Source organism: Schistocerca piceifrons, chromosome 2 (assembly GCF_021461385.2).
Source record: "Schistocerca piceifrons isolate TAMUIC-IGC-003096 chromosome 2, iqSchPice1.1, whole genome shotgun sequence".
Classification (NCBI taxonomy): domain Eukaryota; kingdom Metazoa; phylum Arthropoda; class Insecta; order Orthoptera; family Acrididae; genus Schistocerca; species Schistocerca piceifrons.
Window position 1 is genome coordinate 781,331,901 of NC_060139.1, and position 144,179 is coordinate 781,476,079.

The following is a 144,179-nucleotide window of genomic DNA, read 5'->3' on the forward strand; positions in this document are numbered from 1 at the left end:
ATTGAATATGATGATGTTGCTAAAGCAGCGAAGCAAAGAATTGCGTCAGACAATCAAGTAGCTCGGCAACTCACGAGCCGAAATTCTGCTTTAAATAATACTTTTAATACAGTCGCAAACGAATATATCTCAATATGAATGGTGAAACAGCGACTGCAGAAGAGAAGATATACAAACAAAACAGATAACATGAATATTGTATGTGTGCCTTTTCATTGTTTTTAATTGCTGTGAAAAGAAATATTGCAGGACAAAATTAGAAAACTGAAAACTTATTATGATTATAATGAAGAGACAAAGCACTAGTAATTTCAAAAAATTACATTCAAACGAATAAAATTCATGCAGTTAGACACTTCAATATTGTTTTTAAATAAAGAAAATATCAAGCATTGGACAAGGTTTGAACTCAGAACCCATTTGCATAACATCCAAACACCTTAACCATTACGGTAATGCAGCACATCATTGAACAGCACTCCTGGAGGGCTCTAAAATATCACGCAAAATACCGACAAACACTGTTGGTATGACTATGAATCACTCACGTTTCGTCGAAGTACAATAGGAAATAAACGATTACCGCTGTTCTTTATTGCGAAAAAGCAGTTCATGAGAATGATGCAAACACCTTTCCTTGCTATCACCTGAATTAGGAGACTTATTGCTTGTTTGGTTTAATTAATTAATAGAATATGAAGCAACTGGTATAAAGAATGCTTTTTCCAAACTTTCTATAAAGGAAAGTCTTCTATCAAGATATTGCTTTTGTTCAATTACTTTATTTATGACTGAACGTTTCTAAAACTGAAGACACTCGTCCGTGCTCTGAACTGCAGTCGAGCTCTGGCAACGTCGTTCTCTGTTCATTTGCTGGCTGTGTTTTGTGACGTCAGATGCACAGAACGAACCTAAACTCGGCCGCCGTCGTAAATGACGCGCACTATAGTTTACACGACGACACTAGATTGCAGGCAACTGCGCTACCAGCCACTGCGCATGCGCGCCGTGCGTTTGCGCAACTCGTTGCTGAAACTAAACACTTTTGGCGTGTTCCAACTTTGGCGACACTAGAGTTTTGAGGTTATGTGTGTTCGTAGAGTGCAGACAAACTGAAAAATGAAGTGTGGAACGGAGAGCAATGTTCGCTTTTTGGATATCTATGCTTTACATAGGTGTTGTGAGATTTCAGTGATGCTGGTTACAAAAATAAGCAACATATTGCTGCTCCTGAGGCCGTCATGTGCGACCAGAACATAAATAGTTTGACAATACTTGAGCTGCAGGGCAAAATTTGTTGATTTAGGAGCACATATACAACTGAATTAAGAAAAATACAAGCAAGTGTAATTCTAGATGTGGCAATGCTCTCGTCTGCAAGACTAAAATCCCATCGTTCGAGTTGGCCAACTCTTTGTTGAGGAGTATTGTTGACAGGAGGGAAGGCTATACATATTCAAGAAGCTGCATTCTTTATTCATCTATTTAAAACGTCGCTGCAGTGCTCCCCATTCACGTATGTTAAAATTTTGAAATATTGCCACTGTTCAGAACTATCTTCAAGAGAGTAGTTTGCAAACCATTCTCTTCTTAATGCAGCCTGCTTCGAATAATTACTGCTGTTAACGTTAATAATTATTGTTGTTAATGTTAATAATTATTGGTGTTAATGAAAAAGGGTCAGTACCAACTAAAACCGCATCTTATACCTTGCTGAGTGTTCTCGATTGTAATGCTTGCCATGTGATACGTAATTTCAGTTCTGGCGACAGTGCTTCATGCATTACAATATCTTTATTTCTTATCGCGAAATTAACTCTATTTAGAAAAAATGTGAGCAGTTCTGGTGACATTCTAAGATAATTAAAAGAAATTTTTGAGTCGTCCATTACAAATTATTTCAGCAAGGATGCTGAGCAAGCGAGCTGACGTGTTTTCTTCATCGAAACACGTTTCTTATTTTTTTCTTATGTAGCTATCCCACGCATTAAGCTTTAACTCCATCACAACTCGTGCGACGTGCAGCTGTCAAAAGTTTCATATCAGACACGACTCAGGAACCCACAAAACGACGAAACTGAAGTGTATACTGGTTTCGCCATGTCTACAGTCAAATATGAAACCATTTGCGTGCAACACATTCCACGCAACGAGTGGCGCAACCCAATGTCGTCATGTAAACTAGGCTTACGGCACAATGCTACGTGCGAGTGAAACAGAGAAAGTTAGAAATATAGACAGAAATAATTGGAGACGTCCTAGATGAAGTGGGATGCCAGAATGCCAAGACGAAGTGGGAAGGAAGAATAGGAGACGAAGAGACTTTAGATCAAGGGCAGTAAGGTTTCTGATCAGTAGGAGAATTTATATGAGTGATTAATTGAAATGTAGACAAGCAGAAAATGCTATTGGCAGATATATTAGAGAGCAGAACAAATGTGTTAATGCACATAAACCAGAATACGCGACAGCAGATTCTTCACACTGATTGTAATATCATGAGGAGATCTTAATGCAGCTCCTATCAAGATATGTTTTCCCATTTTGCAGGAGTTTGTGAAAGTTGTTAATGTCCGAAATAAGGTACAAGCTAACTTCTACTCGACTACGGACGTAGGAACAATCTCCAGATGAATTAACTTCTTTGTGGTGTTATTTCTTGGGCTTCAGGAATTATTTTATGGTAAGCCGTTAGTCTCATTTGGAACTGGAGAAGACGACCTAACGAGGTACTATACAACATTCCCTTCAAATATAGAAACAAACTGCACTCGAATAATGCATGCGTGTGAACATTGTTACTGAATAATGAGTGAGGAGCATTTTCTTGTCAAATAGGACCGTGGCTGCATATAGAAACAGGGGAGGGCGCATCGGAGGAAGCGAGAGTTCTCTTCCACGAATTGTTAAATCACTTCTAACTGCCGCTAAACTTCGCTCGCGTCTCCAAACTTGCTCGCATGCCCCCTGACAGTTACAGTTTACGTGACAGATGCGTTAGCGATCACAGCGCCGCCGGTCGCAGAAACACGGATATTGGCATGTAGCGCTGGAAGTTACTGCGTATTATACGACATAACGCTCCGTTGTGCATTGTCCCGAGCCAGTCGCATTTCGTGATTCCGTCTCATCGTGTCAACGAGAACAAAGAGAGGAAAGTTTTACTGCATGTCACCAACATTTTTATAAGACAACACAAATTAAAACTTTTGATTTGTTCTTTTTCAGAGAGGGCATTTTTCTTTAGCGGGCTGACTCGACGGAAACATTTTAACGTCTCTGAGAATTTTTTTTTTTTTTTTTTTGCGGCTGATGTGCGTAGCTAAAACACCCACCGCTGTTCGCTGTTTATTTTAACGAACAAAGTATTTTAACTTCTGAGAAACAGTTATTATGTGGTATATATATATATATATATATATATATTGTATTTTAACGAACAAAGTATTTTAATTCTCAGAAATAGTTATTATAAATATAATGCCGATTCTCATTCTCTAATTACGAACAAGTTAATCTAGATTTCACTCATAAGCATGACATCTCGGTATCTGAAAGACACAAGGTAACTATTAGTTGAGTGTTTTTGCTTAGAATACTCAATTAGAGATAAATTTTACAAAAAATATGCTTCAAAATGTTTAAGTAACTGAAACCAACACAATTCAGTCACTAAATGAAAGATAATCTTTTTTTAAATTTATGCAGTAATATACCTTACGTTCTGCTTAGAACTGTCCTTATTATCAACAGTAATCACTAATCCTTCACGTATTTAATTGTCCCTAACCAAATCACTTTTGAAGGCGCCTGTGTATTATTATTACTACAAGAAACTAAGTAAAAATGTCGCGTTACAATTCCTGAGACTAAAATCCATGTTAATAACATTGGAATAAATTATTTTCCACCATTTCTTCGTTCTGTGAATGGTTCTTCCATTAAGTATCAAAGCTAGGTGGCGGAGGAGGAAATTAGTGTTTAACGTCCCGTCGACAACGAGATCATTATAGACGGAGCACAAGCTTGGATTAGGGAAGGATGGGGAAGGAAATCGGCCGTGCCAATCCCGGCATTTGCCTGTAGTGATCTAGGGAAATCACGGAAAACCTAAATCAGGATGGCCGGACGCGAGACTGAACCGTCGTCCTCCCGAATGCGAGTCCAGTCAAAGCTAGGTGTCCTTGCCATCCTCTATGTTTTATTATGTTTGTTTTCAATTTGCGTACTTAATTTATTCCCTTTCAGTTGTAAATTAACAAAGGTTGTATCAGTAACTCAGAACGTTTATTAGTCCAGGCATTGTAATTTTGTGGCCTCCTTCGTAACTACGACTGCAAGTGTACGTCAGCAAGCACAAAAACAGAACGACTAGCTAATGGGGCGAGTAATCAGTTAGTTCATGCAAAGACGGTATTCTGTAATAAATGCACTGAAATAGCAGACACATTGCGTTCAGACAGAAGCTAAAAGTTTTAGATGTAAGAAATTGATTTATGAACAAAATTGAAAACTGGTAAGATCGTTTAATAGTTCGAGAAATTGGAGCTCAGTTGGTTATTGTCGTTTCTAACAGGAAAAACTAAATAAATGAATATCTCCCTAGTGAGCTGTTATCAAAGAAAATCGAGACTGTCAAAATAAACGTAGTCGATTCTTTTATGATATTGACAGGAATATGAACTCAGTCAGTCACACAATTAAAAAAAGAAAAAAAATCAAATGGCTCTGAGCACTATGGGACTTAACAGCTGAGGTCATCAGTCCCCTAGAACTTAGAACTACTTAAATCTAACTAACCTAAGGACATCACACACATCCATGTCCGAGGCAGGATTCGAACCTGCGACCGTAGCGGTCACGCGGTTCCAGACTGAAGCGCCTAGAACTGCACGGCCACACAGGCCGGCTTAAAAAAAAAGAAAGAAAATGATGGAGCTTATATTCAGTTTTTTCATGTATAACTAAAACAGCGAAACTCGCAGCTGTGTATATTTCGGTAGTTTTCTTTGAAAAATGTGCCACTGAAGAATTTTTGTAAAAGTGGAAAGTGCTACCCTGCAGATTTTAAAATAATTGTAGACATTGTCGTTCATTTTTAAGAGAAGATGAACACTGAAAATGGAAAAGGCGAAAAGTATTATCATGAGGAAACTCAGATAGCACAAAGTACAATATGTGCGAGGAATCTGTTTGGTGAAAAATTGGTGATCTGCGGCAAAATAAATTAGAACTAAGAATGAACTTACAGATGGCGTTTCCATACGGACGGGAAAGACTGAATTACAGAATTTAGACAAAATCATTTGAGAAATATAGTCCACTTGGATATTAATACCTATCTCGGAACACGTAATATGGCGATCTGTAGGAGAAAGTGCAAGAAAACTGTAGACGCGTATACTACTCACCTTTAGATACGACTAGTAAGTATAGAGGTACGGTACTGCAGGTGTCGAATGAGGGAATATGACGCCAGAGTGTGTCTTTTCGATGCAGTGACTTCAGCACTACACTATCCCTGGAAATTACCGGCGCCGTTAATATGTTGCCATCTGTCGATACGACCCGTGTAGTTCGGCTGTGCTATCGTGCTGATCCCGCAGAGTGCCCGTCGCAACTGATTTCCTATCAGGGCTTCCAGCTATTGATTGCAACCACAACAATGGGGCAAGGATACCAACTTGCTGCTCGCACCTCGCCTCGCTAACACGGAAGGCAGGCTGCATACTGTTAAGGTACAATTTTTCTAATGGTATACCTTTCAGATTGCTATGAACATAGCAAAACGTGTTCTCTTTTCGAAAGTGACGAAGTCCATGGTAAACGTGGCAGCCTAAGTTTTCTATTGAATCAATTTCGTTAGTGCTGACAGGTGTGTAGTTTTCTTAAAAATTTGTGGCTCTCACAAGAGAGTCCTTTTAGTAATTCATTTACATTCCCTCACGCGTTATTCGGTTGCCATGAAAGATGATTCATTGCAAGGGCTAAACTCAGTACTAAATAAGAATGTCAGAAGCGACAGGCTGCAATGTAATCAACTCTGACCGTTTTTCTACAGGACCACAGCGACCACCAACTGTTTTTAATTGGTGTTTAGTTCATGGCATGCAGTGAAGTGCCCATGTCTCACCCACGATAACAAATAGGGGCAAAAAAAAATGATCAGCAGCATTCCTTTTATAATGTTCCAATTATTCACTCTCTCATTTGATTTTTTCCAAAATTCAATAAATTCATAGGTATTTTGGTCAAAGCTTTCTCATAATTAATACTTAATGTGCGGTTCTCTTTCTTCCAATGCTCCTATGACGTCAGCAATTTCACCCTTTAGTTACAAATTTTCGATATTACCTACATTCTGGATGTTTCCATCACTTTTCGTCATGTTAGGATCATCTAGAAAATTACATGTGGATTGAGCCACGTATTTCATATATTTGAAAATGCAGCAGCCAACTTCTTATAAAACTTGCCCAACTTAAGATTAATTGCTATTCACAGAAAAGATAAGAAAAATGTTATCATAGCAGGATATTCCAGAATATCCCTTTAAAAGACACCCATACGACTTGAATATAGAACGTCTGTAAACAGAAGTATTTAAAAGTATCACTACCAACCGCCGAGAGCTGATAATAAGTAACTTTTTATGCACAATCGGTTTCTTTCTTCAAATCACCATCAGGTATCTTGAACTTATACAAAACTGCTTATACGGCGATATTAAAAGTGAGTCGTCAAATAATGTAAAATCCATCGTACATCACTACTGTCAATTAGTAACATAGTCAACAGTAAAATGTATGTACCAACGCTTTTAACATTCGTCTACATATTACAGTCGGGTTCCACTCTAAATGTAGTGCCCACACATGAAAGTAATGTTTATTTCGTATTAAACTCTAGGTTTGAAGTACACGTTCCATCTCGGTGCCTAGAATTAACTCACTGTTCAATGACTAAAGACACTAACGCAGTTTCTGGCACTATAACAACTGGAAAACTGAGTTCAAAGCTGAATCGTTTTCCGAAAGTTGGTAATCGAGTATAATATGTATACGGAAGTTAATATGTGCAGACTTAAAAGTAAAAAAAAAAAATGGTTCAAATGGTTCTGAACACTATGGGACTTAACATCTTAGGTCATCAGTCCCCCAGAACTTAGAACTAACTAAACCTAACTAACCTAAGGACATCACACACATCCATGCCCGAGGCAGGATTCGAACCTGCGACCGTAGCAGTCGCGCGGTTCCGGACTGAGCGCCTAGAACCGCGAGACCACCGCGGCCGGCACTTAAACGTCGAATGAAAATTTGTACCAAGGGCAGGTGCGCTAAACACAATGGCTTTGCACCACTGCATGGAGTAACCTAGCTCTCCTCGCTTCACAGTCCAAATTCCCATTCACGCATCAGCTCACATTGTGTTCCCCCTAAGCTCGAACAGCACTGCAGAGGCACTCCAGCTGTACTGGAATAGCAATTCAGCGTCGAACGAAATGAGGGATCCTTCCTGAAACCCAGGCGCAGGTGCGTTAATCAAATGAAATTATATGGTTCCAGAGATGTGATTAAAGCACCTGTGCCCAAGTTTGAGTCAGGATCTCCCATTTCGTTCGATGACGAGGTGCTATTCCAGTACAACTGGAGAGCCTCTGCAGTGGTGTTCCAGTTTACGGGGAATACCAAGTGGGGTAAGACGTGACTGGGAATTTGGATTGAGGAGTTGAAACGCCCCCTTTGGAAAATTTATGAATTACTGTGCTGATAAACCTCTTACGTTATTTGATTTTCAAACAGCTGAGCAGAACTGAACGTACTCAGACATTTCCCTCTTTAGTTATTCTGATGAACACTAAACTGACACAGAATATTTTTAGCGCAACGTAATCAGACTTTATATAATCCCTACAAAAGAATGGCCCTGACTAACAATAACCTATACCTTTCATGAATCACTTACCTCACAAAAATCTTCGTTACTCGAACTACTGCAATACAGCGAGTGCCAGTACTGCCATCTACATAAAAGATTCTAACTACTGAAGTCGCTAACTACTGATAGGCATAGTTAGCAAATGAAAGATTTTGATAGAGAACAAACAATGTATTTACCTTAATAGTGTTCAAAAGTCATAATATATATATCAGCCCATGACATCCACTCTTACAAATTTACTCTCTCTGATGGACACACGTCCAGATCATCCGCTATCAAAATTCCGCCATCTCACTCCACACATCCACCACTGCTGGCGGCTCACCTCCAACTGCGCAACGCTACGCGCTGTTCACATCCAACTGCCCAACACTACAATAGCGACTATTTCAACAATTCCAACCAGCCACAGACTTCACACAGCACAGTCAGTGATTTTCATATAGAGCGCTACGTGGCGTTACCAACATAAAAACCTAAACAGCCTACTTACAGAGTGAGGAGTGCTAGATTAGTATGTAAATTTATGCAAAGCCACTAAGGCAGAGCGGCGTAGTGGTTAGCACATCTGTCTAGTTAGTAGGTGATCCAGGTTCGAATCCCGGCTTTGGTACACGTTTTCTTTCGTCACTTCAGACTGCATACACGCATCATAGATGTTTGACAGCTGAAAAGGTCTTTGGAACTTCCATATACTTTCATATGAATATTAATAGTGTTGGTATATTTTATTGTTGACGATGTAACGTATTTTACTACTTGATCGATGGGACACAGGACGGATTTTGTGTTAGTTTGAGGACTCAGTTTTAATGTTGCCATGGCCGGCCGAAGTGGCCGTGCGGTTAAAGGCGCTGCAGTCTGGAACCGCAAGACCGCTACGGTCGCAGGTTCGAATCCTGCCTCGGGCATGGATGTTTGTGATGTCCTTAGGTTAATTAGGTTTAACTAGTTCTAAGTTCTAGGGGACTAATGACCTCAGCAGTTGAGTCCCATAGTGCTCAGAGCCACTAAATGTTGCCATGAAACCTGGTATAGATAACTTTAATGTACTTGATGATGATATAAAGACAGAAATACATTGAGGGTAAATAATTTTTTATTATGAGTTCTTGTTGATTGAAATGTGTCCTTATTTTAAACACTTACTAGCTGTTTGGTACCTCCTTCACTAAACAAAACAAAAATATTCAGTAGCTCAAGAGGACGCTTGACTTAACGTTATTTTTCGAAACATACAAACACAACAAAATCAAATTTGATTGATATCTACCGTATATCTGCGAAGACCAAGAACTTTTCACCTAGCCCTCGTAAGCAGGCTGAATATTCGTTACGGACACGAGCCTCTTTATCAGCTCAGCGGTATATTACAGCGAATGGAGCTAACTTATTTATACCGGCAGAAACAGACGGTGACGTTTCGGCAGTAAATCAGCGGCACCTCTTCGGGAGCGAGCTCGTTGGCAGCGCGGCCCGCGGCCGCCATCGATTGCGTGGGCGCCGTCGCCGCCACGCACGGCCCACGCAGCGCCCCGGGTGGTCCTGGCAGCCCGGCGCACAGCCAGCTGGGCGCCTCCTCCGAGTAGCGTGCGCTGCTAGTCTGTACGAGAGGGACGAGGGACCCCTTCTCTGGGCTACTGTGTCTCGTACTCTGTGCGAGGAAACAGCAGTCCAGTGACCTATATTATCAGACGTTCTACATAGAAACGTGATGTCCAAGACTGATGTCTTGTGAGGAAATGTAAGGGAAATTTATTGATGAGTGAACACAGACTGATTTTGAAAGTCAACGATTCTGTTGGACATCTTCATAAACCTGATTCATTCACGACGGCACATTGTGACGTGTCCAGATATGCTACGCTCAGTTCGGTCACGCTGTTGGACTCCATGTTGGAGAATGTCTAGCGTAGACTACACACTTCATTGATGTTGCTGCTTTTCAGTTGATGTTCCTTTTTCCCTAGCATGTATCGTATGTGGCTCTTCTGGTAACATGTTGAGCCGGTACGGCTCGCTATTTCATTTTTGTTTTTCTATTTGGAGTCACCCGCCCTGTCAGTACCAAGCCCCTACCACGCCGTAGCGGAGAAGCGAGGCAACTGTCCCCCAATTGAAGCAGCTGATCGCCGCCATTTGCACGGATGAATCCTAGTACAGGGGTTGTGATTTGAAGTATATGAGACGCAACAAGAGCAAATTGAAGCACAAATTAAACACATGTTTGTTTAAAAAAATACTGAGTATTCGAGTCTATTTTAAAAGTATGCTTAAATGAATGAAGTTTCCTAATTTCCGGAGTACGTCTGCAAAGAGACGCGAAATGTAAGAATGTAAGGCTCTTTCCTGACAAGTTGGAGCGAGTTTACATAGAGCTATTTGCATTAGATAATTACATGAAACTTTTAAAGTATCAGACATTACGATTGTTATTTAATTCACATAGTTTTCCTGTCAGGTCCTGTTTGCTTTTTGCCGACTACTGTGTACATTTTGCACGCTTACTTTTGTTTAGCACAGTATTGTCTACACTCGAATTTTGGTATGATTAATTGTAATAACCCATATCACTTTAAATACCGTAGGAATTTCATTCGCACATTAGTTTTTAACGCTGATAGCACCCCTGTAAGTGGTTGAGTTTGCAACATTTGATCAAATATTTGACCATTTACGAAGTATAATCACCACCTGACAACACACGTTAAGTATCTAAACTTTCTCTGCCTCGTGATGACTGGATGTTGTGTGATGTCCTTAGGTTGGTTAGGTTTAAGTAGTTCTAAGTTCTAGGGGACTGATGACCATAGCTGTTAAGTCCCATAGTGCTCAGAGCCAACCAAGTATCTAAACGCAATTATTCGACCTACCTCTGATTCATACCTATCATGTGCCTAGTTCTGCATTCAGTTCAACTTAGTACATTAACCCTGTTAGTATTTTTAATAATTTATATGCAAATACAATATAAGTACTTGACATGCAACGAAGTACCTTTGGCTCTAATCTAACACTGCAGCTTTTTCCCTATGTAACTTGCAATTTTTGTAGCAGAAAGTTTATTAGATACAGCATAAGGTGTAAATATAGACATCAGGTTAGGCTATAGAACAATCTGATGTCACCTACATTTAGCATTTGCATTAATTGGCTTTGCAAACACTATACCTTTTTAAAATGAGTTGGAAATCCAAATACTGTCAGTATAGCATCGTCTTTCGGTTGACGTCTATTTACATAATTTTCCATGTAACAATTCTCTTCAAAATGAAGAGAGCACAGCAAATGATTTGCTGCCGGTTGGAAGTTCTCTCTCCGAGTAGCAACAATCCATTTGCGATTTAGAAAATCATTTGTGAGGGGAAATCTAAACAAAAACAAACGCTCATAATGTATTATTTCTCCATGAAAATACTAAATACAAGTAATAGAAAGTAACAGACAACCAGAAATGACTGACCTGTGAAATGTAACATTGTTTCTGTCTTCGTGTTTGCTTCCATTCTTACTGTTACAATTAAAAGCAGCACACGAACGAACCATGTTAACGCACTGTTTCCCTGCAAATGACGGCTTCTATCTCGTTCAATGTGGGGACGCGACACTAGCGCCAATGCGCGGTCTAGTTTTTATTTAGTAAGCTCTCCATGGTCAGTACTCGCCACGATGTCAATATCGAGATCCGATTGGAGTGTCTGGGCGCCGCATATCTTTGGCGAGTTGGCTTCCCGCGCGCCGCGAGGCGACAGAACGAGGAAGAAAGGGGTTGCGGGGAGTTAGCTCTGCACTGTGCGTGAGGAGCAACGTCGGTGTCGGAGGGCAAGGCCGCTTGGTCGGTGGGCCCCGAGGAAGGAGTCGGTTGAGGACGAAACGCCGTGGGCTCGAAGATCCTAGGGTGGAGAGCCGGTGTTGCTCCTTATGGCGGTTATCGTGTGGTCATTCAAGGGCTGAGAAGTGATTTTTTGGTTTTGCCCTTGGACTCCGACGAAGAACTACGCCAAGTCTGGTGGATGAGGTGAACATAAGAATTCTAAAAGGGTGCACTTTGGTGGCGCTTATATCAGACTTGTGAGTAGTGTAAGCTTTTCTTCGGTACTGCAGTCTCCAGTTAGAGCGCTGTTTAGGACGAGAGCATTGACATCGGCATTGTCATCTATTTAGCTGCTTTAAAGTTAATGACTGTTTTGGATCGAAGGTGGATCCAAGTGAGGGACCGAGTCATTGCTTGCCTAATTAAGAAACCTTAGTCGGCCCCCAACGTGTTAAGCTCTGTTACCTACAGTTGTTGTTGTTGTGGTCTTCAGTCCTGAGATTGCTTTGATGCAGCTCTCCATGCTACTCTTTCTTCTGCAAGCTTCATCTCCCAGTACTTACTGCAGCCTACACCCTTCTGAATCTGCTTAGTGTATTCATCTCTTGGTCTCCCTCTACGATTTTTACCCCCCCCCCCCTCCCCCGCCCACTGCCCTCTAATACTAAATTGGTGATCCCTCAATGTCTCTGAACATGTCCTACCAACCGATCCCTTCTTCTAGTCAAGTTGTGCCACAAGCTCGTCTTCTCCACAATTCTACAGATATAACTAGTAATTTGACACTCTGGTAGTGTCCATGAGTGGACTTTGGAGGTACTGTTAAATGTTTGTAGTAATGGTCAGATTGACTGTGGAACTTTTCAGTCGGACGCTTATGAATCGTGTTAATTGCACTTCACTTCTTATGATATTTTACGGTTCTACTTGTCGTGGCGAAATCGCCGATAGTATTTTCATGATTTAGCTTGGAACGTCATTCTGGGTTTGGTGTGGCCCTCCCAAGAGTTTAAAGCCCCAAATATTTGTTACTACCTTTGCTGAGGTTGCGTTGCAACAGATGTTGCTTTGCCTTTTGTCTGCCTCACCGTACTGCTGTTTGAGGCGGCGCGATGTAGTCGAAGTGTTCAGTAGCACCGCAGCTACTTCCTCGCCCGTTTTAGGATTTGCAAGCCGCATCCATATCGATGTATAATCGCAGTATGCAATTTGTGTAAGTTGGTTAACGTTTGGTACATCGTGGAAAATCTTTCCGGTGCCTCATGTGATCCTGAAGGACAGCACAGTGCACAACAGCGCATGACCACGACGAAATCAAAAGATGTGTTTACTATTAAAAACAGTCTTGATCACAATTTTTTTTATTACGGTGACCGGTTTCGACCACTACTGTGGTCATTTTCAGACCAATGGGTAGGGACCTCCTTCTCCTGGAGCGATTTTCCAACAGAAGGAGGTTCCTACCCACTGGTCTGAAGATGACCACAATGTTGGTAGAAACCGGTCACCGAAATAAATAAATTGTGATCAAGACTGTATTTAATAGTAAATATTTGTAACACATTGATCACTGTCACTCCCATAATGTATTCAAAAGTAATCAAAATATAAGTATTGTATATTATTTTTTGTAACGGTTGTAACCACTGAGCTTAAGAGTTGATTTGTGTGTTTTCTTATTTATTCTTAAAGAAAAAGATTTACATACCTGGTTAATTATAACGTCTATGCTTAATTATTTGTCATAATTCGTTGGGTGTCGTATGCATCACATGTAGGGAGGTTTATGGCGTAAAGTGCTTAAAAGGAAGGAAAATATTTTGTGATACGGTGTGCATCGTAGAGACTACGGAGTCTGAGTGTACGTTGATAGTAATCAGATTTTATTGCATTTAAGTTGTTGTTTTAACTGAAATTTTGTGATCAATATTTTATTGCCTTTAGAGATCAAAGGATATCTAGGAAACTTTTGGTATTGCCATGTGGCATTAGAATCTTTTATTTAACCTTGTATTAAGCAATTTGTATCTTTTTCTTCTGCTTGAAAAGGGATTTTGAGTTTTAAGCGTTGTAAATTGATTTTGAGAGTTGTTCTTTGATCTGTTATTATTCAAGAGACTGTTGGTTATGTAATGCTTCAGGAACTTTCATTAAGAAACTATACTGAGGATCTTGCTGTTCAGGATAACGAATGTTCTCTTACTAATTTAAAATCAAGTTAACAAAACCGTAAAATTTTAAACGTAAAAAAAAGCTTTTATTAGAGAAACGGTGCCTGGCCGTACTCCCAGAACTTCCACGTATTCAAGGTATTGGCCTTCGGGGGTAGTCTGATGTTTTCCCGAGTATCTATCCCAGCTAACGCCTGTGGGGCCATATCACACATGGGTACTGGATCATAGTTCCAAAAATATTCTGTGATGTCAATTTAGTTCGTGTTATCAGTTGAGCAAGCGAGTTTCTTCAGCAACCCCTGACCTCATCTCACCACCTTTATATGCATATACAGGGTGTGTCTGAAATGAATGTAGAAGATGAGACGGCTAGTAGAGTGGGTCATAACAAGATTATTTCACTTAGTAACCCATGTCCGCATCCCTTAGCGTACGGCATAAGGTGTCGTTGAAAGCATCGCGCCGCCAAGAGGGTAGGAAAACAGCATGCCATCCGAGACTTCATGGTAGCCGGTCTGCAGGGCGACGTTTTCAGTGTATTGTGGCATCAAGATCAAGGTAAATGAGAAGTCGGGGTGAAGTTTTACAACCTTTATTTGAAAACAGTTACAACAAGTGTTCGAAATTACACCCGTCTGCTTGATGCACGCCGTACAACGACGCTGGAGTGACTGTCGCACTCTTTCCAACACTCCTGGCAAAGTGGAGATTGCATTGGAGGCTGCCATAATGCGCGCTATGAGCTCTTCATCAGTCACAATGGGTGTTTCATAGACAACAGATTTCAGGTGGCACCAGAAGAAAAAATCTGTGGTCGTCACGTCGGGCGGAACGTGCAGGCCATGAGACCGGCCCACCGCGCCTTATCCAGTTCTCGCCAATGGTTTCATCCAAATGTATTCGCACTGCATGTGCGCGCAGGTGCACCATCGTGCTGGTACTACATTCGCTGGCACACGTTGAATGGAACATGTTTCAGCAACTCTGGCAGAGTTTCTCGTAAAGTACCTGTTTTGTGTTCAGTCGCCGGGGAAACATGTATGGATCGACCAGATTATCGCCGACCAAGCCAAACCAAATGTTGACAGTGAAGCGATCTTGGTGACCACGAGCAAAGGAAGTGTGTGGATTTTCCCGTGCCCACAGCTGTTGATTGTGGCTGTTGAACATACCCTCTCGTGTAAAGAATGCTTCATCTTTAAAAAGTATACGGCTCGGAGCATTCGGTTGTATGCCACACACGTGCAAAAACCACTGGCAGAATTCAATTCGACTTGGAAAATCGTCTAGTTTTAGAGTGTGAACCTCCTGAAGGTGGTAAGGGTTCAAATCATCTTCATGCCATTGCCAAATTGTGGAATGGTTTAGACTCATTTCCCGAGCAACACACCGCGAGCTTGTTGAAGGCGTGCTTTCCAGCAGTGGTTATACCTCTTCAAGCCCTGATGTACGCACTGTGCGTTGAATTCTGCGTCTGTCAGGCCTTCCCAAGTATAACACAAAATGAGTATATCGGGTTTCGAAGTAAGTCTGAAATGTACATGTGCCATTACGAGAACTAGCCAGTGGAAAACGTACCTCAGATGAAGCTTCCTCTCGTAGCGACCTGTGGATGGCAGGAAATGTGCTTGGATCTGGCACTCGATAATTCGGAAACTGCAGAACTTACAACGTTGGACAGCATGAGCATTTCCACCTGCCGCCTCGTAAGCACAGTGCATGAGTGCATGTCTGCCGTTTCCTCCGAAGAACAGCGCTCCATTTCCTGTCCGCTCCGCAGTAATAAAGACAAGAGTGTCTTCGTTTGATGAGAAAGTGACGCAGAGCGAGACTCCGCAGTGTGAGTAGGTGCTGCCTCCTTTGAAAACCCTATCTAACAGGCATCTGCACAAATAAAAGCACCGCTTCCACGTCACAGTAAGAGGCAAAAAACTCGTAGTGTTTTCCCGCTTGGAATAACTACGGCGTTTGCAAACAAAGGTCATAAAACTTCAGTCCGACGTCTCCTTTACCTTGATGCCACAAATACACTGGAATTGTTGTCCTCTCTCTGCACATCTATCCTCCTCCTCCTCCCTCTCTCTGTCCATCATCTCCTCATTTCCTCTTGTCCTCTCTCTCTGTCCAGCTCCTCTCCCCTCTCTATGTCCATTCCCCATCCCCTCTTTGTCCCTCTTCTACCGTGTCTCAGACCTTGTTCCTTGTTTATTATTACTGCAAACGAAACCCTGATTGGGAAATGAAATCGTTTAAAATGAATGGGTAAATAGGTTGGTATCATTGGTATGTGGGGTATGAGGAAGATCTTCCCACCTGCTAGATTTGTGAAGATCATAGCTTCAGTGATAGTATTTCGTATAGTTTTAATCCGCGATTGGGCTGGATTACAAAGTTTCGGACAGTTCTAATTCCGTAGCAGTATTCAAATGAAAACCGATAAGACATGAAACAACTTTCCAGTATCTGTAAAACAACGGAGTCGAAGGAAAGAAACCATATATTGTGCTATAGTGCTGTTTACAGCACAGCACAGCATTGTCTTTCCAGCAGTTAGTTCAATTAGTTTTAACAGAGAACCAGTGCATTAGTCTGCTAGTCGCAGTCCAAATGGTTATTGGAGTTGTTGCTGTTGTGGTCTTCAGTCCTGAGACTGGTTTGATGCAGCTCTCCATGTTACTCTATCCTGTGCAAGCTTCTTCATCTCTCAGTACCTACTGCAACCTACATCCTCCTGAATCTGCTTAGTGTATTCATCTCTTGGTCTCCCTCTACGATTTTTACCCTCCACTCTGCCTCCAATACTAAACTGGTGATCCCTTGAGGTCTCAAAACATATCCTACCAACCGATCTCTTCTTCTAGTCAAATTGTGCCACAAATTCCTCTTCTCCCCAATTGTATTCAGTACCTCCTCATTAATTACGTGATATATCCATATAATCTTCAGCATTCTTCTGTAGCACCACATTTCGAAAGCCTCTATTCTCTTTAAACCATTTTTCGTCCATGTTTCACTTCCATACATGGCTACACTCCATACAAATGCTTTCAGAAAAGACTTCCTGACACTTAAATCTATACTCTTTGCTAACAAATTTCTCTTCTTCAGAAACGCTTTCCTTGCCACTGCCAGTCAACATTTTATATTCCCTCTACTTTGAGCATCATCATTAATTTTGCTCCCCCAATAGCAAAACTCATCTAATACTTTAAGTGTCTCATTCCCTGATCTAATTCCCTCAGCATCACCTGCTTTAATGCGACTACATTCCATTATCCTCGTTCTGCTTTGGTTGATGTTCATCTTATATCCTCCTTTCAAGACACTGTCCATTCCGTTCAACTGCTCTTTCAGGTCCTTTGCTGACTTTGAGAGAATTACAATGTCATCAGGAATCCTCTAAGTTTTAATTTCTTCTCAATGGATTTTAATTCCTACTCCAAATTTTTCTTTTGTTTCCTTTACTGCTTGCTCAATATACAGATAGATTAACATCGAGGATAGGCTACACCCCTGTCTCACTCCCTTCCCAACCACTGCTTCCCTTTCATGCTCCTTGACTGTTATAACTGTCACCTGGTTTCTGTACAAACTGTAAATAGCCTTTCATTCCTTGTATTTGACCCCTGCCACTTTCAGAATTTGAAAGAGAATATTCCAGTCAACAGTGTGAAAAGCCTTCTCTAAATCTACAAATTCTAGAAACTTAGGTTTGTCTTTCCTTAATCTATCTTCTAAGATAAGTTGTAGGGCCGGTATTGCCTCACTTGTTCCAGCATTTCTACGGAATCAAACTGATCTTCCCCAAGGTCGGCTTCTACCACTTTTTCCATTCGTCTGTAAAGAATTCGTGTTAGTATTTTGCAGCCGCGACTGCTTTCTTTGCGATTTGAATTTTTATATTCTTCTTGAAGTCTGAGGGTATTTCGCCTGTCTCATACATCTTGCTCACCAGATGTCAGAGATTTGTCAGGGCTATTAGTAGTCCTAATAGAATGTCTACTCCCGGGGCCTTGTTGCGACTTAGGTCTTTCAGTGCTCTGTCAATCTCGTCACGCAGTATCATGTCTCCCATTTCATTTTCATCTTCGTCCTCTTACATTTCCAAAATACTGCCCTCCAGTACATCGCCCATGTATAGACCCTCTATATATTCCTCCCACCTTTCTGGTTTCCCTTCTTTGCTCAGAATTGGTTTTCCATCTGAGCTCTTGATATTCATACAACTGGTTCTCATTTCTCCAAAGGTCTCTTTCATTTTCTTGTAGGCAGTATCTATCTTACCACTTGTGCTACATGGCTCTACACCCTTCCATTTGTCCTCTAGACATCCCTGCTTAGCCTTTTTGTACTTCCTGTCGACCTCATTTTAGAGACTTTGTATTCCACTTATCCTACTACCCAAGGATTTCTACTAGCCCTCATCTCTTTACCTACTTGATCGTCTGCTGCCTTCACTATTTCATCTCTCAGAGCTACCCATTCTTCTTCTACTGTATTTTTTCCCCCCATTCCTGTCAATTGTTCCCTTATGCTCTCCCTGAAACTCTCTACAACCTCTGGTTCTTTCAGTTTATCCAGGCCCCATAGTCTTAAATTTCTTCCTTTTTGAAGTTTCTTCAGTTTTAGTCTACAGTTCATAACCAATAAATTGTGGTCGGAGTCAACATCTGCCCCTGGAAATGTCTTAGAATTTAAAACCTCGTTCCTAAATCTCTGTCTTATCATTATATAATCTATCTAAAATCTTCCAGTGTCTCCAGGCCTCTTCCACGTGTACAACCTTCTTTCATGATTCTTAAATCACTGTTGGCTATGATTAAGTTAAGCTCTGTGCAAAATTCTACTAGGCGGCTTCCTCTTTCATTCTTTACCCCCCCCCCCATTCCATATTCAACTAATATTTTTCCTTCTCTTCCTTTTCCTGCTATTGAATTCGAGCACCCCATGACTATTACTTTATTTTCGTCTTTCCTTCTATCTGAATGATTTCTTTTATCTCGTCACACATTTCTTCAGTCTCTTCATCTGCGGAGCTAGTTGGCATATAAACTTGTACTACTGAGATAGGCATGGGCAATCCTGCATTACCCACATCTGATTTTATATTTATAACCCTGTATTCAACTGACCAGAAGTCTTGTTCCTCCTGCCACCGAACTTCACTAATTCCCACTATATCTAACTTTAACCTATCCATTTCCCTTTTTAAATTTTCTAATCTACCTGCCCGATTAATAGATATGACCTTCCACGCTCCGATCCGTAGAACGCCAGTTTTCTTTCTCCTGATAACGACGTCCTCTTGAGTAGTCCCCGCCCGGAGATCCGAATGGGGGACTATTTTTACCTCAGGAATATTTTACCCAAGAGGACACCATCATAATTTAACCATACAGTAAAGCTGCATGCCCTCGGGAAAAATTACGGCTGTAGCTTCCCCTTGCTTTCAGCCGTTCGCAGTAACAGCACAGTAAGGCCGTTTTTGTTAATGTTACAAGTCAATCATCCAGACTGTTGCCCTTGCAACTATTGAAAAGGCTGCTGCCCCTCTTCAGGAGCCACACATTTGTCTGTCCTCTCAACAGATACCCCGCCGTTGTGGTTGCACTTACGGTACGGCTATCTGTATCCCTGAGGCACGTGAGCCTCCCCACCAACGACAAGGTCCGTGGTTCATTGGGGGAAGGTTTATTGATCTTATTAAAATTTGAAGTAGATCATTAATGAACTTTTCGAGATTTTTGCTAACAGTGATATCCGACTGAACGTTTTTTAGATCGTAGTGTAAAAAATTGGAGCCGACTGAACGTTTTTTAGAGCGTAGTGTAAAAAATTGGAGCAAATCGGTCAAGACCATTGTAAGATTATTGGGAACAATGTTTCCTCTATAATATGTACGTTACATATAATATACTTGTAAGTTACAAATATCTAATACATGTAACCTATGACTGTCCGAACGTTTATTAGACCATCTTGTAAAAATATGAAGTAAATCGGTTAAATATTTTTCGAGATATTTGGTAATAACGTTAAACAACAACTTGTCCTTATGAAGTATGTTGGTAAAGATATCTTAGACCGCTGGATCGATTTAAATCAAACTTGGTACACATATGAAGAATTTCCTACCTTCCATTGGGGTGGTGGTGGAAAGGGCACCCTCTTTTCATCTTCACACCCAACAGAAATAGCTGGGTATTACTGAATCAACACAACTTTACCAAGGAAACATCATCAAAGAACCGAATATTTTCAGAAGTTGCTTTTTCTCCCTTATTTTCTTTTTACGACCGGTTTCGGCATCTCATTAATGCGATCTTCAGGCCTTTATGCACTTATGTGTAGAGAATTAGATACATCGATGCATACATAACCGGAGTCATCAGTACCTGGATGCCGTGACTTTTTTGTGGAGTTTGGTAAATACTGGCCAGCCGCTGTCTCGTATTTACAATGGATCTACAGAGATTTAACTCGAGAACGCCTGCAGCAATTATAACCAAATTTTGTATACACGCGACTCATTATTTGAATAGTTATTTATGTAAAAATATCATGGAAGTAAGATGCCCCTATCACTCCTAGGGTTGGGGATAGGGGTGAAAAACCATTGACAAGTAAATGTATTCGATAACGATTGGTTTTAGGGTTGACTGTATACGTTCGGGGCCTTTAGGCGAAGTGGTAACAGTGGTAAGACATTGAAATATCAGTATATTTCTGTAACGGATGAAGCAATTTTTATCAAACTTGGTACACTTATTATTCGCTACCTGGAAAAAAAAGTGGTAGTAAGACGTCCCTGTGGCTGGAAAAAAATGGTTCAAATGGCTCTGAGCACTATGGGACTTAACATCTGTGGTCATCAGTCCCCTAGAACTTAGAACTACTTAAACCTAACTAACCTAAGGACATCACACCCATCCATGCCCGAGGCAGGATTCGAACCTGCGACCGTAGCAGTAGCGCGGTTCCCGACTGAGCGCCTAGAACCGCGAGACCACCGCGGCCGGCCCCTGTGGCTGGACGTGTGGGTGAAAAGCGATAATTTAAAAGCATAACTCAGGCACACGCCTGGAACAATTTTAACTAAATACGATGTACATTAGGGACAGACAAATGAAAACAAGGGAAATGGGAAAAAACCGGGCAAGTGACAGCAGGGCTCGTGTTCTGTGGGTTCCGTACAAAATCAATTATAACAACAATTTCGTATAGCTCGACAGCATGATGCAAGTCTTTCTGTTGGACATTGCTCCGGCGACTTGCGTGTTTTTAACCTACTCCAGTTATACAACCCGGGAAAGTGGACCTATAGTTTAACGAGGGATCAGAAACACATATTGTTTCTGGAGGACCATATATTGTTTCCAGGGACTTCCCATGTCACTGACAGATGAAGGTTACGTTAAAATGTAGACTTAAATATCCGTAGTCTGACCGAGATTCGTCCGACGCGCTTTACTTCTGTACCACCACATCCCACACATATGTAAATAGTCTATCTGTAAGTTCTGATGAGTGAGTTTGCGATTATCAAAATATCAGACACAATGGCCGCATCTTTTGATTGTACTCACTTGGAATCTTAAATTATTTTCACCGCCAACCGACCCTCGACCATAGCATTTGACATAAATTTCAAATTGACGCATCTTCCCGTTCCAGAGAAAAAGGATCTTTACAGAAGGTCATATATTTTCACGTCACTGACTTAGAAGCTTAAATGTTTTACATAGCCAAGGCACCATATGCCTTACTACGAGGATTATTCGAAAAGTAAAGTATGATCGGTCGCCAAATGGAAAATACGGTGAAAATCTGTTGAAGCTTTGCACAGATGCGTTGGGCACTGTGTTTAGTACGCCCGTCGATCGCATCATGTCGCTCTTTTTAGTTCTGAGCTCACAGTGAGAAAGTGAAGATGGCTAGAAATTAGCGTCTCCCGCCCAGTATGAGGGCCTGGCGAAAGATTTCGCCCGAAGCTATGCAATCCACATAACATAACTGTCACGCGGTTCGTTCTACACGACAATCCTCGGCCGCACTTTGCAGGGGCAATGAAGATGCTCCTGCAGTGTTTTCGATGGGAAGTGTTTGATCACCCACAATGCAGCCCGTAATTGGCTACCCCTGAGATTCATCTCTGCTCAAATGAACTGCTGGCTTTGAAGACAATATTTTGACACAGACAATGAGCTGCAGTCCAGAGTAGAAAGTTGCCGAAAAGCGCTGGCGGCTGTCTTCTATAACGAGGGAACTGAAAAGTTGGTACTTAGACATTTCTAAGTCCGAGTGGCGACTGCGTAGATAAGAAACTGGAAGGTGTAGCTAACCGTTGCAAATAAAACAATTTTGATTTTCACTGTGGTTTCCATTTGGCGACCTATCATTCCTTACTTTCCGAATAGCCCTCGTGTTTGACATTAGTTTCAACGTGATATCTATAAAGGTTCTTGAGGAAAGAGGGTACTAACAGATGGACAACGAATGGAAAGATATTTGTTTGTGTGACATGATCGCAAATTAACAATTTTCGGTCTTTTTCCTTTACTTGTACTCTTAAACCTTGCTTCATATCGAATTTCATGATTCTAGGTCAATGGGAAGTACCCTATAGGCTTTGACGGGTGAGTTTGCGAGTATCCGAATACAAGTATGTGGATACTCTATCTTTTGATTGCATTGATTTTTTAAGATCGTGGCATTACGCTTATGCACTTTATTATTGACACTCGCAAATAACGCGATAGGCACCACTTTCTGAAGAAGGGCACTAAATGCCCGACAATGGTCAAGAAATAACATTCCTTATATACAACTGGTTGCTAATTGTTTAATTATATATTACTACAGTTGCTTAAGATGGACAAAATACTGAAATGTTTATTATATAAAAAATAATCGCCATAACTGTTAACACACTGCTGCACCCAGGCGTACATCTCTTCGTCCGAAACAAAGCTACGGCCATGAACGTCTTGCTTCAGAGCTTAAAAAATATGGAAATCGCTTGGAGAGAAATCGGGACTGTTCGGAGGATGTGTAAAGGATTTCCAGCGAAACTTTTTCAACGTAGCAAAAACAACCTGAGCAACATGTGGGCCCAGACACATGTTGCCAAGGTTCTTTCGATTAAACATTCGGCTACGGAGGAGGTCATGGAGCACCAAAAGTAGATATAAATCACGGTTATTTTGTACGTAAGATGTACAAAACCACGCAACATAATTCTTACAAAATCTGATCATCATTCATTAACAGCTAATGTAATAATACTCCTACATCAAAAATTCTTTTTTTAAAGTAATTATGAATACGAGGCGGAAAACCACTGCTGCCGTCGCTGGTATGGGGTTCCAGGTACTGCCACACCCAATGGATTCTCCCGACTTGGTCGCTTCTGATAGCACCTGTTCGGGGCTATGAAGAAACCTATGCACATACATAATTTCATAGACTTTCAGTAACTATAAGGAGCTGTCCTGCAGTTCGTGCGACAGACACCAAAAAAGTGGTTCGAGGAGAGCATACAGAAGTTAAAGCGACCAAATCAGGAGAATACCGTGGGTGTGGCAGTACCTGGAACTCCATGTGAGTAATGGCAGCTGCGGCTTTCCGACTCCTAAGTGGTCGAGCGTTGTCGTGTTGCGAGACCACTATTCCATGACGATGCACACTCTACACACACTTCCATCAACGGAATGTGTTTGCACACACTTTCCAGCGTCCAGCACTGACCTTAATGATCACATTCCATGTTGTCTGCTTACGTAGCGACACCAGTTGGGAAAATGGGCCTGTACTCTGCAATGATTACACTTCTGGTAATTGTCCTTCCACCTGCGGTTCCACCAAAGCACTAGATATTTGCAGCTGTAACGATCAGACAAATTGCGCACTAGTAATGAAGGGAAATAACGTGTAAATCAATATGGAACGCCTCACATACTACCATTGCTAATATCGTCTGCACCTACATGCCGAAAACTCAAGTCGGTGACATCTTAGATGTCAACTTCCTTTCTCCTTCTTCTTCTGGTTCCGAACTTCTGCTGCTGCTACAACTACTGCCAATGCTACCATTACTACCACTGCTGCTACTACTATTATTTCTTCTGTACCTTCATGACGAGGTATTATGAAAGGCAGTCCAAGATAGGACCGTTCATTATGTTAATTTTGTGGAATGATCCTTTTGTAGGACAACAGCTTTCAACTGACCCACAGCCACAGATGAAAGGTTTGAATTGTTAGCAACTGGATAATTTAGTGTAGTCATTTGAGTACTGCAAGGCATCTACCTGCTTCTTCCTTAGACGGTAGGAGTTATGAGGCCAATATGCATAGTAGAATTCACCACGGAGCACCCCGTGCACTTCTTGTTTGTAATTTATGCATGCAAGCATGCTTCACCTAGGAGCATATTTCGGTGCTATGAGAAAGATTCGGCACCGACCAGTGTCCGCTTATTCAGTTCAGTACATTCGTAAGCCGATGGTTCCGAAACTGCAATATCGTTCGTATGAAGGTTGGTGGTTTAGGAATTACTGTTCCATTACAATTCGGCGCTGAAGAGAATATAGAGGCCCGTTACTCCGAAAGATACTCATTGATTACATACAGCTGATTACTTCAGCTAATGCTACTGTAGGCACGGTACAGCCTAGCCCAGAAGGCTCTAGGAAGGGATTTGCTGAAACGAGGGACCATCTAACTTATTTTTTGCAGGAAAGTTGAATACCAGCAGAGAATTCTTTGGTAGCCTTTTCTGGTGAAGGCCTCGTGATTTAATGCTATTTGGTTTATAAAGCTGCACGCAACTTCTGAAACTGTCAGCTGAGATATTTCGCTCAAGTTGACCCTTGAAATACGACTTTGTGGAAGTTGTGAAAACCCCACATTCCTCGATCATCCGTCATCGCGTCTTGTCGGGGTTGTTTATGGTTCCGCTATCCCCTCCGTGACATACTGGTCGTCTTTCTTCCATTCGTGCTTATATATCTGTATTTCCAGCGTTTGATTTCTCTGCCAGTGTCTGGAAATACACTTTGGCTCTTTTTGTAACTATTCCTTTTCAAAAAGAGGTTATTTATGCTGCAATTTTTTGTTTAACGAACCTGAGCTTTTACGACTTTAACCCACACCAGAAGCATGCATGCCTATTCTGTGAACTATGCACCAGCTGCGCTGTTTTGAGCTAAATTTAAATGTTGTTTACCTTTTACAATACTATTCAAAATGTTCGTTGTCGTTCAAAACAGCATTCATGTTATATGCTAGGAGAGAATTTTCTTTATGTAATATGAGCAAACATGAACTGATTATGGAATAAAGCTTATTACTGTTGTATTAATGTTATGCAACATGCATTTGCTCCGGGATTCATTTTTATCTGTTCCACTCGCGAATGGTGTGTAGGAAGAATGATTGTCGACAAACCTTGGTATTTTGCTATTCACTTAAAATTTTAACTCATTGAAATTGTTTCCAGAGCTCCCCGAGTATCTAACAGGAGAAAAGGTGGAATAGTTTCTACTGAACTCACAACTATTCCGTTAATATCGATTACCCGTAGTTTATCAAAGATAAACAGTATGCTTGTGAAAATGCACACCTTCAACCAAGCAATGGAGAAACATCGTGTTTTGCGTAGTGAAGACTAAGGCATATCACTGAAGCAACTTTCGTAAGTACCCCAATCATTTTTCGCCACCTGACAGTTTTATATCCCAGTATTCTCTTTATGTCTTCGAAGCAGTGTTCTTCACGTGGAGCACCACAGAGGTATATTTATTGAAGGACATTTCGAAGTTTTCCACCTAAGCTCTTTTCAGAAGTAATCAGTTTATTATATCTTGGACGGTGGGCCAATTTCGGCCTTTACAGCCATTTCGAAGCGCGGTGGGTTTCGATGAGTAGCAGAATTATCTGTTAATAATCTGATCGTCTATATCACCGTTTATTAACAGGATAATTGAGCAACGCATCGACACCTACTGCGATTGGATATGGCCTGCAAGGCTGAAATTGGCCAATCGTGTAAGGTATAATAAACTGAATATTGATAAAAACAGATGAGGTGGAAAACTTCACAATGTCCTTCGAAGGATTTCTTACAACATCAACCTTTTTTGGAATATTCGCTATCGTAGTTTGTAACCGTTGTCTAGGGGTAACGTCTTTGATTCATAATCAAAATGTCTTCGGTCCCGGGTTCGATCCCCGCCACTGCCTAAATTTTGATAAATAATCAGCATTGGCGGCCGAAGACTTCCGGCATAAGAAGTCAGCCTCATTCTGCCAACGGCCTTGTCAAAGAAGGCGGAGGAGCGGATAGAGGTTCAGTGCACTCTCTTGTCCTACGGGTGGGAAATTGCCCCTAAAGGCGGAAGAATCAGCAATGATCAACGACATGAGGATGCAGAAGGCAATGGAAACCACTGCATTAAAGACATGTAACGTGTATCCACAGGACATGTGGCCTGTAATTGAAGAAGTGTCATGATGATCTCTCCATTGGCAAAAGATTCCGGAATAGTCCCCCATTCGGATCTCCGGGAGGGGACTGCCAACGGGGAGGTTACCATGAGAAAAAGATTGAATAATCTACGAAAGGATAACGTTCTACGAGTCGGGGCGTGGAATGTCAGAAGCTTGAACGTGGTAGAGAAACTAGAAAATCTGAAAAGGGAAATGCAAAGGCTCAATCTAGATATAGTAGGGATCAGTGAAGTGAAGTGGAAGGAAGACAAGGATTTCTGGTCAGATGAGTATCGGGTAATATCAACAGCAGCAGAAAATGGTATAACAGGTGTAGTATTCGTTAGGAATAGGAAGGTAGGGCAGAGGGTGTGTTACTGTGAACAGTTCAGTGACCGGGTAGTTCTAATCAGAATCGACAGCAGATCAACACCGACAACGATAGTCCACGTATACATGCCGACGTCGCAAGCTGAAGATGAACAGATAGAGAAAGTGTATGAGGATATTGAAAGGGTAATGCAGTATGTAAAGGGGGACGAAAATCTAATAGTCATGGGCGACTGGAATGCAGTTGTAGGGGAAGGAGTAGAAGAAAAGGTTACAGGAGAATATGGGCTTGGGACAAGGAATGAAAGAGGAGAAAGACTAACTGAGTTCTGTAACAAGTTTCAGCTAGTAATAGCGAATACCCTGTTCAAGAATCACAAGAGGCGGAGGTATACTTGGAAACGGCCGGGAGATACGGGAAGATTTCAATTAGATTACATCATGGTCAGACAGAGATTCTGAAAACAGATACTGGATTGTAAGGCGTGCCCAGGAGCAGTTATAGACTCCGATCACAATATAGTACTGATGAAGAGTAGGCTGAAGTTCAAGACATTAGTCAGGAAGAATCAATACGCAAAGAAGTGGGATACGGAAGTACTAAGGAATGACGAGATACGTTTGAAGTTCTCTAACGCTATAGATACAGCAATAAGGAATAGCGCAGTAGGCAGTACAGTTGAAGAGGAATGGACATCTCTAAAAAGGGCCATCACAGAAGTTGGGAAGGAAAACATAGGTACAAAGAAGGTAGCTGCGAAGAAACCATGGGTAACAGAAGGAATACTTCAGTTGATTGATGAAAGGAGGAAGTACAAACATGTTCCGGGAAAATCAGGACTACAGAAATACAAGTCGCTGAGGAATGAAATAAATAGGACGTGCAGGGAAGCTAAGACGAAATGGCTGCAGGAAAAATGTGAAGACATCGAAAAAGATATGATTGTCGGAAGGACAGACTCGGCATACAGGAAAGTCAAAACAACCTTTGGTGACATTAAAAGAAAAGGTGGTAACGTTAAGAGTGCAACGGGAATTCCACTGTTAAATGCAGAGGAGAGAGCAGATAGGTGGAAAGAATACATTGAAAACCTCTATGAGGGTCAAGATTTGTCTGATGTGATAGAAGAAGAAACAGGAGTCGATTTAGAAGAGATAGGGGATCCAGTATTGGAATTTAAAAGAGCTTTGGAGGACTTACGGTCAAATAAGGCAGAAGGGATAGATAACATTCCATCAGAATTTCTAAAATCATTGGGGGAAGTGGCAACAAAACGACTACTCACGTTGGTGTGTAGAATATATGAGTCTGGCGATATACCGTCTGACTTTCGGAAAAGCATCATCCACACAATTCCGAAGACAGCAAGAGCTGACAAGTGCGAAAATTATCGCACAATCAGCTTAACAGCTCATGCATCGAAGCTACTTACAAGAATAATATACAGAAGGATGGAAAAGAAAATTGAGAATGCTCTAGGTGACGATCAGTTTGGCTTTAGGAAAAGTAAAGGGACGAGAGAGGCAATTCTGACGTTACGGCGAATAATGGAAGCAAGGCTAAAGAAAAATCAAGACACTTTCATAGGATTTGTCGACCTGGAAAAAGCGTTCGACAATATAAAGTGGTGCAAGCTGTTCGAAATTCTGAAAAAAGCAGGGGTAAGCTATAGGGAGAGACGGGTCATATACAATATGTACAACAACCAAAAGGGAATAATAAGAGTGGACGATCAAGAACGAAGTGCTCATATTAAGAAGGGTCTAAGACAAGGCTGTAGCCTTTCGCCCCTACTCTTCAATCTGTACATCGAGGAAGCAATGATGGAAATAAAAGAAAGGTTCAGGAGTGGAATTAAAATACAAGGTGAAAGGATACCAATGATACGATTCGCTGATGACATTGCTATCCTGAGTGAAAGTGAAGAAGAATTAAATGATCTGCTGAACGGAATGAACAGTCTAATGAGTACACAGTATAGTTTGAGAGTAAATCGGAGAAAGACGAAGGTAATGAGAAGTAGTAGAAATGAGAACAGCGAGAAACTTAACATCAGGATTGATGGTCACGAAGTCAAAGAAGTTAAGGAATTCTGCTACCTAGGCAGTAAAATAACCAATGACGGACGGAGCAAGGAGGACATCAAAAGCAGACTCGTTATGGCAAAAAAGGCATTTCTGGCCAAGAGAAGTCTACTAATAACAAATACCGGCCTTAATTTGAGGAAGAAATTTCTGAGGATGTACGTCTGGAGTACAGCATTGTATGGTAGTGAAACATGGACTGTCGGAAAACCGGAACAGAAGAGAATCGAAGCATTTGAGATGTGATGCTATAGACGAATGTTGAAAATTAGGTGGACTGATAAGGTAAGGAATGAGGAGGTTCTACGCAGAATCGGAGAGGAAAGGAATATGTGGAAAACACTGATAAGGAGAAGGGACAGGATGATAGGGCATCTGCTAAGACATGAGGGAGTGACTTCCATGGTACTAGAGGGATCTGTAGAGGGCAAAAGCTGTAGAGGAAGACAGAGATTGGAATACGTCAAGCAAATAAATGAGGACGTAGGTTGCAAGTGCTACTCTGAGATGAAGAGGTTAGCACAGGAAAGGAATTCGTGGCGGGCCGCATCAAACCAGTCAGTAGACTGATGACCAAAAAAAAAAAAAAAAGTGTTGGGCAGATGGATGTCAACAGCGCGTAGCGTTGCGCAGCTGGAGGTGAGCCACCAGCAGTGGTGGTGGATGTGGGGAGTGAGATGGCGGAGTTTTGAGAGTGGATGATCTGGACGTGTGTCCATCAGAGAGAGTAAATTTGTAAGACTGGATGTCATGAAATGATATATATATATATATATATATATATATATATAATGCCTTTTGAACACTATTAAGGTAAATACATTGTTTGTTCTCTAACAAAATCTTTCATTTGCTAACTATGCCTATCAGTAGTACGTGCCTTCAGTAGCTAGAATCTTTTATTTAGCTGGCAGTGTTGGCGCTCGTTGTATTAAAGTAGTTCGAATAACGAAGATTTTTGTGAGGTAAGTGATTCCTGAAAGGTATAGGTTATTGTTAGTCAGGGCCATTCTTTTGTAGGGATTATTGAAAGTCAGATTGCGTTGCGCTAAAAATATTGTGTGTCACTTTAGTGAATGTCTGAGTACGTTCAGTTTTGCTCAGCTGTTTGAAAATCAAATAATGTAAGAGGTTTATTAGCACAGTAATTCAGTAATTTTTCTAAGGGGACGTTGCATCGTTTTAACCGCGCCGACCCTGCGATCGCTGCGGGACTATGGCGTCAACGAAAGAAAGAAAGAACTGTGCAACGCATCGGCAGCTACGGCGCTTGGAAATCGCCTGTAAGGCTGAAACTGGCCAATCGTGTAAGGTATAATATTGATTAAAAGACAGCTGAGGTGGAAAGCTTCACAATGTCCTTCGAAGGATTGCTTCCACCATCAACCTCTGTCCACTTTATCAAATATGTTACCTTTAAAATACTCTTTCCCTTTATGTCTTACTTCAATACGTGGCCTACATGATATCTTTCTTCTGTCTACTTCTGTTAAATGTTACTTTGTTCCATTGATTTATTTCAGTAATTTTTGGTTTCATTCCTTTTTTTTCTGGCTCCAGTTCATTGTGCTGAATCTCCTTCACAATCTATTTCCATATTATCAAGTTGTCCTCTACCTTCTTTTGGGTCCATTATTCAGTTTCATTTATTTAGAATGCTACATGCCATACAAACATTTTGCTGTGTATGACTTCGTACAAACAGTATGGAGAGGCAGGTTACAGAATGGTATGGTGCGGCAACTGTCATCGTAGGAGTGCTGGAGAGGAGCAGAAGAGATTAGTGAACAAGTAACAAAGCGAACAGAAGATTTACTTGTATTTATCCAAAAGTACAAAGATCCATCACCAATGATAAACAAGAAATTGAGCCCAGATATCTCAGTGTCAACAAGGACGAAGCACGAACGAAGGTGTAGCTCAGTGGCTCCAACCACAAGTGGGCTGAAAGGCTGCCGCCGGCCGTCATTTATTGTAGCGGCAAGGGGCGTTTGTGGTACTCAGCCGCTAGAGGTGTGGCTCAGAGGATGCGCGCTTTTTGGTTCCACCAGCTCACTATCGGTGTCTAACAGAAACTTGCCACACCGTTACCAGCTGTGGAACCCCAGTGGGGTGGTACTGATATGTGATGCCACACTTTGTACAATCTTTTTTCCTTGCCGCTTCGTTCATCAATTTTTGTTGGATGTTCTGGTCGCAATTTTGGGAAGGGATATCGGGTTTCCGCTTACCTGTTTGTACTTTTTGTATAGCCTGAGTGATAAAACAGTTTGAACACACCTGTTAATAATGTTAGCATTTTGTACATACATTTCCCTGAATCTACCACTAAAGCACTATCATCAGCACAGAGTTACGATGACGCGGAGCACTACTTCCTGTCTGAGACAATTTGCTACCCTAGTTGTCACGACGGCACACAAACTTCTTAAATTTGTGACAGATACTTAAAAAATTTTCTTATTACCTATAATTATTTATAAAATATATCTTAGTCTTCAAATTGAGCTACTTGAAACTGAGCCTTCACAGCCCATTAAGATTGTATGCTGCACTGAACACTGACAGGAATACATGATTTTTGCAAGTAGTTCTCAACCGAACTATCCAAATATGCTTCACATACTAGCATCAACTTTCAGTCTGTAGACTTCGCTTCCATAAATCTCCATTACATAGGCTAAATACATCAGTGACAAAGACTAACAAGGTCCATATACACGATTCTTAATTTTTTTCTGGAAATACAGGTTTACAATGAAATTACAAAAAAAGAAGTGACAAAACAAGGATGAAATTAATGTTCTCATCGTGGCACAAAAAATTCCTTAATTCTTGGTTACAGTTTTGTACAAATGCAACAACATCAGAAATAATAATTGAAATATTGAGAAAATTGTTGACTATCGGTAAACAGTTTGTCAATTTAGAAAAAAATTATATTTCCCACAATTCCGTGCAAGGTACTGGGTGTGTATACTGATTAGAACTTGAATAACATGTAATAGAGGGTGGTCACAAACAGCCTGAAAAGCTTATAAGGGCGTTTCAAGGTAGGTTGTGCTGAGAAATAATTGTTAAGAAAAAAATTCAATACGTCACACCGTTTTGTGCAAATTCAAGTGACCCACCAGATAAAATTAGTGTCACTTGTTATCATAGCGTAGATGATAGCACACGAGACTGCTCAATCATTTTGTCGGGTTGGAACCTTACTACCGTTCCATGTCCAGTTTTTCCCTATTGTTCAGTTTTAGGAAACCAAATGAAGCACACACTGGGCGACACCGTCTCTGGTGGGGCGCTTGATTTTGCGCACGCAGCGGCCTGCCTGGCTAACTCCAGACTTCAAAGGTAATTAACGCGGAAACCGCCCACAGTATCGAATTTTTTATTAACAATTATTTCTCAGCAGAACCTACCCTGCAACACCCTTTCAAGCTTTTCAGACTGTTTCTGACTACCCTGCAAGTCCTAAGTGTCTGCTTTAGATATAAATTCTGATTTTTGCTATCAAATTACAGAAATTTGGGCTAGTTTGCACACTTCCAGTCATTAATGTCGTGTGGAATAATTTTCTGGGTCAATTCCATATAATTTTGAGACCCCCTGGCTACAGTTGTGTACATTAACTTTAACTGTGTCTTAGCTGCAACAGAAATATTTTTTTCTCAGTGGAAACCTACGGTATACATTCGTAAATGGTCAACCTTTTCATTACACGCAAATGCTGCCAACTGTTGCGCATCATTATGAAAATATCAGCGAGTGAGTATAGGAGTGCGCAGCAGCTCGCGACCACAAGAATACGCGGATGTGGTTGGGTCCCTATGTTCCACTGTATAACTGAATATTGTTTTATCTTATTTTGTATGGTAATTTTTGAATGACCATTTTACTATTTATTTCAATAGAGAATATTTCGTAATTAGTTATTTTAGTCCATAAAATGAAGCCACGTGTGCAAAGTATGTTTTGAAAACGGGTACATATTTTTGTATGAATCTTGCCTTAAAATCAGTAAAAAATCGGCTAAGAGCATTAACACGTAAAGAAAAACTTTCCTTCCTGAAGAAAAAAGAATGAAGGTCTGAAGGAATTTACAGGCACAAAACACTAGTTATATGTGAAACTGGTTCGTGATTAATTTACGAAATTTCATGTATTTATAATAATATAAAGTTCTTGTAAATGATGCCCGGATATATGTGACGTCGCATCTCTCGCAATAATAGAATTCTCATTTAGAGAACAAGAAACAAAATTTAGTTACTCTTCCTACAAATCATAAAGAGATCAATTCACGTAGCTGACTGCGAGTTTTGAAATATTCTCTAACGACTCCTAACAACTGTTCTGCAATGTTCCTGTAAGCAACGGACAACTTACCTCGTCTTGCCGCTGCAACTGCATGGCTAGCAACATGCTAAAAATGTTTGAAGAGCAGCACTGCATTCATTGCAAAGTGCAATGTGTGGTCATAATAATTGTAGCAGCTACTTCCATATTTTTTTGTATAGAGAGATCAAATGATCAGGAGGGGTTTAGTTAACTAGCCTTAAACGGGGCAAAAACTTGAAAGAAACCAATAAAGACCTTAATTTTCTATATTCGCAAAGTAGATTATGTAAGTGCTGACAAACTTTACACAGACCTTAATTGTTCCACAATGTCTATACTCAATAAACACGTCTCCGGCTACAACATAGATAAGAATATTACTCTCACTGTATGCATACACAAATCTGACAAAATCCCTCCAGTGCGCAAGCAAGCAACAACTACGAGCAACAAAAAAGGCAAATTACCAAAAAATCCTCAATTAATACCAAAGTCTCCTCCGGCGGTAGTAGCAAGATCACGGCAGGCTGTGTGACCTCTCATGTCGCGCGGCTTCTCTCTGCGTCAGACCACTCCCGACTTCTCTCAAGAACTATTCGCTCGCTACTAATCGCGATAATAATATCTCAGTTCCAGAGTTTGTGTATGCACACCGCAGCGGAATCACTGCTCAACATTGCAGAGAAGTATTCATGTCCATCTTTCAGGTGGACAGATGTTGCAACTACACTCCTGGAAATGGAAAAAAGAACACATTGACACCGGTGAGTCAGACCCACCATACTTGCTCCAGACACTGCGAGAGGGCTGTACAAGCAATGATCAAACGCACGGCACAGCGGACACACCAGGAACCGCGGTGTTGGCCGTCGAATGGCGCTAGCTGCGCAGCATTTGTGCACCGCCGCCGTCAGTGTCAGCCAGTTTGCCGTGGCATACGGAGCTCCATCGCAGTCTTTAACACTGGTAGCATGCCGCGACAGCGTGGACGTGAACCGTATGTGCAGTTGACGGACTTTGAGCGAGGGCGTATAGTGGGCATGCGGGAGCCCGGGTGGACGTACCGCCGAATTGCTCAACACGTGGGGCGTGAAGTCTCCACAGTACATCGATGTGGTCGCCAGTGGTCGGCGGAAGGTGCACGTGCCCGTCGACCTGGGACCGGACCGCAGCGACGCACGGATGCACGCCAGGACCGTAGGATCCTACGCAGTGCCGTAGGGGACCGCACCGCCACTTCCCAGCAAATTAGGGACACTGTTGCTCCTGGGGTATCGGCGAGGACCATTCGCAACCGTCTCCATGAAGCTGGGCTACGGTCCCGCACACCGTTAGGCCGTCTTCCGCTCACGCCCCAACATCGTGCAGCCCGCCTCCAGTGGTGCCGCGACAGGCGTGAATTGAGGGACGAATGGAGACGTGTCGTCTTCAGCGATGAGAGTCGCTTCTGCCTTGGTGCCAATTATGGTCGTATGCGTGTTTGACGCCGTGCAGGTGAGCGCCACAATCAGGACTGCATACGACCGAGGCACACAGGGCCAACACCCGGCATCATGGTGTGGGGAGCGATTTCCTACACTGGCCGTACACCACTGGGGACACTGAATAGTGCACGGTACATCCAAACCGTCATCGAACCCATCGTTCTACCATTCCTAGACCGGCAAGGGAACTTGCTGTTCCAACAGGACAATGCACGTCCGCATGTATCCCGTGCTACCCAACGTGCTCTAGAAGGTGTAAGTCAACTACCCTGGCCAGCAAGATCTCCGGATCTGTCCCCCATTGAGCATGTTTGGGACTGGATGAAGCGTCGTCTCACGCGGTCTGCACGTCCAGCACGAACGCTGGTCCAACTGAGGCGCCAGGTGGAAATGGCATGGCAAGCCGTTCCACAGGACTACATCCAGCATCTCTACGATCGTCTCCATGGGAGAATAGCAGCCTGCATTGCTGCGAAAGGTGGATTTACACTGTACTAGTGCCGACATTGTGCATGCTCTGTTGCCTGTGTCTATGTGCCTGTGGTTCTGTCAGTGTGATCATGTGATGTATCTGACCCCAGGAATGTGTCAATAAAGTTTCCCCTTTTTGGGACAATGAATTCACGGTGTTCTTATTTCAATTTCCAGGAGTGTATATTATGGGTAAAGCCTCGTTCCTCGTGTAGGCAATTGTGCGAAATAACTAACCATACTAACAACACCCTTGTTATAAAAACGAAGTAGACAGTAAAATAAATTTCAAAAATGAACTGAAGTCATTTCTATTTGACAGCTACAACTGAATAGTTGAATTTTTGAATGGCCACTACTTGATGTAGGATTATGTAATATTCCACTCTACATTAAGATTAAAGTACGAAATCTGGTTACATAAATGGTCAAAATGTATCCTTATTTTCACTGGGAGAGTATACAGTAACTGTAAGTACATTGACCTGTTGCACGTCGTAGCAAGTTGTCGAAAATGTGAGCCGTAGAACACGGCAATAACTACACAAAACTTAACTAAACTGCAAGGAAATTTGAATCTGAAAGGAGGCTTTTTGATTATGATAGTAAATAACTGCACATACTAATGAGTACCTGATATAATTTGAGACGTGAATTTTCTGGTATTTTTAAACCTGAAAGGTAAATTTAGGTACGTGCGTCGCGTCGTGATTTTGTATGAGATGTTTTAGAAACATCAGCTGTGGCTGGATACCGTCACAAGGATAGCCCTAAGCACATGACCTTGTTTAAGAACTCGAAGATGTCGTCGAAGTTACGCAGCAATATGTCGACGTGGACACAGTGAAGTGCTCGTATGTGCTGCACTATACACCGTCATAGGAATCCTCACGCTGCAGACGATGCATCATTAAGGTAACCTATGTAATTGCCGGACGGAGTGGCCGTGCGGTTCTAGGCGCTACAGTCTGGAACTGCGTGACCGCTACGGTCGCAGGTTCGAATCCTGCCTCGGGCATGGATGTGTGTGATGTCCTTAGGTTAGTTAGGTTTAAGTAGTTCTAAGTTCTAGGGGACTGATGACCACAGCAGTTATGTCCCATAGTGCTCAGAGCCATTTGAACCATTTGAACCTATGTAATATCTGGCCACAAGGAGGATCTCGATTTCATTGTAACGTCACTACTACTTAAGAACTGAGTGTTTGCCCTCAGCTGCACAAATTTATTATTTATTTTCTACTGGTTTCGGTCCTAGCGACAAACGAACAATATACATACAAGATAAAACAAAGTTGATCAAGGTAAACGTAGGGGAGTGCTTACAAAAAAGGTGTACGTTAGATGGCTACGCAACTCAACTTCCCGCTAGATAAATTGAAAACCATCAGAGTCATAAAATACTTACAGGCCATGATTTCGATACTAGCACAAAATTTTCTTCGCTATGATTACACACGAGAAGTGATTTTTGTTGATTTGCATTCATCATAGAACGTATGCAAATATGTGACATCTGTATCACGATCTAACATAACAGTCGCGACACTCCGTCTCGTTTCTGTTATCCACAGCGATAGTAGCGTCCCAGACGGCGAGCAAGCGACACTTCTGAATACGATATCGGCTGAATGCGAATACTAACGTTTATACGATTCGTGACATAGTTTTCACAACACAGGGGGTGTGTAGTGCCATAAAAACTGACAATAACGAAAAAGACACATTTATCATTGATGAATCCTTCTCGGGTTATCAGCCGAGTGGTGGCGTTGTCTTGTCGCAACGTTTCGATGAGTTTTGTACCCATCATCTTCGCCAGAAGATGATGGGTACGAAACTCATCGAAACGTTGCGACGCCACCACTCGGCTGATAACCCTAGAAGAATTCATCAGTGGAATACGCCTTAGTTTCCTAAGGACCCTGGGAGGCACGAAACGGTACATTACATGACAGTTTATTTACGACTTTCTTGCAATGTACAGACATTTTCTAAATAACATCGTTTTAGTTTAGTGACAAAAAATTGCTTTGCAGAAAGACGTTGCATTTCTACCCAAAAGCCAATTCCACAAATTGTTGCTAAATCTGAACCAAAAGCGGAAAGAATCCTCAACACATTTGCTTCCAAGCAAAAAGAATTACATTTACAATAACATTCGTGTATTACAAAGTCGAGTGAAGTGTAAGAATGGGCGAATCATTAGACCCCATAAAAATTTGTAAGTGGAGTGGAAAGTGCCTTTGATAATAACAAGTCACCAACAGAAATTTATGCTTGTCATGACTGACGTTTGTGTTTTTATTCTCTTGCTTTTAATGGAATAAGCTGCAAATATACACATATTCGAAAGAACTTCTTCATGAATAAGACGTAGCTTATGTCACTGAATCACTGTGATTCGGCTGTTTTTAAATGTATTTCACGAAAATTCGTGTCTCTTAGTAATTTACTAACGCATAGAACGCAAAAATATAAGAACTATTTCGTTAATTAAGTAGAAAAGAACTGAACAAAAAAGACGTTATCCTTACGACACGCGTGACTGCTTTCTTACCACTTGGAGCGCTAGTGTCGCTCCAGCTGTCAAACGGTAACAACTTCACACCAGAGAGTGTCGTGACTGTATTAGCCATGGAGGTAAGAATAAGGGGAGATGGCGCTACGTATCCCAGCCGTACTACGTTTCGAAGCCATGGGGGCGTGGCTCGCTGCCATGACACTCTGACCAAAACATTGCCAGTGTGCTATAGCGCTGCGTGTATTACAGTCGCTAATTGCACCATATACGCATGTAACGTCATCAGATTGGTTGTTTCAAAGTTTTTGTTTAAAATAAAATCTCGCAAAGGCGAAATTCCGCGTTTCTTCTGATTAAAAATAGTTTTTAATGTAATATTACGAATAGCTAGCCTTCAATGTAAACGATACAATTTTGTTAATTCAGTAATAAACGTGTATCACAAACTAAATAATAGAAACTGAAAACTAAGTTAGCTATACCCTCCCTCCAAAGCCCCATAAATACATCTTGTTTGTAATACGTACTGGGACATTTCAGTTACGTTACACTACTGGGAAACACTGTTCATTACCACCAATATTTGCTGAAATACGGTACACAGAATGGCAAATCTACACAGTGTCCTGTTTAGGCCTATACTTTACGCCAGTTAATGTAGTGTTAGCTTTTAATTTGGTACATGATGAAGACAAAGTGAGTTACTCAACACTTCGATTATCGGCGATACGTACGTATTATACTGAAACGTGAACTTGAAAACTAAGAATTTAATTCTTTGAATCAACATACCTTTTGCAAATGTTTTGGGTGTGTAGGGAAAACTGATGCTACAGCATTTTCTCGGAGCCTTACTGTTGAAAGGGAAGTTCGGTCTATGTCCTCTTCTCGGAAATGCTGAGAACATACAGAGCTCCATTTAGACGCACGCCAATTCTTCCTCCTCACGGTATTCTCCCACAGAGCTTTCCGACCTTCATTTTTAGGAAATCTATAAAATCATACAGGAGAAAAACACGCTATAGTATAAGTACCGCTGTAGCACACGTTCATTCACAATGAAGTTGTAAAATCACACTTAACGAGACAACTTACACATGAAATGTTATTCCCTTCGATTTCGCATCACAATCAGAACGATTCGTACATCCGAACACCACCCAAGTCACCATAATAGCGCAAAATCCTTCCAAAAGCGAGCGACAAACCTATGCACACACGCTTACAGCAGCAATGTTTTGGTCGGATTGAGATGGCTACCCTCGGCTTCACATAGCTTCACAGCTGTGACGTCACGGCGTCTCCCTCTATTCTTACCTCCATGGTATTAGCCTGTGTTTATATACCTTGCAATGCAAAGATCATTGTTCAGCATTCGATATGAGATATGTGCAAAGATATATCCTGTCAACCATCAATAACCTGTGAGCTCACTGTCGGTGCCGCAAGAAATATAACATCGCGGATAGAAGCGCGGGTTGGAGGGAGGTCACGGTGTTAGGCTCCTACTTGAGCAAGGACATGGGATAAGAAGTATTTGGTTTAGCCCGGACCAGAGGCCATTTGTATAGCCATTCGCACATCTATCTTAATGTAATTATGTTACACTATACTAAGCAACATTTGAATGACGAACCGGAGAGGGCGCCTAGACAAATTGCGCGAATCGATTAATTTCTTTTGCAAAAGATTTTAATTGGGCTGAAATTAATGATCATCTAACGGCATAATTTTGTGTATGCACGGCTCGGATATACGTGCAAAATCACTCACCCTCAAATAGCTCTGGACTGGAAGCAGACTTGTGGTTCAGATGTGATCCACCCGTGTATCGAACCTTGCTCTAAAATAAGTGTTAACAGTGCATGTGCAAAAAAAACGTACCTCCTGGAGATTGTTGAACCGCGCCACTTCTATAACTACTTGTGCGAATTGGTTCAAACTTTGCACATTGTAGGTAAATAGATAAAGTCAAAATGAAATTTTTTTAACCAGCAATCTTTGTCCGTTGTCGAGATACGATGGCTATAATCGAGTTAAATGTAGCTCTTAAAATTCATTATCACGTGAACTGAATGTGCTGAAACTGTTTACAGTGAACCACGTAACTAAAAAAAAATGCATTCTTACGACAAAACAGAAAGCTCGCTTTCAAAAATCTAGCTTCATTCGGACTGGTGTGCAAACAACACGTTTCTTGTGTGTTTTCATGCGCCCCACTTCTGTGTTTCAAATTTTTGTGAATCGGTTCAAATACGTGTAATTAATGTTCGTACTGTTGTTTTGTTAAGGCTTTATCCGTTACCACGATATAGCGAGCTGAAGCTGTACGTAAAACCGAGTTAATGCGAATCGCACGGTCTGAGACGGTATAAAGTGATACAGACGATAATAAAAAATATTCGTAGGCTAATTATAAGAAGATTTGCAAAAATCTTACATCGTTCGGGTTTTACGTGCGAAAAATCACGTGTTTTTACATGAAACTAAGTTTGGTGGAAATACTTTGCGTTTTAAGCGCTGCATATGATTATAATGAAAAAAAAACTGGCTTTTACAGTTGATTATCGTTTCGTTTTTTATACGTTAAAGATTTTATTCACCAGTGACTTAGTTATCGAAATATCTTTGGACGTTGAAATCAATGCATGTACCATACTAGAACTAGGCCCAACTGTGCACAAAGTGATATGCTGTTTGATCGAGCGTTTAGAGCTTTACCGACGGCCTCTTAGAAAATTAAATCAACCCGAAAATTGCTATAAAATTAGTTGTCAGAAAAAGGACACCTTATTTCTACCCAGTATAAAATGTTGTATTACGTTTTCTTCGAAAACTACTATGGTATCTAATGGAAAATTTATTTTCGGACAAAACAAGCTTAAGTTCAGCAGTTTTTGTGCAGGACTGAAAAGCTGATTGAAAAGTATTTTATCGTGTGTACATTGTTTCGCAGCTGTTTTGCTCATTTCAGCCAATCATATTCATAATTAATTCGGATAAATTGTCGGAACATTTCAAGCCAAAATTATTTACGTGAGTTTATCTTGCGGCGGTTTCTTAATTTTCAATTTTTATTGTTGAATACTGTCAATAAACAATTGCAAAAATTTTAATATTAGCGGTAATAACAAGATGTATGCTTTTCAATAGTTATTATTTGTTGCGGGAATCGTTTAGCTTGAAATATAGTAAGCTTTAAACTAACTGTACGTAATCTCTGAAATAGGGTCGTATCGTACGTTTACCTACGCTATATAACTATTTACATACATTATTATCACAAATTTCACACAGTATTTAATATTTCGTTCGGTCTCATATTTATGTTTACTGTTATTTTGTGCCCTGTGTTGAGTATTTAGGTTTTTTTTTTCACATGTTTGCATATACAGTCTCAGGCGGATATGAATAAAACGTGTAGAGTAAAACTTGGGAACCACAACGAAAAATGCTCCAATCATAGCACTATAAAGGCGAATATGTCCTGGGCAGAGTTAGGGATGTAAAAGAAGGGAACTAGTTCTTCGACATATCTGACATTTAAATCAAAACATCTTCACATGTGCGTGCTTTTTTTTACGAGTTAACCCTACTTGCCCAGCGCAGCGAGCTTTCAGCTGCAAGCTGTTGGTGCAACTGCAGCTTACAATTCATAGGCTAAAGTCCCTGATCCTGTGCCAAAAATCACGAAGATTCGCCAGCGATTGTAAACAGTACGTTATGTTTATATTATATGGTGGAAGAGTATACAAGTAATAGCTAAAAAGGATTTTCTGGGGTGATAAAATTTCAGGGGGTTGATTTGTTCCCTGGGGCGCTAAAAAAATTGATGATCTGGGTGAGGGGGGTGAGATTGATTTTTTTCCTCGAGGGGACAATTTCTCTCTAAAACCCACCTCCAATTACATGTATGGAGATGGGTGTAAGCACAAACAGAGTGGGATGCATCTACAATTAGAAGTAGCCGAGATCGAGGGTACATGTATAACAAGAAGTATCGCAGAGTGGGGATGCTTGCATCCTAAAAATTAATGACACGTTGTGTCCTTCTGCACGACATGATAAATGCCACGTTGGATGACAGGATGGCATGTGTCATGTTATACGACATGACATCATGTATCAATGTTACTTTACTTGAAACGACGCTTTATATTACATGACATGTGTACTAACACTAACAAGTAAAAAAGCGCGAATATATTAAGGCGCTTTCAATTAAGTATCTTTTCAGCTGCCAGATACATCGAGAAGATAGTTCACTTCGTTTACATTGCATGTTGAATATTAATTTCAGCAATGCAGGTAAGTCGGTGTCGCTTCTGAAATTTGAGACGCCTGACAGAGGAGAAGGAGACATCGAGATAGTTTTTGCTGTCACATAAGCTCTGGGATTTTCAGATTGTTACGTATTTTAGATCATAAATGGCAGAAATAATTGCACTGCACAAGTAGTATGTACAAGATGTCATTTATTGTCATCCAGCGTTAGTAGATGCATAAGGTCTACAGACTTCTTTTTCTTGTGCATTGGTCTGCATCGACACAGGGTCGTGTTATTCATGTGAAACTGAGAGAAAGTTTTCTAAATGTTCGCGAATCGTGTAAATAAGGTGCATGTCGGGTATCAGCCCGTTATTCAGCTAGTGGGATGTGGGAAACCGCCTAAAAACCACATCCAGGGGGGGCAGTACACCGATCCCGAGTTGATCCGACGTCGACGAAACTCTCCGTCCAGGAAGTGGCATTTTAACACGCACGGTTATTCAGAAGAGTGTACGAGGTCTACAATAAGGATTCCAGCTTTTGTGTTCTTCGTCAACTCTGCTTCCTCCGCTTTTTTATTATGTTTGCGAATGTCCTCGCCACTCTGAAACTTAAATCCTCTCAGTCTTGCGTTTACTTACATAAGGGGCAGATCTGATGTAGGGGTAACATTTCAGAGCATAAAACCAGAGTCATAGTCTCTTATGAAATCCCACGGTAGAGTGATTAAAGGAGGCAGGCTTTCAAGACATCTACGCCAGTCTACCCTGTTCAAGCCTTTCCATTTGTACATAACTGCTACAGTCCCTCCCCCCCCCCCTTCCCCCCTCCCCCCCGCCCCCAACACTTAACTCCACTATCAAATTGACGATTCCTCGATGCCTCAGGCAGTGTTTTATCAACCGATACTTTCGCTTAGTCGATTTCTGTCGTAAATTTCTTTTTCTTCATTTCGATTTAGTACGTGCTCATTAGTTATTCGATCTACCATTCGAATCTTCAACATTATCCTGTATCACGATATATAAAAAAAAATTACATTGTCTTCTTTTCTGAATGACCTATTGGAAACGTTTCATTTCCGTACAAGGATACACTCCAGAAAAAGATGTCCCGAAAAAAATTTCCTAACAAGTAAATTTGTATTCGTTGTTACCATATTCCTTTCGTACAGAAATGCTTCTCTTGATGTAGCCAGTTTGCTTTTTATATCGTCTGTACTTCGATCATAGTCAGTTATTTTGTTGCCTAAGTAGTATAACTCATATACAAGTTTAAGTGTCTCATTTCAAAATCTAAGCAAGCCATTGTGATACGCGATTTGATCAACATCCAAAAGACGGACTTTCCTAACAGTTTCACATAGTTGTATGAAAGTTCTGCGCGTTTACTCAAGTGAGGAGAGACAACGGAGAACACCTGAAGCATTAAGACCACTATTTTAACTTGTCTCTATTTTTTTTATCAATCCAGCGTCGAAACTTTTTGGACTGACGTGGTATGTACCATCTGTTAAAACAAACCGTATTGGCTGCGACTGTCATTCGTGCCGTTGGCAAACGTTTATACTGACGAAGATCGTCATTTAGTCAACCAGACACGGCGACGGTGTAAAACTATGGTATAATGTCACATTGCCGATGATGTGAAATTAATAACTGTCAGTGTAACAGGGGAAAGCAAAAAAAGAGCACCGGTGTGCTGACCCCAGACGGACCAGTCTTCCACAGCCAATGGGGTGATCTGGACACGGTATGGAGAGGCGTGGATTCAGCACACCACACCGCCGAAAGTCGGAGGGTTAGCAGACCTGGTGCCACTACTTCTCACTAAAGCAGCTACTCCACTACCACAGCGAGATTGAGTAAAACCCTTCCCAGTTATCCTACCAAGGAAAATTGCCTGACAGTGTCGAGAATCGAACTCGCGTCCCCCCGCATGGCAGTAAGGCGCGCTGACCACATAACTAGGGAGGCGGACGATCGTAATACAGCCAAGGGCGAAAATAAAGTTGTCTTACAAAAAGTTTTTTGCTGTGGCACCCAATATCAAAAAACTTATTTCACGGCCAGACTGACGGACCGAGCGAGGTGGCGCAGTGGTTAGCATACTGGACTCGCATTGTGGAGGACGACGGCTCAAAGCAGCATCCGGCCATCCTGATTTAGGTTTCCTGTGATTTCCCTAAATCGTTTCAGGCAAATGCTGGGATGGTTCCTATGAAAGGGCACGGCCTAATTCCTTCCCCGTCTATCTCTTATCAAATGGGACCAATGACAACACTGTTTGGTCCCCTCCCCTCAAATCAACCAACCAACCAGACTGACGCGTGATTATTGATGTATCTTTCGTAAATGATACAATAGTGTCTCTACAAATTATAGAATGGGAACAATGTTTGTCAAGACATAAGAGCTCTGTGGCTTGAAACAGCCAGCTTCTCGTAATTTTATTTCCATATCTTTGAATTTCTCCCAGTTGCAATGACACGTAATGTCTAACTTTTATCTTTACATTCGTTTGGTTTTCTGAGCAATATAGTTTGATGAATGTCTGCTGGTTCCAGTATCAAATAAAGCTCCATCTTGCACAGACCATTCACAAACTGTAAATAGTGTTAAATATTATGTAAGCTTAAGGTGGGGGGGGGGGGGAGGAACTGATGATATCAGTTGCATCGGGAATTTATGTGGAATCAACAGTGATGAGAGAAAATGATTGCCAGACCGAAACTCGAACCCGGGACCTCGCTTGATAAGCAGTCGCTTTAACTACTGCACAACTTGTGACGCAGTGTTAATCGCAAATGCGCCGACTACCTCGGCACGCTCTCCAGCTGACCTACTCTCCCACCTAACGCCACCACTTGTCCGCAGTCCCTGCCCATGTCCTTGATGCTCGGTAATCAGATTCCCGCTGGAAGTTGAAAGAAAACATGCATCCGCAGTGAAGGTTGTGGATTTATAGCACATCGAGGTGTATCAATTATATGAATAATAATAATTATAATAGTGGTAAACTCAACCGCGCACGCACACAGAAGGTTATGTGGCGGTTTTCGAGGTAGCACCGCGGACGTCAGACCAGCCGGCTGTTCTTCATTACAAAACATAAGGAATTTACAAGCACACGTTGTTCACTGACGACGTTGTACCACATGAACTATTAATTTTCGACTCTTAGTTCTCTGTCCAGTACAGCATTCTCCACCGCCTGCATAATTTTCACTACTTGGACATCAGTTCATTTATTTAGTTTTATGGTGTACACTTCCACAATATTTGGTTTCATTGTAAAAAAAATGCGTTTACTTCTTATGGAATAATGTAATGAAAGGCAAGGATGCGGTGGAATGCAATGTTGACAAGGAACCTGTTCTTATCGGATAGCGCTGCAATCTTCATTTACTTCCTCTCGCTAACAAACTGCCATCACAGATAGATCATGTCCACTTACCATAAGTCACTGGCGAGGTCTTTGTCGTTTAATATTGAACAGGGGTGCAATCCGCGGTGACTGAGAAACCTACTGTTGAAACAGCGGCTAAGTCCTCCCCTCGCCATGGTACGAACTATCTTAACCATAATCACCATTTGGCGATCTGGGCCTTCATTTGTGAAATGAATAACTTATTTCGAAAATGAGATAACTCGTAACTGACAAATCATTCAAAGGAATTGAAAAATATTACGTAATATTTGTTTGGTAATTTAATGGCGAATTTCATTCTTCCGTGCGAAATAGTTTATTTTCTGGACAGTGTAAAGTTAATATTACCTTTTTTGAAAAGTGTTTTTAGCCACTATGATTATTTTTATCACCTGAAGTTCTCCGCATATAGCAATAAACAAAGAAGCATATTTATATTTTCAAGCACTTTTTTAAATTGTATGAAAGAAGAAATTACAATCTATGAATGACAGTACACTGAGGTGACAGAAGTCATGGGACACCTCCTAATATCGTGTCGAACCTCCTTTTGGCCGCCGTAGTGGCTTGGCCTCAACAAGTCGCTGGAAGTTCCCTGCAGGGATATTGAACCATGTTGCCTCTATAGCCGTCCATAATTTCGAAAGTGTTGCCAGTGGCCTGTCGATTATGTGCCATAAATGTTCCATGGAATTGCTGCCGGGCGAGCTGGGTGAATAAATCATTCGTTCGAATTGTTCTGAATGTTCTTCAAACCAGTAGCGAACAACTGTGGCCCAATGACATGGCGCATTGTCATCCATAAAAAGTCCATCGTTGTTTGGGAATATGAAGTCTCTGAATGTCTGTAAGCGGTATCTAAGTAGCCGAACACAACCATTTCTAGTCAATTACCGGTTCAGTTGGACCAGAGGGTCCAGTCCATTCCATGTAAAAGCAGCCTACACTATTATGGAGCCACCTCTAGCTTGTACAGTGCCTTGTTGACAATCTGCGTCCTGGTTTCGTCGCGTCTGCGCCAGACTTGAATCCTACCATCAGCTCTTCCCATCTGTAATCGGGACTCACCTCGCGGTTTTCCAGTCGTCTAGGGTCTAACTGATACCGTCAAGATCCCATGGGAAGTGTTGTGGGCGGCCGGCCGAAGTGGCCGTGCGGTTAAAGGCGCTGCAGTCCGGAACCGCAAGACCGCTACGGTCGCAGGTTCGAATCCTGCCTCGGGCATGGATGTTTGTGATGTCCTTAGGTTAGTTAGGTTTAACTAGTTCTAAGTTCTAGGGGACTAATGACCTCAGCAGTTGAGTCCCATAGTGCTCAGAGCCATTTGAACCATTTTTTTGTTGCGGGCGATGTCCTCCTGTTAGCAGAGGCCCTCGCGTCAGTCTTCTGCTGCCATAGCCTGTTAACGTCAAATTTCACCACACTGTCCAAACGGATATGTTCGTCGTAAGTCCATATTGATTTCTGTGTAATTATTTCACGGAGAGCAGGTTGTCTGTTGGCACGGACAACTCAACGCAGTCGCCGCCGCTATCGGTCGTTAAATGAAGGGCGTTGGCCACCGCTTTGTCCGTGGTGACAGGTAATGACTGAAATTTGTTATTCTTGGAACACTCTTGACACTGTGGATCTCGGGATATTGAATTCCCTAACGATTTCCGAAACAGAATGTCCCATGCTCCTAGCTCCCATTAGCATTCCGCGCTCAAGGTCTTTTAAGTTCCATCTTGCGGTCATAATCATGCCAGAAACCTTTTCACGTGAATCACCTGTGTGCAAATGACAGCTCTTCCGATGAACTGTCCTTTTACACCGTGTGCACTAGATACTGCCGTTACCTGTATATGTGCATATCGCTATCCTATGACACCTCATTGTATTCTGGCTGCAATACATGTAATATGAAATAAATGTGAAAGTCCTGAGTGTACTGTTACACAGAACACTTCGTAGTTACCATATATAACCGCATTATAAAGTATATTTAAATGATAACCAAATTATAATTTCTTATACTTTCCCAGCAATTCGTTGTTATTTCGTAGCATCGCGTGTACTGCCGGTGGTACGCGTCTTCTCAGCACGATATTTCGACGACTCAAATGAGCGTCCTCATCAGCTGTTCCCTGAGACATCGTCTTAAGTGTTCAGAAAACTTCCCAAGTTCATACCAAAATAAACACAAAACATGTAGGATGGTGCCTTTCCGGGTTAAATAGTTCAGGATTCCACTACACAAAGGAAGCTTCTACATGGGTAGTGGGGCTGTGTGGGAGGGGCTGAGCGATTTTTTAGGTTAGAGGGCTCGGAAAACTACAAAAAGGACATAGGTCTAAAAGCGTACGGGACAAACGCAGGAAACTAGGCCTAGAAACAATCGATATTGTAGTTGTAAATTGTCATGGCTGTGTTGGAAAAGAACCAGAGCGCCTAGTGCTAATAAAAGCACCTGAATCTCAAATCGTTATGGGTACGGAAAACTGGCTAAACCCGGAAATAAGTTCAGCTGAAATTTTTTTAGAAATGACCTAACCTTGTTCTGAAAGGACAGAATAAATACAGTTGGTGGTGAAGTGTTTATTGCTGCCAGAAGTAGTTTTCCTCGCAGTGAAGTTGATGGAAATAGTTGCTGTTAGTTAGTATGGGTGGAAGTCGTAGGTGACAACCGGAATAAACTAATAAGTGGTTCCTTTTACTGATCCCCCGACTCCGATGATACAGTTGCTGAACAGTTGAAGAGAACTTGAGTGTCATTTCAAACAGGTACTCCACTCATACAATTATAGTTGGTGGTGACTTCAATCTACCTTCGATATGTTGGAGAAAATACATGTTTAAAATCGGTCTTAAGTATAAAAAGTCGTCCGAAATCGAACTGAATGCCTTCTAAGTAAATTATTTTGGGCAAGTAGTTCCGGATCCTACTCGAAGTGTAAATAGTTGCGAAAACATACTTGAACTCTTCACAACAAATAATCCTGACCAAACAGGGAGCATCATGACAGATACAGGGATTAGTAATACCATGCTTGTTGTAGTTAGACTGAATGCCGTAACACCCACACACTTCAAAAATAAACGCAAAGTACATCTATTTAAAAAGCAGATTAAAATTTGCTTGATGCCTTCCTAAGAGACAGTCTTCATTCTTTCCAGCCTGACTATTTAAGCGTAGACTAGATGTGGTTTAAATTCAAAGAAATAGTATGGACAGCAATTGAGAGAAATATACCAAATAAATTAATGAGAGATGTTACTTACCCTCCCCCTTCCCCCACCCCTAAAAAAAAGAAAACAAGTCAGAATACTATTGCAGAAGCAACGGAAAAGCTTGCCACATTTACAAAATCGCAAAAAGATGGGCGAAGTTTATTAGAAGCTCGTCATTTAGGACGAACTTCAGTGTGAGATGCTTTTAATAGTTTCCTCAACGAAACTTTGTTTCGAAATCTGGCAGAATGGCCCAATGAGATTCTGGTAGTATGTAAAGTACACCAGTGGAAAGAGGCAATCAGTACTTTCATTGCGCGATAATGCTGTTGATGCTATTGATGGCACTGCTACTAAAGCATAGTTGCTAAACACGGTTTTCCGAAGTTGCTTCACAAAATAAGATGAAGTAAATATTCCAGATTCCGAATCAAAAACTATTTGCAACATAACTTAGAAGTAGATATCGTCTGTGTAGCGAAGCAGCTGAAAACAAGAAAGGCAAGGACTCAAGTCCAGCCTGTATACCAGCCAGGTCCCTTTCAAAGAATGCTAATAAATTAGCCCCATATTTAGCAATAACATACAACCGCTCGCTCGTGGGAGGTTCGTGCCCAAAGACTGCAAAGTTACGCAAGTCACACCAATACGTAAGAAAACAAATAGGAGTAATTTGCTGAATTACAGACCCATATCGCTAACGTCTACTTGCAGTCGGATGTTGGAACATGTAATGTGCTCGAAGATTATGACTCACCTCGGAGAAAACGAGCCCGCAGCTCGTGGTCGTGCGGTAGCGTTCTTGCTTCCTGCGCCCGGGTTCCCGGGTTCGATTCCCAGCGGGGTCAGGGATTTTCTCTGCCTCGTGATGACTGGGTGTTGTGTGATGTCCTTAGGTTAGTTAGGTTTAAGTAGTTCTAAGTTCTAGGGGACTGATGACCAAAGATGTTAAGTCCCATAGTGCTCAGAGCCATTTGAACCTTTTTTTTTTTTTTTTTGGAGAAAACGATTTCTTGACAAATAGCCGACACAGATTCAGAAAATATCGTTCTTGTGAAACTCAACTAGCTCTTTGCTCTCGCGAAGTAACGAGTGCTAAAGACAGGGAATGTCAAATTGTGTGTGAAGTCCTATGGGACCAAACTGCTGAGGTCATCGGTCCCTAGTCCTACGCACTGCTTAAACTAACTTAAACTAACTTATGCTAAGAACAACATATACATCCATGCCCGAGGGAGGACTCGAACCTCCGGCGGGAGGGGCCGCGCAGTCCGTGACATGACGCCTCAAATCGCTTGGCCACTCCGTGCCGCTGAACCTCAAATTGATTCCATATTTTTGGTTTGTGTGACCATATTGTCCGTACTTGCAACTACAAAAAAATGTGCGTCTTCTTCACCAGACGCGTTACGCTTAATTGAGGTAAAGCTTCATCAGTAGTGGTGATTTCGGCCTGATTTTTCGCCTGCGTCGGGAAACGCCACCTGCTAACATATCGTTGATATTTTTCTCCTTTAGACACTAATAGTTGTGGTGTAATTTTCGTTAGTCTGCAGAACTATGCATTTTTATGTTTTAGACAGCACACTTTTTTCCAGAAAAGAAAAAAAAACAGAAAAAATGGTGTGCAAAAAAGCACAGTATGTAAAACATAAAATTGCATAGTTCTGCAGACCAACGAGAAATTCTACCACAAATATCGATGTACAAAAGAGAAAAACATCAACGATCTGCTAGTAGAGGGTATTTTCTGATGTAGGCGAGAAATCAAGCAGAAATCACCACCAGTGATGATGCTTTATCTCAATAAAGCGAAACGCGTCTGGTGAAAAAAACATGCATTTTTGTAGTTGCAACGACAGAACGAAAATTCTCTCAAGAACCATACTTTTGGATTTCCACAAGGCTTTTGACACCGTTCCACACAAGCGACTTCTATTTAAATTGCGTGCCTATGGAGTATCGCCTCAGCTGTGTACCTAGTTTCGCGATTTCCTTTCAGAAAAGTCGCAGTTGTTAATAATTGACGGAAAGTTATCGATTGAAACAGAAGTAATATCCGGCGCTTCTCAAGGAATGTTATAGGCCCTCTATTGTTCCTGATCTAAATAAACGATTTGGGAGACAATCTGAGCAGCCCTCTTACATTGTTTGCAGCTGATGCTTTCAGTTGCTGCCTTGTAAAGCCATCAGACGATCAAAACGAATTGCAAAATCACTTAGACATGATATCTGTATGGTGCGAAAAGTGGCAATTGGCTCTAAATAAAGAAAACTTTGAAGTTACCTGCATGCGTACTAACAGGAATCCTCTAAATTTCAGTTACACGATAAATCACACAAATCTAAAGACTGTAAACTCAACTAAATATTCAGGGCATACAACTACGAATAACTGAAGTTGGAACGATCACGTAGCTAATTTTGTGGGGATAGCAAACCAAAGACTGAGATTTATTGGCAGAACACTTCGGAAATATAACAGGTCTACTGAAGATACTGTCTACACTACACTTGTCCGCTTTCTTCTGGAGTGTCACTGTGCTGTGTGGGTTCCGCATCAGATAGGATCGACGGAGAACATCGAAAAAGTTCAAAGAAGGGCAGCTTGTTTTGTATTATAGAGGCAAGAGGGAGAGATTGTGCCACGGACATGATACATAAGTTAGGGTAGTAGTCATTACAATAAAGGCCCTTTTCGCTTCTGCAGGATCTCCTCACGAAAATTCAGTCGCCACTTTTCTCCACATAGTGCGAAAATGTTTTGTTGGCGCCCATCTACATAGGGAGAAATGATCATCGTAATAAAATAAGAGAAATCAGAGTCCGGACGGAAAATTTAAGAGTTCATGTTCCCCGTTCATGTTCGAGAGTGTAACGGTAGAGAAGTAGCTCAAAGGTGGTTCGATGAATTCAGTGCCAGGCACTTAGTTGTGATTTCTAGAGCAATCACTTGGATGTAGATGTAGATGAAAAGATGATGACCACTTGTTCACAAAACTGTTTTAAGTTTATGTAAAAATGAATACAAAATGTGTTAAAAAAGATGATCGGTTCTAGTCATCTTTAAGTCAATTTTATACGCTCCCATGTTAGGCCAGTTAATAATAAAACACCTGATATTGTGGATTTCTAATACGCTACTGTAATTTCCCAAAAAGATCATTCTTTTTCTTGTTTATGAGAACTTGCCGGTCATATGCTTCAGTTTAAGGAAGCCCAATGTTCTCGCTAGGAATATGTGCCCTGGTAATGTAAAAGAATGGATTTTGAGTCTTCCGATATAGGAACTACTTGCTCTGCGCTCGTAGTATAGAAACTGCTGGGGAGCAAGTAACACTCTCTTGTTTTCTAGTGATTTTTCCCATTGTTTCGTCTGATATGACGACCTTTATGCATAAAGGGATCCACCATGATTCAAAATCCACTGTTTCGCTTGTTTTTGCTGCATGAACTTTAAAGCGGCCAGGGCAGCAGAATTCAGTGATAAGTAACACGTACTTACCCGCTATAAGCACTCGGTCACACGTGCGGAACTTTCTTTTCACGACCCCAAAATTACAGTCGGATGGTGGATAAAAGGGCTCTCTAATGAGGAATGAGTGACAGATTTTGTGAGATTTATCACTGTCTGTCAAGTTCAATAACACTCTTATACCCGTATGATGAGGATTTTGATCTGGGTGTACACTTCATTAAAACATTTCCTAACTTGACCCTCATGATAAAAACAAAACTTATCTTCAACTTTTTTGTGTAGCGTATCTCAAAATTAAAATCCCACAACTGTCTAAGACAAAAAATTTCTTGTACTGACGAATGTGGCAGTGGAAGGTTCTGCATATAATCAAATGACAGAGCCAAACAGTCATCATTGCCTTTGCAAATTTTGTCTACTTTTTTCATTGCATTGCAAAACTTACAAACCCATCTTTTATGGATAAATATTCCATGTAATACTTCAATGAAAAACTTTGTGGCCCACAAAATACAACATTACAGCATACGAAAAAGTTATCAAACGCACCTTTCTTTCGCCGTCTTGTTTTTCACCATTATTTGAAATTTAAAACTCCGATCGGTTCGTCTTAGTATTACTGTGGAAAAGTTCACCAAAGTTTATAAAAAAATCACCAACTGGTCCAGCATGATTGCGGACCTGCCACAACTTTATTTCCCAAACGTGGTATCTCTTGGAGTTCTCTCTTATTAGAAACAAATGCAGATTTCAATCCGATCTCTACAAGTGGAGAGCAATGACGGCTTTCCATTTGCATTACAATCGATGCAGCTATGCCTCAATAAATCGAAAACAAGAGAATCTGTGTTTTAAATTTTGGAGTAGTTAGCCCATTAGCGTGCGATTCAGTTGTCCTTTAACACTCCATAGCTATCTGCTCTTATTAGGCATTCAGTATTTTATTATTTTTTGGCATGAACTTCAACCTGATGACTAGGTACTATAACAGGTCGCGTAACAACTATCATTACAAATTTTTAACTGATTGATCGCACATGTATTCTGCTCAACAAAATAACGGCACTAACCCCTATGTTACATTAACGTGATAGGAAACTACAATTACGTTCCTTATGGTAATACATTAATGTGTAGTACATTATAACTAAGTTGTAAATCAGCTGGAGCCGAAGCTATGTTAATATGAGTACATTGTTATGTAATGTTAGCCGGCCGCGGTGGTGTAGCGGTTCTGGCGCTGCAGTCCGGAACCGCGGGACTGCTACGATCGCAGGTTCGAATCCTGCCTCGGGCATGGGCGTGTGTGATGTCCTTAGGTTAGTTGGGTTTAAGTAGTTCTAAGTTCTAGGGGACTTATCACCTAAGATGTTGAGTCCCATAGTGCTCAGAGCCATTTGAACCATTTTTTTATGTCATGTTAAATATTTATGACAGTAGAAAAATTACTTGCCTTTGTTTTTCTCTTTTTACTATGCCACTTTTATATGTTTTTGCGACCATGCCTTCCTCACGCAATGGCCGTGAGAAGGTATACCCGTGTTCCTACACCTCTCACTCAGTTTCACCCGCTAACAGTGTGACATGGTCTCTGTCTCTTATCACTGGGGCCAGTGGGTGTTGTGCGGTTGCACTGAACTGTGAGGCGATCGCCGGCCCCTGTGCACGAGCGGTTCTAGACGCTTCAATCCGGAACCGCACTGCTACGGTCGCAGGTTCGAATCCTGCCTCGGGCATGGATGTGTGTGATGTCCTTAGGTTAATTAGATTTAAGTAGTCCTAAGTCTAGGGGACCGATGACCTCAGATGTTAAGTCCCATAGTGCTCAGAGCCATTTGAACAATTTTGTGAGGCGATCAGATAACAAACAGTGTGAACATCTGGCACAGAGCCAGGAATCTCGATCCACACCTTCTCTCCTCGTAGCGCTTCCTTTCATTAACAGTTCACTCCATTATGCAAATTCAGCGAGAAAACTGACAGGTAAAACGTAGAATTTTTATAGCGCAAACAGTGTAGCTACATTCACGTCTAGAGATAATCGGCAATGTTGTTGTGGAGTCTTGATTTTTCTTCTGTTGGAATTACCAGGTATTAAATGGATTCTGTCTTTATCGCAGTGTGGGGTGGTAGCTTATTCCTAAACAATCCAGTAATCTATTTTTAATTTAATATGCAGATCCGAGTCATCACTCAGTTCAAATCAGTAATGCTACATGAAAACTGCAAGCAATACTAACTCCTACCAATGACTGCATTTCTAATATTTTCTACGAGAGGCGTTCAATAAATAATGCAACACTTTTCATTCTTGGTCAGTTTTGAAAAACATGAGGAATTTGTTGTGGTATACCGCGGAATAATTCGGCTTCAGCCCTTATAGTATCAAGAAGTTGCGATAGATGGTGGTGTTATACGTAGCCTTCATAATTGCGTCTGTAAGAGAGATGCGTTCCAAGCAGAGAGCCATCATTGCGTTTCTTTTGGTGGAAAACCAGATCATCGCAGATATTCATAGGTGCTTGCAGAACGTCTGTGGAGACCTGGCAGTAAACAAAAGCACGATGAGTCGTTGGGCGAGGCATCTATCATCTTCACGGCAAAATCGCGCAAACCTTTCCGATCTCCCGTGTGCCGACCGGCCGCACACAGCTGTGACTCCAGCAGTGTTGGAACGTGCTGACACTCTTATTCTAGGTTATCGACAGATCACAATCAGGTACTTCGCTGCTCAACTGGAGGTCTCTGTTGGTAGCGCTGACACACTCGTTCGTCAGATGGGGTACTCAATGTGTGTGGGCGCTGGGTTTCTCGTCACTTAACAGAAGACCATAAAGAGCAACGAAGGACCATCTGTGCGGAATTGTTTGCGCGTTATAGGGTAATTGTGACACCTTTTATGTTGAACATCGTCACAGGCGATGAAACATGGGTTCATCACTTCGAACAGGAAACAAAATGTCAATACGTGGAGTGGCGCCACACCACCATTCCTTCGAAGAAAAAGTTCAAAGCCGGTAAAGCAAAGGCGACGGGTTATTCTGTTCAGCGTCCTCCTTTGTGGTGCAACGATCAACTGTGACGTGTATTGTGCTATCCTCAGAAAACTGAAGAAGCGACTTCAACATAGTCGTCGCCACAAGCATGGGATCCTCCTCCTCCATGACAAAGCAAGGCTTCGCATTGGTCTGGCCACCCGACGGGACGTCACAAAACTTCACGGAATGTTCTTTCTTATCCACTCTAGAGCCCTGATCTCACACTTTCTGACTTCTATCTGTTTGTTCCAATGAAGGATACTCTCTGCGGGAAGCATGTTGTGGATGATAGCGAGGCTGCTGATGCAGTAAGACGTTGGCTCTAACGACGACCAGTATAGTGGTAATATGCGGGCATATGGGCCCTCCCAGTAAGGTGGCGTGAGGCCGTCGCGTTGAACGGAGATCATAGTGAAAAATAGGGTTTTGTTGACAAAAAAATAGGGTATAATATATTGCAGTCCTGAATAAAATGTGTTTCATTACTTACTGAACACCACTCATATGTCTCCATTTCCCTTGGTACGGAGAGGGAGTCTTGTGATTACGGCAGATCTGTGGCTTTTAGCTGGCTCAAGAAAGGGAGCTTTAATTTATGGGAGCAAATAGTCGTAAGGCTGTTTTCTGCTGAAAGCTATTCTCCAAGCGGGTATAGAGCAGAGGACAGCCTGCCACGCCATCCCAGCAGGAGATTGGAGTGAGAAGGGCAGTGTGCCATAAAACTACATTGTGTGAGAGGTGAAAGGAATCCTTTCTAGCTACGATAAGAAACTGAAAGACAGGAAAGAACACGAAAACACGTAGCATGGGAGCAGCCGCTGTGCCCTGTGGAGTCAGCTGGAATGTTTGTTCAAACTCTAGTAAGTGGTTCTTTAACTGGCTCACAGTAATTATTCCAAAAATTTTTGTCAGGCCACTGCCAACAGCATTTGGAGAAATGCATAATACTCTGTGCTGTCTTACTGTACATTAATTCACTACTGATTTCGATAACAACTTAAGTCGTAAATGTATTGTAAGACAGCACAGCGTGTATCTTACATTTCTCCAAGAATAATTATTTCAGCAGCAGAGGTGAGTTCCCATGGTGTGTATGGTGACGTCTTCTGGTTATCCGTTACTGCAAATCTGGAAAGTAGTGGGGAAGATTTTCTACCTCCTTCCCCATGCCACAGGAGAAATAGACCTTGCCAGTTAACCATGACAAAACCCGCAACAGTAGGAAATTGTTAAGCTTGTTTATTAAGTCATCACTGGTTGGATCCGCGCAGGATTAGCCGAGCGGTCTAAGGCGCTGCAGTCATGGACTGTGCGGCTGGTCCCGGCGGGGGTTCGAGTCCTCCCTCGGGCATCAGTGTGTGTGTTTGTCCTTAGGATAATTTAGGTTAAGTAGTGTGTAAGCTTAGGGACTGATGACCTTAGCAGTTAAGTCCCATAAGATTTCACACACATTTTTGAACTGGTTGGAACTCGCAAGGTCTGTTGCAGTTGGCCGGTGAGATTCCAGCACTGGCAGAACCAGCTAAGTTTCGTAAAGGAAAGTTGGAAGAGACTTTCTTCAAGGAGGCACAGGAGAACTCAGTTCTCGTTAGACCGCTGCAGACGACAGCTGTTCCACAGCCTGAGGCAGCACGCTGGGTCTGAGACCTGCAGAGTGAGATGTCTCAGAGCAGCATACAGAAGCTGAGCTGAACTTACAATATTCAGCCACCACTGCTGCTGTCTTCTGCCTTCACATATCTTAAGACAGGGTAAGATCTCCGCTCCAGCACCGAGACAGGGCGACCACAAAATTTGCATCTGGTTTTCATTTCACAGGTTTAATTTTCACAGCCAGCTAGCTGCACCCATCAGGCACTTGAACGAGAGTGCTGGTGATCATTCATGCTTTTCCGGGACTTTTCTTCATGACATTAAGCTTTACCGAAATCACTGGCAAATTCGCAACTACGATTTATATCGTTGTTTTATGTATCCAACCACCTGTGCCAAGGCTGTAGTTCGTGTTTGCGTTCTCATGTCCACTTGTTAAATGCTTGTTGTTGTCCACTTGTTAGATGCCTGTATTCTTGATTCAGTGACCACTGTTTTCTTTTCGTGGTTTGAATCCCGTTAGCAAGATGTCCCTGTGAGATGAGGTACCCACGCTTTCATGCTTAATTGGGCCACGCCTAGTAATTTTCATTTCATAAGCTGTTGTTTGTTGCAAGATATCGTTTGTTTTAATTCGCATGATTTCATGGGGAGTTCTCCATCCTGTAGGTCACTGGGGATAGGATGTGTAGCATCTTAGGGGTAGGCTAATAGGGATGGGAAAAACCGACCACTTTTATTTTGTTTCTGAATATTTTTCTGTATTTGTTTGGTCTCAGTTACTAAAGGTACTGCGTAAAAAACCGAAATATCAATTAGCCAATATAGCAGTGCTAAATTTTTCTTTTTAAGTAAACCTTTTTTTAAAAAAGGAGTAATTTTTATTCGTAAAATTAGCATTGGTTTGAAACATTGTGTTGCTATAAAAATGGGAAAAGCGATAAGTGCTATTTTAATAAAAGTGCCGACAGAAACACTTGGCATAACAACTGGTACGGCATAATGAGAATAATGTCCCCGTTGCAGTGTGTCGTGGCTTACGGCATGCTTGTATGTGAGGCGTGCAAGATTTGCCCTACCTGGTGTATGCGGTAATTTCTCCCTCTCGTCGCCAGACATCTTGTATTACGGAATGTCACCAACCCTAGTCTGGAAATACTTTCACGAAGTGGGGTAGCAATGATGTCATTTTCTTTAAAAGATTAAATATTTGTCTGCCGTTTCCATGAAATAATAAACGGGAAAGGAAATTACGGTAATAAAAATAAGCTAAAAACTTGACAACAGTTCATTCATACTATATGATAAAAATAGAAAGCATCTGATCTGCTGCCTGTATCCGCATAATAAGCCTTTATCTGCTTGTAGCCGTTGTAAACGGACAAATTAACATGCAAAACAGAGTTATTCAACCTCAGTTTTCACCCTTTATCACTGACTAGTCGTAATGCCCGTATAGTGGTATGATCATCAATTAATACATGATTTTGGAGCAGAGTTTCAAAAAATTTGACTCACTAGAAGAATACTGGTGATTTTTTTTGTAGTATTCAACCACGTACCACTTATCGAGAAAAGCAGCAAATCGTGGACAGAATAACTTTCCCTTTATTTGCCTGTTTAATTTAATGTTTTTATATATTGAAACTGAGGGAGTAAAGATGTTTGAATCGTTTTTCTATTTCTACGTCAGTTTAATAAGTCACAGCTGCAAAATACTAACGCGAATTCTTTACAGACGAATGGAAAAACTGGTAGAAGCGGACCTCGGGGTGGATCACTTTGGATTCCGTAGAAATGTTGGAGCACGTGAGGCAATACTAACCTTACGACTTATCTTAGAAGAAAGATTAAGAAAAGGCAAACCTACGTTTCTAGCATTTGTAGACTTAGAGAAAGCTTTTGACAACGTTAACTGGAATACTCTCTTTCATATTCTGAAGGTGGCAGGGGTAAAATACAGGGAGCGAAAGGCTATTTGCAATTTGTACAGAAACCAGATGGCAGTTATAAGAGTCGAGGGGCATGAAAGGGAAGCAGTGGTTGGGAAAGGAGTGAGACAGGGCTGTAGCCTCTCCCCGATGTTATTCAATCTGTATATTGAGCAAGCAGTAAAGGAAACAAAAGAAAAATTCGGAGAAGAAGTAAAAACTTTGAGGTTTGCCGATGACATTGTAATTCTGTCAGAGACAGCAAAGGACTTGGAAGAGCAGTTGAACGGAATGGACAGTGTCTTGAAAGGAGGATATAAGATGAACATCAACAAAAGCAAAACGAGGATAATGGAATGTAGTCAAATTAAATCGGGTGATGCTGAGGGGATTAGATTAGAAAATGAGACACTTAAAGTAGTAAAGGAGTTTTGCTATTTAGGGAGTAAAATAACTGATGATGGTCGAAGTAGAGAGGATATAAAATGTAGACTGGCAATGGCAAGGAAATCGTTTCTGAAGAAGACAAATTTGTTAACATCGAGTATAGATTTAAGTGTCAGGAAGTCGTTTCTGAAAGTATTTGTATGGAGTGTAGCCATGTATGGAAGTGAAACATGGACGATAACCAGTTTGGACAAGAAGAGAATAGAAGCTTTCGAAATGCGGTGCTACAGAAGAATGCTGAAGATAAGGTGGGTAGATCACGTAACTAATGAGGAGGTATTGAATAGGATTGGGGAGAAGAGAAGTTTGTGGCACAACTTGACTAGAAGAAGGGATCGGTTGGTAGGACATGTTTTGAGGCATCAAGGGATCACAAATTTAGCATTGGAGGGCAGCGTGGAGGGTAAAAATCGTAGAGGGAGACCAAGATATCAATACACTAAGCAGATTCAGAAGAATGTAGGTTGCAGTAGGCACTGGGAGATGAAGAAGCTTGCACAGGATAGAGTAGCATGGAGAGCTGCATCAAACCAGAACGTTTATTACAGGAAACAACATGACTTGAAAAAGTAAAAAAAAAAAAAAAAAAAAAAAAAAGACTTAACATCTGAGGTCATCAGTCCCCTACAACTTAGAACTACTTAAACCTAACTAACCTAAGGACATCACACACAACCATGCCGGAGGCAGGATTCGAACATGCGACCGTAGCGGTCGCGCGGTTCCAGACTGAAGCGCCTATAACCGCTCGGCCACATCGACCGGCTGAAAAAGTAAACTTGAGGAAGTTCTTGTTCTAATGTAAACACCGCAGCAAGTGCTTACAGAAGTTATTTGCTAAGGGACGCAAGCCTTTTGTAATACTTCGCGTCTAGGTTCAGCTTGACATTGGTAGCTCTAGGAGACAAATGAGTATCTTTCACGTTGTGCCGAATTTCTCCGCTTATGGCAGCTCTAGCGAAATCGTCAAGTTATCGTGGCCAAACAGTAACAAATATTAAGAATAACAGAGACTATATAATGTCATGGAATGTCTATATAATTGTGGAGTAAAGAGTTGCATGAATATAATGATCGCTCTGGTGTCAGCTCTCGAACCTGCTAGAGCTTCTGTATGAAGTTGTTTCTGATTTTGATAATTGTACATATGTTTTTCAGAGCATACGTATAAACAGTATTTGTCCTTGTAATCTCATTTCATACCTCTCCCTCCATGTGAATATAAGTATGTGGAAATAGTTAATTATACCTAGCATTCAAGTTTTATCATTGGCCGTCTGCCATTATTTTGTCATAATGGCACATTGGCAACAATTGCCTAAAATATTTTGCTATCAGGAAAAGAAAATATTTTTTTCAGAAAATTTTTCATTAAATGGACAAGACGAACGCAAAGTTAAAATTTAATAATTTGGTTACGGGTAAGTCGTTGACTGGTAAAAATCTTGTTTTCATTGCTGTAAATATTATTCAAATCATAATTAACAGTATAAAAGGTCAGTGTTTAACAAAGAATTTATGTAACATTGAGAATAATAGTGCAGCTACGAAGGTGAATATATCGTATCTCTCTCTTCAGCAATATTTATTTATCGGGTGTTAACTATTACAGTTTTAAACAAACCACGCGTATTTTTTAGCTACCAGTGCGTAAATTATTACAGTCCAACCTAATACCTTTACTTAGAATTTTCCTATGTAGCAACATTGATGATTGTTAGTGTGTATTTTAGCCGCTACTACGAATGTGCGAAATATACTCGACGTCACGACTTAATAAGTATTTTCATCCACGATTCCAAGCGTAACAACCGATAAATTCTATAAAAAGAGAAAAAAAGGAGAGAGAGAGAGAGAGAGAGAGAGAGAGAGAGAGACGACGACGATATAATTGACGCCCAATGCGTGGCCCGATTTACAAGTGAATAGAAAGAATAGAAAAGAAAATACAATGATTTATTGCGTTTTATTGTAGCCAAAATTAATTTGTTCATATTTTTCCACATGTTCATCGACCTATGCTTGAATGGAAAAATAATGAGAATCTTTCCTTGCACTGACGAGTGAAAACGTACCACAAGGAACTAAACATTACCGGGCAAGACTAAATTCAAAACTATATGGATCTATTGCTATTCGTAAATAAGGTAAGACGCTAGTGTGTGTTCCTACGATTATTGCGGTGGTAGAGCACGAAGTTACTGTGATAGCCCATGGTACATTTTCATTTATTGCGTGTTAGATCCTGTGTTGTATGCATTAACGGCATTAGACTAACCCAGTGAATCACATTTTCATTGTGATTAGTATCGATTCTCGCTGGCAGCCAAATAACAGCTGACTCAAAAATTGACTGTGGATATTTATACACTACAGCTACCACGGTAAATTTTGCATTTATGCGTTTGCAGTGCCTCTCGGCATCTTCCACTGATGAATTCTTCTCGGGTTATCAGCCGAGTGGTGGCGTCGTCTTGTCGCAACGTTTCAATGAGTTTCATACCCATCATCGTCTGCCCAAGATAATGATGGGTACAAATTTTGCATTTATTCATATTGTGAACCGTCCTAGAACACGTCAGTAAGCGAGAAAGGTAAAGGAATTGTTTGTTTCCGACTCTCTAGGTAATTTACAAGAATTACAAGGTGAAGGCGGTGAATTAACCGAACCCTTTCCCCAAGAAAACATGATAGGAACGGAATCGGAGCAACTGATACACAGCGAGTCCGAGACCAATATGATGATTCTAAATCAGAAGCAATGACCTTGCAGAAGTGAGGTAAAATCAAATAATAGGTAAACCATCACCGGCAGGAATGCCGGGTGATGATTTCTTTACATTATTCTTTCAAAAATTAGAACTTAGAGCAAAGGAACGCGACGCATCTCTTTTAGCAAAGTTGAGTCAACAACTAGAGGATAGCGACCAGCAAATCAATGAAAAAGTAGCTCTTAAGGAAAGGTCGTTAACGAAAGGGAACGAGACGAGAGCTGAGAGGCTAGAAAGAAATTTCACGATGAAAACATAACCCGACAATTAAATGGGGTTTCAATAAATCGTGATGAACCTTTATTACAAAAACTAGATGAACAGCTAGGAACCATACGAAATGCGGTGACTGCTATGAAGGAAGCTTTCCACGGGCTAACTGATGCAGTAACCAAGGTCACAAATGATGTACAAAAGTGTCAGAAGCAGAAAATGCCATGGCCACTAAAGTACAGGAGATCACTGGTAGATTAAAAAAGCTTTTTCTACAACAAACTGAGCAGGTAGAAGGCGCAGGAAGGCTGAAACTGAGAAAATAGGAACTGAAATAAGAAATAAAATGTCACGTGGCTAGGGCCTCCCGTCGGGTAGACCAGCCGCCTGGTGGAAGTCTTTTTAAGTGACGCCACTTCGACGACTTGCTTGTCGATGGGGATAAGATGATGATGACGACAACACAACACTCAGTCCCTGAGCACAGAAAGTCTCTGACCCAGCCGGGAATCGAAGCCCGGCCCCTTGTCATAACAGCCCGTCACGCTGACGCTCAACAATTTTTTTAAATTGATCTCATTTTGTTCGTTACTGTTCGTTTCATTTGTTCGGGGCGGACGTCTCTTCAGGCTCATCGTTGATCCGTTCACTCAGTTTTTTTATTACAGAGGGCAGCTAACCCTCGACCGAACAAGCTGAGCTACCGTGCCGGCAATATCGGAGTGGAGAAGAAATATGTTGACATTAGAGAATACGTAACTAGTCAAGTACAAGCAGTAATACAAAGAGTCACGATTGAAGCCGCATTCGGTAGTGGTGAATTTGCAACCGAATTAAGAACCGAATTAAACCAGGTTCAACAAACGTTAGATGAAGAACTTCCACGGTGGAAAAAAGGAAATTACAGAACTTATTGCACTTCTAGGACGAAAGGAAGGTAGTGTTCAGGAAAGCAATCAAAATATAACGCAACTCCTTAAAAGATATGGGAATGAAAGTTGTTACAAACAGATAGAGTTCCAGGAGCGGAACAATTACAGCCGGCTCCAGAGAGGGTAGTAGTTGTAGCTTAGGAACAAAAACAAAGCTACGCACATATCAAATTACAGGAAAAAGTTATAAAGCTTAGGCAATTTCAGGCCTTCTCAGTTGAGAAAGAGACTGTACACTCCATCATTTTTATCAAGACATTTAGACACGTTCTGCCTAAAGTGTGGATGGAACGTCAAAGGATATAGTTTGTAACTTCACACATTGGCGGTGAAGCGACATTGTGGGCTGTAGAGACAGCAGATAGCTGTAAAACTTTAGAAGAATTTGCGAAGGTATTCTGAGCCAAATACTGGAACACGTGCATCCAAGAACAACTGAGAGAGGAGGTGTACAATCCCACAATGTACAACTTGGAAACATGCGTAAATACACTCCTGGAAATTGAAATAAGAACACCGTGAATTCATTGTCCCAGGAAGGGGAAACTTTATTGACACATTCCTGGGGTCAGATACATCACATGATCACACTGACAGAACCACAGGCACATAGACACAGGCAACAGAGCATGCACAATGTCGGCACTAGTACAGTGTATATCCACCTTTCGCAGCAATGCAGGCTGCTATTCTCCCATGGAGACGATCGTAGAGATGCTGGATGTAGTCCTGTGGAACGGCTTGCCATGCCATTTCCACCTGGCGCCTCAGTTGGACCAGCGTTCGTGCTGGACGTGCAGAACGCGTGAGACGACGCTTCATCCAGTCCCAAACATGCTCAATGGGGGACAGATCCGTAGATCTTGCTGGCCAGGGTAGTTGACTTACACCTTCTAGAGCACGTTGGGTGGCACGGGATACATGCGGACGTGCATTGTCCTGTTGGAACAGCAAGTTCCCTTGCCGGTCTAGGAATGGTAGAACGATGGGTTCGATGACGGTTCGGATGTACCGTGCACTATCAGTGTCCCCTCGACGATCACCAGTGGTGTACGGCCAGTGTAGGAGATCGCTCCCCACACCATGATGCCGGGTGTTGGCCCTGTGTGCCTCGGTCGTATGCAGTCCTGATTGTGGCGCTCACCTGCACGGCGCCAAACACGCATACGACCATCATTGGCACCAAGGCAGAAGCGACTCTCATCGCTGAAGACGACACGTCTCCATTCGTCCCTCCATTCACGCCTGTCGCGACACCACTGGAGGCGGGCTGCACGATGTTGGGGCGTGAGCGGAAGACGGCCTAACGGTATGCGGGACCGTAGCCCAGCTTCATGGAGACGGTTGCGAATGGTCCTCGCCGATACCCCAGGAGCAACAGTGTCCCTAATTTGCTGGGAAGTGGCGGTGCGGTCCCCTACGGCACTGCGTAGGATCCTACGGTCTTGGCGTGCATCCGTGCGTCGCTGCGGTCCGGTCCCAGGTCGACGGGCACGTGCACCTTCCGCCGACCACTGGCGACAACATCGATGTACTGTGGAGACCTCACGCCCCAAGTGTTGAGCAATTCGGCAGTACGTCCACCCGGCCTCCCGCATGCCCACTATACGCCCTCGCTCAAAGTCCGTCAACTGCACATACGGTTCACGTCCACGCTGTCGCGGCATGCTACCAGTGTTAAAGACTGCGATGGAGCTCCGTATGCCACGGCAAACTGGCTGACACTGACGGCGGCGGTGCACAAATGCTGCGCAGCTAGCGCCATTCGACGGCCAACACCGCGGTTCCTGGTGTGTCCGCTGTGCCGTGCGTGTGATCATTGCTTGTACAGCCCTCTCGCAGTGTCCGGAGCAAGTATGGTGGGTCTGACACACCGGTGTCAATGTGTTCTTTTTTCCATTTCCAGGAGTGTATATTGAAAACTACACCAGTAAAACTCGTTATTGGGATGAAAACATGACTACGAAAGAAATGTTACGTATCCTTAAACCGAAAATACCTATCCTGGTGACAGAACGATTAGTAAACGTCTCTGAAGACCATTGCGAAAAGTTTCTAGTTGCTATATATTCTCTCGATCTCATACAGGAATGTCGAAACAGGAAAAACACAAATAACAACATTTTTTCTCCACCGTACAGGGGGAATAACAAAAGCAATGCTAACGGGAATCGAAAGAGGAACGACTACCATAAGAACAATTGTAACAGTGGCAATGGTGGTAACAGGAAACCACAAAATAGTGTTCGGTATCAGAATTCAAATGTGAACAGATACGAAAACAATCAACAAGATGGTAACAGGAAGAGACGCGGAGACGTCAATAGGGAAAAATAATCCAACTTCTAGCAGTTAAAAACACGTAGATACAATTCCGATAGTTGGCCAAACCAACATGCAGATCACTCTAATCCGAACTAGGGGCACATACTGGATCCATCAGTATCTAAATAATCCTGAGCACAGTAATGTGCAGGTACAAGACAGTCACATAATTCTATCACTCGAGTCTTGTCCCGCAGTGACCCTATCGTTAATCGGATTTGGCATGTTAATGTTTAAGGGGTGGCTGGGTGCCCTTCCTGCCGCCACCCCGTACCCCCCCGGGACGGAATCAGTGTACCCCAACTGTCTGCGTCGAGTGTAATACATGGAATAGCTCGAAAGTGTTCAGATGTCTGCGAGCCATGTAACTAAGGCGGAACATGGGGACCAGCCCGGTATTCACCTAGCGGTATGTGGAAAACCGCCTAAAAACCACATCCAGGCGGGCGGATTCGTTCCGGGGCCGGCGCGCCTATCCGAGTCCAGGAAGCATCGCCTTAGCGCTCTTTTTTTTTTGTTGATCTTATTTTGTTCTGTACTGTTCGTTGAATTTGTTCGTGGCGGACGTCCGATGACACCCGTTCAGGTTGTTCGTTGATCCGTTCACTCAGTTTTTTATTACACAGGGTAGCTAAACCCTCTGACCGAACACGCTGAGCTACCGTGCCGGCATGCTCTCGGCTACCCAGGCGGGTGCAAGACGGTCACATAATACAACAGTATAAAGACCAAAGAGTAAGAATCGTTGAAGTGATAGAGGACAGCCAACCGGGCCCATCTGCACCTTTAAACTAAAGTCGACCACCTCACGCCTTCCGGTAGTGATCATGGAGAAAAGTGAAGGCACCGTTATGAATGACAACATTTTGCGATACAACGACGGCCAGGATATATGAAATGAATGATACACTGAGCCGCAAATCTGTACTCAGACGGAGAAATCTGTGGTGCAAGCTGCAGTGCACATTAAGACAGGCAGTATACCGATTACTGTGATTTTAGACACAGGCAAAATGACAAATGTGATGAGCTTCGCTTTATGTGAAGAGTTATGTAGGGCAGTAAAACTGAAGTGATATCAGGTGTTCCCCAGGGAAGCGTCCTGGGACCTCTGCTGTTCCTGATCTATATAAATGACCTGGGTGACAATCTGAGCAGTTCTCTTAGGTTGTTCGCAGATGATGCTGTAATTTACCGTCTAGTAAGGTCATCCGAAGACCAGTATCAGTTGCAAAGCGATTTAGAAAAGATTGCTGTATGGTGTGGCAGGTGGGAGTTGACGCTAAATAACGAAAAGTGTGAGGTGATCCACATGAGTTCCAAAAGAAATCCGTTGGAATTCGATTACTCGATAAATAGTACAATAATCAAGGCTGTCAATTCAGCTAAGTACCTGGGTGTTAAAATCACGAACAACTTCAGTTGGAAAGACCACATAGATAATATTGTGGGGAAGTCGAGCCAAAGGTTGCGTTTCATTGGCAGGACACTTAGAAGATGCAACAAGTCCACTAAAGAGACAGCTTACACTACACTCGTTCATCCTCTGTTAGAATATTGCTGCGCGGTGTGGGATCCTTACCAGGTGGGATTGACGGAGGACATCGGAAGGGTGCAAAAAAGGGCAGCTCGTTTTGTATTATCACGTAATAGGGGAGAGAGTGTGGCAGATATGATATGCGAGTTGGGATGGAAGTCATTAAAGCAAAGACGTTTTTCGTCGCAGCGAAATCTATTTACGAAATTTCAGTCACCAACTTTCTCTTCCGAATGCGAAAATATTTTGTTGAGCCCAGCCTACATAAGTAGGAATGATCATCAAAATAAAATAAGAGAAATCAGAGCTCGAACAGAAAGGTTTAGGTGTTCGTTTTTCCCGCGCGCTGTTCGGGAGTGGAATGGTAGAGAGATAGTATGATTGTGGTTCGATGAACCCTCTGCCAAGCACTTAAATGTGAATTGCCGAGTAGTGATGTAGATGTAGATGTATATAAAACAACGGATTTCCTGTAGAAGGTTGTAAGGTAGTCGAGGCTATTAGCGCCAAATAACTGGTAATCGAAACAAGTGCAGGTCGAACCTTTAAAGGGCAATGGAGCCTTTAAGTGCACGTTCTTGGTGATAAAAAGTTTATCACTGGCCTGTATCCTGGGTTGGGATTTTACCAGAGAGAGGGACCCACCGATCGACTTCTCGCCCGGCACCTGTACCGTGGATAATTTATGAAAAAGAATAGTACTGGAACTGATCGCTGCAGAGGAGGTGCATTGAAAGCATTGTCAAGATGCATATTAAGTATATCCGACTTCAATTGTTATACGTAATCCTGCCTTGGGCATGGATGTGTGTGATGTCCTTAGGTTAGTTAGGTTTAAGTAGTTCTAAGTTCTAGGGGACTGACGAGCTCAGATGTTGAGTCCCATAGTACTCAGAGCCATTTTTTGTTATACGTAAACCGTAGTTTACCCACTCGGGGATGTTGTAGTTCACGACTTAGTCAAAGAAGTGAGATAATTGCCACCAAAGAACTGATTCAACAAAATTTTGCCAAGTTAGAGTGCTTCGATACGCAGCAGCAGGCACAATTAATAGGTTTACTGAGCAATTATACAGAAGTCTTTTCTGAGAAGCCAGGAAACATAAAAGGTTTTGTTTATAAAATGGAAGTATATCCATATGAAACATATTGCCGTGCAAGTGTTTCCGTCCCTTGGACGAAAAAGGAAGTGGTAACCAGAGAAATCAGAAAGATTTTAGAATGGAATATTATAGAGCCTTCTTATTCTCCGCCTAGCAGTCCACTACTGGCTACAGCAAAGGCAGATTGAAGTGTAATGCTTGTGTTGGATGTGAGCGATATTAACAGTTTTATAAGAACCTTCAGCCCTAGACCGTGAACTCGACAGGTAGACTATGTGGGTGAATTTCAGCAAATATACAACAATTTACCCTGTTCTTGCACTAGGTATACCCCAGTGGGGATTATGTTAGCCGCTAAGAAAGAGAACGAGTGGACAACGCCGATATCTACGCCTGTCGGATCAGAAGTAACTTGGGAAGCAAAGATCAGTCAAACTGTAATTAAATTAACTGAAGAAACAGAAAAGCGCCAAAGTGAGCATGGTGACAATGTAAAGAGAGTAAGAGACTGACAATGGAGAATTAGTGCTCCTACAAACCTATCCCAAGGCTTCGAGCCTTAAAAGAGAGAACAAAAAATAGTATCTTTTGTACACTGGTCCCTACGGGGTCCCTCGTGGGAGCAGTTATAGGCTGGCATAACCTGACAGTATGACTGTCAACGACTTGTATCCATTTAAGAACTTGAAAAATTTTATAGAATAACTTGCAAAAAGGAATGTGAGACTCCTCTAGATAATATTTGTTTTCTTTGTGTATATATTATTATTCACCATGTAAATACTTCTAATATGTAAGTAACAGACCGAAGATTATTATCTTATGAAACATTTTCAGTGCAATTGTTAATAGGATGCTCGGGGTGCAACTAAAGCAGGAATCAGTTTAGACAAATAACGTCTACTGCATTTCAGAATAGGTTTGAAAAAGTTTTCCAAACATTTTAAATTATATCTCGTGTATAAAATTCTGAATAGGCACAGACCATTATTCAATTCTCCTTACTTGAAATGAAAATTGCTGATAGTCAATCCATCTTTTAATTCAGAATTCTTTTCCTTAAATGCTTCAATGAGAAAAGTAACCTTTTTTTACGTCATATAAACCTAGAATATAAGAATGTATAAGTTACATTTTGTACGCCCAATTAAATAATGATTCATTATTTACTTAAATGTACTAGTGTGCCTTGACAAACATTACAAGATGCACCACGTTTATCAGAGTTCGAACTGCTTTTTGCCGGATTTAATTGCAGTTTTGCCCATTACTTTTCGTGTTTTTGATGTTGTCCCGGCGACATAATGCGCAATGACGCACCGGTAAATGGTTAAAATGGCTCTGAGCAGTATGGGACTCAACTGCTGTGGTCATCAGCCCCCTAGAACTCAGAACTACTTAAACCTAACTAACCTAAGGACATCGCACACATCCATGCCCGAGGCAGGATTCGAACCTTCGACCGTAGCGGTGGCGTGGTTCCAGAATGGAGCGCCTAGAACCGCTCGGCCACACCAGCCGGCGGCACCGATAAGTTGGTTACCTAATTAAATAGGAACATGCACTGGTGTCCTGTACACATGTAATTTGTATTCTTGAACGGGAAAAATGACACACTGGCCATTACTTTATAAAAGACAAGCCAGAGACTTCAGTGGCAGAATCCAGAAGGTCAATTGGTCATAAAACATGGGGTGAACAGATACATATGTAAGCTTATGTGAGCACATTATGTATCCATAAAAAAGTTGTATACACATCTGTATGATTACAATATGCAAAAATAATGTCCGGATGACTAATAAACGTACATCGTTTAATCACGAACTGTATGTAAAACGATGTCACAAGTGACGTAAGAAAAACTGTGTGTTCGATTTATAACGAACTAATAGTGCTAACGTCAGTGACGTGTGAACAAACTCAAAATTGACTGAAGTTCCCGTCGAGATGCATTAAAAACTGCAGCGCAGCGAATGTATCGCGACTTAACGGGACAGACTTACAGTGACAGCGCAACGGCGTGTCGTAAACCTCTGGGTAACGGCGTTTGGCGTTGCTAAAAATAAATTAAGAAAACTTTTGAGCGCAAAACAAATATTTCTGCGACCGATAAGACAATGCAGATATTTGCGGCCGCCATTGTGTAGTGATAATATGAATAATTTTCATAGAGGCAGTGAACACTGTGAAACTAACGTTCATTGCGTTCAGAGCATTAACTAGTACACCGTTACTGTCATAAAAAAATGGTTCTCACTACTTTATGTTGTTAATGGAATTCGCTCACATGTTTAAAGCTTCCAGCAGACATTATGCCTTAAGGAAATTCTGATGTCACTCTGTAAATTTTCATGTTCGCGGTTCCGGATCAGCTGTTGCCAGGGTCAGAAGGAAGCAGAGATGAGCTTCCACAGCCGGTCCGGGTGGTGTGTTCCTGACTTCACACTCACCGCCAACGGCTGCCCACTTTGCGTCCACTGCCCAGCCGGACTGCGAATTCCACCACTGGCGGGGGCAGACTACTTCATCCAGATGATCCGCGCCGAATAACGACGACACATGCAGACTTCGAGATTCGAAAACTTGTTGTTAATGTATAAATCTTGTGTATCGCGAACCTAGAACAACGAGCTGTGTTGTTTAACGACTTGAACATTACTGTCACGTCAAAAACATAAAAACGATAAAACTTTTAAAATAAACTATACTGAGTTAGTGAGCACTGAACAGTTTAGAAGATTTATAACTCGTTAATCAAACTTTGATTCTACCTTACAGTACAAATGAATTACACTGAAGCGCCAAAGAATCTGGCATTCAAATACAGAGATATGTAAAGAGGCAGAATTCGGCGCTGCGGTCGGCAATGTCTGTATAAGACAACGAGTGTCTGGCGCATTTGTTAGAATGGTTACTGCTGCTACAATAGCAGGTTTTCAAGATTTGAGTGAGTTTGAACGTGCCGCTGCAGTCGGCGCACGAGCGAAGGGACACAGCATCTCCGAGATAGCGATAAAGTGGGGATTTTCCCGTACGACCATTTCATGAGTGTATCATGAATATCAGGAACACGGTAAAACATCAAATCTCCGATATCACTGACACCGGAAGAAGATCCTGCAAGAACGGGACTAACGACTACTGACGAGAATCGTTCAACGTGACAGAAGTGCAGTGCTTCCACAAATTGCTGCAGATTTTAATGCTGGGCCATCAACAAATGTCAGCGTGCGAACCATTGAACGAAACGTCATCGACATGGGCTTCCGGAAACGAAGGCCCATTCGCGTTCTCTTGATGACTGCCAGACACAAAACTTTACCCCTCGCCTGGGCCTGTCAACACCGACATTGGACTGTTGATGTCTGCAAAACATGTTGCCTGGTCGGACGAGTCTCGTTTCAAATTGTATCGAGCGGATGGACGTGTACGGGCATGGAGACAACCTCATGAATCCATGGACCCTGCTTGTCAGCAGGGTGACTGATCAAGCTGGTGGAGGCTCTGTAATAGTATGGGGCATGTGCAGTTGGAGTCTAGGTAAGGTTGACAGGTGACACGTACGTAAGCATCCTGTCTGATCATGTCTATTATTCTAATGTATTCTCATGTACGTGATTGATTTTAACTGTCATGTTGCCAAATTCAGATTCAATTAGTTCGAAAACTTCCCTCCGGATTTTACGCTGGGCTTTCCTTGGACCGCGCCGATTAGGGAGACAAAGTATTCTAATCCTTGGCAGTTAACTTAATTCCGTACTAACAGTGTTGGCCACAGTATAATAAGTGAAAATATAACTGTATTAGTCAAGAAATAGTAAATGACAAACTCTAACGGAAAGATATTCACATAATAATTCTGAATGGTCTGCAGCCAAAATGTGAATTGTTAATAACAACTTATGATCCTGCGTAAACTTTATGAAGTGACTGTTGAGTGGGAACTTAAAATCAGTACTTGTGCGACTAGCGTGCTTTTAACTTTCCAGGACGAGTTGTACCATCTCCTGGAAAGCCTTCTAAAAACCGTAGTAAATGTTACGATAACCACGAGTGATCTGTGTCAGTAACGAGTAAACCTATGCGTATTTACGTATGTAAACATGCGACCAATGATGAAATATTATTTTGGAACGAGAAAACTCTCCACCTTTACGTGTTTTGAACATCAAAATATAAATAATAAATATATTTCTGTGTAACAAATAATAAAAATAACAGAAAGTATATCATGTCATGTAATTTCTATATAATTGTGGGCTTAAGACTTGGATGAATGAAATGATCGCTCTGCTGTCAGATCTCGAACCTACTAGGCTCTTTAGTCGAGGTTCCTTCTGACATACAATTTTGCTAATTGTACGTAAGTTTTTCAGAACAAGCGTTTAAAAGTATTTGTCCTTGTAATCTTATATCATAGCTCTCCCTGCATGTGAATATAAGTAAGTGAAAATAATTAATTATATCTAGAACTCAAGTTTTATCATTGGCCCTCTGCCATTTTCTTGTCATAATGGCACAATGGTAACCATTACATTAAATATAATTAACACATGATTTTCGGGCTTCACCCAAAAGAGAATAAAAGATATTTTAAATATTCTGTTGTCAGCGAAAGAAAATTTTGTTTAAGAGTAAATAGCTGACTGGTAAAAATTTTGTTTTCACTGCAGTAAATATTATTCAAATAATAACAGTATAAAATGTCAGTGTTTAACAATGGATTTGTGTAACATTGAGAATAATAGTGCAGCTACGTAGGCTATTATACCGTCTCTCTCTCTTCAATAATGTGTGTTTGAATTCCTAAGGGACCAAACTGCTGAGGTCACCGGTCCCTAGACTTACACACTACTTAACCTAACTTTAGCTTATGCTAAGAACCTGCGGCGGGAGGAGCAGCGAAATCCGTGACATAGCGTATTTACCAGGCATTAACTACTATAGTTTTAAACAAACCACGCGATTTTTGAGGAAGCCGTATGTGTTGACAACATACGTAAATTACGAGAGCAGTTCAATAAGTAATGCAACACTTTTTTTTCTGAAACAGGGGTTGTTTTATTCAGCATTGAAATACACCAGGTTATTCCCCAATCTTTTAGCTACACAACACTATTTTTCAACAAAATCTCCATTCAATGCTACGGCCTTACGCCACCTTGAAATGAGGGCCTGTATGCCTGCACGGTACCATTCCACTGGTCGATGTCGGAGCCAACGTCGTACTGCATCAATAACTTCATCATCCGCGTAGTGCCTCCCACGGATTGCGTCCTTCATTGGGCCAAACATATGGAAATCCGACGGTGCGAGATCGGGGCTGTAGGGCGCATGAGGAAGAACGGTCACTGAAGTTTTGTGAGCTCCTCTCGGGTGCGAAGACTTGTGTGAGGTCTTGCGTTGTCATGAAGAAGGAGAAGTTCGTTCAGATTTTTGTGCCTACGAACACGCTGAAGTCGTTTCTTCAATTTCTGAAGAGTAGCACAATACACTTCAGAGTTGATCGTTTGACCATGGGGAAGGACATCGAACAGAATAACCCCTTCAGCGTCCCAGAAGACTGTAACCATGACTTTACCGGCTTTTTCTTGGTAGGGGAGTGGGTGTGGCGCCACTCCATTGATTGCCGTTTTGTTTCAGGTTCGAAGTGATGAACCCATGTTTCATCGCCTGTAACAATCTTTGACAAGAAATTGTCACCCTCAGCCACATGACGAGCAAGCAATTCCGCACAGATGGTTCTCCTTTGCTCTTTATGGTGTTCGGTTAGACAACGAGGGACCCAGCGGGAACAAACCTTTGAATATCCCAACTGGTGAACAATTGTGACAGCACTACCAACAGAGATGTCAAGTTGAGCACTGAGTTGTTTGATGGTGATCCGTCGATCATCTCGAACGATTGTGTTCGCACGCTCCGCCATTGCAGGAGTCCCAGCTGTGCACGGCCGGTCCGCACGCGGGAGATCAGACAGTCTTGCTTGACCTTGCGACGATGATAACACACGCTTTGCCCAACGACTCACCGTGCTTTTGTCCACTGCCAGATCACCGTACACATTCTGCAAGCGCCTATGAATATCTGAGATGCCCTGGTTTTCCGCCATAAGAAACTCGATCACTGCCCGTTGTTTGCAACGCACATCCGTTACAGACGCCATTTTAACAGCTCCGTACAGCGCTGCCACCTGTCGGAAGTCAACGAAACTATACGAGACGAAGCGGGAATGTTTGAAAATATTCCACAAGAAATTTCCGGTTTTTTCAACCAAAATTGGCCGAGAAAAAAAATGTGTTGCATTACTTATTGAACTGCCCTCGTATTACAGGCCAACCTAGTACCTTTACTCAGAATTATTCGCCTACATAGCAACATTTATGATAGCGTATATTTTAGCCGCTACAACGAGTGTACGAAATACACTCAAAGTACGAGGGTTGCCCAGAAAGGAAGGCACCGCATGTTTTCCTTCAACAATTCTTTATTGAACATAATGAGAATTACACACACGAAAGAATGGTGTTTTATCTACCCATCCTATTTTTCCAAATAATCTCCATCCTGTTCCATGGCCTTCCTCCAGAGCGAAACAAGGGCGTGTATGCCCTGTCGGTACCATTCCTTGTCCTGGGGGCGGATCCAGTGCTTCACTGTGTGAATCACCCCCTCATCGTCCTCAAAATGTCTTCCAGGAATGTCTGACCTCGCGAATGACAACATCAGCTCGCTGCAACATGTCAGTGTGACAGCTCTGGATGGTCTCCGTGACCGATGCAAATCGTGGAGCTCCGCGAACCTCATTCTGATGACCTCACCTTCCGCGCCCAGCGACTGAATGTACTTCTGCCGACAGCAAACGCTCCATAGACTTGGCACAAGCGTTTGTGAATATTTCCAACAGTTTCTTTCTCTGAGGTGAGAAATTCAATGACGGCACGTTGCTCGTAACGTACGTCATCTACAGACGCCATTTTGAAGCTCTCCTGTAGCTACACTATCTGTTGGAAGTGATGGGAACTTGGCGCGTTCACTCAACAGACGTCAAATAATACATACATAACGTTTTGCATTCGTAGCATTGTCTTCGGCTGAGAAAAAAAAGCGGTGCATTATTTTCTGGGCAACCCTCGTTACAATTATAAATATTTTCATTCTCGATTTCAGCCGTGACAAACCGATACCTTGTATAAAGAAACAAAAGGAGAGAGAGAGAGAGAGAGAGAGAGAGAGAGAGAGAGACGCCATAGGTTTTAACAGTCAGGTTAAACTCACATTGGAAAACAGTGATATAAACTAGAACCGTTTGTTTCAGCGATAACCGCCATACCTTTATGCTGAACAGCTCAACTGACACTCATAGTAACATCTGTGATTACGTTGATGAATATTTGTACCAAAGTCTAAAGGAGCAGTAACATTACGATACTGGATTAAAAAGGGATGTTTACTTTTTCAAATTTTTATTTTTTACTGTGCGTGAAAATGTTTTCGAGAAAAGATGTCTGGTGTAAAACCTGCGGCAATGCGTTAATGTTGACCGGATCTAGTGGGCGTGCGATCACTAAAGTGAGCTATTACTACTGATGTGAACTGAGTATGAGCCAAGGTATTGTTTGCGAAGCTGAGTTTGTGTACATTATAGTTAAGTGGTGTCTGAGGCTCGGGCGAATAAATGATTTGCAGAAAATGCTACCGGACTAGTGAGAAACGGTCACTTTCGAATATTACAATACGCCAAGTTTTGCAGTTAAGAGAGGCTACGATGAAATGTTTATTATTGATATGCCACTGGATACTATTAGGATGTCAGTAATTGATCAACAGTAGATATTCATTTCATTAACCCCTTAGTGCTTGAATTAACTTCCATAGAAATACAAGAGTCAAAAGTCATATTTAGTGGTCATTATTTAGATATTAGACCATTTCTGATGTCAACTGTAAGAAATGTCATACGTAGTTGGTATAATTAGGTAAGTGTCAAATTTGCGACAACAAGCATTTGAGAAATAAAAGTTTCAACTCTTCATTGAGGGAAACTTTCTTATTGAACGTTCTCAGAAGACTCAAAAGAAAAAATTATTTACATGTTTATATTTAAAGCCAGTGCGTGGGATTAAGGTTACTTTACTCACGAAATGGCCTAAAAATATTTGAGTTTTTGTTTAGGCATAGGTGAAGCTTGCATTTTGTACGCACAATGACTGTCTGCCCTTTACACTTGGATCTTTTGCATATTTGTTACAGAGAGCCAATGACCTACCAGTGCAGGTAGAATTATCTGGAACCCCTACGCTTGTTACATTGAATATCCGTTCCCATACTTAGTTAGGGCCTATCTCTCTTTTTTCGTGTCATGTCTTTTCCTTGCTTGCAGACAGTATGTGCTATTCTGAATTTGAACTCCAGAATATCATTTTGTTTGTGACGGGGAATTCCCAAAGTGTCACAGTCCCTTCGACAAAGCAACCAATGATTCGCTACTACAAGACTCACCAATTGAAAAAATCTATGATAATATTTTCTTGACTTTATGAAAATCCTATTATATGGAATTATAGCACCAATCGAAGCCACCCTCCCATGAATTTATTGTAGATTGTAACAATGCTAGGGCACGAAACTTGAGTGTTCTGTGACGTCTTGGTACTGCACTAACAGGATGAGCAGATGCAAATGTACTGGCAAGAATCACATCACTGTTCTCAAACCATTTTACTAATCTCACCTCTCCACCATCAACCGTAGCCTCCTTTCCTTCGAAAGATCTCCTTCCTCACTTCTTCATGTTGGTATCAGTTGGAAACGCAGAGCCTGTAAGACAGTTTGAGTGGAATGTTCCCTGTGAATAAATCCCTCATTTTATCAATGCAACAAGAATATTTGAAGGTGGAAACCAGTTATCAAAAAAACAAGAGATTACTCTGGTCTTCTTCAATAATTTGTGCTAGGTTTAACACAATATTTCCACTTGCACCTATGTCCGGACAATCTGCCACTGAAATAATTTTGCCAATATAATTCTGAAAATTGTGCACCATTCCTTTTGTGTCTCACGAAATAAGTCTTTTATAATCCCATTTATTGCGCTTCTTCGGCACATATTGCTTCAGTGCAGACTGCCTTTGAATGCCACCATCTTCTCATCAATACGCATTTGAGTCTGAGATATCGCTTGAAATTTAGGAAGCAATGGGTCAGTTACTGGACATATTTTGAACACTATCCCAATTTGGATGATCAGTATTTGTCATTTTGTCGTTAACATTGAAACGAATATTTCTCTTAAGGTATCTTTCCATAAATCACATTGCCCTGTACATAAGGCAGACGATATTTTGACATAAAAAACTGTGCCAAGAAACTGCTCAAGTTAATCTTTTGTGAGTTGTAGTGACTTATTTATGTTACTCTGAAAAGAAAATATATTACTGTGTTCAACTATGCGGTGTAAAAGTGAGTCGTCAAAAAAGTTGCGAATGTAATTTGTGGGAGCTTTCGCATCGTCTGGTTCCGGAAAGGAATTTTTCCAAACAGATGTAACTCTTTCGCTAGAAGTAGCTGGTACTGCCTCCCACAGCAGTGGTCCCTTCACTGTACTGGTAGCACTTGCCGTTCTGGGAACAGCTCTCTGTTCTTGAAAAGTTTTTTCGGCCTCATTCTCAGCACTGGCATCTGAAGGAACAAAACGGTAAAAATATAGGGGACACTGACGTACAGAAATAAACTTTAAGTTTTACAACTTACCCGAATCGTCTTAATTCTCATCTGTGGATGGATTGCCTTCCACAATGGTTGGGTAATATTCATCGCAGTTTCATCAGTGCCACTTCGTCAACTGTCATCACTTTTGTGTGCGGATGGCACACGTGTTTTCAAATGTCTATTTACTTTCCTTTTAGCATTAAAGGAATTTGGAGCCGATGCTAGAAGAAAAGCTATAGAGTGGCAACTAATCATTAGAACTTCCACCCCACGTCAGTAGTGAAATGTGATCAAACAAAATCGCATTTAAACGTATTGGGCACATGAGTCCATTGATCATTGTTATAAATAAAAGTGCAAAAATCTAAATCACAAACACACGATGGCATTGAAGTGTGTCAGCTCTAAAGACGAATCGGAATTACCGTCCTTTCTTCATTTTATTTCATCTCTAGCAGGTGCCGGTAAAGGTGCCTAAGTGCTTGATGATGCGTATTTTACACAAACAATGTTTTTGTGTTCACTGAAAGTTGTATCTACACTCATGCTCATAAATTAAGGATAATTGCAGAATGTGGTGCCATACAACGTGGGACTACACAAAACTGGCGCTAATACACTCCTGGAAATTGAAATAAGAACACCGTGAATTCATTGTCCCAGGAAGGGGAAACTTTATTGACAAATTCCTGGGGTCAGATATATCACATGATCACACTGACAGAACCACAGGCACATAGACACAGGCAACAGAGCATGCACAATGTCAGCACTAGTACAGTGTATATCCACCTTTCGCAGCAATGCAGGTTGCTATTCTCCCATGGAGACGATCTAGAGATGCTGGATGTAGTCCTGTGGAACGGCTTGCCATGCCATTTCCACCTGGCGCCTCAGTTGGACCAGCGTTCGTGCTGGACGTGCAGACCGCGTGAGACGACGCTTCATCCAGTCCCAAACATGCTCAATGGGGGACAGATCCGGAGATCTTGCTGGCCAGGGTAGTTGACTTACACCTGCTAGAGCACGTTGGGTGGCACGGGATACATGCGGACGTGCATTGTCCTGTTGGAACAGCAAGTTCCCTTGCCGGTCTAGGAATGGTAGAACGATGGGTTCGATGACGGTTTGGATGTACAGTACACTATTCAGTGTCCCCTCGACGATCACCAGTGGTGTACGGCCAGTGTAGGAGATCGCTCCCCACACCATGATGCCGGGTGTTGGCCCAGTGTGCCTCGGTCGTATGCAGTCCTGATTGTGGCGCTCACCTGCACGGCGCCAAACACGCATACGACCATCATTGGCACCAAGGCAGAAGCGACTCTCATCGCTGAAGACGACACGTCTCCATTCGTCCCTCCATTCACGCCTGTCGCGACACCACTGGAGGTGGGCTGCACGATGTTGGGGCGTGAGCAGAAGACGGCCTAACGGTGTGCGGGACCGTAGCCCAGCTTCATGGAGACGGTTGCGAATGGTCCTCGCCGATACCCCAGGAGCAACAGTGTCCCTAATTTGCTGGGAAGTGGCGGTGCGGTCCCCTACGGCACTGCGTAGGATCCTACGGTCTTGGCGTGCATCCGTGCGTCGCTGCGGTCCGGTCCCAGGTCGACGGGCACGTGCACCTTCCGCCGACCACTGGCGACAACATCGATGTACTGTGGAGACCTCACGCCCCACGTGTTAAGCAATTCGGCGGTACGTCCACCCGGCCTCTCGCATGCCCACTATACGCCCTCGCTCATAGTCCGTCAACTGCACATACGGTTCACGTCCACGCTGTCGCGGCATGCTACCAGTGTTAAAGACTGCGATGGAGCTCCGTATGCCACGGCAAACTGGCTGACACTGACGGCGGCGGTGCACAAATGCTGCGCAGCTAGCGCCATTTGACGGCCAACACCGCGGTTCCTGGTGTGCCTGGTGTGTCCGCTGTGCCGTGCGTGTGATCATTGCTTGTACAGCCCTCTCGCAGTGTCCGGAACAAGTATGGTGGGTCTGACACACCGGTGTCAATGTGTTCTTTTTTCCATTTCCAGGAGTGTAGCATAGGCACGTAGGGAACACACACGACACAGAGCTGTAAGTCCACGGTAAGTTGAGAAAACCGTCGCGAAACACATGTGCTACAAAACGCCACTGTTTCCTTCGCATGTACCCCGACATGAATATGGGATATGATCATCACGCACATGTACACAGACCGCACAACGGGTTGGCATACTCTGGATCAGGTGGTCGAGCAGCTGCTGGGGTATAGCTTCCCATTCTTGCACCAGTGCCTGTCGGAGCTCCTGCAAGTGTCGTTGTGGTTTGAAGACGTGCAGCGATACGGCGACTGAGAGCATCCAAGACGTGCTAGATGGGGTTTAGGTCTGGAGAACAGGCAGGCCTCTCCATTCGCCTGATATCTTCTGTTTCAAGATACTCCTAAACGATGGCTGCTCGGTGGAGCCGTGCGTTATCATCCATCAGGAGGAAGGTGGGACCCACTGCACCCCTGAAAAGGAGGACATACTGGTGCAAAGTGACGTCCCGATACATCTGACCTGTTACAGTTCCTCTGTCAAAGACATGCAGGCGTGTACGTGCACCAATCATAATCCCACCCCATACCATAAAACCACGACCTCCACACAGGTCTCTTTCAAGGACATTAAGGGGTTGGTATCTGGTTGCTGATGCACGCCAGATGAAAACCCGGCGAGAATCACGATTCAGACTATACCGGGACTCGTCCGTGAACATAACCTGGGACCACTGTTCCAATGAACATGTACTGTGTTCTTGACACCAGGCTTTACGGACTCTCCTGTACCCAGTGGTCAGTGGAATGCACCTTGAAGATCTCCGGGCGAATAACCCACGTATATTCAATCGTGTGTAGACTGTGTGTCTGGAGACAACTGTTCCAGTGGCTGCGTTAAGGTCCCGAGCAAGGCTACCTGCAGTACTCCATGGCCGTCTGCGGGCACTGATGGTGAGATATCGGTCTTCTTGTGGGGTTTTACACTGTGGACATCCCGTACTGTAGCGTCTGGAGACGTTTCCTGCCTGCTGGAATCGTTGTCATAATCATGAGATCACACTTTGTGGCACACGGAGGGCCCGTGCTACGACCAGCCTCCAGTCGCCTTAGTATTATACCCCTCATAACGTCATCAATATGTGTTCTTTGAGCCATTTTCAACACAGCGTCTGTAAACGTCTCCACACCTACTCGTTGGACTGTACTCTGACATGCACCAACTCACCTCTGCGTATGTGGACTGCTGACAGCGTCACCGTGCGATGACCGCAGGTGAAATGCACAGCATGGTCATACCGCGACGTGGTTTAAACCCGCAAACCGCCCACCAGAGCGTTGTTTCACCATGTATCTGCATTATCCTTAATTTATGAGCATGAGTGTACGTTATCATATCTAGATATGAAATGCAGTACCTAATAGATACTAGCAAAACAACGTACTATTTTCAGAATGAAACTTACCTTTGTATTTAGCTGTATTTCACGAAAGTGTGAACATAGCCTCAGGGCTTTGTTCGCGACACGCACACCATACATGGAGACCGTACAAGTACAACCAACGATCAGTAAATGGCAGCGCATACCGTGCGCACTGGGCTCGTTCGTGTAGAATCTACTTCAAGTGGCACTGGCGATCAAAATCTTTTATTCTTTCACATATAACCGTCACAGTGTTATGATGCAAATTTACTAAAATCAGTATTAAAAGGTTAACAACTGTGCACTTTACTGAAATTTTTTAATGTAAAATGCATCTTTGACGTCCCTTTACAGCTATGATGCCACTAGAGTAAAATGTTCACGTACGTGGAGAAGTAGAAATGACTCCAGCTATAATCCTCATTATGAAATACACACTGAACGTTTGGTGTGGGTCCCATTAATCAACGTAAATTGCATTAGGCCGTCATTATCACGTGTGAAAAAGATATCTCGTTAAACTTAATTCTCAGATTCCAAATTGCGAATGAGGTGAGTTGTCTTTTAAGCGGCAGGCAGTTTCTCGATTAAACGATACCCCTGAAGACAGTATATTATACTATCCCACTGTGTAAGAACTTCAGTTGCAGCTTAATGAAATAAACGTACTCGTATTATTAAAAAAAATGAAGATTAAGACCACCAATCAGTGAACGTCGAGTTCTACAGCTACATCAACAAACATGCTCCGCTAGACACCATATGACGCTTGGAGGAGGCTACACTTTACCATTGTTAATCATTCCATTTCCTGTTCCACTCGAAAATAAGTGAAGAGACCGAGCGAGTTGGCGCAGTGGTTAGCACACGGGACTCGCATTCTGGAGGACGACAGTACAAACCCGCGTCCGACAATCCTGGTTTTGGTTTTCTGCGATTTCCCTAAATCGCGTCAAGCAAATGCCGGGATGGTTCCTTTGAAAGATCACGACCGACTTGCTTCCCCATCCTTACCTAATCCAATGGGGCCGATGAATGGTTCAAATGGCTCTGAGGTTTATGGGACTTAACTTCTGAGGTCATCAGTCGCCTAGAACTTAGAACTACTTAAACCTAACTAACCTAAGGACATCACACACATCCATACTCGAGGCAGGATTCGAACCTGCGACCGTAGCGGTCGCGCGGTTTCAGACTGAAGGGGGCCGATGACCTCGCTGTTTGGTCCCCTCCCCCGAATAAACCAACCAACGACAGACTGATGGTAAAACTGTTGTCTGTATCACTCCGTACGAGCCCTGATTTATCTTATACTGTCATCGCTGTTCTTCTGCGCGATATACGTCGGCGGCAGTAGAATCGTACTATAGTTAGTCTCGAATACCGGTTCTCTAATCTTTATTATTTGTGTTTCGGGAAAAGAAGTTCGTTTTCCTACGATGCATTCCCATTTGCGTTCACGTAGCATTTCCCTAATACTCACACGTTGATCGAATCTACAAGTAACAAATCTAGCAGTACGCTTCTGAATTTCTTCGGAGTCTTGCTTCAATGCGACCTGCTGGAGATGCCAAAGACTCGAACAGTACTCGAGAATGGTACGCATAAGCGTCCTACACGCGTTATCCTTTATAAATAAGCTACACTTTCCTAGAATTCCCCCAATTAAATAAATTATAATAATAAAAAATAAAAGAATCTGCCGTTCACATTCCGTACAATCGACATTATCTGATTGTTCCATTTCATATCACTTGCGGCGCTACTCCTAGATATTTGATCTATGTGACTGTGTCAGGGGGCACGCCACTAATGCTGTATTCGAACACTTTAGAGACTGAACACACGCTGTTATAATACAACTGCATATGAAAGTGAATTTTAGCAAAGGAACTATACAAGGTTCATTGCGCCTGTCTGATAGTTTATTAAGTAGATAGAAGGTCGAATACTATTCGAGCGCTGTGCATTCTGACTCGTCACAGCCGGCGCTGACTGTTTTAAGAGCATGTTTCCAATATCGTGGCCTTTAAGTTCTGTATCTCCCTCCCCATCTCTACGACCTGAAACTCAATTTACGTGTCGGCATATTTCACTGTCATTCGAGTAGCTCCCCCAATCCTCCCCACCACAAGTTCTCGTTTTAGTATCAAGCAGTACATCAAAACGGATTTACCTACACTCGAAGATAACTTTTCGAAAGAGTGTTCCGGAATGCGACTTCGACGAGCCGCAGGGAAACAAATAGTCCTATTACTCACGTACTTCAATGCTAACTGATATTAAAAAAATGGTTTTACGACAAGATTGTCGCTTACTCAGTCATAAATAACTCCGTTTTTTCAGTTCCTTCAATTACTTGCACGGAAAAAATGTCTCTCTGTCTGGGAGAACGCACTTGCCAAGTGCAATTGACGGTTCCACTGCTGATTGTTGTATTGAATTTCAACAGAAACACATCCGAGTGTTGCACGTAAGTTTTTATGGCTGTATAGTATATGAGTGTATTAACAGTTTAGTCCTCCACATTTTGTTTTGGTCTCGGTGTATTCATGACGAAACAAAACAATGTTCTCTACAGGTTTCGTTCTGTCCGTAACTTTGAACTATTAACAGCAAAGGAGGCTCACAGCCATTTACTAACTTCTATTCCCATTTCCAGTAACAGATTTCATTTCACTATTTTCGATTCTTGCCGCATAACGCTAATGAGTTTCTGGTACTCGTCACTCTAGTACAGCAATGATATTTAATTTTACTTATTTTAATTGGTGCGGTAGTACAATATTTTATATTTATGTTTCTAAAATTTGACCGAAGTTCTGCGCCATCTTTTCCAATTTCTACCTTCTTCGGAGTTTAATGTACAGTATATTCACTTTACTAACATGTCGATAGGAGCTGGCTATATTTTGACCAGGTGAATAAAGTCTAGGAGAGTTCACAGAGGGATGTAGTAATTGTATGGATGAAACTGTTTCGAGTTATGAATTCGACGACACTGTTTTAATGTTACTTTACGAACAGTGAAAAATTGTCTGCGGTCTTACATTCTATATAATAATAGAAAAATACTAGTAAACCCCTGCATAATTACATCACGTAACTCTTAAGAATACTATACTGTCTGACAAAAAAAGCGAAGCCCCAAAGGGGTAGTAAAGGAACGAAACGAAAATCCACCGATTTAGAGTGTGTGTGATGTCATTTCAGTGATTACAAAAGCGAGTCAAAACTGCAAAGATTTTGGCAGTAGGACGTTGCAATCTCTATGGTCTCGATGCATGCACTGATTCGATTGGGAAGGGTGTCATAAAGCCGCCATATCCCCTACTGCGGCAAGCTGGCTAGCAATTGTTGTTGCAAGACTACACTGGACTTGCAGTATGTTTTGGAAGGCGACAGACGACTGAGTTACCGCACTGACACCAATCACTTTAACTAATACACCTTCCACGTGACTATCGGCCCTATGCATCTGCTAAATTGATTTTGTTGTTGATAGCCTGCATTAGAAGCTACCACAGTTATCAGAATGTAAATGAACTTAAATGCTGAAATAGTATTAATAAAAAAGGTATCCCTGTCATTAATTTTGTCAGTTGTTGACGGGTGATTAATAAATCAACACGAGATTGATCTTTTTATAAAAAGATGTGGCAGAAGTTTATTGATTAAAAGATTGGACGAAATACATGTTAAACACGTTGAAAAAGATAAAACATGATCTAATGGCAGCTCAAATATGCAACGATCAGTTAACAACTCTGTGTGGCGTCTGGTTGGCAAAGACTAAAGTTTGTCTGATTGAACTACTTACTTTGGCTCAAAATATGTGTAACGCAATCTGAAATTATCTGACACTGAATATATCCTAATGGACTTATTCTACAGAGAAGTTACACGACGTTGGTGCAGCTGAGAAAAAGTGACGATATTGTGGTCTTGTTTGTCCCAGCAAGCCTGAGCAGCAATACAGTACCCCTTCTCCGATGTGCGGCGTCGTCTCAGGGCACGGTTGTGGTTCAAGCGTCTGCAGAGCAGCTATCTGCGGCGTCTGTAAACCCATATCGCAGGCACGAAATATGCAAAGTCGCGGCTGGCGATCTGTTGGATGGATCTCAATTACTCTCTGACGGAGCCCTGAAAACTCGGCAGATTCCCCCAGCGTGTGACACACCCGTTTGCTGGTCATACCATGGACCAATTTGACTCACTTGGACGACAATGCACACAAGGAGATCAAACGTCAGAGCGGCAGATCTAACACGACTAAGATTTTCCTTGGCACAGCGAGTTGTCCGAGATGACTGAGGTGTAAGCTGTCTGTACAGCTAAGTCCCCAGTAAGACCAATGCTAGTGCGAAGTCACGCTCAGGACAAGTGTCCCAGACCGGATCTGAATCAGAAGATCCACTGCAGCAAGAGTCTAAATCGGAAGACCAAGTACCTCCTCTCCTCACTTTTCATCAAACATCAGTAAACAAAAGGACATCCACAACTAACCCCACAAGGGTTTTGTGCCGGTCACAAGACTCCACGAGCCCCGTGTCTCCTCTCTAACTCGACTGCTCTACGCATCTGCCAATCCTAATCAAAGTTGACAACATTTTCTCTTTTCAGGAGAAGCAGCCAATCCCTGACTGGCAAATTCCCGTGCAGAGAGGAGCAGACGCCGTGCTCCTGATTTGTTTTCTTCCATGGCCATGATAGGCACTGTGTTATTTTGACTTTCCGCATAGGTCTAAAATGAACAACACATTTATCATAGAGATCGTTATCTGGACGGCCTGAACGTTACTGCGTGTCCGACCAGCGGCCCCAGCTAAACTAAGAGAAGTGCTTTTGTGTTCCGACGTAAATCATTTCAGAACCGTGTTCCTTCTAAAATTGTTTTGAAGGCCTGAGGCCAGGAGTGTGATGGAGTGATTCGAGGAACACCGTGACGAGTTCTAGTTGATACGCTGTCCCTCCAGCTAGCCAGCCAGATCTGAACCCGATCTGGTATACAATCGAACGTGGCGTCACAGCTCATCACCGCGCTTCCCGGAATTTACGGGAATTAGCTGATGTGGCGCAGACGTGGTGGCAGCTCCTTGCAGCTACCTACCAAGGCCGCATTCCTTCCATACCACAACATTTCGCCGCTGTTATCCCGAAAATGAAAATACCGGCTGTTAGGTAGGTGGTCATAACGTTCTGGCTGATAAATGTATATTACGTGATTTATTTTAAGGATTTTTCTGAAAGAGCTTGTTTTAAGCATAGGCTCTAGCAGTTTAGTGAGTTTAGCGTAGGATATAGTTCGTTTCCTCTTAAACAGTAATCCATCGACCCACGCAGTACCATATGCTGGAATTAAATCAGCAAAAACCACAGAAGTTTTCTAGCGTCTTGGAAAGCTGCTTTCAATAAATGAAGGTAACAAGGAGATCGTCACCGATTTAGTCCAAATTTATGGTTACGCAGGGCTTGGCTAGAAATGGAGTGACAAAATTGAGAGCTCCACATGGCGAAGCGTTTAGAATCTTTAGCGCGAATCGGGCGAGCCATGACTAATTATGTAAGCATATTTTCCAAGCTGCGTTTGGCACAGCGGAGAAATTGCAGAACCATAATTCGGAGTTTGCAGGTCCGAGTCCCAGTGAGTAAACTTGTTTAAAAAATGGTTCAAATGGCTCTGAGCACTATGGGACTTAACATCTACGGTCATCAGTCCCCTAGAACTTAGAACTACTTAAACCTAACTAACCTAAGGACATCACAAAACACCCAGTCATCACGAGGCAGAGAAAATCCCTGACCCCGCCGGGAATCGAACCCGGGAACCCGGGCGCGGGAAGCGAGAATGCTACCGCACGACCACGAGCTGCGGCCAAACTTTTTTATTTTAAATTCTTACGTTACTTACACTGCAACTAAACCGCCCACTCGTATTCAGTGCAGTGCAGTATCCTATAACCCTTTCTGGAAAATTATAGCAAAGTGTTTACGTATGCCTACAACAGAGTATCGGCTCTTTTGGACCGAGGATTCATAAACCAGTAGATGAGTAGGCGGCAAGATATAGGAATGTTGTCATTATTTCGTCAAAATCTGGTAAACTTACAACAGCCTTGACCGATGCGGTGAAACTCTCTGTGTAGGACATCGAATTTCTTCTATTAATTGACTTGTGGGGAAGACAAACAAATCCACAATTCCAGATTTTTCAGGAAGAAGAAGAAGGCTTGTCATCGTGCAGTATCAAATTGATCCCCCCCCCCCCTCCAAAAAAAAAAAAATCCTCACCGTTAGTGCAACGCTGCGATGTCTATTTCTGTCACCAAGTAAATAATCTTGTGAAAAAGTCTTGAAACTGCTCTTATCTCATGGAGAGAGAGAAAAGGAAATCACATCCTGAGAAGACTGCGTGAAAATACAGTCCATTGTACATCACCAGTTATCCTCGCCAATATTTGGCTAAATGATGCGTTTTGCACGGTTTGCTGCCAATTTTAAGAATGTAAACCGAGTCTGCTTTTGTGCAGAAACATTAAAAAAAGAATGCAATTTTAAAAGTGCAGCGTTTACAACGTGTGCAATATGCAGAGAAAATTGCTGTTGCCCAGGTTTTCACGATGAATAATCACCCCACCACGTGTCCATCATGAACTGGAAAATAATAATAGTATCTAATTTTATGCATGGAAGTCTCGAGTACGCCTCATAAACCGTACTTGGAAAAGAGTAAGCGACGAAAAAATTGAAAATTAAAAATGTTTCGGAACTTCAGCATGCTGGAGTAATTGTATGACGCCAACATGTTTTTTTCTTCCCGGAAGGTCTGCTATGTTTGCTATTTATGGGGGTTTGCTCCGAAAGAACTGAAGTTTACCTCTTAACGGAAGCAACTCTGATTCATCACAGGCGTTAGTCGCAACTGTTTGTGAAATGTGTGAAAGTTGTGTGGCTGTGTTACAGAGCTAGTACAGTTACATTAACTAGAACTGCCTGTTTAAATTGGTCATATATCAAGTGGCTTACCGTGGACAATGTTGAGGGCTGAAATGTATGTTGTTCTTGCTTTTATATACAGTGAAGTCTAATTTAACCAGAGTGCCTTTTCACGGTAATCATTTCAGTTAAGTACTTGTAAAACATTTTGTTGGGGCTGTAAGTTGACCCGTCTGAAATTTTCTACCGTAAATCCTGCTAAAATAAGAATTTACTTTTCCACTGTGGTTGTTACGGGCAGCCTGGTAAACGAGGTTTGACATCCGAGATTTGGTTGTTTAGCTATTTGAAATAGTGGAGTTTAAGATAGTAAGAGCTGACCGATACGTAACTTACGGCTGGTGTCTTACTGCAAAACATGTCAGAGGTCAGCGAGTTTCAATTTTCTTTCATTTAAAAATAGTGTTTAATGACTGTTCCTACTACATAATTAGTACAAGTAACTGCTTGACAATTACTTTTGGGGATACGTAAGCTTTATTGGTGTTCTCATTACTGTAATCAGAATGTTACCCATTTAAGTTCTCATTCCTGTAATCAGAATGTTACCCATTTAAGTCCTTTGTTGCTTATCACCGTATTCGCTGATTCGGCAGAAGTCTTTTTTATTTATTTATGTTTGCCTCTTAAGTGGTAATATAATGAAATATGTGCCACCCTTTGTAAAGCAGTGCTCTGTTACTAGTTTCGTAGGGTTAGTTCTTAGTCTATTGTAGTTTACGCTGTACGCCCCATCCATCAGCACACCCGCAGTTGGCGAGTTCACACGGCCCCTCCCTGTCCGTCGGGTTATCTCGCCTGTCGCGTGGCTGAATTGTATCTGTGTAACTTCAGTTGGTTTTGAACATATGTCACCAACTGATGTGCACATTTCTTGTGATGCAACTGTTAATAGTTGCCAAATTTACTGCAATCATTTAAGATATTATATTTAACAGCAAATTGAAAAATTTTGTAACTGCTAAGGTTTTTGATTATTAATATGCAGCTTGGTTGACTTCAGATTCCTGTTAATGTCTGATAAATTGCTTAATTTCTTAATCATTTAAAATATCTTTTGCTATCGTCAAATAACTAATCTCATTTTCTAGTTAATATTCCACAAGTTGTTTAATTTCTTAGATATTTTTAAAAGCTATTTTATCGACATCATAAAGTTGGTGACTTTCATTTAAATAAAAGATTATGCATGTTTTCAACTGTGAACGCAACTTTTTTGCCTTCTGGCCCCGCCCTACCGCTCAGCCGAGGATTAGGTTGCTTTAGGGTAACCACGAGCAGGTCACCAAAAACGTCAACTGACGTTAAGAACTCCTTAAGAGTGTAGTTTTCTGTTCACTAACAAACAAAAATGCTTACAGAGAGAGTAATATTTAAAGATTTGCTTTATTTTAATTGATGTTGGTGGATTCGTCGTTTGGCCGCTTACCTCAGGATCAGAAGGGTAAGTAGTGCTGCCACTACGGGGTTAGGGGATGTGTTTGTCTTCCAGCGCAGACAACTCATTGGCGTATGTGTCTCGTACCGATTTGCTGCTACGGAATAAATTTCAAACGAATGTAACTTGAGGTCGTGAATGCGCTTTATAGAGACGGTCATCTTCAAATACTGTAGACAACATATTTACAGCGAGGAATATGAAATTAAATTAAGGCTGTTGTAATACATCGCAATCAGCAGAACAAAAATAATAGTCCAGATAGTTAGCAAATCCTTGTGATTGTGTCTCATATTGCATATTCCTGTTATTAACGGTTTGACTGCCAATCCTGTCAACTGACGGGGTCGCGCAGGGTAGCCGCGTGGTTTCATGCGTCTTGTCACGGTCCGCGCGGCTGCCCCCGTCGGAGGTTCGAGTTCTCCCTCGGTCATGAGTGTGTGTGTTGTCCCTAGAGTAAGTTAGTTTAAGTTAGATTAAGTAATGCGTAAGCTTACGGATCGATGACCTCAGCAGTTTGGTCCCAAAAGACCTTACCACAAATTTCCAGTTCCCAACTGACGAGACTCGGGAATTTCGGTGCACTGCCGATCCCGACAAGTCACCGGGCGCAATTTCTCCAGTTTTTAAATACGAAACCACGTGTATTGACGTGCTAGATCCGTCTCCACGGTATTGCGAAGGACATGTAGTTTCTAAAACAGCCGTTTGTTATTTGAAGTCAAGTCCGTGGAGGGTGGCAGCCATTCGTTCAAACGGAAGGCAAGCGTTTACGTGATTTTACGAACGACAGAAGTTTGCGCTAACTGAAGCAAGATTTTGCTGGCAGTGACAGTGGGGATGACGAGATCGACGATTCAGATGATGATCTTGAGTTGTACAGGAACAGAACTGTGTCAAACTTCAAGTGAGTATTTCTCGTTTTATTTCGTAATACGTTCGTTGAAACATTCCATTCTTTTAAGATGTTTCTTCATTTTCTGCACTATGAAACACTTTTTTATTTCCTATAGGGGAACAGAAAAGGCTGTAATAAAAGCCACCACATACCAGTACAGCGAAAGGAAAATAGCCAAGTGCAAGAAGCCTCGTTTCAAAAAGAATTATCCTACGTGAAAGAAATGCTTAACAATTTAAGTATATAATTCGGAATAAATAGTTTCAGACTTTCATAAAAGGTTAGTATCACAGTTAAATGTTAGCTAGTGCTCATAATAAAAAATACTGAAAATGCAAAACTGACCAGTATTTTAGAAAACAACAAGTTTACGTGACTGTTGGTGAAAACGTTAATCATCTGTTCACACAGATAAAACAATATTTCTTAAGAAAGTTAGTGTGCCGAATGTTGCCGACTTTTAATGATCGGTACTTGGAATCGGTGGTAAATTTATCCTGCTCTTCTATAGCTTGTCTAGTGGGTGCTCACAAGATACTAATTTACATAGGTTGCCAATTAATAATAAGATTGGTACATATGTGACCAGAGGTGTCGAGGCTCTTGAGCAATATAATTTGACGACCACTGAGCTATACCGTGACTGGCTTTATTTACATTTGTATTTCTTTCACCTTTTAGTCTTATACTAAAATAGTATTCTGTTTTTGCCTTCTAACACTAGAAATGCCTCAGGTTACTCCAAATAAAACACATTGATGTCTCGTGAAATAACGTAAATTCACCTGATTATGGATTATAATCCCTTTGAAGCACGTAATGAAAACAAAGTAAAATAAACTGTTATTGGTAGCAGTAAACTTGCAGTTTCTACACATGCAGCTCTCACATATCACAAGGAAAGAGAAGAAAATCGTTGCCTTACCCCTCGGAGACTTCCAATCAGCACTGCCACAAAGTGCTTTGTTCCTTTAGCAGGTTTCTTGTGAACACTTCCTTTGTCAGCTTTAAATAGAACTGAGAAATAAAACACAGAAATAATGCCTTACCTAGTCATGTTATGATTTTCCTCTGGAAGTTTCGGCTTGAACTGAAGTGCAATTTAGTTTTAATGGTGATTTCAAAAGAGTAGTTTATTAACTTCAAGGAGATCCGTCATAACAGAGTACAAAACGAGATCTATAACCATATGACAGATTGACGTCGAAAGCCTATACCGAGCTGTTTTCCTGCGACAGTGAGCGTTATTTGAGTCGCCATGTTGCTGTTCAAACTTACTGCGGTGAGCTGTAGACCTCAAATGCGAAAACTATCCAAAACATGAGTTCGCCAAAGAGCAACAGCAGTTTGCATGATGACAATGCTTGGCGATCTGGAACTCCCATTTCAGTCATTTTACCAACTGCGACATGGTCGCGTATACGAAGATCTGAGGATGGTCATTACGGACTGAAACCGGTCATCGTCTAAAGAATTGATATTGTGATCAAAGACTGGAATGAAAAACATTTGTCAGTCATTTTAATTTCTGGCCAAGTCCTGTATATACCATAAACTTGGACTAAATCGGGGATGATGAACAGGCGTGGTTCTCTTGTAAGATCCGCTCACAAGAACGTCAGTTGGATATGGATCCAGCCTCGCCCATTTGTACTGTGTCATTTTCATTTCTTGCCAAGTCCTATATATATCATAAATTTAGACTAAATCTGGGATGATGAGTAGGTGTGGCCCCCTTGTAAGACCCGCCCACAAGAACTTCAGTTGGATATGGATCCAGCCTGACCCATTTGTACCATGGTTTCATTAACTGTACATATGTTGTTGAAATTAACCTTTCTAATAGTTATATATTATTACGAATTCGATGAGATGATAACTTTTGGATCATAGCTGAGTTTCCTTGGTTTTAGAACTGCCAGTGTTTCGTTCTAAATTGTTCTGTGATTCTTTCAGTATCATTTCAAGCAAGCCGGAAACAGGTTCGATCAGTCACCACCAGGCGATATCAGTATCAGCAGGAACAGCGGCGTGGTTGTGAGGAGACTCCATCGCCGATTTCGGCACCCACCGTGCCAGATGGCGAGGTGACACCGGCGCACGATATAAAACGTCTTCCTTTGGCGTGCGGACGCGTAAATCTGTGGCGGGGAGAGATTTGTGGAGCGACAGCTGTGCCTGCCATTGGCTGCTGAGGAATGCGCCCCGTGCGTGAGGCGGCCTTATTTCAACGGAGCACGCGCCGTGCACATTCCATTCCCTCTGGGGACGCACGTGGCTGCTTGGCGAACGCTTCTTCATGCACGCAGTTCAGCGCTGCCCCTTCGCGTGACGCATCTCACTGGTTTCTCCAGCTGAATCGAATGGGAAAAAAAAACCCTTCATTATATATTCCTTGAGACAGTCGTCGTGTCTCACAGTGTGCATGAACTGAAGAAATATCGGTCTTGTATTATCTTTATTTCAGCTATGACATGATCTGCTGACAGCCTTCACTTTGTTTTATTGTTTTCAAAAACGGGATAGGCTACGTTGCCTACGATACTGACATTGTGCCTGCAACGCCTTCATGGTCATTTTTCGTCCGTTTCTCCACATAGAGCCGTGGCGAGATTGTCGTAACCAGCTCGTGACTACGTTGATCTTGACCTTAAGTGGCAGTCGATTCATACACAACTGTGCCGTTATACCGATGCGCCTTTTAAAGCTGTTGACAGTGTCGTCTGCAGCCGTGGGCTGTGCGGCTGGTCCAGGCGGAGGTTCGAGTCCTCCCTCGGGCATGGGTGTGTGTGTTTGTCCTTGCGATAATTTAGGTTAAGTAGTGTGTAAGCTTAGGGACTGATGACCTTAGCAGTTAAGTCTCATAAGATTTCACACACATCTGAACTTTTTCTTTTTGACAGTGTCGTATCCAGCTCATGACTACGTTGGTCTTGACCTTATATGGCAGTCGATTCATACACAACTGTGTCTTTTATCGCTGTTGATGTAGGGGCTTATAGCAAGAGTAATGATAGCGGAGATTCCATCATTTCAAAGAAACTGCAGCAAATTTTACCTTATCAAACACAGATACTTAAGTTCCATATGCTCTTGTAGCTGATGAAGAGCGTTGGAACTGTTTTGTCGGGTGGTCAATCTTCTGACAGGTCTGACGCAGCCGGACGTGAATTTATCTAGTGTGTCAACTTCTTCATCTCAGAGTAACATCTTCAGTTATTTGATGGATATACCTCAATCTATGTCTTCTACTTCTACAGCCCTCGCCCTCTACGGCTCCCTCAAGTACCATGAAAGGTATTCCTCGTCTCATTACATGTCCCACCACCCCGTCCCTTCTTGTAAATGTTTTCCGTACGTTCCTGTACTCACCTCTGTGCCTCTGCAGAAATATCCTAATATCTTATCAGTTCACCTTCTATAGCACCACATCTGAAACGCTTTGAATTTTTACTTTTCAGGCTTTGCCACTGTCTCTGGTTCACTTCCATACAATGTTGTTTTCCAAAAGTACAATCCCAGAAATTTCCTGCTCATAGTCGATGTTTGATACTAACATACTTCCTTTGCCCAGGAATTCACTCTTTTTTTTTTCGCTAGTCTTCTTTCTATATCCTCCTTGCTCCGTCTGTCAAGCGATATGCTTCGTGTGTCGTGCGTTATTTTGCTTCCAAGGTAGCAGAATCCCTTCACTTGATCTATTTCATGGTGCACCCCACCCTCCTCACGATGTGGATCTCGGAATGTTGAATTCTCTGATGATTTACGAAATGGAATGTCCTATCTGTCTAGCTCAACTACCATTCCGCATTCAAAGTGTGTTAATTGCCGTCGTGCGGCCATAATCATATCGGAAACCTTGTCAGGTGAACCACCTGAGTGCAATTGACAGCTCCTCCAATGCTCTACACTTTTATGCTTTGTATATACGGTACTTCCACCATCTGCACATGGGCATATCGCTATCCTAGCTGCTGTGTGGATAACTTACTCGTCCGAAGCCTTGCCGGACACAGCTGAATATCCGCGGAAAAATATCATAACAGCTGTGGCAACCTTCTTCTCTTTGTTCCTTTTACTATAAATTTTTCTTTCTATCCGTTCTCGTTTTTGTCATCATGCAATCTGCTGTTTCTCTTTGGCGAACTCATGTTTTGGATAGTTTTCGCATTTGAGGACTACAGGTCACCACAGTGAGTCTGAGCTGCAACATCATGACTCAAATAATGCTCACTGTCGCAGGAAAGCAGCTCGGTATAGGCTGTCGACGTCAGTCTATCGTATGGTTATAGATCTCATTTTGTTCTCTGTTATGACGGATCTCCTTGAGGTTAATAAACTACTCTTTTGAAATCACCATTAAAACTAAATTGCACTTCAGCTCAAGCCGAAACTTCCAGAGGAAAATCATAACATGATAGGCAAGGCATTATTTCTGTGTTTTATTTCTCAAAGCTGACAAAGGGAGTGTTCACAAGAAATCTGCTAAAGGAACAAAGCACTTTGTGGCAGTGATGATTGGAAGTCTCCGAGGGGTAAGGCAGCCATCTCCATAGGCAACGATTTTCTTCTCTCTCCTTGTGGTACGTGAGAGCTGTATGTGCAGAAACTGCAAGTTTACTGCTACCAATCACAGTTTCTTTTTTTTTTTTCACTATGTGCTTCAAAGGGATTATAATCCAGAATCAGGTGAATTTAAGTTATTTGATGAGACATGAATGTGTTTTAAGTACGAACTTGGATTAACCTGTGGCACTGTCTAGTGTTAGAATGCAAAAACGGAATACTGTTCTAGTATAAGACTCAAAGATGAAAGAAATACAAATGTAAATAAATCCAGACACGGTATAGCTCAGTGGTCGTCAAATTATATCGCTCAAGAGCCTCGACATCTCGGGTCACATACGTACCAATCTTATTATTAATTGGCAACCTATGTAAATTAGTATCTTGTGAGCGCCCACTAGACAAGCTATAGTAAGGGCAGGATAAATTTACCACCGATTCCAAGTACGGATCATTAAAATTCGGCAAAATTCGGCACTCTAACCTTCTTAAGAAATATTGTTTTATCTATGTGAACAGATGATTAACGTTTTGACCACCAGTCACGAAAAATTTGCTGTTTTCTACAATACTGGCCAGTTTTATCATTTTCAGTATTTTTTATTAAGAACATTAGCCAACATTTAACTGTGATACTAACCTTTTATGGAAGCCTGAAACTACTTCTTCGGGATTATATACATACATTGTATATATAAGATAATTTTTTTTTTTTTTTTTAAACGAGGCTTCTTGCACTTGGCTATTTTCCAATTGTTGTACTGGTATGTGGTGCCTTTTCTTACAGCCTTTTCTGTTCCCCTATAGCAAATAAAAAAAGTGTTTCATAGTGCAGAAAATGAAGAAACATCTTAAAAGAATGGATGTTTCAACGAACGTATTACGAAATAAAACGAGAAATACTCACTTGAAGTTTGACACAGTTCCCTTCCTGTACAAAGTCAAAATCATCATCTGAATCGTTGATATCGTCATCCTCAGTGTTACTGTCGGCAAAATCTTGCTTCAGTTCGCGCAAACTTCCGTCGTTCGCAAAATCACGTAAACGCTTGCCTTTCGTTTGAACGAATGGCTACCACCCTCCACGGACTGGACTTCAAACAACAAACGGCTGTTTTAGAAACTACATTTCCTTTACAATACAGTGGAGATAGATCTAGCACGTCAATACACGTGGTTTCGTATTTAAAAATTGGAGAAATTGTGCCCGGTCACTTGTCGGGATCGGCAGTGCACCGAAATTCCCGAGTCCCGTCAGTTGGAAACTGGAAATTTGTGGTAAGGTCTTATGGGATCAAACTGCTGAGGTCATCGGTCCCAAAGCTTACGCACTACTTAACTACTTAATCTAAGTTAATCGAACTTACGCTAAGGACAACACAGACACCCGTCCCCGAGAGAGGACTCGAACCTCCGACGGGGGGGGGGGGGGGGGGGGGGAGCCGCGTGGACCGTGACAAGGCGCCTAAGACCACGCGGCTACCCCGCGCGGCCCCATCAGTTGACAGGATCGGCAGTCACAGTGTTAATAACAGGAATATGTAATATGAGACAGCATCACAAAGATTTACTAAGTGTCAGGTCTGTTATTTTTGTTCTGCTGATTGCGAGGTATTACAATAGTCTTAATTTAATTTCGTATTCATCGCTGTAAATATGTATCCCACAGTATTTGATGATGACCGTCTCTATAACGGGCACTCACGACTTCAAGTTACATTCGTTTCAAATTTATTCCATAGCGTAAATCGGTACGAGACACATACACCAATGAGTTGTCTGCGCTGGAAGACAAACGCATCCCCTAACCCCCTAGTGGCCGCACTACTTACCTTTCTGTCCCTGAGGTAAGCAGTCAACCGACGAATCCACCAACGTCAATTAAAATAAAGCAAATCTTTAAATATTACTCTCCCTGTAAGCATTTCTGTTTGTTACTGAACAGAAAAAACACTCTTAACGAGTTCTTAACGTCAGTTGACGTTTTTGGTGACCTGTTTGTTGTTACCCTAAAGCAAGATAGTCCTCTGCTAAGCGGTAGGGCCGGGCCAGAAGGCAAGAAAGCGGCGTTCGCAGCTGAAAACAAGCATAATCTTTTATTTAAATAAAATAGCTTTTAAAAATATCTAAGAAATTAAACAACTTCTAGAATATTAACAGGAAAGGAGATTAGCTATTTGACGATAGCAAAAGATCTTTTAAATGGTTAAGAAGTTAAGCAATTTGTCTTAATAATTAAAAACTTTAACATTTACAAATTTTTTCAATTGGCTTTTAAATATATCATCTTAAATGATTGCAGTAAATTTGGCAACAGTTGCATCACAAGAAATGCATCACATCCGTTGGGGACATAAGTTCAGAACCAGTTGAAGTTATACAAAAACAATTCAGCTACGCGACAAGCGAGATAATTCGACTGGGAGGGCAGTGTGAACTCGCCACCCACGGGTGTGCTGGTGGATGGGGCGTAAAACGTAAACTACAATATACTAAGGACTAACACTACCAAACTAGTAACAGTGCACTGCTTTACAAAGGGCGGCATATATTTCATTATATTACCACTTAAGAGGCAAACATAAATAAATGAAAAAGACTTCTGCCCAGTCAGCGAATACGGTGATAAGCAGCAAAGCACTTAACTGGGTAGCACTCTGATTACAGGAATGAGAAAACCAATAAGGCTTACGTGCCCCCAAAATTTATTGACAAACAGTTACTTTTGCAGCAGGAACAGCCATTAAATATTATTCTGAAATGGAAGAAAATTGAAACTCGCTGACTTCTGACATGTTTCGCAGTAAGACACTAGCCGTAAGTAACGTATAGGTCAGCTCTTAATATCGTAAACTTCACTATTTCAAATAGCTAAACAACCAAATCTCGGTTTTCAAATCTGGTTTACCAGGCTGCCCGTAACAACCACAGTGGAAAAGCACATTTTTATTTTAGCATGGTTTACCATAGAAAATCTCAGGTGGGTCAACTTCAGCTCCACCAAAATGTTTTACAAATACTTAAATAAAATGATTACCGTGAAAAGGCACTCTGGTTAAATTAGACTTCACTGTATTTAAAAGTAAGAACAACATACAGTTCAGCCTTCAACATTGTCCACTGTAAGCCACTCGACATATGAACAATTTAAACAGGTAGTTCTGGTTAACGTAACTCTACTAGCTCTGTAACAGAGCCACGAAACTTTAACACATTTCACAAACAGTTGCGACTAATGTCTGTAATGAAACGGAGTTGCTTCCGTTGAGGTATACTTCAATCCTTTCGGAGCAGCCGGCCGCGGTGGTCTCGCGGTTCTAGGCGCGCAGTCCGGAACCGTGCGACTGCTACGGTCTCAGGTTCGAATCCTGCCTCGGGCATGGATGTGTGTGATGTCCTTAGGTTAGTTAGGTTTAAGTAGTTCTAAGTTCTAGGGGACTTATGACCACAGCAGTTGAGTCCCATAGTGCTCAGAGCCATTTGAGCCCTTTCGGAGCAAACCCCCATAAACAGCAAAACATAGCAGACCTTCCGGGAAGAAAAAAACTAGTCGCAGCCCTACGACTTTAACAAAACAAGGCGCAGAAGCCACAGGAAGAGTCTCCCCAAAAAATTTGATGAATCGGTAGAGAAGTGGCACTCAGAATCTCCACGCCCTCGGTACAGCCAACCCAAAACATCGTCTTCGTGTGATGAGGCCTGTACTCTGCTTAAGCCTTTCTAATATCACCTCCAGACAGCAGAAGTAAACGGGCTTTGCGCCCCGCAAGTGCTTATACCTATTCGGCTCACAAATTCCTGACACCCTCGTGCCAGTCAAAGCTCCTCGTGCGGAGAACCACCAAAGATCGCGCCCCGTAACCGCCATCTAGAGATCGATTGATCGATCGAGCCGGCACGGCTATTTGGATTCGGCTGTTAGATGCTATATGAATGTTATAAAATACGGTTGAGAACTGCGAACTGCACGAATACTTGATTGACGACCTCTGTTGCCAAAGCAAAAATATTTGTCTCTAAAGTTTATCTGTTGAGTGTAGGTAACTGCAGTCAATGCGTTTATAGGATGCTATTATGTTTGTGTTGCATAATGATTGTAGAAGGAAGAGGGCGAAACCCAGTGCTGGCATATAGCTCACTCTTCTAGAATAGCACGAAGGGGAACGCGGAGCTTAACGTCTCCACCCGAGGGATGGATCGCCATCAACAATGTCACATGCCCACATTCCATGAGACACTGCGAGAGTCTTTGGAATTTAATCCACGGTGTGGACGAAATATCTGGTGACCAGGAGCTTTCTGCCACCCTCTCTCAACCCCTTTCTGGCCAGATAATGGCGATGAGAATTTCTTCTATCTCCTCGTCGAGAATTAACCGCAAAGGCGCGTTAGCGACCTAGTCTCTGGGGACAGGGAATACGTGCGCTAGGTACATGATTTAGCAGGTACTTGCGTCTGGTGGACATTAATAGGTCGTATTGGTTGGGCGCAATATCTGATAGAGGGACATTTAGCTCCTGGAGGTTGGCGTGTGCGCTGCAGATGCAGCAGGGAACATCAGAAGAGAAGACCAGATGGCTTTCGCTGCGTTCCGCGTCGTCTCTTACGCCTTATGCTTTAACTCTGTCCTGATCGCTTTCGCAGACAACGGTGAGTTAATAGATATAACTTCTTTATTACTGATTGGAAATACAATTTTCGCTGCACGCTTTTCTCTTAAAGGATAGGAGGTGCTCATTCGTTTGTCCCGTCGAGAAATACGTAATTAAAAACAAAGCAGTTGGGGGAAAAGAGTCCGAAAACTTGAAGTTACCACTAGGCTTTTTTCTGTAATTTTATTTGGATTTAACAATGAACGCTCACGTGACGTCAGCCCTGTCACGCATAGCACCATTTTAGCGGATAATGGACTTCACGAAACATACAAAACGTTGATGAGGATGGCTGAGTCCAAGGTGGGCACAAATCTCTCGAAGGCGTCCCAGATGTGTTCAAGAGTGCAGAAATCAGATAACCTTGGACACCACGCGAGAACCCTAATGTTTGTAGAGTGCTCCTCAAACAATACTGACACAGTGCTATAGGAACGGTGTGGTATATTGTCCTCCTGATGGTAAAGGTCGCTTGCGGGTTGCTTTTTCATACGAAGTAAACACCCGACACTCAAGAATACCCTTACCTCACATTTGACTGTGTTCTGATGCTAAGCGGGATGTATACTCTCCCAAAGTTTTCGATGTAGCTACTAATATCTTGCCGGCCCGCCTCGGTAGCTGCGCTGTCAGCGCGACGGATTGCTAACCGAAGGGGGCCGGGTTCGATTCTCCCCTCGGGAACGGGGTGTTGTGCTATCCTTACTTTCGTGTCGTCATAAATGACATTCCACTATGGAGATGGGTGTATGCGCACGCCCCGATAATCAATAAATTTAAAAATATTGTGACGTATCTGTTTGAGAATCAATCATGTCTGAACTTGGCGTTAAATTGTCGAAGACGGTGATGTGAATCTTGTAGTTATTAGGCAACCTTGACGTAATAAATTATTGTATAAACAGTTACTCAACAGCAGGAACAGCAGCATCTTGCAAGTCCTGTAACATTCTACGGTATGTTGATGATTTTCACTTATGGACCGTCTGACAGCAACTGTTTTATTCAGTTGCTGTCAGACGGTCCATAAGTGAAAATCATCAACATACCGTAGTATTACGCGCAACTGAGGAGGACAGGACCCAAAAATTGAAGATGCCTGTAACATTCGGTTGGGGTACGCTTGAACTCATTTCTCCGTGTCCGTTTAGAATCTACATCTACATCTACGTGATTACTCTGCTATTCACAATAAAGTGCCTGGCAGAGGGTTCAATGAACCACCTTCAAGCTGTCTCTCTACCGTTCCACTCTCGAACGGCACTCGGGAAAAATGAGCACTTAAATTTTTCTGTGCGACCCCTGATTTCTCTTATTTTATCGTGATGATCGTTTCTCCCTATGTAGGTGGGTGCCAACAGAATGTTTTCGCAATCGGAGGAGAAAACTGAAATTTCATGAGAAGATCCCGTCGCAGCGAAATGATATACTGTGTTGGGTTTACTACGAACTTCTCAACACAATCACAAAGCTAGTCTGATAGTTCGTATGATCGTACTTTGCTCATTAGGCAATAGATCGTACTTTGCTCATTTGGCATTAGTGTGGAACCGTATCGACGTTTTTCGGAAGTCAAGACACATGGCAGCAACCCTGGCACTGCTATCTACAGCCTTCTGAGTCCTGTGGATGAACAGAGCGAGCTGTATTTCACACGATGCCTGTTTGCGGAATCCATGTTGAACCCTAGAGAGAACATTTTTCGGTTACCGGAACGATTACAACACACGAGCATAAAATAATGTTACAAAATCTGACGACAACCTGACGTCAGCGATATAGGATCAGAGTTGCCTCCAACAGTCAAACGACTTTTTGAAAACGCGAATGACCTACGCATTTTTACAATCACTTGTAATGTTTCGATGCTCCAGCAACTTATGGTAGACTGCTGCTAGAAGAGGAAGAAGCTCTTTCTCATTCTATGCAGAATGGACCATTTAGGTCCACTTGCTTTTCCTCTGTTGAATGATTTTAATTGATTTATTATATTTCATTCACCTATTTCGATATCTGACATCTTCGCATTGTGAGGCGGTTCAAAGGAAGAACTGTAGTATAATCTTCATCAGCTAAATAATTTTTGAAAAGGGAATCCAGTGTTTCGGCTGTCTGCGACATACGTTTCGGTGCCATTGTGGTCACTGATTGTTAGGACAGATACCTTTATCGTTACATATGATTTAAAATAAGACCAAAAAAGATTTTTATCCCTTAATGAATGAGTCGTGATTGCACTCAAAATAGAAAATGAAATTAAGGTTTAGCTGCATACACTGCAAAAGCATCATCAGAAATAACTACATACAAGAATCTTCATTTCACGGAAACGTTCATCCACTACTATATTCTGGGTGGCAAATGTTTCTTAATTTATCTATAGAATAAAGATTATTGTGTGTAGATAATTCAAATGACGGAGACACGTTCCTTCTAAACCTGTTAAATTAGTGCTTTTGCATTGCTTCTGGCAGACTTTTATTTTTCAAGATCAAAGTTTTGTTATGCCTATAGCGTCCATTGAACATAACAACTACAATATCTAAAGACGATCGCGTGTGATCTACACTAGACATACGGTAAAAAAAACATGCTACTGAGATAGATACACCGAGCGAGGTGGCGCAGTGGTTAGACACTGGACTCGCATTTGGGAGGACGACGGTTCAATCCCGCGTCCGGCCATCCTGATTTAGGTTTTCCGTGATTTCCCTAAATCGCTCCAGGCAAATGCCGGGATGGTTCCTTTCAAAGGGCACGGCCGACTTCCTTCCCCGTCCTTCCCTAATCCGACGAGACCGATGACCTCGCTGTCTGGTCTCCTTCCCCGAAACAACCAACCAACCAACTGAGATAAAAAAATAGACGATATACTGTATATGCAACGACCTTCAAGTATGTAGTAAATCTGGCCATTCAGCATCTAAGCGTGAATATATCCTACACTTTCTTTCGTCGCCGCTTTCGTACACGCAGCAGAAGAAGACGTATTGTGTTTTTTTTAATATTGAAACGTCCCCTTTAATATGAAACGTCCCCTTTTGAACAATTACAAATGACTGTGCTTAAACTGCACACAATATTTGGTTAGCGCAACGCAATCTGACTTTCAATAATGCCTACAAAAGAATGGGCCCTGACTAACATTAAACTATACCTTTCACAAATCACTTACCTCACAAAAATCTTCGCTACTCAAGCTACTGCAATACAGCGAGCGCCACTACTGCCAGCTAAATAAGAGATTCAAACTACTGAAGGCACTAACTACTGATAGGGATAGTTAGCAAATGAAAGATATTAATAGAGAACAAACAATGTATTTACCTTGATATCATCATATATAAATATAGCAGTTCATGACAAATTTCAAAACTCCGCCATCTCTCTCCCCACATCCACCACTGCTGGCGGCTCACCTCCAACTGCGCAACGCTACGCGCTGTTCACAGCCAGCTGCCTAACACTACAATGGCGAGTATTACAACAATGCAAAGCAGCCACGGACTGCACACAGCACAGCCAGTGATTTTCATACAGAGGTGGCGTTACCAATAAAAAAACCTAAACAGCCTACTTACAATATCAGTACAGTCTTTGAATTGTCTCGCAACGAATATGTCGGCTACTAGTATAATATAATTTTGCAAAGCAATGTTGCCTCTTGCAAGTGCTTACAGTACTGTTGGCGACAAGAGACAAGGAACATGTTTTTCTTGTTATGTGCAAGGGCAATGTTCTCCGTCAACACACATCAAAAAATCAAAATAGTACTTTTGTTTTGGTAGCTGTTTATGGTAGTTTTAACTGCTCTACAGAAAGAACTTAAAAAAAACACAATACGTCTTCTTCTGCTGCGTGTACGAAAGCGGCGACGAAAGAAAGTGTAGGATATATTCACGCTTAGATGCTGAATGGCCAGATTTACTACATACTTGAAGGTCGTTGCATATACAGAAAACACTATGTTTATATGTCACTTGGTGGACCGCAAAAATATTGATCACCGACCAACGAGATGCTCTGATTTGTTGAGTGAAGTTGCTAATACAACAGAATTAGTAAGACGCGATCTGTGTCGATCGGTGTGTACATTAACTGCTAACAATCTGCGTTTCCTAAGATTATTGACTGGGTGTAACAGGTGCGAGTGATGCGGGTACTGAAGTGGAAATGGCAGTGGAAAATGAGTGTTTTAGGTGGTATGTCTCGAGAAGAATATAAGAAAGTTAGTGACGGAGTGGGTGCTGGGAACTGTTGGAAAATCGAGCGAGAAACGGTGGTTATTTTTTTGAATGCTAACGGCAGTGTAGAGTTTGTTGAAAATAAAATGCGCCTGGGTCTCGGAATAGCTGCTGCAAATAGATTGTGGGAGACATTAGAAGAATTATGTCCGAATGGACTGTTGTGGTGAAGCGAGTAATGCCTTCAACCATTGATGATGAGTGGAGGAAACACAGTGGGAGTATTGGTTAATTATACGTGTTTCTTTCAATGTTTGCGCCAATTTACTGTTTACATAAGGCTACTGATATCCCCTGGCACCTGCCACTTAGTGCAGTGGCGGAAGCGTAATTCGCACAGGTAACGAAACTCATGGTTCCTGCACAAACTTTCGCACTGAGGCGACAGCAGCAATTGTTACACAGCTACTTTTTGGTGGTAATTCACTCACTTAGCCTGCTTATTTCATACTTTGGAGAACAACACTTGGGAGGAAGCAGTCTTAAACGACGTCCGTGACAAAGAACATTTACACTTTCGCGGGTTTCCGCAGACTTCGTTTAAGTACATGTGACAAAGTGCACTCTGCGAGAAACACAGAGGGGGCACAATTGCAACCAGAGGCGACTAACTAAACTTAAATGAAGGACCGGCCCGGCTAACTGCCGGCACCTGTGTGCGTTAATTAGGACGGAACACACAGCGAACGCACGGAACGGGCAGGTTGCACGAACGCGCCGCGTCAGGGAAGAAGCGGCGAATAAATCAGGCCCGCTGCGAGGCGCTTCGAATTATACGGCACCGGCAGGGGCCACAGATAAGCGGGCCAGAGCCCGATTAGCCGCATCAATAACGCGTGGATAATGACACATCCGTGGGGGGGGGAGGGGGGAGGGGGAAGGGGCGGAGCAATAATACAGACGAGACTCTTCTCCCACAATTTACCAACTTGATGCGAAGCTCGAGAAAATTTTATTAATGAATCTATAGTCTCCGCAAGCCATTTTTTTAAGTGAATGGTATCGGGTAATTTATCTCGTATATGAAGCGTATGTGTGTGTCAAGTTTCGGTTTTTATATGTTTGACATTATTCTGCTCGGGGAGCGATCTAGACTGTGATGAAAATAAAAGTAAGAAAATGCAAAACGCTATGCGTCAAAATAAATGCTCTTCTAAAGCATTCAAGTCGTTTTAAAGTTTGTTACTTACATTTTTTGTTGGAATTACTTTTACCGGGAGACATAAGAATCTCACTTTTATCTTCGATAAAGATAGTAGGTGAAGTAATGAGTTAAAATATGTGCAAAGGCTGGGAATTTAACCTGGGTCTCCTGAGTCCAATGCCCTCCATAACACAAACCTCATTTCACACCTTCCGTTCATTTTCCCTTTCTTAAATCGTCAGTATTGCCGAAGCTCTCCAATACTGGAATAGCAGCCCAGCTTTTTACGTACTGGGGAAATACTGCCTGTACCTCAGGAGTATGTGATGTAGTGATATGATGGGATTACATTTTTATGTAGACATATGAGTCTCAACTTCAACTTCTACCCTTATTGAAGAAAAAGTTGAGACTCATAACTTATGTCTCCGGGAAAATGTAGTTCCATCAGATCAACAGATCACCACCTACGACTGAGGCACAGACAGGGTTGCTATTCCAACATCGGAGTGCCTTAGCAATACCGACGATTTAAGAAAGAGAAAATCGGCTGAAAGGTTGAATTGAAGTTTGTGCCAGGAAGGGCATTATAGGCCGTGTAGTTGCGTGCCTGTGTGTGTGTGTGTGTGTGTGTGTGTGTGTGTGTGTGTGTATGCGCGTACACAATTGCTTCGTAAGTAGGAGTCCCACGTTCAAGTTCTGGCCTTGGGATGAATTTTAATTCATTACTTAAAGTCCTATTTTCATTTTTAGCAATGGGTTTAGAGAGGTGGCCTGCTCGTATAGTGCAACGCAGGGTGCGCTGACTTGCGGGAGAGGAAGGACAGCCAGACCCCGATCGAATTCGTACGGTAAGATTGACAACCGTGGCTGGTAACGCGAATAAGTGTTGTTTTAGGCGGTTTGCCGCGCTTGTTTAGGCTAATGCTGGGCAGCTCCCCGATTTCCACCTTAAAAAATAGGATGAGCCAACACCATATAGACGAAAAGGCCGAGCAACTGAATTCGAACTTGTGACGCCAGCGAGAAGCGGCGAAAAGTCAACAGCTGTCTTGTATCAACAACGTGTTGGGTACGGAAATTCGTTGTGCTGTGTGTGACTGTTACTAGACTGTTATCCCAGTACACAGAAATCATATTGTGTACTACTAAATTGTGTTTGTGTTACTTACTTATAAGAGGGGAGCGGGGGTTGTTCGGGGGGAAGAGACCAAACAGCGAGTTCATCGGTCTCCTCGGATTAGGGAAGGACGGGAAAGGCACTCGGCCGTGCCCTTTCAAAGAAACCACCCCGGCATTTGCCTGGAACGATTTAGGGAAATCGCGGAAAACGAAAATCAGGATAGCCGGACGCGGGATTGAACCGTCGTCCTCCCGAATGCGAATCCAGTGTGCTAACCGCTGCGTCACCTCGCTCGGTTGTGTTCGTGTGAGTTTAACGCAACAAAATATACACTCCTGGAAATTGAAATAAGAACACCGTGAATTCATTGTCCCAGGAAGGGGAAACTTTATTGACACATTCCTGGGGTCAGATACATCACATGATCACACTGACAGAACCGCAGGCACATAGACACAGGCAACAGAGCATGCACAATGTCGGCACTAGTACAGTGTATATCCACCTTTCGCAGCAAAGCAGGCTGCTATTCTCCCATGGAGACGATAGTAGAGATGCTGGATGTAGTCCTGTGGAACGGCTTGCCATGCCATTTCCACCTGGCGCCTCAGTTGGACCAGCGTTCGTGCTGGATGTGCAGACCGCGTGAGACGACGCTTCATCCAGTCCCAAACATGCTCAATGGGGGACAGATCCGGAGACCTTGCTGGCCAGGGTAGTTGACTTACACCTTCTAGAGCACGTTGGGTGGCACGGAATACATGCGGACGTGCATTGTCCTGTTGGAACAGCAAGTTCCCTTGCCGGTCTAGGAATGGCAGAACGATGGGTTCGATGACGGTTTGGATGTACCGTGCACTATTCAGTGTCCCCTCGACGATCACCAGTGGTGTACGGCCAGTGTAGGAGATCGCTCCCCACACCATGATGCCGGGTGTTGGCCCTGTGTGCCTCGGTCGTATGCAGTCCTGATTGTGGCGCTCACCTGCACGGCGCCAAACACGCATACGACCATCATTGGCACCAAGGCAGAAGCGACTCTCATCGCTGAAGACGACACGTCTCCATTCGTCCCTCCATTCACGCCTGTCGCGACACCACTGGAGGCGGGCTGCACGATGTTGGGGCGTGAGCGGAAGACGGCCTAACGGTGTGCGGGACCGTAGCCCAGCTTAATGGAGACGGTTGCGAATGGTCCTCGCCGATACCCCAGGAGCAACAGTGTCCCTAATTTGCTGGGAAGTGGCGGCGCGGTCCCCTACGGCACTGCGTAGGATTCTACGGTCTTGGCGTGCATCCGTGCGTCGCTGCGATCCGGTCCCAGGTCGACGGGCACGTGCACCTTCCGCCGACCACTGGCGACAACATCGATGTACTGTGGAGACCTCATGCCCCACGTGTTGAGCAATTCGGCGGTACGTCCACCCGGCCTCCCGCATGCCCACTATACGCCCTCGCTCAAAGTCCGTCAACTGCACATACGGTTCACGTCCACGCTGTCGCGGCATGCTACCAGTGTTAAAGACTGCGATGGAGCTCCGTATGCCACGGCAAACTGGCTGACACTGACGGCGGCGGTGCAGAAATGCTGCGCAGCTAGCGCCATTCGTCGGCCAACACCACGGTTCCTGGTGTGTCCCCTGTGCCGTGCGTGTGATCATTGCTTGTACAGCCCTCTCGCAGTGTCCGGAGCAAGTATGGTGGGTTTGACACACCGGTGTCAATGTGTTCTTTTTTCCATTTCCAGGAGTGTACGTTTATGGAGTTTCATCTCCATTACGATTATGAAGTGTTGCGCGCCACAAGCTAATGGAAATTATACAGCAGGAAGAATTTCATGTGTTCAAGATTCCTAAAGACGACGTAACGAGACAAAAATGGGTCTACTCAACCTCAAAGCAGAATCTCGCAGTTACTAATTAATCAGTGGTAAGTTTTAATTTGAACGTAATTTAGTAATGCAAGTTTTAGATTATGGTATACTATTATTTGCCGGATCACTTGACTTTTACGATTTTCAGGTACGTCAAAGTTAGCTACATTATCAGTCACAAACGGAAAAACCATTACGTCTCCACTTTCTAAACCACGGCTGGGGTCAAACTCCGTGCCAGGTACTTTTCGGAACTGTACGGCCTACCTGTCTCCAGCTGCAGGGCCACGCAGAGACGGACGAGAAAAAAAAAAAGCACGTTAGAGGCAGCAGCTTTGCAGGAAAGCATCAAGATTAGTGTAGCCAGCCATAAAAAGAATTTCATATAACAGCGTTCAGAAACTGAAACATAAAGTTTATGTAATGTCTTTACAGACGAATTGGGTGAAAGTAGTGTAAGAGGAGTCTGTAATTTTTATGTGTAGTCACCTGTCTGTGCAGTTCCATTACTTAATGAACATATGCATCTACATGATAACTCTGCAATTCACAATTAAGTGTCTGGCAGAGGGTTCATAGAAACCATCTTCAAGTTATTTCTGTACCGTTCCACTCTCGAACAGCGCACGGGAAAAACGGACACTTAAATCTTTCTGTGAGAGCTCTAATCTCTCTTATTTTATTATGATGATCATTCCACTCTAGCACATGCCCATCCATATCCGCATCTAGTGACGCTTGTGGTCTGAGAATGACACGGCGGTCGGTCGATACCGTTGGGCATTCAAGGCCTGTTGGACGGAGTTCAGTTTCATTCCTCCCTGTGTAGATGGACACCAAAAAATACACTCCTGGAAATTGAAATAAGAACACCGTGAATTCATTGTCCCAGGAAGGGGAAACTTTATTGACACATTCCTGGGGTCAGATACATCACATGATCACACTGACAGAACCACAGGCACATAGACACAGGCAACAGAGCATGCACAATGTCGGCAGTAGTACAGTGTATATCCACCTTAAGCAGCAATGCAGGCTGCTATTCTCCCATGGAGACGATCGTAGAGATGCTGGATGTAGTCCTGTGGAACGGCTTGCCATGCCATTTCCACCTGGCGCCTCAGTTGGACCAGCGTTCGTGCTGGACGTGCAGACCGCGTGAGACGACGCTTCATCCAGTCCCAAACATGCTCAATGGGGGACAGATCCGGAGATCTTGCTGGCCAGGGTAGTTGACTTACACCTTCTAGAGCACGTTGGGTGGCACGGGATACATGCGGACGTGCATTGTCCTGTTGGAACAGCAAGTTCCCTTGCCGGTCTAGGAATGGCAGAACGATGGGTTCGATGACGGTTTGGATGTACCGTGCACTATTCAGTGTCCCCTCGACGATCACCAGTGGTGTACAGCCAGTGTAGGAGATCGCTCCCCACACCATGATGCCGGGTGTTGGCCCTGTGAGCCTCGGTCGTATGCAGTCCTGGTTGTGGCGCTCACCTGCACGGCGCCAAACACGCATACGACCATCATTGGCACCAAGGCAGAAGCGACTCTCATCGCTGAAGACGACACGTCTCCATTCGTCCCTCCATTCACGCCTGTCGCGACACCACTGGAGGCGGGCTGCACGATATTGGGGCGTGAGCGGAAGACAGACTAACGGTGTGCGGGACCGTAGCCCAGCTTCATGGAGACGGTTGCGAATGGTCCTCGCCGATACCCCAGGAGCAACAGTGTCCCTAATTTGCTGGGAAGTGGCGGTGCGGTCCCCTACGGCACTGCGTAGGATCCTACGGTCTTGGCGTGCATCCGTGCGTCGCTGCGGTCCGGTCCCAGGTCGACGGGCACGTGCACCTTCCGCCGACCACTGGCGACAACATCGATGTACTGTGGAGACCTCACGCCCCACGTGTTGAGCAGTTCGGCGGTACGTCCACCCGGCCTCCCGCATGCCCACTATACGCCCTCGCTCAAAGTCCATCAACTGCAAATACGGTTCACGTCCACGCTGTCGCGGCATGCTACCAGTATTAAAGACTGCGATGGAGCTCCGTATGCCACGGCAAACTGGCTGACACTGACGGCGGCGGTGCTCAAATGCTGCGCAGCTAGCGCCATTCGACGGCCAACACCGCGGTTCCTGGTGTGTCCGCTGTGCCGTGCGTGTGATCATTGCTTGTACAGCCCTCTCGCAGTGTCCGGAGCAAGTATGGAGGGGCTGACACACCGGTGTCAATGTGTTCTTTTTTCCATTTCCAGGAGTGTATTTTCACCGTCTGAGGAGAAAGTTGGAGACTGAAATTTCATGAGAAGATCCTCCGCAACAAAAACGCCTTTGTTTTGATGAGTGCCACCCCAGTTCACTTGTCATACCCATGGCGCTCTCTCCAGTATTTCGCGACAGTACAAAACGAGCTGCTCTTCTTTGAACTTTTTCGATGTCCTCCATCGATCCTATATGGTACGGTTACGAGACCGTACAGCAGTACTCCGGAATAGGACTACAAGCGTAGTGTATGCAATCTTTTTACCAGACTTGTTGCATTTTCTCAGTGTTCTACCAATAAATCGAAGTCTTTGGTTTGCTTTACCCATAACGTTATCTATATGATCGTTTCTGCATAAGTTATTCGTAATCGCTAAGTATTTAGCTGAATTTACAGCCTATAAATTTGCGTGATTTATCGTGAAACAGAAATTTAGTGTATCCCTTTTTTTACTCATGTGGATAACTTCACACATTTCATTATTTAGACTCAATTGCCACTTTTCGCACCATACAGATTTGCCTAAATCGTTTTGCAATTACTTTTGTTTCTTGGCCGAGCGGTTCTAGGCGCTACAGTCTGGAACCGCGCGACCGCTACGGTCGCAGGTTCGAATCCTGCCTCAGGCATGGATGTGTGTGATGTCCTTAGGTTAGTTAGGTTTAAGTAGTTCTAAGTTCTAGGGGACTGATGACCTCAGCAGTTAAGTCCCATAGTGCTCAGAGCCATTTGAACGATTTTTGAACCAATTTGTTTTGATCATCTGATGATTTTGTACGACAGTAAATGACAGCATTATCTGCAAACAATCTAAGAGTGCTACTCAGATTATTTTCTAAATCGTTTATGTACATCAGGAAGCAGAAGACCTGTAACACTTATTCACATGAGTACTAAAAGAAATTAGCTAAATTTCGATCACGCGGTAAGACACACAAATCTGAGAGCTGTAAAATCAACTAAATACTTAAGGATTACAATTACAAATAACCTAAATTGGAACGATTATATAGATAATATTGTGGGTAGAGCAAACCAAAGATTGCGATTCATTGGCAGAACACTTAGAAGGTGCAACAGGTCTACCAAAGAGACTGCTTACACTACGCTTGTCCGCCGTATTCTGGAGTATTGCTGTGCGGTGTGGGATCCGCATCAGGTGGGACTGACGGATGACATCGAAAAAGTACAAAGAAGGGCAGCTCGTTTTGTATTATCGCGAAAGAGGGGGGAGAGTGCCACAGACATGATACGTGAATTGGAGTGGCAATCATTAAATCAAAGGCGTTTTTCGTTGCGACGGGAACTTCTCATGAAATTTCAATCACCTGTTTTCTCCTCCGATTGCGAAAACATTCTGTTGGCACTCACCTACATAGGGAGAAATGATCATCACGATAAAATAAGAGAAATCAGGGCTCGCACAGAAAAATTTAAGAGCTCGTTTTTCCCGCGTGCCGTTCGAGAGTGGAACGGTAGAGAGGCAGCATGAAGGTTGAAGCCCCTGCCAGGCACTTTATTGTGAATAGCGGAGTAATCACGTAGATGTACAGTTCCTTGGGGAAACAGGATATTACTTCCATTTTACTGGATGACTTTCCGTCAGTTGCTAAGAACTGTGACCTTTCTGACAGGAAATCATAAATCCAGTCGCACAACTGAGATGATAGTCCATAACCATGCAATTTGATTAGAAGTCGTATGTGAGGTACGGTGTCAAAAGCCTTCTGGAAATCTAAAACTTAGGAACCAGTTTGACATCCCATGTCAATAGCACTGATTCGTGAGAGTAAAGTTCTAATTGTGTTTCACAAGAACGATATTTTCTGAATCCGTGTTGGCTGTTTGTCGATGAATCGCTTCTTTTGAGATAGCTCCACTGTTCGAACACAGTATATGTTCCACAATCCTACTGCAAATCGACGTAAGCACTATGGGTCTGTAATTTAACGGACTACTCCTACTTGCTTTTGCCGTACTTCCAAATAGGCAATTATATGTCTTTTCTCCGTTAACTAACCTCATTCAAGTATCAAGTCAAAAATCGCTAATTGTACGACCCATACAATTCTTTTGGTACTGGCTGCCTTAAATTACGATCGCCACTTAGCAGTGACGTCACGATAGAGTAGTCTGGCCTTGTCTGTAGGTGGTGTTGGACACGAAAATAGTTCAAATAAAATCAGACACAGAACAAAGGTTACACAGTTCATGGACAGGCGGCGCAACTAATGAGTGCCGCTACAGGAATAGCATCTAGCCGCAATGTTAAGAGTATATGTGGACTTTGTAAACACAAACAGCTACCCATTGGATAAAAAGTTCTTTGTAAACATGCCGCGCCAAATTCGAATAAAATCCCAAACTCCTCTGACAGCGATGATGGAGATAGTAATCGAAAGCTTGGGAGTTCGTCCGAACTTGGCGCGGCTAGCTTACCGAGAATTTTTTATTCGAGGTTTCCATCGCGAAGAACTTCTTATCAGGCCATTGCTCTGTCATGTTACCCAGATTTTTTTCTCTTCTGTGACTTCACTGTCCTGATGAGATATACAGCGAGGTGGCAAAAGTCATGGGACAGTGATATACACATACGTAGATGGCGGTAGTATCGCGCACACAAGGTATAAAAGGGCAGTACATTGGCGGGGGGTGTCTTTCTAGTCAGGTGATCCACATGAAAAGCTTACCGAAGTGATAATGGCCACACGACGCGCATTAACAGACTTTGAACGCGGAATAGTAGTTGGAGCTACACGCATGGGACATTCCATTTCGTAAATCGTAAGAGAATTCAATACTCTGCGATCCACAGTGTTAAGAGTCTGCCGAAAATATCAAATTTCAGGCATTACCTTTCACCACGCACAAGGCAGTGCCCGAAGGCCTTCATTTAACGATCGAGAGCAGCGGCGTTTGCGAAGACTTATCAGTGTTAGCAGACAAGGAACACTGCGTGAAATAACCGTAGAGGTCAGTGAGAGAAGTATGGCGAACGCATCCATTACGACAGTACGGCGGAATCTGGCGTTAATGGGCTGTGGCAGCAGACGACCGACGCCAGTGCTTTTGCTACAGCACGACATTGTCTGCAGCGTTTCTCTTGGGTTCGTGACCGCATCGGTTGGACGCCAGACGACTGAAAAACCTTGTCTTGGCCAGATGGGTTCCGATTTCTGTTGGTAAGAGCTGATGGTCGTGTTCGAGTGTGGTCTCATCCCTCGAAGCCAAGGACCCAGGTTTTCAGCAAGGTGCTGAGTAAGCTGGTGGTGGGTCCCTAATGCTGTGGGCTGTGTTTACATGTAATGGACTGGGTTCTCTAGTCCAACTGAACCGATCATTGACTGGAAATGGTTATGTTCGGCTAGTTGGAGACCATTTGCAGCCATTCGTGGACTTCATGTTCCCAAACAAGATGGAATTTTCATGGACGACTCTGTACCTTGTCACCGGGCCACAATTTTTCGCGATTGGTTTGAAAAACATTCTGCGCAACTGGAGACAATGATTTGGCCACCCAGGTCGCCCGACATGAATCCGAGCGAAGATTTGTGGGACATAATGGAGAGATCAGTTCGTACACAATATCCTATTCCGGCAACTCTTTCCAAATTCGGGACGGCTGTAGAGGCAGCATGGCGCAGTATTTCTGCAGGGGACTTCCAACTTCGATGCCACATTGATTTGTTCCACTACATCGGGCGAAGGGAGATCGAACACTATGTTAGGAGGTATCTCAGCCGGCTGCTATAGCCAAGTGGTTCTAGGCGCTTCAGTCTGGAACCACGCTGCTGCTACGGTCGCAGGTTCGAATCATGCCTCGGGCATGGATGTGTGTGATGTCCTTAGGTTAGTTAGGTTTACGTAGTTCTAAGTCTAGGGGACTGATGATCTCAGATGTTAAGTCCCATAGTCCTTAGAGCCATTTGAACCCTTTTTTTGAGGTATACCATGACATCTGTCACCTCAGTGTAATTTTACCTGCTACCGAAAAATTTGGGGAGAGGGCTGTCTGTCAATTCAGGCCACGTCCTTGGGCTCGTCTTGTTCCCTAGCGGGGCTGCCAGAACCGTTTCCCATATCTGGGACAAGAGTTTTTTTCTAGTCTGAAGTTGATATATCGGTAATCTTTTTGTAATCCGTCTAAATTGCCTTCTGGGCTCATTTAAGTGACAGTGACTTTCTACGACGGAAGGTCTTTCCGCAACGCCTCTCGGAAAACAATTTTTGAAAAAGCTCGGCAGGAAACAGGATTTTGCCTTGGATTATTGCTAGCGAGAGCGAGAGGTGGCCAATGAAACTGCCTGCATGCTGCACCTGAGTCTGATTGGCTGAAAGACATGAATAACAACACACTTTTACGGAGCGGCCTTTGAGCTACCGAAATCAAGTGTCGGTCCCACGTGGTGTATAGGAGAAGAGTTGTGCCTGCCGGGCGCAGGCTGGATTTCTAAGAGCATTTCTTTCAGAGATCTGGGGATCCACCGCGATCCGTGAAGTATGTCTTACGATACGGAAAGCTGAAAGAGTTGGTAAAGTGCGTTGTCCATGCTCATAGGTTTTCCAGTTTTTATGGGCAAGAGAGCGATTTAGTGAGCACGTTCTTGGTGGACCTATGTCACGTATCATATCGTGGAGACATCAGTTAGCTGGAAGCGGTGCTTGATAAAAACGAGGCAGACTTGGCGACGTCTTATATTCCGTTTGGTCCCGTGGAAGCTTGAAGCGCAGGGTGTTTTGTGTGCGTATTTCTCCTTTTGACTTTAAACAGTTGCCGCGATTTGTTTATGGATGAGATTATCGGCGGAGGCTACGAGAAATCAGTCAGAGACGGCGTCAAGACACTTTGAGATGCTCGTTTGCCTAAGTAACGGTCAGAACTGAGAGGTTTCTTGAGAGTAGTTGGGTAGCTACGGACATTTCACGTATGCATGCGTTTCACGGCGGTATGGAGAGCTTATACTATGGACCATTTCGAAGCGTAAATAAGATTTTTCTGTTCTCAAAGGTTTCCCACATACACTTATTTCAGATTGCCCGGAATGAGAATTATACAAATGATAATAAACTAAAAGAAATCTATGACTTCAAGCACTGCATTGATATCAGGATCAGAAACTCCATTTATATGTAATTTATTAAGTAATGTTTCCGTCGCATTTGCTTATAATATTCGTTATTCGCAAATCATTACCTGCATTTGTAATGTTTGACTATCCATAATTTCTATGGAATTTATACTAATTTGTTCTTAGATCAGATGAAGGTAACCAATTGTAATATAATTCCATTCGTAAATTCTAAATTCGATAGGCGCCTTCAGTCGTTAGGTGCCTGTTAAATTTAGAGTATAAACAACTGAAGACGTCTGTCATATTCCGAATGTACCTTCGGAATTATATCACAAGCAAATAAGTAATAAAAGTATTATATGCAACTGCGACAGAAACACTAATTAATAAATTATAAAAGAAATCTTATTCGTTGTGTTTTGTTAAAATGTTTGTTTTGGGACTCATGTCAGTTAGCATTGTGACTTGTTTGGTCGTATACTCTGTTACTAATAGGTAGCTGGGGTCTATACCGTTTTTTCTGATATGCGAACTACCATTAAGGAGGCTCAGTCTGATGACGCATGGCTACTTGCCCTGGCGGGAGGACCCATTAAAGTGTGGTACTTGCGGTCAACAAATTCCAGTACGCCACATTTTAACCTAACATATTTATATTCAGACTAGAGTGCGGAGGACAGATACCAGTTGATCTGCCCTTTACTTTAGCGGCCGATAAAAACTTCTAATTTTTCTGACATTTCATAATTTTCTCTCTAAAGCACTAAGGGTAATGTTTTTAATGTATCATCAGAGTGCCCTTTTCCTGAGTTATTAATTTAGCCTTTATTAAATAAATTATTAATGATTTAAAAGTTTGATTTAACATGGACATATTTCACAATTTTACATTATTTCAGAGTGGATATACCGGGACAGATAAAATATTTGTGCGAATAAGAGATAAAGTTTGTGAGTTGCAGTTTTTATGCATTTTTAGTTTTAGATCTGTTTCAACTACATTTGTCTCAGATTATTTTAGCAAAGTATCGAAGAACCTCGCTGTTGAGTGCCTTCAATCCTCAAACACACATCGTGATTGACAGTAGGTTTCAAAATGGCTGTTCAAACGAACTTATTTGTTGGTTATCTTGTGCACGTGTCAAATATTAAATCACAGTAAAACTGCAACTGATCATTCAATCCAAACAGGAAATTGCACCCATATTTGATTGTGCAAATGTAACAGAATGTAAACAGGTGTTGTATCCAACTCTCACAGAACTTGCGTACTGATTTATCTTCCTAAACAATAAGCGTAAGATTTTGTATTCAACTTATTTAAGGCAATAACAACTTCGTAACATAATTTCCATCACGAAAGATGAAATATATAAAATCTACAAAGAGGTAAATAGTATTTTTGCATGAGGATGCATAATTTAACACTATCACTTTTAGCTACATAACTATTAAAAAATAACTAATGTAACTGGTCTAATACACTAATTTAGGAACTTTTATTAACTGTGAAGTTTCAATAGATTTGAGCAATAATTACATATGTAGTTCAATTCGCGATAGCTTTACATTAATCTACAATACTAGCTTTATTGCAAATTTAATTTAATGTAGGCTGCTATCGCGATGTGACGGAAAAATTTTAAAAAAATCACTAACCAACATTCGGCACACTTTAGTTATTGAGAGAGAACATAAAGCTGCATTTCTCTTTGCTCTAGTTATACGACTATCGCGGTTGTGTATACTTCTCTGCTTATCCGACATATTCCTTTTATTCTGGTATGAAATTACAGCAAGGAAGCAATAAGTATGATCTCCAAAACAGAAAATTTTTAAATATTAAATACTGTAATTTCTTCATAGCTACTTATCGTTCTTCGGATAGTGGAATTCAGTTGAATACGCCTGTTTTAGATATACTATACTAGCAGCAGAAATTAGTTATGTTACCTTTTACAATACAAACCTGACACCGAAACGTCAGTAATTCAATTTTCTACGAAAAAGGACAACACGTCCTTTAATAAGGAGTTTAACGACCTTGTAACAGGTAAGTAGAGTCTATGTGAAAGTCTAAGAGAGATGCTGTAGGAACTTATCACTGGAAGAAAGGCGATAAACCTTTCTAGAAATACTATTGGATAAATTTAGACAACCTAAGCCAGCCTCCGTATCACAAGTTTCCAACGCACATCTGTGCGGTGACGCTCGACTCTGAGATAGTCAGTTCGAACCCTGATGGCGGAAGAACTTTTCACCAGCATTGTTTAGCCGCCTAGGGGAAGACAGGTGGCGGTATAAGTTTCCGGGATCTCAGGAATATTCTAGATTAAAAACAGGCCCTTCCGCGGTGTTTTATGGAATGAGGTCCTGCGGCCGTGATCCGTCCGTCGGATGGAGACGTTAACATTGACGGTTCCTTGCTGCTATTCGGCCGAAGTAGATTATATACCGGTACGGGGATCCCCCTTCTCCCTCCTCTCATCTTGGTACAATACAAACATGACACCACACTATATACGTACCCATTAAAACCATCTTCACTCAACGGATACATGTGAGACGCACATCTTATACACCGAATGGAAATGGACAACACACGCGTTGGAACAAAACCTCTTCCGGTTAAACGGCTGAACCTACCATTCGGCCTTATGGACCTCAAAGAAAACAGTGCCATACAACACCACTTCCTTTTGTTTAGAGAACCTGTGTTCGAGAAAGGCTGCAGCTACCATCTTATGTCTCTTGTAGTGGTCATGAGAAAATGATAAAAGAGATTAGGGCGCATACAGAGACACGTAGTCATTTTCCTTCGTTCAGCAGGCGAAAGAAAATAAGACAGAAAATAGCTAATACTGGTATGAAGTACCCTCCATCATATACTTTACAGTGTCTTGTGGAGTATAAAAGTTGGCGTTGAATCCATCTCGGTAAAAACTGGATTAAACCGCCTGATGAAAAGTATCTGGACTCCTATTAGTGGACATCAATATGTGATGTGACCACCCTTCATTTAATGGCGCCTTGAAATCAGATGGAGACACTTGTAATGGGTTATCGGATGTCTCGGAGAAATGTATCCCACTTTTCCACGAGAGCCGAAACCTGAGAAGGCAGCGATGTTGGACGCACGGATATGGAGAGAAGAAGACGTTCTAACTCATTCCAAAGGTGTCCCAATCGGGTCACATCGGGACTGCGGGCAGGCCAGTCCATTTCAGGAATGTTACTGTCCAGAAATCATTGCCTCAAAGATGCTGCTTTACGACAGGGTTCATTATCAAGCTAGTACGAAGCGCTGTAAAATGTGTTCATATACTTCACATTTAGCGTTCTCTTAAACGCATAAGAAGACCGCACCCTAACCACGAAGGAGACGCCCATAAAATAACAACACGTCCTCCGCATTCCACTGTTTGGACTTGTCAAGACGGTAGGTAACGTTCTCAAGGCATCTGACAAACCCAAACCATTCCACCATTCAGCACTGCAAGTCACTCACTTCCAATTATCCACTGTGCAGTTGCGTCCTTCTTTCCATCACCTCAAACGTCCGTCAGGATTGATTACGGAACTGTGTGGCTTATGAGGGGTTGCTCGACTCTGGTACCCACATTCTTTTTAACTCCCCATGGGCAATCATTGTTTTAATTGGACTACTGGTTTTTCTACGATCGAAGTCACTGGGCTCTCCTAACAAACTGTGCTGTTACTGTTTCTCCACTGACAACACAGTTCTTCCTGCCTCATTTTATACTGGTGGGTCCGCCTCTTGATATCTAGGGTCAATTCCGCATTACACAGGTTGTTTCGTATACTTTCGGTCTCATAGTGCGTTGTTACGTAAAAACCTCTGTTGTATCCTTTCGAAGAATCCAGTTATCTCGGTGTTGTTCAAACGTTCACAGGTAGCTAGAATTTTAGACAGACTTGTCAGTCTCGCGTGTCTAGAATTCTAGCTGCCTCTCAGTCTCTATTGGCGTCTCAAGCAAAAAATTTTCGGATGGACCCGTAAAGGAAAACAGCTGAGGTCAGATAATTTAAAGGAACTGGTCGTGAAATAGTTACTTCTCTTCCTATACACCTTTCAGTGAACGTACGATGCATGTATTTATGAACAATATGGACACAATGAGCTGGAATCCGCCTGATTAGAGCAACATATACGCCGCAAGATCAAGCAGGGTATTTTCCCACAGGTATATAGTGTTCACAAATGCAGTTAGCGGGATGGAATCAGTAGGCCTAAACTATCATATTAACAGGTACATGATGACATTGTTAATCAGCGATTCGTATTCCACAAGCAGAGTATCCCAAAAAATATTTGGCTTCGAAATTTTCGACGTAGTAGTTTTCGGACCACGGTTCATTAACTCACGCTGATAATTTGCCCTTTTCCCGTTGTCACCCAAAAGATTTGCGTCATCGTTACGGAAACATACTATATACGGGGTGATAGCAAACACCACCGACAAAACTTCAGAGGCAGTTCAGGGATATCTTCTCAGTACTTTGACATAACACACCAGTGACATCCGGTGGCTAGTCACAGAGTAATTTCACCACGTTGAGGATTGTTTAGCACCTTATTCTGTTAACTAGTATCGCCTGTGATCGAAATTCGACCAACTGCCTCATCTGTGATACCAAATGCCATGTATCTTAAAATATCTGAAATTTTAGCCGCATAACTGATCCGTGCCAAATGCTGCGTTGTAGTAGCTCGTCTTTTCTAGAAGTAGTTCTTTGATTTCTCTTTAATTGTTCGATCTTTTGAAAGGAGTCTCTGATACATTGCGTTGAAAAATAAATTTTTTGCTAACCTTTTCCCTATCAAATCACAATGTGAATGCCGTTGTATAGCGTGAAGTCACTTCAGAAAACGAAATAATTCGCATTACAAAATCTGCACTGTAAATTCATCAAAACGCAATTATAGTTCTCAAAATTATTTGATGTTATGTTCAGTGCTCATTTAAATGGAACCTTCAGAACGACAATAGAATCATCGTTATCAATATTCCTATTACTTTCTCTACGCAAAAAATGTGTTCCTCTGGCTTTTCGTCTTTCAGTCCGACCCGTTAATATTCTTCTTCCAGGCATAGCCTAAAACAAATATAGTTTCCTTATTATAAGGGACTTTGTAGCTACTCAAGATGAAGATACTGAAAATTAGGAACATTCTAAATTTTATGGTGCCATTGGCAAACAAACACAGAGTTAGTTACTTTTACTCTTAGACCAAAGTAAGTGATAAAACGATGCTAATTAACAACGTTTGCTGTCCCCGACGCCTTCGTCCTACGTTTCGTTTTCCACTGTTGACAAGATCAACGACGTAGCAGCTGCGGCATTATAGCCGTCCAGTATAGGTGTGTTACTGCAAATGAACTATCAGCAACATATAAACATAAATGTCCATAGGTTGAAGCTTCACCAAACGTCGTTACTTTCTTGCATCGTTTGTATCATAGCACTTGATCGTTACACAAGCTGGTAATGGCTATGTATAGACATGACTTTTTTTTTCTTTTGTGCACCTCCAGGGCAAAGTTCCTTTCAAATTATATAAGTTTCATTGGCCTTGACATTTAATTAATTTTAAAAATCGGTATTTCAATTTTCGGTGTTTATGTATTAATACAGTATTATGATCGCTAAATGAAACAGATCGATTATCGTTATGAATGTCCACATTACTATTACTTTTTCTACCCAAAAATTGTATCTGCCTAGCTGTGCGTCTTTCACTCTGACCCGTTAGCGTTCGCCACCTAGGCATATCCTAAAATAAATACAGTTTCCGCATAATAAGGAAAGTCAGAAGTTGTAGTTATTCAAAATGAAGAAATTAAAAATTAGGAACTTACTTCAAATTTTCTGTTAATGGTAGCAAATGACCGCACAGTTACTCTTACAGAAAAGTTTGCGAAATAACGACGCCAATATACAACGTTATTTACAGACGTCGTTGCTTCGACATTTGATTTTCATTGCTGACATCATCGACCTGGCCAGTGTTGTATTGTAGCTGCCTGGTATGCATGTTTGACAGCAAGTGAACCACAATTTCACGAAATGTTGCTTTCGGGAGTCATTTCTGCCATAGCACCTGATCGGTGCGAAGGGCAGCGGTTGGTGGCTGTTCAGTTTTCGATGTTTAGGTATTCGAGATTATAATGCGTGACAGAGAATGTAACAACAGTGTTATGAACGTGAAAGCTTCTACTTCCTTGTACCACGGCTTAACGGCTACAGACACACGTTATTTTTCCTTTTAGCAGATGTATGGCAAAGTACCTTTCGGATTATGTAAGGATCACTGGCCTCCTTTTACAATTAATATAAAAAATCGGTACTTCAATTTTCCTGTTCACGCATTAATACTATGAACTGTTCTGCACTGAAAATATCTGCACGGCAGTGCAAATGTCGATGGTATACGTTATGTGTCTCGTTTGGAAACAAATTTGTCCCTTAGACACTCGATGTTTCCTACTGCAAATAGCAATTGTCCCACGCGTGAAATTTAAGAACACAATGCATCACCAAAGAACACACGGAAATTTACCGAGGCAGTTAACATTTACTTTATAAGGGCAGGCGTTTACAGTGGGATAACACAAAGATAATGACACGAAGTAAGCCTAAGCAATCACATCAGATCTCTCGCAAGCATAAAAGTGTTTAAGCAACGCGGGGTATAACCATTTGCAATGCAAGCCCAGTTTGTTGCAAAGTACTCAACACATAAGCATCCTCAGAAATGTAAAGAATACCATTTGTAGTGATTACTACTATTGGTAAGTCAATTTCAGTGAGAAAATTATGGAGTTGTACCATGGGGAAGCAGTCAAGTAACACGTTTTCAGATCTAGTGATAGTGTACCAACTGTTGAATACAAAAAGGCCTAATTTATTTAAATAGCAAAATACGTGACAAAGTGAATGATTGTAAAGAATGTTCAAATGTAACTTCATATAACTGAGGTACTGTAAACCATAAGGGCACAAAGCACCTACACGTAGTTTTGAGAAAAATACATGTTTCTGAAAGTCAAATTTGTAGACCAACCACCAGTCTCAGTGGTCCGAATTTTTTTTCAGCCATGTGACAACGTCCCATATTTCCTACTAAACAATAATTTATCCACTGTACGTGATGAAGCATTAATTAATATTTAGGTTATTATTTATTATTAACGTTAATTCATAAAATTTCTATACAAAGGCTAGTGACAACAACGTCTATGGTCAGTTAAGTTTGTAATTAATGTGGAATTAGAATCAGAATATGAAGAACAAATACTAATTCACAACACACACACACACACACACACACACACACACACACACACACACACACACACACACATGCACAATGACGACATACTCCAACATTTATCACAATTCTCATTAAGAATTTTCTGCGGCTTGAGGATCAGGTAAAACTGGCCATGTAAGTCCGATTATGAAGTACTACTACTATGTACATGACGTAGACATTAAAGTATGCTGGCACCGCTAGATAACAAAGGAAGCAGTGCAGACCAACACATTTATGCTACTCTAGAAACCGGCGAGGCAGCTTTTCACGTATGTTCATGTAAACAAATTGGGATTGCAGATATACATAAAACTGATACAGCATAAAATCATAAGATGTCAGGGGCACGCATACATGCTACTGCCTCCAAACAGATAAAAGTGTGGTTTAGGCCCTTACGGTTCTGATACTCCACCCCTTTTCTCTTCTGTCAGACATCAGGAGAAACGCATGTGAGTGCGTCTTATTCTAAGGCAGAGCCCATCAGTGTTTAAGCTGTACACAAATTGGTTTTAATGCAGAGTTATTCTCAAGGAAATACACGAATTTACATAGGTTGTAATGTGTCAATGTTATGACAGTTGTTAAGATAACGCATTTCGTCCTGAGTAATTGAAATAACTCTAAACACAACAATATCAAATGTCTTACCAGAAGTTTCTTTACAAAATTATTCTTACTACCATATCGTGAAGTTCGCCAATATTAGGACAAATCACCCTATTCCGGTTCCAAGTTCGGTATTATTTAGGATGACAATTAAGTCTACGGAGGATGGTTCGTTTTTTGTGGCAAGCTGAGCAAAAGATTACTCAAGGTTGCTCGAGTTCACAGTGGATGCAAGCTTGTGAACCAACAAGTTTACACTTCTGCTCGCAATATTTCCTCAACTCCGATGAGCTGTCAGCTGCATGTCTGCTCTCGTCCTCTAAAATTCCTACGAAAGCTAATCTAAATCTTAGCTGATTTTATCAGCAGAAACTCTCCTATGTTTCTCGTTAGGCGAGAAAACATGCACACATCCCTAATCTTGAAATGCGGCGATATGCACGTACATGGCTGGAGCAGTGTGCATAGAACAATGCCCTCTCAGTTCTCGAAAGAACAATTAACTATGTGGCTGGTTCGTTTCTCTATGTTGGATCTCAACGATGCTACAGCTAATATCTAGCTGAATGTCAGCTGCACTGAATGCAGTGTTCACACAAAATTCCTCCTCAGTATCGTACAGAGCGTTATGCGTCCCATTTTGCACTTGACCAGCTCCGAAGATTGTCTGATACACATACGGTAGAAGCTTTGTTTGCATGCAGTTGCGACTAGGCCTAATTTTTGTAAACGTCTTTTTCTTCTTTTTTTCGGTAATCTAACCTATTGTCACTAAAGTAAGTTTGTTTACGTACGATTGAGACTAGACCTAATCTTTCGTAAACGTGTTTTCTTGTTTTTCATAATTTAATTTGACTTATTCTCGCTGAAGTAAGATTTTTACCATGAGTGAAAAGTGCCTGACGTGCCTTAGAATTGTTAGCTCCGGGGTTTGGTGTGATGGCTGCAGTAGTTTTTTTTCCATTGGGGTGACTGTAGCGGCGTGGGAAATGGGGAAGTGGCTCAGACTCATCAGTGGTACTGTAGGATATGCAGCAGGGATAGGAAAATAGTGGGTCAGGAGGGGAAAATTGTTCCCTTTCAGACCCAGTTACAGCAGGATAGGGAAGGTCTGAACAGGTTAAGGAGGGAGAAGGGTAGATAGAGGTGGGAAGTGGCACCAGGTAACAGGAGGAACAGACCTAGAACTTTGCCAGACAGCTTTGTGGTGAATGTGAAGATAAGTCTGACCTGTTGCTTCAGTTAGAAACTGATGAGCCTCAGGGAGAGGTGGGTTTAGAGAAGGCACAACAAACTTTCATTAGAAAATTGAATAAGAATGTAGAGAAGTCAGCAAAGAGAAGGTAAGTTTTGTTGTTAGGTAGTTCACATGCCAGAGGTGTAGGCCAACTTTTGCAGGACCAGTTACGATCAGAATACCAGGTCACAAATTTTTTAAATCTAGTGCTGGTCTGGGTCAGGTGACAGAGGATTTAGGTTCAGTCTGTAAAGACTTTGCCAAGGAAGACACCTTGGTTATTGTGGGTGGATCAGGCAGTAGTATTGACAGAGATCCTGGGAACAATATAGAGTATGACCTGGCAAAGATTGCATCAGCAACGAGACATACCAGTGTTGAGCTTGTGTCTGTTCTGAGACACCATGAACGACCTCACTTAAACTCTTCTGTCAGGAGAGTTAATTTGGAGTTGGCTACTTGGGTTGGGTGCGGGGTCACAAATTGGTTTGGTTCCTGTTGATTCTCTCAGTAGGTGTGATTATACCAGACATGACCTACACCTCAACAGGAAAGGGAAGGGTAAACTGACTGGGCTAATAGCAGGAAATGTAAGGGAGGAGGCACTGCCATGAGTGGTAATATGTTAGCGGTCATAGGTGTTGGTGCAGCACCTTTTTTAGGATAGGTAGGACAGAACGAAGTCAAGTTCTGAGAGAAGTAAAGATTGAAACAAACCATCAGTTTGAGAAAGAAATCAAACAGCATAATCCTGGCACATTGGATCAGCGAACACAGCTCTTGGTTAAAAATTTACAACAATCAGCAGAAGTTTTATTTCCGCCTGATTTCATCTCGTAAATGTTAAATGCCGACTTTCTTTAGTGCATCAAAATATTAGAAGGTTTTGAAGTAAAATTAATGAACTACTTATGTGCATTGATGAATTAGAGTCATCGAACCCAGTTGATATTATCTGCCTCTCTGAAAATCATGTGACTATTGGTATAGCTATGTTAAACCTTAAGAATTTAAGTTAGACTCTTACTTCTGCAGACAAAATATGGAGAAAGGAGGAGTTGTCACATTTGTTAAAAACAGTCTTAAATTTAAGAAAATTGACATTAATAAATTTTGCTTAGAGTAGCACTTAGAAGCATGAGCAACAGAGACAGAATTTCATAATAGGTCCTTTATAATAGTAGCCATATATAGAGCACATTCAGGAAATTTCAACCTGTTTATAAATGGTCTTGAAGATTTATTATCTCGTCTAAAATTAAAAGACAAAGAACTAGTAGTTGCTGGTGATTTTAATATAGATGTCATGAAAAACACTGTCAGTGAACAGTTACTGAAATCAGTTACATTGTCATTCAATTTAATTTCTACTGTAAATTTACAAAATAGGGTATACACGTGTTCGAAGACTGCCTGTGATAATATCTTTATAGACAAATCTAGAAAACTCAAATTCTCTCTAGGTAACTCAAATTAGGCAGAAGTCTAATTAGAAACCATGGATCACAGAAGGGATAGAGATATCATGTATGACAAAAACGATACTCTATCTAATATGTAGGGACACCTTTGATACTAGCATTATAGCTTATTACAAAGATTACTGCAAAATATCGAAGAAGGTTATCCAGAAATCTAAACAACTGCATTATGAGGAGAAGATAAATACATACAGCAATAAAATAAAAACAATATGGGATATAGTTAAGTCAGAGACAGGTAGGACCAGAAATGAGGAGGAACAAATAGCTCTAAAAATAAATGAAACCCTGGTAACAAACGGATGTTGTGTTGCAAACCATTTAAACAAGGATTTGTCTCTGTTACTGCTAGCATGGGGTTGTCAGGGTCAGTAAATAATGCAGTGGAATACCTGAGACCAGTGCACACAAGCAATCTCAGTAAAATGGAATTGACACATACTTCATCCAAAGAAATAGAATCCATCATAAAGTCCTTGAAATCAAAGTATTCTAGTGGTTATGATAACATATCATCAAAGTTAATAACAGAGTGTTAATGTGAGCTTAGTCATATCTTAAGTTATTTGTGTAATCAATCACTTATCACAGGAACATTCCCAGACTGGATTAAATATGCTGAAGTTATATCTCTCCACACGAAATGGGACAAATAAATGCCATAAAATTACCAACTGATCTCACTTTTTCCAGCTTTTTCAAAAATCTTTGAAAAGGTTATGTTCAAGCATCTACTTAAGCACCGCAGTGAAAATAACATACTGTCAAAGTCACAGTTTGGGTTTCTTAAGGGTTCTGATATTGAGAAGGCTATTTACACTTACAATGAAAATGTTCTTAATTAATTAAACAACAAATCAGAGGCAGCTGGCATATTCTGTGACCTGTCAAAGGCGTTTGACTGTGTGCATTCTTTTAAGTAAGTAAAAATATTATGGCATCACTGGTAGTGCTGCAAAGTGGTTTCAGTCATATCTTACTAATAGAAAACAAAGGGTGTCATCATTTAACACTTCAGCAGTAGGCAATCAGACATCATCTGACAGTGAAGAAATCACATTTCGTGTTCCTAAGGCTCCATACTAGGTCCACTACTTTTTCTTGTGCACATTAATGGCCTGTCATCTGTTACATTACCAGATGCCAAGTATGTCTTATTTGCAGATGATACAAATATTGAACTAAATAGTAAATCAAGTATAAATTTAGAAAAGGCAGCTAATCAAATTTTTAGTGACATTAATAAGTGTTTCATAGCCAATTCACTGTCATTAAACTTTGAAAAGACCTACTATATGCAGTTCAGAACTTCCAAGAGATTTCCTTCTAGTGTGTATAAAATATGATGACATGGAAATAGGAGAAGTTGAGAGTGTAAAACTCTTATGATTACAACTTGATAATAAATTCAGCTGGGAGCGACATACTAACGAACTGCTAAAGCATCTAAACAAGGCTGTGTTTGCAATGCGAGTGATGTCAGACATAGCAGATATAAATATTAAAAAACTGGCATATTTTGCTTATTTTCATTCTATTATGTCATATGGTATCATATTTTGGGGTAACTCCACAAACCAAGAACAAATTTTTAGAGTACAGAAGCGTATGATAAGAGTAATGTGTAGTGTAAATCCAAGAACATCATGTCAAAACTTATTCAAAAAATTGGGCATACTAAGCACAGCTTCTCAGTATGTTTATTCATTAATGAAGTCCATTGTAAATAATACATCTCTTTTGCCAACTAACTGCTTAGTACATGGTATCAATACTAGGAACAAGAACAAAAAGATTTAAAATCACTTACTCTTGCCCAGAAGGGAGTCCAGTATTTGCCAACACATATTTTCAATAAGTTACCAGGAACATTGAGAATTTGGTTTCAGACAAGGCACAATTTAAACATAATTTAAAAGAATTTTTGGTGGCCAACTCCTATTCCATCCACGAATTTCTCAACAAGTGCAGTAGACCATTTTAATGAAAATTTATTGTACTTTAATTTTTGACAATACTTGATTGTAACAGCCAAGTAACTACCTACTTTGTGAATGATGGATGTGTAGAAAGCAGATGTAACTCTTAAGCCTGTAAATAGTGGAAGTTTGATTTTAAATCTTGTACATAATTTGACTGTTCTTAACTGAGGATCATTGAAATGAATAATTTACTTTAATTTTTGACAATACTTGATTGTAATAGCCAAGTAACTGGCTACTGTGTGAATGATGGATTTCATGAAAGAAGATGTGAGTATTAAACCTGTAAATATTGTAAGTTTAATTTTAATTCATGTATGTAATGTTACTATTTATTTATTAAAATTAATGAGACTCAGTTTTTCTAATTACATTTTTGTAATGTGTTTATCTGACATGTTCCACACCCAGGAGGATCCCCTCTTTCGTGGGTCTATGGAAAGAATAATTAATCTAATCTAATCTAATCTAATACTTTCTCAACGACTGTTAGTTGTCACTTGATGATGCCTTAGTAAAAGTAAGAGTTTTTGTAATAAATATAAATATAAGTACAACATTACTGTCATATTCTTTTGTCACTATTAAGCATAGAAAAAGAAGATTGAAAAATACATTCATGGAGGAAAAACTGAAGAAATAAAGCCCATTAATGTACTGGATGTGCCTGTTCCTTGGAAAGTTTCGCTTATTATTCTGGCTAGTACCATATTTTAGCAGCAGAGTCAACCTGATTGTATCTGTTTTGAGCAGCTCTGAAATTTTCGCTATGGCTGCACATTCTAATATCCTGTAAATGTCACCAAATCTGTTTAGGCTTGAAAGCAGGCTAATGGACAAACAAAAATTTCTAGAGTAACTGCCACAACTACAGTCACAGCATTTGAAGTGTCCACAGTGTACAGCTAAATTTAATTCAGTGATTGATGATGGAAAAATGTACAACTTGCATCATAAAATACAAAGTCATTTAATAAAATCACGTACTGCATTGGTTTAGAATTCTTTTATAATATACTAAATAATCTTTGTATTACAATTGGGTATCAACTTGTGAGCTGAACAAGGAAGTGCAACAACGATGTTTCACTACATGTCTCTAAACTAGTACGTATTTTATTTCCAATAACAAAGAACATGTTTGTTATTTGGGCAGGATATATTGTGAGCTGTCAGTTGAGCTGTTTAGCTTGCCCTTAAGATGCCGTAAGTCTGATCCCCCACGACTTACATGGAAGGGAAGCTCCACATAAGATCATGCAAATTTAAGGAAAACAATGCCATGCAATGGAAGTTTCTTATTGACGGAAAACTACTGGGGTGGCCCAATTAAGCATGAAAGTATGGGTGACACACCACAGCACACATACATATGTCAATGAAGGGGGTTAGATAACTGCAAAAGAAAGGAACAATCACTATAACAATTGGTTGATTACCACAAAATACTGAACAAATGATTTACTCTCTGAATTAAGTATGTAAACATTTAGTAAGTGAACAAAAGTATTGTAGTTATGATATAAAGCCTTAGCGCAGGTGGGTGGACACATGAAAGTGCAACTTGAAACTCTGTCATTGATGTGGCATTGACTGTGAAAACAGTTAGTGCTTTAAAGAAAGGGCCCAGAAAAGTCAGTACAAACGCCAATGAGATCGCCAAAATGCATGATGAAAGCAGATAGCTGGCTGCAATCGGAAAACTGTGCAATTAAACCCTGATGTAAGTTAACTAGCCTCGCATGCCCTCGATTTGGTGATTGCGTCACTGGCTCATTCTTACCAGTCCTAAACTGTGTAAGTACAAAAGACAGTGGCAGTAGCGGCTGGAAGTTCTGATTTCAGCTTGTCCTCTGTACTGCTATTCAAGATGGAGACATCCTTCTGGGTGACGCCTTAGCAGTGAGTATCCAATTTTCGACGCCCCAGAAGCAAGTGTCCTGCCTTCAGTGTCTATGCAGCAAGTGTACTCTGACTTAACTCTCTGAAACTTTTCTGATTCTGCCATCTTAGGAATCTCGCCGACCAGTTGCACCAGAACTTGCGATTTCTGACCAATAATAATTTTATAAATAAATTTAGCAAACTCCTAGCTTTGCTATTTTTGTCATGGTTAACCAACGATGGTCCTATGCAGGGAGGAAGGCAGAAAATGGCAGAAAATCTCTCTCATTCGATGTCAAGTTTCTAACCCCTACCAATCAAAAAGCTTACATATAGACATGCATGGGATAGCATACCTTCCACAGAAATGATTATTATGAGTCAATCAGAGTCCCTGTTGCTGGGATTTTAAATGAACATTCTTTCGTAGCATGGCCACAGATAATTGGCCTGTCCCACACTCGCAGATTCTGAGAGTTACATCTGGTTAGATTTTATCTTTCCAAAAAGGATTTTTCCCAGTGTATCCCAAAATGCTGTTTTTATGGATCATAGGCCACCTATGAGGTCTCCTGCAGTGTGGAGACAGGACATGGTGAATTCTCCTCCTCTACCTACCTGGTGCTAGAAAGAGGTCCTAAGGCTTCAGAAAATAACGGGTCCCTCACCATAATAAAAGTGAAGAAAGGGAAGAAGTAATTAGTTGTGTATTCTTTGGGGTAGTGAATATTGTCTGCAGTTATCATGTAGCATTACAGGATCAACCATATTAACTACTGTGAAGTGCCTATTACATTATAAAATATGCTGTGTGACATTTTGGGGAGAAACTATCATGTAATAGTACATTCACTAGACTCATTTCCCTTCATTTTGCCAGTTTTCCTTATTTACGTTTCATTTTCGATTCCACAGCAGGAGCAGTTAAAAATCTTTCTGAGGGTATTGAAACGTAATTGACATTCAGAAATAAATGTGGATTAGCCATTTGATGCGTGCATTTAATTACTTCACTTGACAGAAATTTGCCCGATAAATGACCGATCCACTGTCAATGGAGATCTATTATAAAGGTCTAGATAACATTTGGGAGTATAATACATACTTTTTGGATGGTTCCGCTTTTAGCAAAACACAATTTTGTTTTTTTTTTCCCAAACATGTTTCATTGCAGTTGCAGCATCATCAGCGGGCTTTTATTTTATGGCTGTCAAATACTAAGAATTTTCTGTACTGTTTGTATACATGTAAATATTAGTTTTTGAATCGTAATTACAGATTTTTGAAGAACACATAAAATTATGTATTCATACCTTGTTACTATATTACGTCGTATGTGGTTGCAGATGACAAACTGTGAAAGAAAACAGACACTGTAAAAACATAATACAGCATGAAAACAGCACCATTCGGTAAAATGATATGAATACATAATTTTATGTATTCTTCAAAAATCTCTAAGTACGATTTAAAAACTAATATTTATTTGTATACAAACTGTAAGGAACATCCTTTATCTTTAATAGCCATAAAATAAAAGCCCACTGATGATGCTGCAACTGCAGTGAAACATGTTTGGGATAAAAAACAAAACTGTGTTTCGCTAAGGGCACACCCCAGCCAAAAACATATGTATTGTTAATGCAAACACGGACAAAAGAGTTTCAACCTCAAGATGATTATTTTGGAGTATTATTTCCTTACAAGGTGTATGATGTATTTCTTCTTGTTATACCGAATTAATGTGGAGCATTGGGAAGAAGCATAGTATACTTCAGAAACGAAGTGAACTTCAAGATGAATGAAAGAGCCGCATCGAGTCGTAAAGTATAAAACTTAAAGACATTTCACGTGAAAGTTAAAGTACATTACGGCATGTTATCAGTGTCTAAGTTCAGTGTATTCGGTGTGATAGCGCAAAAAACTACGTCATATCACCCGAAGCATGCGTAAACTTCAGGAGAAGCAGTTGTTTTCATAAATTGTAGCCTCATAGCTTTTGACTGCTGTTTGCCCTTTGCGCGGCTGGCGGAACTTAGTGACCGGAATGTTGTGTGCTGGAATGAATGGAAACCATGAGGCTAGTGAAAAAAGAAAGGAAATTTAAGGTTTAACGTCCCATCATCGTCAAGGTCATTAGGGACGAGCACAAGATCGAAACTGACAAGGATAGAGCAAGGAACTTGCCACTGTCTTTTCAAAGGAGCAGTCTTGAGATTTCACCCAACCGGTTTTCAGAACCCACCGATAGCATAAACCTAGATGGGCGGAAATGTATTTGAATCTCGCTCCCCCGAATGTGAGTTTATTGGTTTAACCACTCTGCCACCTTGTTTGCTAGCAGGCAAAAAGCCTTTTCGTCCACTAGTGCAGGATAAGGACTAAGAATAATCTGGAAACGGGCTGTTTAGCTTTGGTAGTCGATATAGCCACAATAACCACAATCTCATCCATCAATAGAGTAAATCTGTGTGTTGGAACAAATAGCAGAACAAACTGGCCTTCAGATATCTTTGAAAAGCATCGAAATAACTGGAAACAGCAGCAAGTTAGATAATTAGTCCTTGGAAGCAAGGGCGGAGAAAACAGCACTTGTTTTACAAACCAGAGCCAACACTGTTTTTCCATAGAAACCAAGAAATAAAGACCACCTGGAAAAGAGAATTTCCCCTCGGAACAAATTCACCAAATATTACAATTTAAAAATATTTATAGTTTTTACTACAAAAAACAATGAAAGAACCCAATAATTAATACAAAGAAACCAAGAAATAAAGACCACCTGGAAAAGAGAATTTCCCCTCGGAACAAATTCGCCAAATATTACAATTTTAAAATATTTATAGTTTTTACTACAAAAAACAATGAAAGAACCCAATAATTAATACAAAGATTTATTCGATTTTTAACTGTTTAAACTATGATGTAACTTGCAAATACTTCAACCTCCTGGGGCATGAGCTTACGGTCTGGGACAAAATAAGATTAAAATACTAAGTTTTTAAAAAAAATTGTTGATCACTAAAACTTTAGCGCATGTTCAAGATGAATACCATTTATGTTAGAAAGTAATTTAAAATATGTGCAGTTCTCAACAAACTCAATATTAAACAACTAAAAATTATGGAAACAATGCCACTGAAAGATGAAATTATAAGCTGTTGCCCGAATATAATTCTAGTGCTACATTGGAAAAAATCGCTCTATTATTGTGATGAAATAAATAATCACTTATTCGATGTTTAAGTGTATTACACATTCTAGTTCAAAATTACTAAAATAAAATAAAAATTATCTTAATTTCTCGAAGACACGTTGACGCTGCGATGAACTACTTTGTTTAAGCAGATGCTACCATTTACGGGGAACATGCAAAAACGAAAACGCATGGCTTGAAGCAGGGGGTGAAATCATGTAGGAACTTCTGGTAAGACTATGTTGGTTCGCTGCCAGGACGCCTGGAGCGCTCCAAGTTCATCAGTCCATCATATCGGTGTCATTGGGTGATTTAAAGTCTTCCATATTTGTTCTCGTATTGCATATCTTCATATTGTGATCCTAGCTTCGACTTCTTGTCTCTATTGCACTCTTTGAAATGCATTGTGAATGCGTTGCTCTTTTTTTTTGGTTTCGTTACATAGTGTTCTGTGAACATTGTTCCTGCCTAGTATTCCGTGTGTGAAATACTCGATTTAAATGCATTGTAAGTATATTGTTCGTATTACACTGCACTTTATTTTTCTTCTCATCTATTTTTCGTACATTCTCGCATTATTAATGGAGAACTCCGTGTAAGCAGCTTTTGAAAGAATTGATATTCAACTTTGTTACATTTTGTCGCGGAATGAGTATGTATTTGTGTTTTGAACGGTGTTACTTCTTGCTGTTGAATATGCATTGTATTATTAGTGAGAGAGTATGAAGATAATGTGCCAGGTACTATTAAGCAGCAAAAATATTCTGCATCAAAGTGCATATTGTACACAGGATTGTGTGGTATTGTGTGACTGTACTTCCACTGGACTGAATGATATTGCTTTTAGTAAACGCTAGTTATGCAAAATTTACTAGTAGACCCAAAGATGAAAGCATGAGAGTGTGTATTATTTATTTTTTAGCTTTAATTGGAGTTGGAGGATGATTTCTGTTACAATGTATTTTTTGTAGTATCTGTTAATAAGGAGTGAATATATTTGTGTAATTACTGTTGCCTTTTTAGCATTTGCAGCGAAAAATACCTTATTGACTAATAGTAAGGGTGCGAAGCATATTCAGTGGTAAGAAGCAGTATCATTCAAAGCAGAAATACGTACTCATTCCATGACGAGGTGTAATAAAGTTGAATACCAATTCTGTAAAAAGGTACACGGAGTTCTCCATCAAATGCGAGAAAGTAAGGAAAACAGGTGCGAACTAAAATAAACTAGAATACTAACAATATACTTACAACGCATTTAAATCCAGCAGGCCACACGCGCATTCGTAAGGAGGAAGAAATGCATATGAGTCCACAGAACACTATGTGGCAAGAACTGCTTCTGTTTTATATGAAACAAAAGCAAATATGGAATCATTTACTCCACGCAATATCACGAATGCATGCTAAAATAAAGAAGAATACGTGTGACATATTCACAATGCAAATTTAACAGTACAACACACAAACCTGCCGTAATCAGCAAACAATAAGATGAGCCCTGCTTCTTTGTCATGTTAGGTGATTTGTGGGTTTTCAAATGTGCTGAAACGTAATTGTTTCCACTTGATAATGGCCACACAGTCGAAATCGCAGACTCGATATCGCAAATAAATAAATTTACAGTCAAACTACGACAATGGTGTCATTTACAAGACTTCAAATGACTGTGAACTCCAGCTATGAGAAGTTAATCTTCGTTTTTAAGTGAGATTTCTCTAATATGTTACTTTGCCAGGTTACAATAACCGTTTGGTTTGCAGACACGCACTTTACTACTAGACTACGACGCCATCTCTAAAGTACGAATGAAAAAATTGTCATCTAAATCTATTATTTGAAATTAAAAATACGGGCTTTCGCGCCGTATTTTCTCGTATTCGAAGTTCTCTGCCAAGCCTCGAGGAGTTCTTCCGTATCGTAATGTGAGCCTTGCTCTACTTACATTTTAGTGTTCTGTGGTATGTTATGTATTCTACGATCAGGTACAACGAGTTTAACTTAATACCCAAGCTAGCAAAAAATAAAATTTGAATCTAGCGTAAACGGTACATAAACGCTGAGGAAGTTAATGACAAGACAAATATTTGTCAGAAGCTCGCAATAAATCGGGAACATAAACACATAGAAAGAAACAAAGCATATTATTGAAGTGCTCTGTTTGGCATAGAGTATATTGAAATGTGTCAATATCATAGATGGGTTCTCTGTCAGAGAGACAAAAGAGAATAGAGTACACTGTGCTGTTTCAGAAGTTCAAGCATTCAAGCCGTGAATTTTGTTGTAGTCGCAAGGGTCGAGATTCACTTTTGAGGACCTTATTACGAAGTGGAAAAGTCAGGGAAGCCTAACTCCAGTCATCACACTCTAGACCACCATCTTCAACCACTACTGGATCAAATTTTCATCTAATGTTTTCCATCCATTAAAGACTTCAGTTATACGCATCCGTTTTTTCTTATATGTGCTGCTAATCTTCCATTACGTTTCCGTTTCGATTTCTTTTATCTTGGAATCCAGCAAAGAAGGTCATTGGCCATCCAGCAAAGGAGGTCATTGGTCCACCCACTATCCCTTCACCTGGCTTCACGTACGGGCTGCCTCCATTTCACTTTTATTACAGTCTTAGTTGCGTCTTTCAGTCTTCTCGTTTCTTTTCCTATCTCCTCTAGTAATTCGCACCATGCACATCTCCATTGCTCGTCGAGGAACCTTCAGTATTTGTATGGTTCTTGTATTAAATGTCAATGTCTCTATGAAACAGGCCTAGTTAAGAACCGGTAGTAACTTTACTGCCAACTTTCCTGTTTAGACACGTTTTAGTTTAACAAACCAACTTCATGTCATATTTACTCTTCTGTTAATTTCGTTTGTTGTCCATCCATTCTTTGTTCTTCGACTGCACTTTGTATAAAAACTCATGAAATGGATTTGTGTCTCTCTTATTAATTTGTACAATTTTCTTTTTTGTGTTTTAATATTATTATAACTGATATTCAAGCCTGATTTACAAGTTGCTCTAAAACGTTCTTCCAATCGTTGCGATAGTTTATCTGCACTAGAGACAAGCAGTACAACGTCACCAGCAAAACTAAGGTACAGTCGTCTTTACTTTCTCATCTAAAACGTCCCTCTGGTGAGAATAGTCATGAAACACACATGAAATCTCGTTACCTGACCATTTTTCGAATTTTGAATTTCTCTTTGTCCTGACAGAGTCAAAAGGAAACTGCAGTGTTCTAGCATTGGTGTATATATTCTGCAGTACACTTTAATACGTTCAATCAGGGCCTTGTTTCTCAAGGACTGTCGTTACCAGTGCGGTTTCTGAAGAGGATAGGGATGTCTAGATAGACCCCAGACAAGGGCACAGATGCAGAATGAGGAGCATGCAAGAGCTAACAAAGGAGAAGACTTCTCTTACACATCGTGTTCCCATCTTCTAGCTACGAGAACAAACCTTTCCCTCGACCCGCGACTGTAAAAGCTCACAGTTGTCACAGTATCATTTCGTCCAAGTAACATCTCAGACGACTACTACACAACAGACGCCTATCGCAACATGATTTGCGTGGTAACAGTGAGCTCTGTTCACATGGCTCCAGCCCACACAGCTCGCTCGTGTTCCACAGTAGTTTTCTTGCTGTTACTTCAGTACGGTAGTGTAGCACCTCAAAAGTCGCCGAGCGGGTTGCTGAATAATTATGTTATTTAACGAAACCTTCCTATTTTTGTCGATTTCTGCCGTCTAAGTACTGGAGCGTAAGGCCACGGTGGAGGAAGCAAGGAAAAATGTGTGGACTGGATATGTAATATACTTGCTCCTCCAGCAAGTATTTCTGCTGCTCCCACGTTTCGGTTGGTACGATCTATTGGATAAATAAAAAAGAATTAAAGACAAAGTCTCCTGTCGCTGCTTAGTTAATGGTTAGTCGTTGCGCCTATGGACAACTATTCTCTGTTGATCTAAGTTGAAATCTCGGGTAAATAAAAGTTTCCTCTTTCATTGGGCATTGGCTGCATTGTTCAAGGATCTGGTATAAGATCATTCAATTGCAATTTACTTATGTGTTACGTATTTTGTTGTTATTCTATCGCGAATGAAAGAAGTCTTACGATTGTTTCTTAATCACAGTGCTATGTGTTTGACCCATGTACATATTTTTCATATAAAATTTCTCCATATAGTCTGTCTCGTTGGTCCCACCAGTCCTGCCCACATTGATTGGTCGTCGGTATACACGTGGCCGACACAATCGCGGGGAGGCGGTAATGCTTTTGTTTAGACATTAGCCTTCTGACTGGTTTGATGTCACCCGCCACCCAGTCCTCTCATGTGTCAACCTCTTCATCTTACAGTAGCACTTGCAATCTACGTCCTTAATTATTTGCTGGATGTATTCCAATCTCTCTCTTCCACGCCGACCGCGGTGGTCTAGCGGTTCTAGGCGCGCAGTCCGGAACCGCGCGGTTGCTACGGTCGCAGCTTCGAATCCTGCCTCGGGCATGGATGTGTGTGATGTCCTTAGGTTAGTTAGGTTTAAGTAGTTCTAAGTTCTAGGGGACTGATGACCACAGATGTTAAGTCCCATAGTGCTCAGAGCCATTTGAACCATTTGATCTCTCTTCCACTGCAGTTTCTACCCCCTCTCCCCCCCCCCCCCCCCCCGCCCCCACACACACACAGCTCTCTATTATTCCACGATGTCGTAACCTATGTCCTATGAACCTGTCCCTTCTTCTTGACAGTGTTTTGCAAATATTTCTTTCCTCGCTGATTCTACGGATAACCTCCTCATAACCTTCCGTATCAATCCACTTAATTTTCAACATTCTTCTATAGCACCACATCTCAAATTCTTACATTCTCTTCTGTTCCTGCTTTTGCACAGCCCATGTCTCGTACATTCTCAGAAATTTCTGCCGCCAGTTAAGACCTATGTTTGATACTAGTAGACTTCTCTTGACCAGGAATGTCCTAATTGCCAGTGTTAGTGAGATTTTTATGTCATCCTTGCTCCGTCGGTCGTGTTATTATGCTACCTAGGTAGCAGAATTCCTTAATTTCATCTACCTCGTGATCTCCGATTCTGATGTAACGTTTCTCGCTGTTCTCATTTATGCTACTTCTTATTACTTTCGTCTTTCTTCGATTTACTCTCAATCATTATTCTGTACTCATTAGACCATTCATTCCATTCATCCTGTAATTTGTCCTCACTTTCACTGAGAGTAGCAACGTCATCAGTGAATCTTAACACTGATATCCTTTCACCTTGAATTTTAATCCTACGCTTGACTCCTTCTTTTATTTCCGTCATTGCTTATTCGATGTATAGACTGAACAGTAGCGGTGAAAGGCTGCATCCATGTCTTACTTTGTTCTTGGTCTTTCTCTCTTACTGTTCCTTCTTGATTCTTACACATATTGTTTATTACCCGTCTTTTACTATCGCTTACCCATATTTTCCTATGGATTTCGAACACCTTGCACCAGTTTACTTTGTCGAACGCTTTTCCCAGGTCGACAAATCCTGTGTACGTGTCTTGATTTTTCTTCAGTCTTGCTTCCAATTTCAACTGCAATGTCAGAACTGCCTCTCTGGTGCCTTTTCCTTTTCTAAAGCCAAGTTGATAATCATCTAAAAGATCCTCAATTTTCTTTTCAATTCTTCTGAATACTATTCTGGTTAACAACTTGGATTCATGGAAATGTTAAGCTAATTATGTGACAATTCTCGCACTTGTCGGCTCTTTTTACCTTCTGAATTGTGTGAGTGATGTTTCTCCGAAAGCCTGATGGTATATCGCCAGTATCACACACTCTATACACCATCGTAAGTAGTCGTTCTGTTGCCACTTCCCCCAGTGATTTGAGAAATTCTGATGGAATGTTATCTATCCATTCTCCGTTATTTGATATTAAGTCTTCCACAGCTCTGCTAAATTCTGATTCTAATTCTGGATCCTCTATCTCTTCCCTATTGACTCCTAATTCTTCTTCTGTCACGTCATCAGATAAGTTCTCATCAGATAAATCCTCCCCCTTCCCCTCACGGAGACCCTTAATGTACCTTTTCCACCTGTCTGCTCTCACCGCTGCATTTAAGAGTGCTTTTAATTTCACCGAAGGTTGTTTTGACTTTTGTATATGCTATGTCAGTCCTTCCGACAATCATATCTTTTTGGACTTCTTCGTTTTTTCATGTAGCCGTTTAGCCTTAGCTTCCCTGCATTTCCTATTTATTTCACTCCCAAGTGACTTGTATATCTGTATTCCTGAATTTGCCGGTACATTTTTATACTTTCTTCTTTCGTCGATCGAATGAAACATTTCTTCTACTTATCCAAGGTTTATTCGCAGGTACCTTCCTTGCACCTATGTTTTCTTCTCCAAGAAGAACTTGCAAGCGTATTTCTTCATTCCTTAGTACTTCCGTATCCCACTTCTTTTTGCATTGATTCTACGGGTTGGTCTCTTAAACATCAGACTACTCTTCATCATTACTAAATTTTGATCTGAGCGTATTTATACCCCAGGGTACGCCTTACAATCCAACATCTGTTTTCGGAATCTCTGCCTGACCACAGTGTAATCTAACTTAAATCTTCCTGTGTCTCTCGGTCTTTTCGAAGTAGGAGTCCTTTTTGATTCTTGGGGAGAATATTGGCTACTAACAACTGAAATTTATTGCAGATCTCAATTAGTCTTTCTCCTCTCCCATTCCTACTACCAAGCCCATATTCTCCGGTAACCCTTTCTGTTTTTCGTTCCCCTACATTCGCATTCCAATGCCCTATGGCTATCAGATTATAATCTGCCTTAAAGTACTGAATTAACAGTTCAATATTCTTGTATTGTTTCTCTGTCTCTTCAACTTCAACTTGCGACGTCGCATGTCTACATTAACTATCGTTGTCGGTGTTGGCTTGCTGTCGGTCCTGATAAGAACAACACTGCCATTGAACAGTTTGTGCACCTTTAGTAGGCCATTAAAACAATGTAATGTGCAACTAGTAATGTGCACTTCTCTGGCAGTTCCAAGAACGTCGCAAAGGATGTTTAACGCGCCTATTATGTGGCATATGTATCCGTGCATAGGTGCCGGAGTTTAGAGTTTATGGTGGTCAAGTGGTCGCCCAGATCCTCCCAATGCCGTTACCCCTTGGCCGCCGCATCCAATCAGACTTTGGATATTTCATGTCAGCAGGGGCACATTTCAAAGTCCGCTACAACACTCTAACACTGACACCGGCAAAAGCTGGCCTCGGACTCGTCAATGTCCGGGCACGATCTTCTGCACTCTCATATTGTGTTGCGGCACTGGCGGGGGCCGGTCCCGTCCTTAACACGCAGTCTCCTAGATATCCTCCGACCAGCTTCTCTCGATCCACCGATCGATGTGGCACCTATTTCTCCATTGTTGTACCACGTCGCCAATTGTTTCATAGAACTCAGCTACGTCTGGGCCGCTCTTCCAGTCACCTGTCCTCCCCGTACAAAAGATTATTATCGTTTGTTTATGCTGTCCAACCCTTGCGACCCTATGGCGCTACAGCACCCTGACATTAACTGGCGAACTCTTTGGGGGTGTGTGCATGCACCCTTTTTACCGTCGTCTGTGTCTGCACTCTGGTCTTCTTTAGTCTACGGCAAATTCTCGACTAATAGTCGACTTTATCGCATAGGACTGGCCGCCTCCCCACTCTGCCCTGACTGTCACCTCGAAGACACCTCGAGCACCGTCTTGCGTGCCCCCTCAAACGAAACGGTTGGCTCCTCGTCCAACGAATCGTGTGCTTTTACCTCCGTACCCCGCCAACGACGGTAACCCCAGATTTCTTGTTGTTGCCCTGGACATTTCACTACCCTCTTGCTAAGCACCATACACTCATCTGGTTTCGAGGACAGGCCTTAGACTACCTCTTCCAGAAAGGTCCGCATACAGTCCTTGACTTTTGGTACAAAGCTGTGGCCGCCCATAGCACTCTCACCCGAAAACCATCTTACCGACAAACTTTTTGCCCGTTATCTCCGCAGTGTCTTCCTTGATCCCTCTCAAACTTGGGGTGTGCCATGCCTACTCATCACATGATGCAACACCCTTATCCACGTACCCATGCATAAAAAATAGGAGAAGACAGAACATGTTATATTTTGTTGTGTTTAATGTTTTTCTAATATATTTATTTAACTCACAATCATTTGTATATGTTTAAATGGTACCTTGAAGAACTGTTGCATTGTATATATATATATATATATATATATATATATATATATATACGCTGTTAGTTTGTTCAATAAAGATTGTTGCATAAAAAAACAAAAAACGAAAAAAGTTGTAAGCGTTCGAGCTTCGCAAGAAGAGCGTGTATGATGCGATGGTTCGACTCCCGCGTGAACTTAATTATTGATCAACTTTTTTTCATAACTGGCCATATTATTTAATTTCTATGACATTTGAGAGATAATATGATGAAAAAATAACCACGTGTATTTGCATGTAGTTTCAATTTAGGTTTGGTTGGTTGGTTTTGGGGAAGGAGACCAGACAGCGAGGTCATCGGTCTCATCGGATTAGGGAAGGATGGGGAAGGAAGTCGGCCGTGCCCTTTCAAAGGAACCATCCCGGTATTTGCCTAATTTAGGTTTTCCGTGCCTGTATGACACATACTATCCCGCAACGTCTGATGCCGAGAGCACGTCTGACGAATAATTGTGCATTAGTCTTGTGGTCCGGCACTTTGTGGCTTACTACATTACTGGTTGTGGATAACGTCATTCGCATCATTATATATCGAAGTTCGACTTGGGCTTTCCAAGCTTGTCCCTCGTACTTGAAAATTCAATTACAAATAATAATTCGTCAAATAACACATGAAATCCAGAATGAGATTTTCACTCTGCAGCGGAGTGCGCGCTGATATGAAACTTCCTGGCAGGTTAAAACTGTGTGCTCGACCGAGACTCGATCTCGGGACCTTTGCCTTTCGCGGGCAATCTCCCAGGAAGTTTAATCTGCCAGGAAGTTTCATATCAGCGCACACTCCGCTGCAGAGTGAAAATCTCATTCTGGAAACATCCCCCAGGCTGTGGCTAAGCCATGTCTCCGCGATATGCTTTCTTTCAGGAGTGCTAGTTCTGCAAGGTTCGCAGGAGAGCTTCTGTAAAGTTTGGAAGGTAGGAGGCGAGATTCTGGCAGAAGTAAAGCTGTGAGTACCGGGCGTGAGTCGTGCTTCGGTAGCTCAGATGGTAGAGCACTTGCCCGCGAAAGGCAAAGGCCCCGAGTTCGAGTCTTGGTCCGGCACACAGTTTTAATCTGCCAGGAAGCTTCATATCAGCGCACACTCCGCTGCAGAGCGAAAATCTCATTCTGGAAACATCCCCCAGGCTGTGGCTAAGCCATGTCTCCGCTGTATCCTTTCTTTCAGGAGTGCTAGTTCTGCAAGGTTCGCAGGAGAGCTTCTGTAAAGTTTGGAAGGTAGGAGATGAGATACTGGCGGAAGTGGGGCTGTGAGGTCCGGGCGTGAGTCGTACTTCGGTAGCTCATATGGTAGAGCACTTGCCCGCGAAAGGCAAAGGTCCCGAGGTCGAGTCTCGGTCGGGCGCACAGTTTTAACCTGCCAGGAAGTTTCAACACATGAAATCCATTACAACTTCATGAAAATGTACGTAGGTTTTTTTTAATTAGGGGTATTACTTCTCAAATGTCATATAAATTAAATAATGTGACCAGGGAAGAAAAAAACGTAGATCAAGAGAGGAAGTTTTAGCGAAATTCGAGCCGCCTCCACTTTCACAACCCTCTAGCATAGCACTAACGCTAACCAATTGACGACAAATACTTGTTACGTCCGGTACCTTCGCACAAATACATCAGTTACATAAACGATGCGTAAAACTTCTTTTGCAATTTTCTCGGAATTGCCAGAGTAGTGCACCTTACTATTTGCACATTATATTGTTTTGATGGCCTGTTAAAGGTGTACAAAGTTTGAAGTAAATCCGTGATCCCAAAGTCGTGGCCTCCTCCTGTCAGACATCAGCAGGAGTGGTGGGAGTGCCGTTCGCGTGTGGCACGATCCAGACGAGCAGGGGTGACATTAAGACTGCGCGAAGGTAATTGGCGAAGAAGGTGCGGTAGTGAGGCCGGTGGTCGATTTCGTTTTGGCAATTTTTAAGTACTGCCAGAATTCAAGGCGTGATTTATCTCCATCAGGATACAGGTATGTGATAGTCCATCCCTTGACTCATACAACACCATGGTTTTTGGTGGCGGGGAAATGAATATCCTCAACAGGTATAAAAGTCCACGGATCACGGTCGAATCCGGCGGAACGCGGAGGTAGCACGCAACGAATTGTCGACCTAGTTTCCAGATGTCACTAGTGGCAGCACAAATCGTCTGGTGGGCGTCGTTGTCCACAAGTGGCTAATTGTACAAAGTGGAGTGGCCGAAAATCCGATTCCGTGAAGTCGTTGGTGGCGAATTTTCCACATGCGACGTGGTATCAAGTTGCCTGGTCGTGGAGGGAAGGAAAGGCTGCTGGATAAGACGCCGAGCCGGCCGGAGTGGCCGTGCGGTTCTAGGCGCTACAGTCTGGAGCCGAGCGACCGCTACGGTCGCAGCTTCGAATCCTGCCTTGGGCATGGATGTGTGTGATGTCCTTAGGTTAGTTAGCTTAATTAGTTCTAAGTTTTAGGCGAGACAGAAGTTAAGTCGCATAGTGCTCAGAACCATTTGAGCCATTTTTAAGACGCCGAACTGTGGGCCACAGCATCGATGGATGCTTGAGTTCGACGTTGTTGCAGGGTATGCAACAATGTAGTGGGATGTAGAAATATTTGGTTTGAGAAAGGCGCGTGCTCAGTAAGTGAACGTGAGCATAACTGAAATCGCCGATGAAATTAGAAAGGTGAGCCAGATAGGGCGTGATGTGGCCTGCTGGCACTGGGGACTCGGTCGTGGACATAAGAATGTCCACAAAGCTGCGTGTAAGCGTGGAGTTCCCATTCCACTGCTTATGCATGGAAGCCACGTACAGAAACGCAGCTCGGGGTTACACATTGGCAAT